General features: G+C 40.1%; 7 protein-coding genes and 3 long non-coding RNA genes across 12 annotated transcripts; 6 read left to right on the top strand and 4 right to left on the bottom strand.

Annotated features, from left to right (window-relative positions):
• Positions 1-22,175: 22,175 nt before the first annotated feature.
• LOC134283907 (large ribosomal subunit protein uL6-like) lies at positions 22,176-23,406 on the bottom strand. Of its 3 annotated transcripts, none has more exons than XM_062849027.1 (3): positions 23,291-23,406; positions 22,663-22,914; positions 22,176-22,595 (listed from the first exon to the last, which is right to left on the bottom strand). In XM_062849027.1, exons 2-3 carry the CDS (start codon positions 22,901-22,903, stop codon positions 22,264-22,266), a joined length of 573 nt encoding a protein of 190 aa, XP_062705011.1. In that variant the 5' UTR covers positions 22,904-22,914; positions 23,291-23,406; the 3' UTR covers positions 22,176-22,263. The 3 variants fall into 3 exon arrangements, with proteins under 3 accessions (XP_062705011.1, XP_062705012.1, XP_062705013.1); XM_062849028.1 differs by having other exon boundaries at positions 22,663-22,909; positions 23,291-23,392; XM_062849029.1 differs by lacking the exon at positions 23,291-23,406 and adding an exon at positions 23,253-23,272.
• Positions 23,407-23,572: 166 nt separating this feature from the next.
• Positions 23,573-25,269, top strand: LOC109415413 (uncharacterized). The gene is made up of 4 exons (XR_009997238.1): positions 23,573-23,864; positions 23,926-24,240; positions 24,312-24,764; positions 24,836-25,269. It is a non-coding gene; the product is annotated as an uncharacterized LOC109415413 (long non-coding RNA).
• A 1,205-nt stretch (positions 25,270-26,474) lies between these two features.
• On the top strand, positions 26,475-27,594 carry LOC109432755 (uncharacterized). The gene is made up of 2 exons (XR_003895157.2): positions 26,475-27,048; positions 27,111-27,594. It is a non-coding gene; the product is annotated as an uncharacterized LOC109432755 (long non-coding RNA).
• A 7,826-nt stretch (positions 27,595-35,420) lies between these two features.
• On the bottom strand, positions 35,421-39,444 carry LOC134288816 (uncharacterized). The gene is made up of 2 exons (XR_009998136.1): positions 36,095-39,444; positions 35,421-35,992 (listed from the first exon to the last, which is right to left on the bottom strand). It is a non-coding gene; the product is annotated as an uncharacterized LOC134288816 (long non-coding RNA).
• Positions 39,445-39,577: 133 nt separating this feature from the next.
• LOC109411701 (ubiquitin thioesterase otubain-like) lies at positions 39,578-40,841 on the top strand. Its single transcript, XM_019685274.3, has 2 exons — positions 39,578-39,933; positions 39,997-40,841. The coding sequence occupies exons 1-2, from the start codon at positions 39,811-39,813 to the stop codon at positions 40,720-40,722; spliced, it is 849 nt and encodes a 282-aa protein (XP_019540819.1). The 5' UTR covers positions 39,578-39,810; the 3' UTR covers positions 40,723-40,841.
• An 8,033-nt stretch (positions 40,842-48,874) lies between these two features.
• LOC134288815 (U5 small nuclear ribonucleoprotein 40 kDa protein-like) lies at positions 48,875-50,153 on the bottom strand. The gene is made up of 2 exons (XM_062854701.1): positions 49,914-50,153; positions 48,875-49,853 (listed from the first exon to the last, which is right to left on the bottom strand). Exons 1-2 carry the CDS (start codon positions 50,031-50,033, stop codon positions 48,918-48,920), a joined length of 1,056 nt encoding a protein of 351 aa, XP_062710685.1. The 5' UTR covers positions 50,034-50,153; the 3' UTR covers positions 48,875-48,917.
• A 170-nt stretch (positions 50,154-50,323) lies between these two features.
• Positions 50,324-69,392, top strand: LOC134287351 (T-complex protein 1 subunit delta-like). Its single transcript, XM_062849025.1, has 3 exons — positions 50,324-50,581; positions 67,642-67,694; positions 67,759-69,392. The coding sequence occupies exons 1-3, from the start codon at positions 50,476-50,478 to the stop codon at positions 69,199-69,201; spliced, it is 1,602 nt and encodes a 533-aa protein (XP_062705009.1). The 5' UTR covers positions 50,324-50,475; the 3' UTR covers positions 69,202-69,392.
• A 242-nt stretch (positions 69,393-69,634) lies between these two features.
• On the bottom strand, positions 69,635-70,464 carry LOC109404604 (rRNA-processing protein FCF1 homolog). Its single transcript, XM_019677507.3, has 2 exons — positions 70,327-70,464; positions 69,635-70,268 (listed from the first exon to the last, which is right to left on the bottom strand). The coding sequence occupies exons 1-2, from the start codon at positions 70,327-70,329 to the stop codon at positions 69,657-69,659; spliced, it is 615 nt and encodes a 204-aa protein (XP_019533052.1). The 5' UTR covers positions 70,330-70,464; the 3' UTR covers positions 69,635-69,656.
• Positions 70,465-85,766: 15,302 nt separating this feature from the next.
• On the top strand, positions 85,767-88,877 carry LOC134285953 (uncharacterized protein K02A2.6-like). The gene has a single exon (XM_062847510.1). The coding sequence runs from the start codon at positions 85,767-85,769 to the stop codon at positions 88,875-88,877; it is 3,111 nt and encodes a 1,036-aa protein (XP_062703494.1).
• Positions 88,878-91,856: 2,979 nt separating this feature from the next.
• On the top strand, positions 91,857-94,491 carry LOC109411696 (lipoma-preferred partner homolog). The gene has a single exon (XM_019685269.3). It carries the CDS (start codon positions 92,027-92,029, stop codon positions 93,803-93,805), a length of 1,779 nt encoding a protein of 592 aa, XP_019540814.2. The 5' UTR covers positions 91,857-92,026; the 3' UTR covers positions 93,806-94,491.
• Positions 94,492-140,539: the final 46,048 nt, after the last annotated feature.

Here is a 140,539-nt window from a genome sequence, read left to right as displayed (position 1 = left end):
TATGATCTTTTATGACGGTTCTCAAAACCTGTACAAGACTAATTGGTGATCAAAATGTTACCTGGGTTAATATATATTAAATTAAATTAATATATTATATCCATATTTTTTTTTAAATTTTAATCTAAATATCATTTTTGTCATCTAGAATCGATTTAAAGATGTTTTGGGAAGTGATTCTTTTTAATTTGCGACTTTGTGAATTTTGGCTTTTGATTTTTTTTCGAGTTTTCATTTTTGAACATCCCTACATATCTTATATTTTCCTGGAACCCTATTTAGGATACCGATTTTTAAAGACAAAAACATTTTTAAATTTTATGATCATTGCACAATGGTCCACGAAACAGATTTACGAGGAAAGATGCATACAGCGCCTTCAAATGATTTTCTAGATTCATATGGTCTTCTACACAGTTGTTCCTAAACATAAGTCCCTCTTTTCAATATACATGAAAATTAGGGTGGTCCATATTTTCAAAGAAATTGAGAACCAAACTTTTTTATTTGCAAATAACTATATACATTCTTCGGGAAAGTTGTAGATCAATGAATTTGGAGCAAGTTTGCTGAAGACACTTTTTATGTAGCTTTAAAATTTACCGATCTAGAGGTATTTTCCTGAATAAGCTTAGGGTGGTTCAAGAAAAACCGGTTTTCTGGCGATAACTTTTTCAGTTTCGATTTTTCATCGAAGTCACCCAAGAGACCCAAGAGAGCATTTGAAGACGTTCGTGCGCTGTGATGGTCGCTATCTCTTTTGGTTCAATAGTTACAGGCGTTTTTCTCATAAAATCATAGTTTTTTAAATAGGTGTTATGACGGGTTGGGGCAAACATAAAAAATATCTTTTTCCCGCATTCAAAAGAAGAAATGTTGTTATAAAACATATCAAAAAATTAGAGGGGTGTTATTGTGAAGTCAAGTGAAAAATACTTGAAGTGCCTATTTTTTCTAGAAAATCATCAATATCTTTTGAACGGAATGACGTAGCAACATTCTCAGCGCACGAAAATGTGCGTTTTTCAAAGCTCTAAAAATGGTCCTTAGACAACTTTGATGAGAAATTTGAAACAAAAAAGGTGAAGCATTTAAACTGTTTTGACCAAATTTGGAGCATTTTCCCATAGTTTTCATTAGGGTGACGCTAGAACAAATTGTTTTATTGTTTTATCTTTTTCGTTTCGAGTTTCTTGTCAAAGTCGCCTAAGAACCACTTTTAGAGCTTGCAAAAACGCGCATTTTCGTGCGCTGAGAATGTTGCTACGTCATTCCGTTCAAAAGATATTGATGATTTTCTAGAAAAAATAGGCGCTTTTTAAGTATTTTCCACTTGAGTTACAAAAATAACACCCCTCTAATTTTTTGAAACGTTTTATAACATTTCTTCCTTTGAATGCGGGCAAAAGATATTTTTTATGTTTGCCCCAACCCACCACAACACCTTTTTAAACGCCTGTAACTTTTGAACCAGAAGAGATAACGACCATCTCAGCGCACGAAACGACGCGTCTTCAAAGTCTACAAGTAATTCTTGGGCGACTTTGATAAAAAATCGAAACTGAAAAAGGTAAAGCCAGAAAACCAGATTTTCGTGAACCACCCTAAGGCTACTCAGAAAAATACCTCTAGATCGGTCAATTTCAAAGCTACATAAAAAGTGTCTTTAGCAAACTTGCTCAAAATTGATAGATCTACAACTTTCTCGAAGAATGTATATAGTTATTCTTGCAAATAAAAAAGTTTGATTCCCAATTTCTTTGAAAATATGGACCACCCTAATTTTCATGCACATTGGAAAGGGAAAACTTTGTAGAAGACCATATTTGCCTAAAAACTCATTTGAAGGCGGTGATTGCACCTTTTCTCGTAAATCTGGTTCGTGGACCACTGTGCATTGTTAAAACATTTTATTTGTTATTTTTTTTATTTGATAACTCAAAACACTCTCACGTTTGTGTAGCGCAAAGAACAACCTCCATCTGCTTGTACTAAAGCTTGCTGGAGGCACCTGGAGGTATATTCTATCATACAGTGTTGGTAAAATCACACTCAAGGCAGACTCATGAACCGCTCCTGCGTGAGCAAACTCGCGCGCGATTCTGAATCATTTTCTCACGCGCGAGATTTTCATGCAAAATCTCGCTCTCACGAATCAAGCGAAGAAATCTCGTTCGCTTGTAAAACAATTCCAAATCAATTTGAACGGCATTCAATGTTATTGTACGCTAGATTTGCTTTTGTTCTATCATATAATCCTAAAAACTTTGGTGTAAATAATAAGAACACCAAGAAATAAAGCAATGAGTGAAATCGCGAGTCAACTCATGCATGATTTTTTCGGCGGTGAGTTTGGCGAGTCAAGAATCGCGCGTAAAACAACTCAACCATGAGATTTGAGAATTTGAGTTTTTACCAACACTGCTATCATATACACATCGATAGTTACACATTTTCAATGTATTACAAGTGGTACACATGGTGCTCACTTATAATGCTAACTTTAAAAATAAAATCACATTGGTCTTTGTACCGACTTTTCGAACCCTCTAAGCAGAATACCCTCTTCGAATGATTGTAATCAGTTTCGTACCTTTTAATTGCGCCTTATTTTGCTTTTCCTTATGTCAAAGGATAAGCAAAATAGGGCGGAATTAAAAGGTACGAAACTGATTACACTCATTCGAATCACATTGGTGTTAAATTATGCACACACATGAAATGAGTGATTGCAAGAGAGACTAACGTCAAATCATGTTGGTGTCTGCAGAACATATCGACAATGATTTTTCATAAGGGCCTAACTGATTTGATCGATTTCTCTTCGTCAACTCTCTTTTTCGCTAATAACTTGATCAAAACAAACAAAATCATTATTCATTTTGTTTCTATAGCAACATGCAGTCGTCTTCTTCGCATTTCAACCAAAAAATCTTTGGAAAACTCAATACAAATTCTGTGATAACACAAAGAGAGGATCGATGAAGAGAACTCGAAAATGCCAGTTAGGCCCAAATGAAAAATCAGTGTCGATATATTCCTTGCATTCCAACGAAAAATATTGCAAAAGACAGCTATATGATCTGACGCTTTATTTTTTGTAAACTTTTGATTCTGCGAATGGGTGTATTAAGGACGAACGGGACGGTCGAGGAAATAACCGCCATTGCTCTGTTGCTACTCAGATGGTAATCTCAGATTCTACTTCATATTTTGCAACAAAAACTTATCATTGTGTATGCTCACTTGCAGTGCATATGCTGATTGTTTTTCAGCCTCTTCAGTGCGATAGAAATCGAGATTACCATCTTCAAAATCACGAGGCAAATTGTTAGAAAGAGAGGGAAGATAGGAAAAATAACACAGCATCCCGTATCACCTTAAAGCGACAGTGGAATTTGATGTTAAAAGTTTACATTATGATTGAACACCCGTGTGTACCACTTACAATTCATTGAAATTTTGTAATTATCAAAGTGTATAGGGTAGGACGGGGCAAGATGGCCACCCGGGGCAAGATGAGCACTCCTCCGTTTTACTACTTTTATGATGAATTTCGTCCAAACAACTTCATAATCCGTTAGAATAATGTTCATCCTGTTTGTAAACCTGATAAAAGGTACTTCATAATAAAAGAATTAAAAAATATCGTCAAATTAGTCAAAAGCATGGATTTTTAGCATTTTCTTATAAGAAATCATCAGAATAAAATAAGGTTTTTATGTCAGAATCAAATTTTTACCATAATTCTGGTTATCAGTCAACATTACTAGCTTACTGCAAATCATTTTAATTTACATTAGAAAATATTTTCTAAAAACAAACATTAAAATTTATTCAATTTTAGTTATTTACCTATATTGGGGCAAAATGAGCACCCATTACTCCCCATCAGGGTAATATAGAAAATATTTTGAAATTATTGTAATCCACTCAATAGTGCCGAACATAGGTTTCCGTAACCTCTGTAACTATTTGGTCGCGTAAATTACTAAAAATAAGCAACTTAATAATCGTTTATTGTTTTTCGGGTCATCTATACATATAAAAATGCAGTGGCATACGTGGGACCGCGCATAACTTGCGAACGGAAGGACCGATTTTGGTCGTCTTTGTTTTGTTCTGTTAGTTTTCACACAAGGAAGGTTTATGAGGCATAAAACATGGAAAAATTGATAGTTATTGGAAATCGATATTCCATATATTTTGACCGGGGACTTGGTCTTGGCTAGAGACTCGAAACGTCAAAAAACGCAGTAGGCAAGACAAAGTTTGCCGGGTACAGCTAGTTTTGTATAAAGTATTATAAAACCGCATTTTTTTTCAATAATCGAAAAAAAATGATGATTTTAGAACGTGATACCATAGCTATAAATAAGGTTCACTATATCAATCACTGTATGGCCAATTTATAGTTAAAATATTAGGATTTTATTGAAGTGCTCCTTTTGCCCCGTAGGGGTGCTCGTCTTGCCCCGTAGCATGTTCGAACTGACCATAAAATATCTTTTTTGTTTAGTCAAATGAATCATCCTTATTGTGAATTTCAAACCCTCCCATGTTTATGGGTGATAGAAAACATGATATAGAAAAGAACTACTGAGAGTTACTTTGAAAAATTGTGTTAACATTCAATAAACTCAACGTGATCCTTAGGGTGCTCATCTTGCCCCGCCCTACCCTATGATAGAATATACCTCCAGCAAGCTATACTGCCGTGAATCGCATATTTGTCCCATTTGCATAGGAAATCCAGCAAAGATGGGACTGATATGCGATTCACGGCAGTATAGTACACGCAGATGGAGGTGATCTTTGCGACCAAAACTTATAGAAATTGTTCAAAAAAGTACATTCATATATGTCTGCAAGCTGAATTATTGTTGTAGGTATTGTAAATTAAAAGCGTTCATTCTTGCTTACCGATAGTTTCTGGAGTTTACGAAAAAATTTACCTTTTATATTAAGGCCGATGCAAATATTTAATTTGTTTTACGTCACCCCCCCCTTCAAAAGTCCTGAAATATTGAAGGGGCGAAAAAAAAAACATGGCGTCCCATGACTCCATTTTCAATAGAAGAAATGTTTACAAGCAACTATTTTTTCAATAGTCGAAAATTATTTTTTTAATAGTTGGTAAAATTTGTAATTTTTCAATTTTTTTTTTTTTCGATTGTTCCTTATTTATTTTTGTCCCCCCCCTCGTAGCCGTTGAGAGGTCTCGGACATAAAAGAAAAATAATATTTGCATCGGCCTAACCATGAAAAATAAACTCGCCCCATATCATATCTCCCTAAAATTGATAAAACTCATGTCAAAATGATTTATTTTTTTAAGTTGAAAACATCACAATAACATACACCAATAAGCAAAACGTTTAAAAATTTGGTGAAATTTTAAATGAATGAGTGTAATCAGTTTCGTACCTTTTAATTCCGCCCTATGTTGCTTATCTTTTGACAGATACGCGTATTTCGACTACCACTTGTAATCTTCCTCAGTGTCAGTTATCCACTTGAGGAAGATTACAAGTGGTAGTCGAAATACGCGTATCTGTCAAAGGATAAGCAACATAGGGCGGAATTAAAAGGTACGAAACTGATTACACTCATTCATAGAGGGTATTCTGCTTAGAGGGTTCGAAAAGTCGGTACAAGAAATTTTAAAGTTTCAGAATTAATTGCTAAGTGGATCTTTTTTTCTGTCATACCCAATTTTTAAGCAATTTTCCCAATCTTATCTGAGTTAACTTTATTCCTCAAAAACCAATTCATTGAAAGAAATATTTTATCATTTTTACATGTATTTACTTTTCATTAGAAACTGAAACCACTATATGGTGGATCTTTTTTTGTGCCGGTCACTGTAAGGAGTATAGCGAAAAAATAATTTAAATTAAATAGGGTATTGGTTCCCTTATTAAGCATGTGGCTCCCATTTTCATCCTGCGAAAAACAAAGGATTGAAGCGTTGTATGTTTTGTTCCATATTTTTGTATTTTTTTGTTAGAAGTTAGCACGCATGAAAACAAATACCGTGGGGTGCCCTAATTTCGTGCGGGCCCAAACTTCGTTAACTTATGATGTCTGAGAGCATTATTATCTTAAATAACAGCGGAATCATCCAAAATTTGCTATAACCTCAAAACTGTATTTGATCTCAATACAATTCACAAAAAAATAAATGAAAAATTTTATTTATGTCAAAGATTGAAAAATAAATTGCAAATGTATGCAAATAGCAGATGCCGTACTCAGAGATACGAGAAAATCAACACTCACGGAAGTGAACAAATATTTCGATATCTATCAAAGGTAAATATTTCAATTTATGTTTGATTATTTCAATTCAATATGTTTTATTATAATACGCAATAAAATTACTTAAAAATGTTATTTTCTTATTTTGTTTAAATAGTTTTGTTGTTGGCGAAATTAGGAACCCACAATTTGTATGGGTCCCTAATTTCGTGCACTCTTTTTCATAACTTTGTTTTAGAGGTTCATGTGTACACAAATGGCTACAAAGTCATCGTATGATTCGGTTATTAGGGGTAGGCGGGGCATTATGGACACCCGGGGCAGAATGGACACCCACAATATTTTGAAATATGCGAACTTTTTTGAACTTTTAATGAATGGAGAATATAGTCTATTTGTCTAAAACGTAGTTTCAGGAAAGAAACATTCAAAATTAAAATTATACTTGATTTTACACGAAAAAGTTGCGTCCTCCGTTTTTTGTGCATGGAAATTATAACTTTCACAGCATCTAAAATAAGATTTAGTGATTAATTTATTGCAGGTCGATTAAAACCTGATATTTCTAGAACACATGCAAGTAGTTTTGCTGTATCTACATGCTTAACATGTTTATATTTTCTTCTTTACTATATCAAAAATCAAGTTTGGAAACATCTTCTGCTGCCGGGGCAAAATGGACACTCACCTTTTTGAAAGAAGCGACAAGGGAAAAATATAACCTAAATCACAAACCAACCAAATTCTTCGATTTCAGTATATTTTCGGTTAAATGTTCACTATAGTAACCATAGGGTGAAGCAAATTGGTCAAAAAAAACGACAGCAGTGGAAAATAGTTGTTCTAGGAACAGCTGTACATTCTGCTATTCTGCTATTCTGCTATTATCAACGCATCCCCTGGCTTTCGCCCATCTGCGTTGTCTTTTCACTAGGCAATACGTCTACTAATTGATGTTTATGGGCTTGCCGGACCAAGTCATGTAGCTAAGCCAAACACCCCACCTACAACTGTTGGGTAGGCACCATTGTCCCGCCCACTGGTCTTTTACAGCTAGTTGTAGGTGCATGTGTGCGTGTAAGTATTGGTGTATGTGTGTTAGTGTTGGTGTATTGTAGGCGCCAACTCGTTCTAATCCACTCTGATTGCTATCGCCCTATTGAACCATTACCCTTAAATCTGGTAATCTATGAAATAGAATGAGTTAAGCGCCTGTACATAATAGTCAATTAATCAAACAAGGAATATTAGTATTAAAGTGAAGATACAATGAAGCAACGCCCCGGACCTCGAGAGCACAAACCCCAAGAACCAAATGACAGGCTGCGCGAACAGTCGATCGACTAGCCATCACCAGTGAATAACCAATCGAGCAAACCCTCCAGCACAAACCACCACCAGCTCTTCCGACCTGCGCCCAACAGATCCGAGGCACAGCCCAGCCATAGCTTCACCTTAAAACCAAAATGTAGATTGCAGAGCAAATACTTCCCAAGTAACCACGCAGCTCGGGCCGCAAATCACGCACAACACGTCACACATAAGACAAACACTACCCCGCCCGTACAACCGAAACCGATCTAGGGTAGAGAAGGGTCTCTTTCCACTCCAACCCGGACTCAACTGCATCCACAGGGTAGCGCACCCCACACACACTGCACTCATGCATCCATCACGACCCGAGCCGCACGGTCACCTGGGTTGCTTCTATCTGCATGACCTCACCCAACCCGTAACGCAGAGTTTAAACCCCTCTCTTGCATTACAAAGCAGTCCCTCTTCCCAAAGTTTGTGCGTGGTATAAATAAGATTATAAAGCTGAAGAAATCGTCACCAACACAACCGCCAACAATGACCACTCAATGGTGTCGGCAGAATCAATGACGACCCCCTCAGTCCCAAACCCAATTACCCTACACTACCCAAGTAACCACAATGCTGAAGCCGTTCGCACTGCACGTACGAAGTACATACAAACCTACCCGCACCGCCTAAACAAACCACCTAGGCCGAACACAAGCGAAAAGCAGCGCCACCCCTGTTGAACCACGACTATACCAGTAGGTATAATCGCAATTCAGCAATCGTAGATCCATTCCCCGCTCCTACTCAGCCCTGACGATCCATAGCAATGCTTGTCAATATATGCACCCCACACACGCAACCCCCACAACCCAACAGTATGGTCACTTGAGTATCCCTGGGATTTTGATTACATGATGGTCAGGGATCACAGCCATCAAAACGTTCCACACTTTGCCAGGGCTTGCGACCTGTAACCATGATGATTTCCGCTATGGGAAACCATGATGGCTAGCGGTGTTATGATCATTGTTGAATCATTTTTATTTATTTATTTTTTCATGGAAAACTTTATTTACAGTGTAATTTTAAGGAAAATAATCTTAGAGTGCATTCCACTCCACTTAGCTCTTTAACCCTTTATGATATAATATTGAAAAAAAAATTGGTAATTTACGAATCAATACTAGAGAAACAATAACATCTAAACATCTATACATCAAATTTTCAATGGAAAGAAGAATGCAAATTTAGTTGAAAAAATCAAAAAAAACATTTTGAAGTATGCATAACAATCTTAAATTTCAACCAAAAATATAAAAGTTTTGATTGCCTAGGAAAGAAAAAAATACAAAAATGTTCAAACTATACTACGCCATAAGGCGTAGTTGGGCATTAGAGGGTTAATTGGAGGTCGATTCTTCAAAGCATTATATGGTGGTGCGGGGCAAGATGGGTTACCTAAGAATGGATCACCATAACTTTGCAAATACAAATCGTATTGGTTTGTATTCGTCCGCTACTCTTTAATACACTAGTTAGCTATGCTAAAAGTCGATAAAAAGTTCATTAAGTACAAAATATGATGTTAAACAAGCAGTTTTAAAAAGTGATCGATTTTGCGCCGTGAAAAAAGAGCGGGGCAAGATGGGTCACGTTTTAAGTAATTCACATTTGCTCAACGAAAAACGTCAAAATATAAGATTTGTTCCGCATTCATATATGCTCCATATCCATACTGAGTAAACAAGAGCTACTAGTAAACATTTTATAAATTTATTTGAAATATAAAAAACTTTACGATTTGAGTGGTCCTAAGGCAACTTGAAAATCGATGTTTTCACTAAAAAATTATCATAATTTTATGTTATAACTTTGAGCGTTCATTCCGCTTGATTGAAGTCATTTATGAGATAGTCTTGTTATAAAAAATAAATAACTTTTGAATGCTCCAAAAATACGTTCAAAATTGAAGATGACCCATCTTGCTCCGCAACCGTTTATATGGAATGTATCGCATAAGAAAAATGGCTAAAAACCATTTATTTTTTATTTCTAATGAGAGTGAATTTTCAATCAATGCCCCAAACTTTTGTATATTAATGCTATCCCAAGTAACAAAATTAATTTTATAATGCTTTTGAAGTATTCTTCAACACCTGTTCTTTAAAACCATGCATAAACCTAATTGCTCTACAACACGACATCAACTCAACCATAAACCCGCCATAAGATCAAAGAGGCCCATCCTAAGATGCTCTTGGAGAGTTGTTTTTAAATTTCTCTTAAAACTTGTTGTACTTCCCAAGTTGTCCTTAAGGCGAATTGCTCTCTCCTTGTAGAATTCTTCAAGTGCACGATAAACGATAATAAATTTGTCAATGTTGTTGCTGATGCAGCTTTTATGTCGACAGAGAAGTTTGGTTAATTGAATTGAAATTAAAAACACAATGAAAATAACACATTATTGTAATCGGGATTAATTGATTACACAAATTGGAAATATTTCCGGGATGTAGCAAGGATGCCAAATGCCAAGCAAAATTCATCATATATATGTTGCAAGATACTTCCAAGAATTGCAACGCGCTTCCATTATAACGCACTAATAAAATATTTAAAAATATTATTCCTGGTCATGCGAACATTGCTCATGAGTTTTCTCAACATGGCTTCCATTGAAATCTAGGCCGGTGGTCGGTCCATCATCGATGGTTTTAATCAACATCACCATAAGAACGTCTTAAATTTCTTCCAACTCATGCTAGAGCTAAAAGCATAATTCAAGAATACTAGGATTTATAACGTTCTCAATGCAGCCTGGTTGGCCTCCATCAATAACGTCTTAAATTTATTTCATCTTATGCAAGGGTAAGCAGTATTACTCAAGAGTACTCAGGTTTATAACGTTCTTGATGTAGGTTTATGCAAACTCCGCCAAGAACGTCATAAATCATGTACGCCAAATTGTAAACAAACAATAAATTATCGCACCGCGGTGGATTTTGTGAACTTCGTGCGATAAATTTAATCATCAGTCCGGTACCGTTGCCAACCCGGCAGACCTTTTTCGGGAACCGGCCTTGATGTGGTGCAGCGCCTTATTCCTCCGGTCAGCATTTCCAACAGGTAAGTGATTTTGCAGGTCGATTATTTGACTCCCGATTACCAGGGAATCGACGTCCTGGATGACCAAACCAACCTCATTTCGGATGCTGCAACCGGAGGAACTTGGAACTGCACCGCGTCGCGGTTGGGTTTCCGGGTAGATGTTCTTGATTGGCAGCAATAATGGAACGATGAGAATCAAAATCTGATGCTTGAGTTTTTTCTTGTATTTTCCATGTACCAAACTGTTCTCATGCGAGAACAGTTGCTCTTGATCAAGAACGGATGATTGAAGATTACTACAAGAACCTTATAAAACTGAAAATAAGTCCAAAAGTTCTTGTTGTGTTTATGGTTTTATGAACTGAACCTCAAGTATTCTTGGAGGTGTTTTTAAAACCACATATTGATGAAGAATAGGGGTAGTAGGGGCAATATGAGCCACCCTTAATTTGGCCTTATTATCAAGTTTTGTTCTGTTCAAAGCCTTAAGATCTTTTATAGAATACTTCAATCATGTCTCACCGTACCAAAATTCGATTCTGAAATGCAAATAATGAAAACTTAATTTTTTGCTACGAACACAAAAATGTTATAAGATTTAAAACTCCGAAATAAGCTTTTGACAGATAACTCCTTACTGCCCAGGTAAATATTCCATTACAGTTGATAGTGCTACTATTACTGAGCAGTTTGAGAACAAGTCTGCATTTATTCGAAACTGAAATTACAATAAAACAAGAATTTTCCGAAACTAGTCTCTACGGGGCAATATGGTCATACCTGCTCGGACCAACATGACCGGTTTTATTTTGTAACCTAACCTCAAAACTTTGCTGTCAAAACATGAACATTATCTGCAAAAACATGGTTCATTACTGGAGTGAGGTTACAAGCGACGATCGGAACGAAAAAATGGTCACATAGTAGCCTGAACACCGCCAAGACACAGGCGCCACTACAGATTACATCCCAATCTGAAAAGTTCAATGAAACCGGATATTTGAGGTCTTCGCTTGGAACGATATCCTCTTTGGTAACGGCCAAGGAAGGTTGTTTTAGGAATCGTTCATAAATGACGTAGCATTGGAGGGGAAGGGGGAGTTCTTGATATTGCTACGAGCCATGTATTAGGAATGGGAAAACAAATTACGAGTTTGGAGGGAGCAAGGGAGGGAGTATAGAAAATTGGCCAAAAATGCTACGTAATTTGTAAGTGCTCCCTTACTGTGTCTCCCCTTGCCCGTTCATCATCAGAGTGTGAGAGATGGAACCAATGCCATCGTTGCCATTCTTGGATTCATGGCTGTGATGGAAACATGTGCCTATGTTGAATGAAATATTGCGTTTAATAGTAAAATGCGATGAAATCTGCTTATGTTTTTTTTTATTTTGAAACGAGAGCAATCGAATTTGTATAAAATACACTGAATTATTGTTAAATAATCATATTTTTCTATTTCTCCCTTCTTACGAAACATTGTCCAAAAAACAAAAAAGTTTTAAATGGTGGCTCATATTGCCCCGCCTGGTGGCTCATATTACCCCGTATAGCTGGGAAACACATGAAAATCAATGGTTTTCAAAAGTATTTCCCAACAATTAACAAAAAGTTGTTTTCATAATTTATCGACGCAATATGAAGGGAAACACTCCTAAGCATGGTTCAATTACATTAAAATAATTATTTATTGAGTTTTTCTGTGCATTTCAGAACGATTTCCTTAGGTGGCCCATATTGCCCCGATCACCCCTAGTTATGCTCAGCTGAAACTCCGATAAGATCAACTAGAATATGCAATGTTCCGATAAAACTATCATAAAATCAAATAAAACCAAATAGAATTAGGATTGTTACTTGGGTAGTTATCTAACACAATTATTAACATAATCAAAATATGATTAATGCGCCCGAAAATGGCACTAACCCATCTTGCCCCGCGACCCATCTTGCCCCGCCCCACCCTATAATAATATCGAAATCTCGTTGTCTATAGTGCGTTGTTATTCGTGTGGGTCTCCAGTTAGCCAGTGGTTAAGGCTATCCCGAGCAGAGAATATCAAAATAATAACAACTGAATCATAAAACCTGTTTTATATCTTGGTTTGTTATTATTAACTTATTGAGAACTTTTCCATAACAGGTTTTGTTGGGCAATATGATTTTGTTATGATCCTGCTATTGATGCATTTTATTTAAATAACATTTTAATAAGATGTTTTGTTGTAGAACAAGTTCTATTATTATTGTATTATTGAGAGTGCACCATTTCTTTGATCATCAATAGCACAACAATAAACTTTTGCAATCACAACTACACCATGCGAGATTTACAGCAAAAGAAATGAAAAAGTTAACATTTGCTGATTTCCATACAAAAGCGCCATGTTTGGAGTCTATGAGCCATACCTTCGGTGTCTATGAATCGGTTAAGCTGAACTTTTGACACGGAACTAAGAATTACTTGTTATTTTTATTTCTATTTAATTCGATCCATTTCAGTGGAAAAACTGTAGAATTTCTGTTGGTTCTATTTTGGAAACAAAAAAGTGAACAACTATGATCCACAATAACTCATGAACAAAATTAATTTTGAAATTAGTTCAAGGTCGTTTGAGCTAGGAAGCTATTGTGGGTTATGGCCTTAGACATGGCTGTTTATTCTTTTTTATTTTCAAAATGGAACAGAAATTCATTTTTTTCCTCTGAAATGGCTCGAACTTAGAGGTGACATACCTACCTTGCAAGGATAAAATATCTTTGTTATGATTCTGATGATATAACTCATTTTGCATTTATATTGTTATCAATAACTTTTTAATTTCAAAGTTTGTTATTGAAACATTGTATAAATTCACTGTTATTAAGTTGTTATGTAACTAACAAAACCTGTTATTTAACTGGTCTTCCAGGAACATTTTTTTGTTATGATTTTTGTTATTTTGCCGCTTATGACAGACAAGTTTATAACATGGTATGTTATGTTAATAACATGAAAATAACTTTTTGTGTTACTCAGTTATTTTGCCAAAATAACACATTTTATTATGCTGTTGGTATTCCCTTCTTCTCGGGATGGATCGCCAATGCGGAGACGGCGGGTTCGATTCCCGTTCCGGTCGAGAAAATCTTCTAGGCTCCCTGTGTATCATTGTGCAAAGAAAGCCTTTCAATTAATAACTGTGGAAGTGCTCAAAGATCACTAAGTTGAAGCGAGGCAGGCCAAGTCCCAGTGGGGACGTAGAGCCATAAAGAAGAAGAGGAAGAAGTGCGTTATTCAGCCTGTTGCCACAGACAAACAGACGTAACACTTTGAACGATTTTCATGGAAATCCATCGCCCAGTTCACACTACCACCACCTGGTGGAAAAGTTGCACGAATCACTGTGTTGTGCAATATCGCCAACAGAAGGCGCTAGTGTGAAACGTCAAACGCATAGAAAAACTATACGCGCGCCACTGGTTGTGAAAGCCACAACTATGAAAATTTAAAATGTTCGTTGAAAGCGTAGTCGATGGAAATTTCGTAAGTGTTACGTCTGTTTGTCTGTGCTGTTGCTGTCTAAATCGGCTTGAATTTATTTTTACTACTAGGTAGTTCTTCATTAATTATGATGATTTAAACTGTGAAAATCGTAGAATTTGATTAAAAAATGCAAGGAAAAAAAACAGCTTCTAGGGTAGGGCGGGGCAAAATGAGCACCCTAAGGATCACGTTGAGTTTATTGAAAGTTATTACAATTTTTCAAAGTACCTCTCAATAGTTCTTTTCTATATCATGTTTTCTATCACCCATAAACATGGGAGGGTTCAAAATTCACAATAAGGATGTTTTATTTGACTAAACAAAAAAGATGTTTTATGGTCAGTTCGAACATGATACGGGGCAAGACGAGCACCCCTACGGGGCAAGAAGAGCACTTCATTAAAATCCCAATATTTTAACAATAAATTGGCCATACAGTGATTGATATAGTGTACCTTGTTTATAGCTATAGTATCACGTTCTAAAATTATCAATTTTCTCGATAATTTAAAAACAAATGCGGTTTTATAATACTTTATACAAAATGACCCGAAAAACAGTAAACGATTATTAAGTTGCTTATTTTTAGAAATTTACGCAGCCAAATAGTTGCAGAGGTTACGGAAACCTATGTTCGGCACTATTGAGTGGATTCCAATAATTTCAAAATATTTTCTATATTCCCCTCAGGGGTGCTCTTCTTGCCCCACCATAGGTAAATAACTGAAATTGAATAAATTTTAATGTTTGTTTTTAGAAAATATTTTCTAATATAAATTAAAATGCTTTGCAGTAAGCTAGTAATGTTGACTGATAACAAGAATTATGGTAAAAATTTGATTCTGACATAAAAACCTTATTTTATTCTGATGATTTCTTATAAGAAAATGCTAAAAATCCATGCTATTGATAATTTGACGATATTTTTTAATTCGTTCATTATGAAGTACCTTATATCAGGTTTACAAACAGGATAAACATTATTCTAACGGATTATGAACTTGTTTGGGCAAAATTCATCATAAAAGTAGTACAACAGAGGGGTGCTCATCTTGCCCCGGGTGACCATCTTGCCCCGTCCTACCCTATATGTCTATTTTGACCAGGGTGCTTCTACCGAGGCTTCTACCATGACCACTACCATAAGAAATACACGTGATTGGCTAAAATTGGCTAAAGGTTCAAACAGCGTGGGTTATATGATTTCTTGACTAATTTGATGCTGTTTGAGCAAAAGTTTGGGTAACTGTGTTGTTGAAGTTGCATGAAATAAATAATACAACAACAAAGTTACCCAAACTTTTGGTCAAACAGCATCAAATTAGCCAAGAAATCATATAACCCACGCTGTTTGCACCAATTCATTGCAGAAATGGAGAATTGAACATCTCACCATACAAACATCCAGCTCACTACTTTCAATCTAGTACTTCACTGATTGCCTCCTATTGGCGCTGGGTTAGGTGCAGTAAACTCGTTCAAAATCAACTTTCCGTCAGAAATAAGGCCATTTGGCATAAATGGCATTTAGCATAAAGGACATTTTACATAAGGGATGTTTGGCATAGAAGAATATGTGAAATATATTTTCCATCTGGAGAAAAAATAAAGAACAGCCTTCAATGGGAAGAAGGCAAACTTATTAGTGGTGCATTATATTGGATCTCTTATTTTCGAAATAACCTTTTGCTTCCATGAATTTGATTTTTTTTTCCGGAAGGGGAATGTTCCTCTTTTTGTATATTCTGTTCTTTGTTGATAAAAGCAAAATGGATTCCGGTAATGGGTCTTTCCAGCATATTATATCCTTGTCTGCATGTTCTATTTAGAAAAATTAAGGCATTATAATGTATTAATTTATCCTTCTTAAAATACTTTTTGTTCTTTGACGTTAAATATGTAGTTCATTTTTTACTGAGATCATTTTATGCCATCCTTTATGCCAAACGTCCTTATGTCAAATGGCATTATGCCAAACGGTCTTATGCCAAACGTATCAGACCCGTTAACAACAAGTTTACGCAATAAGGTATCTGATTCAGATACCACTCCTTTCAGTGGTACGTGATCTCCCAGCTGGATAGGAGGTAGCATCAGCTGCGGCGATCAAATTGCGTCTGAAGATGGCCGAAATGTGATTAGGCCGAAACGTTGCGCAAAAAACGTGTTTGTTTTATTCGTGCACCGAGAAATATCAACAATAAAGAGATATATGATTTTCCTTAGACTGGCCAAAATACAGGGGATAGACAAAATGATCGGGACAGAGAAAATTTTCCCTTTTCAAAAAATATTCAAAAAGCTGTAACTTTTCGAAAAGTGCATCAAATATTCTCAATTTTTTACTGTAAGTGGATCAACTAGTTGTGTATCAGTGGACAAAATTTGGAAAAGATCGGGCTATTCTGCACGAAGTTATAAAGATTCTAGAAAAAGGTGTATTTATCCGATAGCCAACTTTGAGCTGTTATATCTCCGGATTCAATGAACCGAATGCAATGAAATTTTGACCATTTATGACTTGTATAATGAGCTTTGAAAAACTTTTGATTTACCTTAAAAGTCTTAACACGGAAGAAAATTATAACGATTTGATTATTTTTCTAATAAAACACAACATTTTCTTAAATTTCAACATCGTTTCAAAGTTCAAGATGCTAATTATAGTTCATATATATTCCCTCTAGTTGTCTTGAATATAAATATGTTTTGAAAAAAAGTAACAACATAGCCGGCAATTCATTGAAAAAGTAATGGGATACATATTAAAAATAGAACAATTTACTAAAAAATTATAAAATGAATGAAATTGCTATAACTTTTTCTCTTGTGAATAATTTCAAGTTGAGTCAAACGTTTTTCAGAGCTCATTATATAAGTCGTAAATGGTCAAAATTTCATTGCATTCGGTTCATTGAATCCGGAGATATGACAGCTTAAAGTTGGCTATCGGATAAATATACCTTTTTATAGAATCCTTATAACTTCGTGCAGAAGAGCCCGATCTTTTTCAAATTTTGTCCACTGATACACAACTAGTTGATCCACTTACAGTAAAAATTTGAGAAGATTTGATGCACTTTTCGAAAAGTTACATCTATTTGAATTTTTTTTTTTTGAGAAGGGAAAATTTTGCCTGTCCCGATCATTTTGTCTATCCCCTGTAGTAGGTGTCCGTACCCTATACTGCCCATGATCGCATTACTGTCCCATATGAATAGGAAACCCAGCAAACATGGGACTGATATGCGATCATAGGCAGTATATGTGCCATAAAACTTTGTCAATGACAAATACACGTTAATATAAACAAAAAAAAATTGTCAATGACCGCAAGGTGATCCGATGTCTGTGATAAAAAATTATCCTGACATTACCGTTATTGGTATTTTTTTAAGGATCTAATCTGAAGAAACAATGAAATCTCTATGTTTCGGTTCACTTAACCTAGAGTAGAACTTTTTTCACAGGTGTCGGTCTTCGACAAAGTTGTTCACCATTATGAGTTATAAGTAGTGGAAAATCAAAGCCAGGATAAACAATTTCAGCATGATTTGATGCTTCTTCTGTTAGATTGGTGCCTCTAAAGTTTGTACCTATGTAAAAAATTAGTACTGACGTACTTTTGTGTCCCTATTATTACGGATGCAGACTTTAGGACGAACTTCTACTTAAGTAAATTGGACTGTCATCATATTTCGCCGGGTCTGTTATACTGCCGCTGGAAGCATAATTGTCACATGTGTATTTTTGGCAATATTGAGATTTTGCAGCCCATGACTATGTATCATGGTATACTATCATATAGGGAAATAAAAATAGGTAGTTTGTTCCGAAAATGGTTGAAAAAATGCAACGCCGATTTGTCACATTCTGAAAAGTGGACGCATAAACGTCACGTTTCATTGGAAATCCTATGAAATTTTAAAATCGCTCTAAAACAAAAATTAGTGCTCACATTCAAAATTGGTTGATGTTAGAACACGATTCGGCATTTATGCTTCATAGTTGAGACAATTTACTTTTTCGAACTTTGGACGCGATTTTCTCGATTGTCTGTTTTTGCACATGTGACATTTATGCGTCCACCGGCAGTAATAGGTAGGGTAAACAGGTATAATATGCCCCCCCCTAAGCAGAAATTGCAATATATCTGAAACTGGCGCCTTATTCCATCTATTGTTCACTGCAAATCGTTGTTACTAAAGTTAGTGAAGTGTTGCATGCGAACTTTGCCTTTGGAGGGGTGGCTATGGAAGCTTTAGGGTTCATTCACAAATGTCATAACGCCAAAATTGACCTTTTTTGACACCCACCCACCCCTTCGTAACATTGTTTATATGGGAAGAAAAAAATTTTGTTCGAGCTGTAACACCATGAAGTACACGCACCCACCCCCTCCAGCGTTATGACATTTGTGAACAAGCCCTTAAAACGTTTTTCGAAAACGTTCCAAAATTTATCTTTTCAAAACAAACGGGGCAATACGCCCCATCAAAATAAAAAAGTCCAGTTCCGCGATAAAACTGTCCCAGGGGATAATTCCACCACATGCTTATCCTAGGAGGGTCTTTTAACTAGTGTTTAACTGCATAAAAGTTGCAAGATAACACAAGCGAACAAAACTAGCTTCGTTTACAGTGAAGTCAGCTTACAAGAGGTAAAATATTACGCCAAAAGCCTCGATTTCAGACTTTTTGATATTTTTATTGCTTTTCTGTACCAATCCGCTAACGGACCAGCTTGATGGCAATAATTCTTCAATATTTGAGATTGCTAATCGATCATGCATGCGAAAAGTGCTTGAATCGCTAGAAAATGAAGAGGGGCGTTTTGCCCCGGTGGGGCGCATTATACCCTTTTACCCTAACGGCTGCAAAACAGTGAGTCGAAAAGGAGAGCGTCCAACATAGCTCTGGTCCTCACAAGTTCCTACCTCATGCTTCCACGGGTCAAACGATGACAAAGACCGCCAGCTAAGAGTTGTGTGATTAGCTGGTAGCGCAGCCTGGGCACTGTTGTCCTTCTGACTTCAGCTAGATTGAGGAAGTACGTCTCGAGCGTCTGTTCACCAAGGAGGTGCGGCTCAAACAGCGTCTGTTCTGGCATCCAGCGGCTGAGTATGAAATGCTCCTCCACCGGAAGCTAAACCTAAGGTGGCAGCCCCACCGCACACTGTTGTGGATGGCCCAAAAACGTGATCGAAATTGTTTTGGCCATGAAAACATGACTTTTGATCTTTGGTGTCTTCGGCAAAGTTTTTCTATAAAATAAGCCCTAATTTATGGAAACGTCAGTTTTGTGATCAATCGCCCTAAAAGTGAGAAACGATTTTTATCTTTTTTATTTATAAACTAAAAAATATGTTTGTTCAGAGAAGTTGAAGACAATTTTACTAGAAATAACTTTGCCGAACATACAAAATTTCTATCTTTTGATTTGTATGTACATTTGAGGCGTTTTAGATGAGGTACCCCTAAAAATCAGTTTTTTTTTGCTTATAACTTTTTCTATGCATTTTTCACAATTTCCAAATGTTCTAGCAAATGTTTTGCCTTATTAAAACGCGTAACTTTCTCGAAGAAAGTATATATCTATCTCTCATTTTTATTGAGTTTTTTAAAATTTTACTTTAAAAAAAGCTTATGTTTGACATGCCCATTTGATAACTTTCGCACGTTTTGGCAGACCAGGATTTCCACATTTGAAAATGTGGCCGAAATCTAGGAAAAAAAGTTATTAAGTAAATGAACTCTGGACGTCATCGACCAAAAGTTTGGGGTCACTATCGTAAAACATGGAAAAGTGATTTGATGATATCTTTGTTATCTATAGTTCAATTTTATTTCTTGTTGGCTCATTTTATAGATAATTAACTAAATTTGCGTGTGATATCTTTAATTTAAATTTACGTGTGATATTTTTAATTTAACGTATTCAACGTTTTTTTATATATATAATGTTTTGTAAAGTTAACACATTTCATCACATTCAAAAAAATGAGGCATTTTTACATTAAGTTTTAGTATGTCAATTTTAACAAATATGTGTGGTTCAATGTCTATGCAATAAGTACCATTCATTATGTTTCAAATAAGCCAGGAATTAAAATTGAATGAAAGATGACAAAGATATCAACAAATCACTTTTTCATATTTTACAATAGTAACCCCAATCTTTTGGTCGACGACATCAAGAGTTTATATACTTTAACTTTTTTCTAGATTGTTTAGCTTAATTAAAAGCAGTTGAAAGCTAATAGAAAATAGGTTATATGGCCGTTCTTATCTTAAAATTTGGTCGACCCAATTTCCAGCGACACTGCCGTATGTTTATATTATTTTTTTTGAAAATTAGGCAACTTTAGCTTAAGTTTACATACAAACATTTTTGAAAAAGTTACATTCAAATTATGTTTTAATTTTATTTGATTTATTATCTTTTGAATGAGACCTAGGCTGCCGTGAATCGCATATCTGTCCCATTTGCATAGGAAATCCAGCAAAGATGGGACTGATATGCGATTCGCGGCAGTAGGGTTTTAAAATCGGACGCAAATTGGCGGAGATATGGGCCTAAAAAATTACATGTTTTTGAAAGGGTGACCCCAAACTTTTGATCGGGAGTGTACATTTTGCTTACAATACAACTAAAAGTTGCTTCGGCACAGCAAAAGTTTCAATATTTTGAGTAATATTTCTCAGATAAACAAGAAAATTACTCTAATAAACGTTTTATAGCAGCATTATCCGTTATATCGAAAAACGAAATGATCTTTTTCATAAAAACTCATGTTTTGTCGAATTTATAAAGACTAGACACTTGACATAAAAAAGAAGATTTTGTTATTAATGTTACTATGTTTAGTAAACTTTAAGATGGCTGTTAATTCAGACACGAATGCCACTTAAGTGGTAAAGTGTCTTAAATATATAGTAATAATAAACATAATAAAAAAGAAGAGTGCATTTCGAATATGCCAAATGCCCATTATGACAAGTGACTTTATGCCAAATGTCCCGCTCCCATCGACTGTACCATCAACTCAAAATTTGCTCGACTCACGTAACCCCGAAGTTGGGTGGAAAGAACTCACTTGTATGTATGTACTTTTGTTTCTCCGTGTAAGAAATCCAGCTTTTTGTAGTGGATCGCTTCAAGTGAAACAATAATAAATTGACCAATCCAAATGCCTCTGTGGTAGTGATTTGTGTTCAAATTCCCCGTGCATAAAAAAACTGTAAGAACTTTGTAAACATCTTTAAAAGACAATGATTTTTCATAAGGGCTTGACTGCCTTGATCGATTTCTCTTCGTCGACTCTCTCTTCCGCTAATAACTTGATCAAAACAAACAAAATCATTAGGGGTACTCACTAAACAGATTGAATTGCTGCGTAAGCCATGATTTTCTGCTTATTTGATATGTTTTATGATTTTGCGAATGAAATAATCAAAGATTGCCTTGGTGATCGCGAAGTTTAATCAGTTTACGCTGTTAAGTGAATCCCCCTATTATTCTTTTTGTATCTATAGCATAGATGTAGTCATCTCATTCGCATTTCAATAAAAAAAAAGAGCATCGATGAAGAGAAATCAAACATGTAAGTTAGGCCCTAATGAAGAATCAGTGACGTTTTGTTTTCCCGTATATGGATAGGCTTGCAATAGGTTTCGTGAGATAAAATTTGGAGAACTCAATGTACGTATACCTTTCGGGATTATTTGCGGAATTACCGCTCGTAGGTAAGTATGTAGCACAATCGTCCACTAGAAATAAAGGAAGATTATTTCCGGAAAAGCTCATACGAATATTCGAAAGGATATTCGATTTCGATGTGTCCATTAGTCGAAATAACTATCCTGCAGTCCTTTGGACTATCGACGAATCTATTCACCGTTTCACTCAATCAGTGGAACAACCTGAACGCTTGGTTGTGCGCAAATGATTTCTTTTCTCTGCAATAAGGACTCACTGTTTTCATCTTTCGAACCTTCATTTTCTTCCACTGTGCTCCTCCTCATATCCTTATTACAAGAAAAACATTATTTACGCGCGCAACTCCTTATTCCTCATCCTGCACCACAGTGGTCTTCTCCGACACGTACAGACCGTCCAAGAACTTACGGATATCCTTGTTTCGGACGGTGGTCGACTGCTGGATCAGCGCGGCGGACAGGGAAACGGCTTCGATGTCGTTACCCTCCAGGATTAGTTCGTCCTTTTGCTTGGCCGAGTTCACAACGGTGACTCCCGGCTGCATCCGGACGCGACGGATGTGCTTCTCGCCGAGGAAATTACGGATTTCCACCAGGCTGTTGTTCTCACTGATAACACAGTTGATGGGGAAATGAGCATGTACGGCGCGCATCTTGTATTGGAATCCCTTGGTGACACCTGAAAGAAAATGATCCGTAATGTTTATACCTGCCCTGCATGTAATTAACCAATCCAACCAACTTACCCTTGATCATGTTTTCGATGTGCGAGCAGACAGTGCGAACGGCGGCGATTTCCTTCTTGGCTCCGAACCACTTCTCGACCATCAGCTTCTTCTTGGACACCTTGTAGATATCCATGGCCAAGTGGCGGAAGCTCTTGGACAGCTTTCCGCGGGGTCCGTACACCGTCACAACACGGGCATGGACCTTGGCCGAAACGCCCTTCGGGATGGTGACCGTCTGATTTGAGTTGATCGTTCTCATTGTGGTCTAATCTGGAAACAAAAACACAAAACCGTCACTCAACACAACCGCTCGATTCGCTCAACCGTAAACGAGTCTGCACTTCCGCCGGTAATCTGGGCACAAAAAATGTTCGGAATTCTTTCACCACAACATAACCAAAGATGCCGAACCGCGAACGTCAATCGGATTGTTTGACGGGGCAATCTTCTACACAACCGATCGCTGGCTGACTGTTGTTGACGTTCGGTTTTCACGAATTATTTCAACTATTCGAAACATTTTCACCACAAACCCAATTACCGGCGAAGGCACAAGAATGTTTTCACTCGTTTCGATTGAAAATTCACAGGCAAAAACTCGATTTTACATAAATAAAGCACTTTATTCGCGAAAAGTACGACTTACACGCTTGAGAATCAAACCGGAAAAGAACCTGTCAAATCGCAGTCCACCGAAATGTCATCGTGCGGTGCGATTCGACGCGGCGCTTCTGTTTCCGCTGCGCGGGGATAGGAATGAGGCTGTTGCTCAAATTTACGCAGCGGTTTGAAATGGCAGTTGCAGCACCGACGAACCGACGTGACAGCTAACAAATAAATTCTAATTTGTTGTCCCCGACGCCATGATGAAAAATAGCCGAACACTACCGCCTCCTCTACACGCTAAGCTCAGTTTACCCATAAATGCGTAGTTAATTTACCCATATTTGAGTTTTGCATGGAAAACCTATTTTATGGGTAAATTATACCGATAAATATAGGTAATGTTTACTCATATTGTGATCAAAGTAACTTTACCCATATATTGGTAAATTATATTTACCCATATATGGATGAAAAAATAAACATGATTGAGCGACAAACTCGCAAGTGCTGTGTTTTTTACGGAGGAAGTTTTGAACACTCAAAGTTGAAGTTTTATTCCTCAATCGTGGTTCAATCGATAGCCTGCGAGCCTGCCTGTTGTACAGGCCAAGAAGGTGAGTTGCTTACTTATCCAGAGAAAGGAGAATCCTCGAGGTCATTCTATTTTTCTTCCAGCTTGGAAGCGTCGCCAACTTTCCAATGAACACCAGCCAAAGTGAAAGAGGTCCAAATCGGCCCTTCTGAACGCACTCAGAATGGTCAACATTCTCGTCTACGATTTGTCTCGGAGCTATTAGGTCCGGCGAGACAACTATCGGTGTCCCCTTCTTGTTGAATTGCCCGGTCCGGCAGAAAACCCCTTCAGAACAGAAACGTCACCATCTACCCCAGCGGGAACCACACTGGAAACGTCGGGTCTGGCAGAATAAGCTCCCGGAAAGGTTCCCGGATTAAAACCCTTAACGATAGCCTGCTATCTTGGCCAAGGAAGTGAGTATTCAGCACACCTACAGAAAAAGGAGAATTCCAGCTAAATCGTTATTTTTCTTCCACTTTTTCAGTTGTCAGCAACTTTCCGATGAACGCCTGTCGAATTGAAATAGATCCAAATCGGTCCTTCTGAACGGGCTGAGATTAACCGATCCGGCGGAACAACTTTTGGCGTCCCCGTCTTGTTGGAATAGCCCAGTTCGGCAGAAACCCCCTTCCGGAATAGGAACGTCCCCGGCGAACTCCAGCTGAATTGAACGAGATCCAAATCGGTTCTTCCTGACACGCTGGGAACGGTCTGGCGGAACAACATTCCCACCTACGATTTGTCCTTGGAATTATTGGGTCCAGCGGAACAATTATCGGTGTCCCCGCCATTTTGGAATCGCCCGGTCCGGCGGAAACCCCCTTCCGGAACAGAAACATCACCGACTACCCCCAGCGAGAACCACACTGGAAACGTCGGGTCCGGCAGAATAAGCTTCTGCATCAAAACCCTCAACGATAGCCACTAGGTCAAGAAAGTGTGTATTCAGCACACCTCCAGAAAAGAGAGAAGTCCAGCTATACCGTTCTTTTTCTTCTACTTTTTCAGCTGTCGGCAACTTTCCGGTGAACATCTATCGAATTGAAGAAGGTTCAAATCGGTCCCTCTGGACGGGCTGAGATTAATCGATCCGACCGATCAACTTTTGGCGTCCCCGTCTTGTTGGAATATGTAGCCCGGTCCGGCGAAAAATCCCTACCGGTATTGAAACCAGAGAAGAATACGGAAATAAGAAGTGAACGCGGCTTACCACGAAATTAGATATGTGAATAAATAAATAAAAGATAAATCGCGTTATTTTCATGTTATTGAATATTCTCCCTATATTTTTTGTGAAATAGCGTTTTTTAACCCAAATATGCGTAAAATTTGATCAAAATTCAATAACTCATATATGGGTAAATATTACCCATATTATTCGTAGACGCATCATACCTAAATATGGGTAAAGTGCCTTTACCCATAAAATGCGAATGTGCACTTTTCGACGATTATGGGTAAAATTTACCCATATTTGGGTAACCTGACCTTAGCGTGTATAACGGTTCGCGTTGTTTCGATAGCTTGACTCCAAACCCCCGTGTATTCATATAGGAAAAGGTTCGCGCCTGAGCTGATTTGACAGAAGCGTTCGCTCGCTTTGCTGGTCGACCGTTAAATTTAGGGGGGTGGGGGTGTGGGGGCACTTTTGAAACACCACTGTCACGTCGGTTCGTCGGTGGTTGCAGTTGCGAAATTGTTATATGCTCGTGAAGGCAGCTTCCATTTATTACGTAATTCAGGACGTAATTCTAAATGCGAGGTATCACGGAGAGGAAACAGAGCAGTTTGAAACAACAAACACGTTTGTTGATTCACAATCCAATAGAATCTAGATTGAGTTTAAATAACGGCGAAACAAGTAGTTTTAAATCGAACATTTGTTGTTTTTACATCATTATTTAGGATTGATACAAACCGGAAAATTTGTTGTTTCTACTGTCAGCTGTTTCTTTCAGAATAACAAACGACGTCAGTTACTTTAAACTACTATTTCTAGATTGAGTTTAAATAAGGGCGAAAGTAACATGAGAGAGTTCTCTTCATCGACTCTCTCTTCTTCAATTGGGTTTTTAAATTGAGAAAAATGTATCGATTTTTTTGTTTTATACGAAAGAGCACCTTTTTCTGAGCCACTATGATTTTTTTCAGATTTTTAGAACTTTATTTTGATACCTAAAATCAATTTTAAAGAGATTTTTTGAAATCACCTTTTGACAGCCGAGTAACAGTTTGACAGCTCCACCCAGTACAAAATGCGACGAGGGGTTATTCGACAAATCGCTCCCATACAAACTTCAAATTGATTTTTAAATAGGTTCCCGGGCACCAAACTTCATGAAAATTTGGATTTCGGCTCAGTTTTGCATGCAGATTCAGAATATAGAATTATATCAACACCGTTAAAAAAGCCAATTTAAAGTGACAAGATGCAAGTATGGTTGCACTTTTTGGTCATAAATCGCTAGGTTGCGATGCAATCTAGCGTCTAAGTGTAAAAAAGTTCGATTGAATTTGCATCTTGTCACTTTAATTTGCAGAAGAGAGAGTCGATGAAGAGAACTCTCTCATGTTACTTTCGCCCTTATTTAAACTCAATCTAGATTTAATGTGTCAAACTACTGTCACGCACACGCAAACGCCCAGTGCCGAATATATCGACGAAAAGTCAAACCGTCAAGCTTCGATCATTTTGACATTTGCCTTTGCGGCGTGTGAGAGAAAGAGAATTTCATCTGATCTCTCACTCGTTCAAAATTCGAACTAGGATTTGACAGTTCGATTTTCATTGTTCCTTTTTGTTCGTCGTGGTCGTCCCGTCGGCTGCTGCCTAGAATGAAAACAAAATAAAATTTTGTTTGCTTGGGCCACGCGCATAGTGCGTAATTAATTATTAATTATAATAAATTATAATAAGTGCAATAATTAAAGTGCCTCCGCGGATTAACGGGTGAAAAATAGAAGAAAAAGAAGAAATCCCGGTTGATTGCAGTGCCTCCAACCAACCAACGATCCTCCGGATGAACGGGACTCACCAAATCCGGGAGCAGCTCGAGGAAAAACGAAAACATTGCAGCAGCAAACATTATCCCCGTCGTCTTCGGTCTTGTTTTGCCAGCCTGCTGATGCCCACGGAGCGCTCCGAAACAAATCCGGAAATACTCTGGAACGTTCTGGAAATACCGAGTTCAACAGACAGTTATCAGCTGTTTTTACTACAGGTTGGTATATTTTATAATACAACTTCCGATCATTACAATTCTTCCCCACAATCTCGCTGCAGGATCGTTCAAATCTGGAGCTACATAGTCGTTCGTATTCTTGGCAGCACAAATTACCTCATCGGAATGGAACCACGCCCGAAAGACGATGAAGTTCCACCGCGTCAGCAGCCGGGGTTTTACGCTGGCTGGCCGCCGCCCACCGGCTATCATACAACGTGACGTCCCGGTTGGGTTGCAGCCGATCGACCACCATTCTTTGCGGTTCGTTTGGTGTGGCTGCTGGCGCTGATGTGTAGCAGTTTCATGATAGGTTCGCTGACGACTGATGGTTCCAGTGTGAATTGTCACGGAATGGATCTATTGCCGATGGGCTCGTGGGTAACTCCTCCGAATACGGCGGTCGCAAACAGAGCGAAACAAAAAATGGTTGGTAGGCCATCACCAGCGGAAGCAGCCCTTTTAGGAACAACACCAACAGCCTCCGGTGAATGATCCTCCGGATGAGCGGGACTTACCGTTGCCGATGTGCAAGCCGTTTAGTAGGTAGACCCGATACGATGATTCATGCTGATATAGATTGTCTATATTATCCTAATCAGTTTTGACTACTTATTCTACCTTCTTGTTATACGTTCCCACTGGAACTTGGCCTCCCTCTTTTTAACCATGCTCTTTGTGTATATTGTGACGTAAGCACAATATTACACTGCCCAAGAAGTTGATCAAATTTCCCAACCGAAGCGGGAATCGAACCCACGGTTTCCGGATAGGCGGTCTATAAATATTGTCATACGCTAGACTTATTGGAGACCCTATTAGTTTTGAATGAGATTCAAAAATGTTTAAACTTAAAACATTTTAAGGTCAGGATATTACTATAGATAGTAGAGTAAACTTACTCTACTATCTATAGATATTACTATTAAGAAGATTTTTGGTCCGAGTATGAATCACAATACTGATTTTGAAAAACTTTTTCTTTCTGATGTTACAATCCAATTGAGACAGAGTCCGCATCTCACCTTAGAGAGGTTAGAGATTTTCAGGAATTATTCAAATATTTTTCCGGGATGTTTTTGACTCACATAAATAATTGAGAATGAATTTCTGAGAATCCATAGGAATTTTCAGGAATTATTTCAATATTTTCCGGGATGCTTTTGACTCACATAAATGATTGAGAATATTTTCTTAAATTCGTAGAATACATCCCATATGACTGGGATTTTCTGAGAATCCTTTGGGATTTCCAGGAATTATTCAAATATTTTCCGGGATGCTTTTGATCAACATAAATGATAGAGAATATTTTCTTAAATTCGTAGGATACATCCCAGATGACTAGGAATTTCTGAGAATCCTTAGAAATTTTCAGGAATTATTTCAATATTTTCCGGGATGCTTTCGAATCACATATGATTGAGAATATTTTCTTAAATTCGTAGAATATATCCCAGATGACTGGGAATTTCTGAGAATCCTTAGGAATTTTCAGGAATTATTGAAATATTTTCCGAGATACTTTTGACTCACATAAATGATTGAGAATATTTTCTTTAATTCGTAGAATACATCCCACATGGCAAGGAATTTCTGAGAATTCTTAGGGATTTTCAGAAATTATTTAAATATTTTCTTAAATTCGTAGAATACATCCCAGATGACTGGGAATTTCTAAGAATCCTTAGGAATTTTCAGGAATTATTCAAATATTTTCCGGGATGCTATTGACTAACATAAATAATTGAGAATATTTTCTTAAATTCGTAGGATACATCTCAGATGACTGGGAATTTCTGAGAATCCTTAGGAGTTTTCAGGAATTATTCAAATATTTTCCGAGATGCTTTTGACTCACATAAATGATTGAGAATATTTTCTTAAATTCGTAGGATACATCTCAGATGACTGGGAATTTCTGAGAATCCTTAAGAATTTTCAGGAATTATTCAAATATTTTCCGAGATGCTTTTGACTCACATAAATGATTGAGAGTCTTCTTCTTCTTCTTGGCGTAACGTCCTCACTGGGACAAAGCCTGCTTCTCAGCTTAGTGTTCTATGAGCACTTCCACAGTTATTAACTGAGAGCTTCCTCTGCCAATGACCATTTTGCATGTGTATATCGTGTGGCAGGCACGAAGATACTCTATGCCCAAGGAAGTCAAGGAAATTTCCTTTACGAGAAGATCCTGGACCGACCGGGAATCGAACCCGTCACCCTCAGCATGGTCATGCTGAATACCCGTGCGTTTACCGCCTCGGCTATATGGGCCCTAAATGATTGAGAGTATTTTCTTAAATTCGTAGAATAAATCCCACATGGCTAGGAATTTCTGAGAATCCTTAGGGATTTTCAGGAATTATTTAAATATTTTCTTATATGCTTTTGCCTCACATAAATAAATGAGAATATTTTCTTCAATTCGTAGAATACATCCCAGATGACTGGGAATTTCTGAGAATCCTTAGGAATTTTCAGGAATTATTGAAATATTTTCCGGGATGCTATTGACTAACATAAATGATTGAGAATATTTTCTTAAATTCGTAGGATACATCCCAAATGACTAGGAATTTCTGAGAATCCTTAAGAATTTTCAGGAATTATTTCAATATTTTCCGGGATGCTTTTGAATCACATATGATTGAAAGTATTTTCGTAAATTCGTAGAATATATCCCAGATGACTGGGAATTTCTGAGAATCCTTAGGGATTTTCAGGAATTATTCAAATATTTTCTTAGATGCTTTTGCCCCACATAAATGAATGAGAATATTTTCTTAAATTCGTAGAATATATCCCAGATGACTGGGAATTTCTGAGAATCCTTAGGAATTTTCAGGAATTATTCAAATATTTTCCGAGATACTTTTGACTCACATAAATGATTGAGAATATTTTCTTAAATTCGTAGAATAAATCCCACATGGCTGGGAATTTCTGAGAATCCTTAGGGATTTTCAGGAATTATTTAAATATTTTCTTAGATGCTTTTGCCTCACATAAATGAATGAGAATATTTTCTTAAATTCGTAGGATACATCCCAGATGACTGGGAATTTCTGAGAATCCTTAGGAATTTTCAGGAATTATTCAAATATTTTCCGAGATGCTTTTGACTAACATAAATGATTGAGAATATTTTCTTAAATTCGTAGAATACATCCCATATGACTGGGATTTTCTGAGAATCCTTTGGGATTTCCAGGAATTATTCAAATATTTTCCGGGATGCTTTTGACTCACATAAATCTGGAGCTCGATTTGAATAGGTCGTATGTGCTTTTATCGATATAAAATTCGATCAGTTTATTTTAGTCGTTGTAGCAATATGGCAGATATTTTGCAAACTTTTAATGATGGAACAGAAAGCCTGTTTTGTGAGGATTCTGCTGTATGTATAAACTTTGTTCAATTTCAACGGTTTTCGCTGTAATAAGCGAATCCAACTGATCGAATTTTTAATCGACAAAAGCACATACGACCTATTCAAATCGAGCTCCAGAAATGATTGAGAATATTTTCTTAAATTCGTAGAATAAATCCCACATGGTTAGGAATTTCTGAGAATCCTTAGGGATTTTCAGGAATTATTTCAATATTTTCTTAAATGCTTTTGCCTCACATAAATGAATGAGAATATTTTCTTAAATTCGTAGAATACATCCCAGATGACTGGGAATTTCTGAGAATCCTTAGGAATTTTCAGGAATTATTGAAATATTTTCCGGGATGCTATTGACTAACATAAATGATTGAGAATATTTTCTTAAATTCGTAGGATACATCCCAGATGGCTAGGAATTTCTGAGAATCCTTAGGGATTTTCAGTTTTTATTTAAATATTTTCCGGGATGCTATTGACTCATAAATGATTGAGAATACTTTCTTAAATTCGTAGGATACATCCCAAATGACTAGGAATTTCTGAGAATCCTTAAGAATTTTCAGGAATTATTTCAATATTTTCCGGGATGCTTTTGAATCACATATGATTGAGAATATTTTCTTAAATTCGTAGAATATATCCCAGATGACTGGGAATTTCTGAGAATCCTTAGGGATTTTCAGGAATTATTCAAATATTTTCTTAGATGCTTTTGCCCCACATAAATGAATGAGAATATTTTCTTAAATTCGTAGAATATATCCCAGATGACTGGGAATTTCTGAGAATCCTTTGGAATTTTCAGGAATTATTCAAATATTTTCCGATATACTTTTGACTCACATAAGTGATTGAGAATATTTTCTTAAATTCGTAGAATAAATCCCACATGGCTAGAAATTTCTGAGAATCCTTAGGGATTTTCAGGAATTATTTAAATATTTTCCGGGATGCTATTGACTCATAAATAATTGAGAATACTTTCTTAAATTCGTAGGATACATCCCAGATGACTAGGAATTTCTGAGAATCCTTAAGAATTTTTAGGAATTATTTTAATATTTTCCGGGATGCTTTTGAATCACATATGATTGAGAATATTTTCTTAAATTCGTAGAATATATCCCAGATGACTGGGAATTTCTGAGAATCCTTAGGGATTTTCAGGAATTATTTAAATATTTTCTTAGATGCTTTTGACTAACATAAATGATTGAGAATATTTTCTTAAATTCGTAGAATACATTCCATATGACTGGGATTTTCTGAGAATCCTTTGGGATTTCCAGGAATTATTCAAATATTTTCCGGGATGCTTTTGACTAACATAAATGATTGAGAATATTTTCTTAAATTCGTGGTATATATCCCAGATGGCTAGGAATTTCTGAGAATCCTTAGGGATTTTTAGGAATTATTCAAATATTTTCCGGGATGCTATTGACTAACATAAATGATTGAGAATATTTTCTTAAATTCGTAGGATACATCCCACATGTCTGGGAATTTCTGAGAATCCTTACAAATTTTCAGGAATTATTCAAATATTTTCCGAGTTGCTTTTGACTCACATAAACGATTGAGAATATTTTCTTAAATTCGTAGAATAAATCCCACATGGCTAGGAATTTCTGAGAATCCTTAGGGATTTTCAGGAATTATTTAAATATTTTCTTAGATGCTTTTGCCTCACATAAATCACGGTGTGTCTGGTGGACAACGTTAATTTAAAAAAATCGGTATCGCTAAGACACCCACCAAACGAAAGCTAAGGGTCCCCCTATCATTTGAGACTTGAATGAGAAAGTTCTATCGGCGGTTCTAGAACATTTTTTTTTTTTTGAAAAAATATGATATTTTTCATTTTTCTCGAAGAACACATTTATGACAAAACACTGTTTTTCCATTACAAGCATAACTTTCCGACGATACATTTTTTATATTATTCTACCCATAAAAGCATTAGTCCCATGAGGATGGGAAACCCAGCAGATGAAAGTTTTGTGTTTATGGACAGTGTGGTGAAAGTACTAGAACAGTGAGTATAAAATCGAGTTAAATACTGTTTCTTTGAATTCCAATAATGTGTTTGCTTCCTATGACAGATGCGTATACGTCTTTAGGCTCTCGTATTTGACTGATACCAGCAGGTCACCAATCGATCAACTTTACAGTACATACCGTCATTTGGTTCTTCAGATTTGTGCTTTTGAAATTTCGGGGTGTGATATCGTCATATATTCTCCTCAAACAGCTTCTCAATGTCAATGCGCGTCTGGTACTCAAGACACATGTTTTCTTTCTTCTTCTTCTACTTCTTCTTCTTCTTCTTCTTGGCGTAACGTCCCTACAGGGACAAACCCTGCTTCTTTGCTTGTTCTATGAGCACTGTAGGAGATATAATAAACATAAATTTAATTGTTCGGTTTGTTTGAAATTTTCTTATTTTATGTCCTATAAGCACTTTAACAGTTTTTAACTAAAAACTTCTTTTGCCAATTACCATTTTTCATGTGTCTCTCTCTCTTCTTGGCGTAACGTCCTCACTGGGACAAAGCCTGTTTCTCAGCTTAGTGTTCTATGAGCACTTCCACAGTTATTAACTGAGAGCTTCCTCTGCCAATGACCATTTTGCATGTGTATATCGTGTGGCAGGCACGAAGATACTCTATGCCCAAGGAAGTCAAGGAAATTTCCTTTACGAAAAGATCCTGGACCGACCGGGAATCGAACCCGTCACCCTCAGCATGGTCATGCTGAATACCCGTGCGTTTACCGCCTCGGCTATATGGGCCCATTTTTCATGTGTATAGTGTGTGATTTGCACGAAGTCATCTGTAGTAGCGCTAAACCTGCCACGTTGCCTTTCATGAGAAGTTGTGGTTCTTACATCACTACATATTTCACAAGGTCCGCAACTCCATGTAGAAGGTTTCAAATAATATTTAAACTCATAGAGAGTAAATCTGATGGGTATAAAAAAGTGGAACCATCTCGGCAGGGGTCCTATTTTGGGCATTTTTCTGCTATAACTCAGCCAATTTTGAACCAATTGACACAATTTTTTGGAACGCGATGAGATACGTATAGTATCTAGCCGTGTACAAAATTTCAAGTCAATTGGTTTGGAATTGACTGAGTTATAGTGAAGAGTGCCCAAAATACCGGTCGCTGCCCAAGTAGTTCGCTACCCTATTCTCATCATTGAATGAGGCAAATTTAAGGACAGACTTGTTAGTATCCCAATATGGCCGCCACAATGGCCGACTTTGGCACCTACTCACGATTTTAAGGGCACAAATCTCTTCGTAAACAAAAGCAGCGCACCTGAGCTTCTTATTTTAAGCTTATTACAAGTGAGCAAGAACAGAATAATAAAATGCATTGTTGTTTGAAGCTTGCTTCTTGAGATTTGTGCGTCTGAAGTTTTGATGCACTGTAGAACCGGGATTTTAAGATGTTTGTCCTTAAATGAGCAAGTCCGAACTTTTTTGTGGGGTAGTACTAAATGCTATCTTTGAAATCTTTCAGAAAAAGTTGTTATAATATCAACAATTTGCAAGTAGAAACAAGTACAAGTTAAGTAGTTAAGACATTTTCAATCTTCTGATTTATATGTATGTGCTCAGACATATGTACTTTAATGTAAAACATGTGTATATGTCAAGCTGTAGAATTGAATGAAAAGTTGCTAACTCGTCTATAACTCCATGATGCTATCAGAAGATTAAACTTTTGATAACCGACAGATTATCACATTGTTCTAGTACATATATATTGTGCACCCGTTAGACATGCAGCATTGATTATTCTATTTTATCAGTTGAGTAAGGCTACCTGTTTACAAAGATATGCGGTTACTAATATAATTTTTATGTCTAATTACCCGTTATTAGACAATTTTACTTAACAAATCTAAAACTGTGAATATTAACTGCTTTCGATGATAATTGTGGCGCAAAAAACTTCTTCAATCACAATACGTACTCCTTGTTTTGATTTTCCTCGTCAGTTAGGGGTTTCTTGTCGTAGTTGTTTCTTTAAAAGTAAGGAGCTATACCTAACTGCAATAGACTAAAATAACTAAAATATTTAAGTCTTAGGTACCATAAAGGGGCTGTCCATAAACCACGTGGTCATTAGGGGGGGGGGTTCGGCCAATGATCACTTTGTATGGACAAATAAAAAAATTTGTATGGACTAATGACCACGGGGGGGGGGGGGGGGGGGGGTTGAAAAGTCCCAAAAAATGACCACGTGGTTTCTGGACAGCCCCAAAGGTGCACAAATTAAACAATATGATAATTCTATCCGCGCCACGGCATACAAGAATATAAGACAGACCTTCACGTTGATTAAATTGGTGTGGAGTTCTAGATCGTTTTATTCATGTTTTTGAACGATATTTAATTGCATCATCAAAAAAACTTTCAGTTTTCCGAAATTGATTACCTTCCAAATGTTGTACCCCGTGATCCGAGCTACTTTGATGTATGTTTTATTTTTTTGACATTACTTGGCCTACTTCGATCGTAAAACTTTTAAATTATGAGACACTGTCAATAAAAACTAAGAAAATTGCAGCCGCAATAACTACTTCCACATCTTGTACCGACTTTTCGAACCCTCTAAGCAGAATACCCTCTTCGAATGAGTGTAATCAGTTTCGTACCTTTTAATAAAAAGGATAACTGACACTGAGGAAGATTACAAGTGATAGTCGAAATACGCGTCAAAGGATAAGCAACATAGGGCGGAATTAAAAGGTACGAAACTGATTACTTCCACATGTATAAAAGGCGAAGTTTATTTGTACATATGCCCAAATACTGCTGAATTTCTAATTCAACTGCCCTAATTTATTTTTTGTACTTACTCTTTTAAAAGGACAATGGGCGACCTCATACATGCCCATTTTGCTACACTCAAGGTTGAAAAGAGAAAAAAAAAACAGTCTCAGAGATAGTAATATTTGAAAAAAAAAAAATGTTCTAGACCCGCCGATAGAACTTTCTCATTTTAGTCTCAAATGAAAGAGGGGACCTTCAGCTTTCGTTTGGTGGGTGTTTTAGCGATACCGATTTTTTTTAAATTAATTTTGTTCTACCAGACACACCGTGAAATGATTGAGAATATTTTCTTAAATTCGTAGGATACATCCCAGATGACTGGGAATTTCTGAGAATCCTAAGGGATTTTCTGGAATTATTTCAATATTTTCCAGGATGCTTTTGAATCACATATGATTGAGAATATTTTCTTAAATTCGTAGAATACATCTCAGATGACTGAGAATTTCTGAGAATCCGTAGGAATTTTCAGGAATTATTCAAATATTTTCCGAGTTGCTTTTGACTCACATAAATGATTGAGATTATTTTCTTAAATTCGTGGAATACATCCCAGATGACTGGGAATTTCTAAGAATCCTAAGGGATTTTCAGGAATTATTTAAATATTTTCCGGATGCTTTTGGTTCACAAAAATGATTGAGAATATTTTCTTAAATTCGTAGGATACATCCCAGATGACTGGGAATTTCTGAGAATCCTTGGGAATTTTTAGGAATTATTTAATTATTTTCCGAGAAAGAATTCCCGAGGAACTCCTTAAGGAATTTCCGAGGAACTTCTGGAGGAATTCCCTAGGAACCCTAGGGATTTTCAGGAATTATTCAAATATTTTCCGAGATGCTTTTGACTCACATAAATGATTTACAATATTTTCTTAACTTAAAAGGGATACCTTCATGGCCTCAGTTTCGTCACCCCGCTGAGTGTGTTCCATCAAAGACGAGCTCTGAAAGGCGCCTGGGGTCCAATGGACCCCAGGTATCCCTTTTTGGGTTAAATTCGTAGGATACATCCCAAATGACTGGAAATTTCTGAGAATCCTAAGGGATTTTCATCAATTATTCAAATATTTTCCGAGATGCTCGGAAATGATTGAGAATATTTTCTTAAATTCGTAGGATACATCCCAGATGACTAGGTATTTCTGAGAATCCTTAGGAATTTTCAGTTATTATTTAAAACTTTTCCGAGATGCTTTTGCCTCACATAAATGAATGAGAATATTTTCATAAATTCAAAGGATACATCCCAGATGACTGGGAATTTCTGAGAATCCTAAGGGATTTTCAGGAATTATTTAAATATTTTCCGAGTTGCTTTTGAATCACATAAATGATTGAAAATATTTTTTCTAAATTCGTAGGATATATCCCAGATGAATAAGAATTTCTGAGAATCCTGAGGGATTTTCAGTAATTATTTAATCATTTTCTTATATGCTTTTGACTCACATAAATGATTGAGAATATTTTCTTTAATCCGTAGAATACATCTCAGATGACTGGGAATTTCTGAGAATCCTTGGGAATTTTTAGGAATTATTTAATTATTTTCCGAGAAAGAATTCCCGAGGAACTCCTTAAGGAATTTCCGAGGAACTTCTGGAGGAATTCCCTAGGAACCTCTGAAAGAATTCCCGATAGACAACTGGAAGAATGCCCGATGAATTTCTAAAAGAATACCCAGGAACTTCTGGAAGAATTTCCGAGGAACTCTTAGAAGAATTACTTTGGAACTTCTGGAAGAATCCCGAAGAACTACGAAAAGAATTCCCGAGAAACATCTGGAAGATTTCCAGAGGAACTTGTGGAAGAACTCCCGAGAAACTCCTGGAAAAATTCCTGAGAAACTTCTGGAAGAATTCCCGAAAAACTTCTTGAAGAACTCCCGAGGAACTTATGGAAGAATTACTAAGGAACTTGTGGAAGATTTTGTGGAAGATTTTGTGGAAGAACTTCTGGAAGAATACCCGAGGAACTTCTGGAAGAACTCTCGAGGAACTTCCAGAAGAATTCTCTAGGAGCTTTTGAAATTATTCCCGAAAAACTTCTGCAAGAATCCCCGAGGAACTCCTGGAAGAATTCCCGAGGAACTTCTGGAAGAATTCGCCAGGAACTTCCAGAAGAATGCCCGAAGAGCTTTCGAAAGAATTCCCGAGGAACTTTTGGAAGAATTCCCTAGGAAATTCTGGATAAATTCCCAAAGAAGTTTTGGAAGAATTACCGAGGAACTTCTGGAAGGATTCCGTTGGAATATGAGGTGGAATTCCCGAGGAACTTCCGGAAGAATTCCCGAGGAACTTCTGGAAAAATTTCGGAGGAATATCTGGAAAATTCACGAGGAACTTCTGGAATAATTCTTGAAGAACTTCTGGAAGAATTCCCGAGGAATATCTGGAAGAATTCCTGAGGAACTTCTGGAAGAATTCCCAAGGAACTTCAGGAAGAATTGCTGAAGAACTTCTGCAAGAATTTATGAGGAGCTTCTAGAAGAATTTCCGAGGAACTTCTGGAAGAATTTCCGAGGAACTTCTGGAAGAATTTCCGAGGAACTTCTGGAAGAATTTCCGAGGAACTTCTGGAAGAATTTCCGAGGAACTTCTGGAAGAATTTCCGAGGAACTTCTTGAAGAATTCCCGAGGAACTTCTAGAAGAATTCCCGAGAAACTTCTGGAAGAATTACCGAGGAACTCCTGGAAGAGTTCCAGAGGAACTTCTGGAAGAATTACCGAGGAACTCCTGGAAGAATTCTCGAGGAACTTCTGGAAGAATTCCCGAGGAACTTCTGGAAGAATTCCCGAGGAACTCCTAGAAGAATTCCCTACAACTTCTGAAAGAATTCTTGAGGAACTTCTGGAAGAATTCCCGAGGAACTTCAGGAATTGCTCCCGAGGAGTTTTTGAAATAATTTCCGAGAATTTTATGGAAGAATTCCAGAGGAAAATATGGAAGAATTTTCGAGGAACTTCTGGAAGAACTCAGGAACTGCTGGAACAATCCCCAAGGTACTTACGGAAGAACTCACGAGGAAATTTTGGAAGGATTCCCGAGGAGCTTTTGAAATTATTCCCGAGGAACTTCTGGAAGAATTCCCGGAATATGAGGAAGAATTCCCGAGGAACTTCTGGAAGAATTCTGAAGGAACTTCTGGAAGAACTCCCGAGGAGCTTTTGAAATAATTCCCGAGAATCTTATGGATGAATTCCGGAGGAAAATCTGGAAGAATTTCCGAGGAACTTCTGGAAGAACTCCCAAAGAACTTCTGGAAGGATTCCGTTGGAATATGAGGAAGAATTCCAGAGGAACTTCTTGAAGAATTCCCGATGAACTTCTGGAAGAATTCCCGATGAACTTCTGGAAGAACTGCCGAGGAACTTCTGGAAGAATTCCAGAGGAAAATATGGAAGAATTTTCGAGGAATTCTCGAGGGAGTTTATAGAAATGGCCGGGAACAAACGTCTTCAGCTTTTCCTGAGAATGGCAAGCTTACATTTTCTGGAATCCTAAGAATCATTTTGGTATACCCAAGAATCATTATATTCTCTAGAAATGTTCAGATATAAAAGGATTATTTTTAATAATGCCAAAGATCTCCAGTTTATTCGTGGAATCTTTATGTGCATTCCCCCCTGTATCTCAAAGAATTACCAACTCTTCTCTCGAGACCCTCACGGTATATCTATAAATGTTAAGTTACTTATTCACCTAAATATTATTATATTATTTTAAATAAATAAAATAAAGTTTCTTGCAGGTTTCTTGCTGTTTTAATCATTGAGCACCAACATTTCAAAAGCTCGTAATTGTTTTTGTAAACAAGAGTAATCGCGCTCTTGTTTACAAAAACAGTTACGTGCTTTTGAAATGTTGGTGCTGAAATCACAAAATCAATACAAAAAAGAAGAAGAAACCCGTAAAAACGAGCTTGACAAGGGTTCGACGTTCTAGCTTGACATCAGGCTTACGTCAGTCTGATTCGTCGAACTCCAGCTCGCATGTTCGAAGCCCGACAGCTTGACGCAAACGGTGCAGAATCGTTTGACATCAGACTGACCGTCAGTCTTACATCAGTCTGATGTCAAGCTCTGTAAGACTGACCGTAAGACTGATGTCAGACTTACGTCAAGCTTGCGAAATGCACTGGGCGTATGCATTGTGTGGGGCACTTGAGTAGTTTCAGGTTGGCGTGCGCTCATCAATAAAAAAAATGAGCTACCTTTTATGTCTTACCCTCTCCATCAGTAGCTCAATTTGACACTTTGCCCACAAAAAACAGTTTGTCAGCGTTTGCGGTTGCCAAACATCGGATTTGACGCGACTGTGTATGCGGTTTGGTGCAGCAGCAGATGCAAAGTGCAAAAAATGTCGGCTTGTTGAAGAAGAGAGCTTGACCAGGAAAAAAGTTATCCAACTTGCAAAACAATTCAGATTTTGAGAGTGATTTTTGGGCTTTGATCGGACTGGGCGGTGCGTGCGGGCGTGTAAAACAGGTAGGTACACATTCCGGAACAGAAAGATGAGCACCTCGGATAGCGCCGATACGACGAGCAGCAGCAGCGCAAGCAGCAATCAGAAGCAGCCCCAGGAGGAAAACCAGGACGAACTAATCATCAAACAACAAAGGGAAATCGAACAAGAGGTAGCTAGGAGGGATGAGTGTGGGATATGCTGGAGTGCTGTAATTATTTGTTTTCACTTCTAGATAGCTTATTCGAATCCCTTGGTGAGCGAGTCTCAGGCCATCAACAGCTTGAATTCGGAATATCTGGACGATGCCGTCTACATTGCCAAGGTGAAGGATCTGGCATCCAAGTATCGAGCGATCCGGCGTACCCGCCCCGATGGCAATTGCTTTTTCCGGGCATTTGCCTATGCTTACTTGGAGTACTTGGTCCGCAACAAGGACGAATTTACTCGGTTCTATGAGTACGCAGCCAAATCTCGAGAAAGACTGACGGAAGCTGGATTTCCCAGGTTTACCATAGAAGATTTCTATGAGACCTTCATGGAGGTCATTAACAAAGTAAAGCCCGATGGTGACAACAATACGGCCGCAGCGTTGGTTGAGCTGCATAAGCTTTTCAACGAGCAGGGTTACTCGGATTACGTTGTGGTCTATCTGCGCTTGATAACTTCCAGCCATTTGCAGGAAAGAGCGGATTTCTACCAGAACTTTATCGACGGAAATTACACGATCCAGGAGTTCTGTCGCCAGGAGGTGGAACCCATGTACAAGGAGTCCGACCACATTCACATCATCGCCATTTGTTCCGCTCTGGAGGCGGGTGTCCGCGTTGAGTACATGGACCGAGGCGATGGAAACCAGGTGATTGCTCACGAATTCCCCGACGGTTGCAAGCCGAATGTGTTTCTGCTGTACCGTCCGGGGCACTATGACATTCTGTACCCCAACAACGAGGTACAGTAGACAATGAATTTCCAGGATTGTAACTTTCAGACAAACCCACTCTATTCGTATTTGGAGATCTTAATCGCTAATATATCCTCTCATTCAATTAGAATTTAAATAAATAAAATGAGAAAGTATTTAAACTTCAGATTCATTATATCCGTACCGATACTAATGGTGAATGTTTGGGGGACGTCAGCGTTCTTGAAATGGTTATGAACTACCAACCAAGCCGATCTGTTTCAGTTTAGGGCTTATGGTAGAAGTTTCACACATTCGATGTATTCGTTCAATACATAGCCTTCATGCTTAATTTCACCTTCTATAAATTTTCACACTTGTTCGCAAATCTATCATTTCATTATCCACTTCGATCTCTACTCCCTTACACTCTGAGTTGAAAATGAGCGATAAAGCAATAAAATGATCAAATACTGTTAACAAAAAATGGAATAAGCCAAACAAAACACTATTCCAGGGTTGACTGGTGGACCAAAACCAATAATGAAACCTCATCATCCTGTATTCCTGTGATCGTGATGTTATATTTGAAAGTGCATTTGTAATGTTCTATTAATTTTTCGTAATGAAAGCATTTATAAGTTTCCATTATTTGCTCGTAATGTGGCTTTCAGTAATTGTTCTTTGTAACATTAAATTTTTCCTACATGTATCAACAAGGACGCAATGTTCTATCTAATATGCGGCGTGAGAGCGCTAGCTACCACGGTACCACCTACTCATACAGTGACCGGCACAAAAAAAGATCCACCATATAGTTATTGCAGTTTCTAGTGAAAAATACATGCAAACATGATAAAATATATCTTTCAATGAATGCACTACATCCATTTTACATTGTTTTAATGATTTGTGTCGAAAAATATTTTGTTTTTGAGGAATAACATGATTTCTGATAAGATTGGGAAAATTGCTTAAAAGTTGGGTATGACAAAGTTTGCCGGGACAGGCAGTGGCAACTATATTGCTACCTACTGTTTGTATTTTTTTCTGTTTTATAACAATTTATTTTGAACTTTTTGTTTTGGTTACGCAAAATTGGGACTACTAACAACGCCTGGTATTTTTTTGGTACTAAACAAAGCCTTAACAACAATTTAGGAGCCATTTGTAGTCTCAAAAATGTCTAATTTTGACCGCGTGAAGAAAATTAGCTCAAACTTATTGTCAAATTATAGATTTGGTAAATATTTTAAGAAATCTAGATTGAGTTTAAATAAGGGCCAAAGTAACATGAGCGAGTTCTCTTCATCGACTCTCTCTTCTTCAAATTAAAGTGACAAGATGCAAGTATGGTTGAATTTTTTGGTCATAAATCGCTAGGTTGCGATGCAATCTAGCGTCTGAGTGTAAAAAAGTTCGATTGAATTTCCATCTTGTCACTTTAATTTGCAGAAGAGAGAGTCGATGAAGAGAACTCGCTCATGTTACTTTCGCCCTTATTTAAACTCAATCTAGAAATAATCAAATTCTGGGTTGACATGAGCTGAACTACACAGTTTATATTATGGGTTAAGCCTCAATCCACTTTAAAATCTCTTTTCCGGTTTTTTGTCGAAATCAAAAGAAGAAAAGTACCCTAAACGGGCAGTGGCAAGAATATTGCCACCAGCGCTGGTGGCCTAAACGGGCAGTGGCAACTATATTGCCACCTCAAAAGCTCGTTTTTGGGGTTAACGGGCAGTGGCAACTATATTGCCACCAGCGTTTTTGGCCTAAACGGGCAGTGGCAACTATATTGCCACCTAGACTTTTGAGAGTTTCTTTCAAACAAAAATTGTTTTTTGTAATTACGTTGCAAAAAGTTTCACTTTTCAATTGCCTTAAGTGTGCAAAAAAGGCCTACTTTTCACTACTGATGCAAGTGTGCCGAAAAGTACTACTTTTCGGCACTCTTAAGAGTGCTGAAAAGTAGCACTTTTCGGCACCTTTGCCTGCTCACACTTTTAACGAAGACGGCTAATAACAAGACAGACAGCTCCCACCCTATCGCAGGCGACAAGGTTGAAACGCCCTCAACGATTCACAGGAACATTAAACATGATTGCTTGCGTGTACATGCAAATATGTACACGGAAGCTGTAGCATGTCACGCACACTTATTCATAATGTTGTTCCCGGGAGTCGTTTGTGGCGCTAGTGTGCTTGAAGTTCTCAGAGTATATGGAGCAACAGGGTAGATGTCTGTCTTGTTATTAGCCGTCTTCGCTTTTAACAAACTTCCGTGTCTTTCGTAGATTCAGCTACTTACCTATACATCAATGGACCAGCTGGAAACCCAATTTAGTCGATTTTTATTCCTAACCGAACTGCAAATCGGGTGAAAAGGAAGCTACTGAAGCTACTTTTCCCGAGGGGGTCGACAGTAATGAATTTGCTTCAGTTACCGTGCGCCGTAATTATATTTGATTTTCTGAATTATTCATAACTAGCTGTCCCGGCAAACTTTGTCTTGCCCGGTTGTGGTGGTTTGACAACTGTTGATGTCATTGCAGCACCGCACTCTAGATTGGTCTCGAGATTGGTTTTATTTCGATCGTGTTGAATTTCTTCCCAACTCATCAGTAATCAGTTATTTTCTCGATTTTCCTACTTTTTTACTTGATTTTCTTAACTTTTTCTACTTATAAACACAGCCACCACGAATACGAATCAAACCATGCCAGAGTCATGACGATCGGTCTACCCGTTATTGAGTTTTGTTGCCTCAAAGGAACTTCAAACTCATTTTTATATAGGGGTTCCCTTATTAAGCATGTGGCTCCCATTTTCATCCTACGAAAAACAAGGGATTGGAGCGCTGTTTGTTTTGTTTCTTATTTTTGTATTTTTTGTTAGAAGTGAGCACCCATGTAAACACAAAGAACGGAATCAATCGGTGCCGTAATCGCTTGTTTTCGTATAGGATGAATATGGGAGCGTGAGATTACTGATGGCACACATACCCTATATAGATTGTTTTAATTATACTGAACATCGGTTCGATTTTCTCGGATTATTCTCATTTTCTTCCATTTTCTCAGTTAAAACGGTTTTATGCTATTTATTTTTAGCAAAATGACAAAAATTGGAAATATCCAGCGGTCGGAATTTTCGCTCATTCTCACGAAAATAGAATTCTCCCTCACGCCAATTTTCAGCGAAAATCTGGCTTGAGAAATCTCCCGCACAAAGAGCAGAGCGAAAACATTTTTTCACTCACTCCCAAAGGTGCGAGAATTTCGTTTGCCCTTTGTCGGCCGATTATTTTGTCTTTCCTTGACTCATATGGCGCCGACGATGATTGGTTTTATGCATTATATTTTCTACACCCTCTGTGTAGTTGGCGTGGTGGTGTGGATAGAGTGCGCGTGTCGCGTATGTTTTTAGTAATATTCCAGGATCAAATCCCGTCGCGGGCACAATTTTTGTTAATCTGCTTTGAAAAGATTTTCATGAAAATTGGGTGAGAGAAAATTTAACAGAACGAAAAGAAATTATCTGCAGGTTGAAGCGATTTTCAGTTATCATGAATCGCTACTCTCGAAAAAAGTGCTGGAGGGGAAAAGTGTTCCTCAAGCAAAATAGTGAAAATAAGATCTCCCGCCGCCGTGAAAATAGCCATATTTCGTATCACTGAAACGAAAATTATGAACCCTGGAAATATCTGAAAAAATCGAATAAAATGAAAAAATCGTTCGAAAACCGCTTAAAATTGGCGATGAAAACGGCTAACATCTCTTAATGTGTTGCGACGTCACGACGCCACGTCGAAAATTTTGAAAACTCTTCCAGGTAAACAATCGGCTGCGTCGACCGAGGCGTCGGCCATCAGCTGGTCGTTCAGCAGCAGGAATTGCTGGAATTAGCGAATGCAGCAACGGATCACATCGGAAATATGGGAAATGCATGTTATTGAGAAGATTTATTTGCTACATAATGGCATACTGAGGATTAAAATAATGCGTAGACTATGTAAACAACAGTCACATCCGTGATCAGCTGTTGTTTATAAACAAGCTCCATCCCGAAGGATAGGGAGAGCAAAACAAAATCGAAAAAATTTTACATTTTTGTTCAGGGATGTGCATCGATTTTGTTCGATTTTATGGGGATAAGCCAACATTATAATCGATTTTATCATCAATAGTTTTCACTGATCCTTGACATGCAGTTCATAGTCTGTTGAAGTTTTGATCTCAGGCCTATTCTAAGGCCTCCAAAAGTATGTTCTCCGAAGTTTGTGTCACAAATCCAACATTCGAAACCAAATTTTACACACGATGAAGTCTACGGTACTCAAAAAGCCTCAAAGCACCCCTAGACAATTTATGGTACTTGAATTGGGTGATCTAGGTCATTCAAACTACTTTGGAATTCATTTTCTTAAGATCTACAACATCTACCACTACCATCATTTATGTTCACTGTGTTCAAGAGATTTAGTCACGTTCATGTCCATTAGAACTCGCTATGCTACGAGCAACTCGATATTGTGGTAGTTGGACATTCCGTGAAATACAAAGGGCCTAAAATTCACGTTGAAGTTCTGGTTACATGCATCATGCTATAATTGTAAAAAATATTCGTGGAATGTCGTCTATACTGATGATGAAGCCTCAGTTCAGAACTAAATTGCTTTTGGTACATTCATGCGATATTCCAGGCTTTCCAAACTATTCTGGAATTAAGACTTTCAATATCTGAAGGCTCTACTCTTATTTCTCTTCACTCTATCGGCAAAAAATTCTGTTAAGTATCTCTATGTGTTGCTACTTGGGTATCCACTGGCATACAAATGGACCCAATGTATTTTGAAGTATGGGTCGCAATATCTGTAAATCTTAGGATATTTTTATTGTAACGAACGCTCGCGGAATCTAATCTACGCTACTGTTAGAGACTCAGAGTGCAATTCTGGTTACTTAGCAACATTCACTTGGTAATCTACTGCCGCCACTCGCATAACAGTCCCATCTTTGCTGGGTTTCCTATTCATATGGGACTGTTTTGCGAGTGGGGGCAGTCTAGGCCATCCAAACTTTTCTGGAATTAACTAAGTTGAAGGTCTACTCCACCGGAAGCTATACCTAAGGTGGCAGCTCCACCACGGTGGATAGGAGACCATAGGCGAACAACCTACTTTTCCGAAACCAAAGAAACCGGAAATGAAAGTAAGTTCAAGCTCTACTCTTGTATATCTTTATTTTATCGGTAGACTACCTCCACAAATCCCTTACGAATTCCTCCAAGACTTTGGCCAAGAATTCCACAAAAAATCCTCCAAGAATTTCTGCCAACAATTCCTCCAAGATTTTTTTCATGAAATTCCTCGAAAATTCTTTCAGAGTTTTGCCAGAAATTCGTACAAGAGTCCGTCCAGAAATTTCTTCAAGAATGCAACCAGAAAAAAATAATTGCTCCAGATATTCCTCTAAAAATTCTGCCAAGAATTTTTCAAAGAATCCCTTTAGGTATTTTCTCAAGAGCTCCTACTCAAGGAGTTCCTCCAAGAAATCCTCCAAAAAATCCTTCAGGAATTCCTCCAAGACTTTCGCCAACAATTCCTCAGATAATCCTTCCAGGTATTTCTCCAAGAATTTCTGCCAATGATTTCCCCCAGAATTCCTCCAGGATTTTTGCCAAGAAATTCCTTGAAAGAAACTCTTCCAGGAGTTCCTCTAAGAATTCTTCTAGAAATTCGTACAAGAATACCTCCTGGAATTTGTCGAAGAATTTCTTCAGATATTCATCTAAAAATTCCGCCAAGATTTCCTCGAAGAATCACTCTAGGTATTATTCCAAGAACAACTCCAGGAATTCCTCCGAGAATTCTTTCAGCGATTTCTACAGGAACTACTCCGAGACTTCTTCCAAGAATGTCTTCAAGAATTTGTACAGGAATTTCTCCAAGAATTACTCCAAAAATTCCTCCAGATTTTCTTCTAAGAATTTCTTCCATAAGGCATTCGCCAAGAATTCCTTCAACAATTCCTTCCAGATTACCCTTCCAAGAATTTCTTCAGGTATACCTCCAAGAATTTTTTCATGTATTCCTGGAGTACTTTCTGGAAGAATTTATATGAATTTGTAAAGGAATATTTAAAGAATTTCCTCTTCTTGGGGAATTCCCAGAAATGTCCGAGAAACTTCTGGTGGAAACTCGCGAAAAATTTCACGGGAAGTCCTTGAGGCATTTTCTAGGAACTCGTAGACGTATTCTCGGAGATCATCGCGATGAATTTCTGAGGGACTCCTGGAAGATTTTCCGAGGAACTTTTGGAGGAATTCCCGGTGTTTTTGGAACTCGTGGAAATATACCCGAGTAAGGTTTTTAGTAATATTCGGGAAAATCCTGGAAAGATCAAGCTGGAGAGAAGCATGTATAATTGCTGCAGAACTTTTTGGTGAACTCCTGAAGCAGAGCTCCTGGAAGGATTTCGCGGAGTATTCATGCAGTGATTTCCAGAGTAATAATGGAGAAAATCCCAGGAAAATCCTGGGGGGACTCTACCACAAATGTTGCAGGAATTCGTGAGATACTTCTAAAGGAATTCTCGTGATATTCCTGGCGGTGCCATGAAGGAATGCCCTGGAGAGCTTTTGGACTCATTCTCGGGAACTTCAGAAGGACTTCCCGTTGAACTGGAAAAACATTCTCCGTTATTACATTATTTCTGTGGAAATTCTGGCGAAATTCCCTCGGTATTTCTGGAAGAATTTCTGAGGAACTTTTAGGAATTCTTGAGGAACTCCAGTGTTGCGAACATTATTGCGCATTTCCCACCCAACTGGACCCCTTTCGCACTTAGTATAAGTGCGGGATCGTGAATAAAACTGCGATTTTGCATCGAATCGTTTCGGTGTCTTCTGCGCACTTATTCAGCACTTTGTAATGCATAAGTGCGCAGAAGACACCGACACGATTCGATGCAAAATCGCAGTTTTATTCACGATCCCGCACTTATAATAACTGCGGAAGGGGTCCAGTGGAGTGGGAAATGCGCAATAGAAGCCACACAAACATTTCTACTCGGGCGCTGCCGACGCCCGTCGTCGACCCAACCGTCGCGACCACGCGAACGGATGGGCTTGGCAACTAACATAACAGTCCCCTGGCAACTAACGAACCGCATCGCAGCAAGCGAGGTTCAAATTTGAATTTTTCAGGGCAGAAGTGAAATTTTCCTCGTGCGGACAGGACGCACATTGTCGATGATTAGAATAACGAAATTGAATTGTAAAGACATTTTCTGTAACTAGGCTATTAATAAATTAAATTAGTTTAAATTCCAAACGCGTGATTTGTAAAACTCTGAAAAGTGGCTTTGGTGACGGGAGAGTAAGATTCGGTACGGTCGTTTGTCAGAACGTGGGTTTGTCTTCTATGCGCGACTGTGGTGTTACGCGGTTAGGTACCCGAGAGAAGCTGGAACTGGTGCTTTCCACCCAACAACCGTCCCGCAGGTGCACCCTCTGACGGTTTTCGATTGCCAGCGAACCCAATGGAACATCCAGGAAAAAAAAATTAGAACCAATTCTTGGAAGTATCCTAGAAGAAATTCTAGTAGAACTCCTGGAGGAATCTCAAAATAAACTTTTGTATAAATTGCATATGAAACGATTAGAGGGTTTCCAGAAGGAACTCCTGGAGGAATCCAGAAAGTACTCCAAGGTAAATCACAAAAAAAAACTGGAGGAATCCCAGAAGAAACTACTAAAGCAATTCCAGACTACTGTAGGAATCATAAAAGGAAGTCCTGGATGAACCACAAGCAAATCCAGTAGGAATTACAAATGAAACGCCAAGTGAAATCCAAACAGGAGTGTCTGAGTGACCTCCGAGTACTGTCCGCACGTTCGAAGACTTTAAAGGTCCTCCGATCAACTTCTTTTAAAGCCGATCAGAAGAATCAGAGCCTTGTACAACGCGAGTTTTGTCTTCTTTTGCAGCCTGCGGGACTTCAGCTGATTTCCCAGGCCGAAAAAGGTTCGATCATTATCGCACGTCACTAGAGTACCAAGATTAACAAATTCGTCCACAACTTTAAACTTTTCAACATACTCTTCTCAATTCATCACCGTGAGACTGACTGGAGCGACTGCACCAACTGTGACTACATCTAACACAACCTTTGCGATTCGTCTTCAACAGAACAACAAAATATAATAAGAAATTTTAAGCGCAAACAAGTTTTATTCCTCACACATATTTAGCCTTCGACTTCTCCTAAATAAAGTGTTTTGTCACTCGAAGCGGACAAAACCACGGGCTCTGTCGGATGGAAGTCTACGTCATTCACGCTTCCGTTGTGTCCAGGAAGTTTATATAGAATCCTTCGTGAGGTTGTGTCCCAAATATAGACAAACCGATCTGCGGAACCACTACTTATCTTTGATCCGTCCGGTGACCACGCACATCGCAGCAAATTTTTCTCGAAGTTATGCTGATGGCCGGAGAAGACCTTAACACATCTCTCGGCCGGAGCGTACGGCCTGACGTCCCAAATACGCAGCGTATTGTCCATGGAGTTGCTCAGCACGTAAGAACCGTCCGGCGAAAGTGCCAATCCGGTGATCGTATCCGTGTGTCCCCTCAAACGATAGACGATATCCTTCTTCCGGATGTCCCAAATTTTGATCTCATTGTCAATTCCACCGGAGATCACCTGCTCGGCCGTATCGCTGAAGCAAACCGCCGTCACTTGGTACCCGTTATCAAAGGTATGCATGACGTTCTTCTTCCTGGCGTCCCAAATCTTGATGGTGGAATCATCCGATCCGGACACGATCAGTGTCGGTCCTCGTCTCGCACCGCTGCAGCTATTCACGAAATGCGAGTGGCCTTTCAGTTTCCGGATCCGAGTACAGGTCGGGACATCCCACACGGCTACCATTTTGTCCGTACTGCAGGTGTAGAGGTTTCCACCATCCGGCGAGAAGTGCACCTCCATAACTGCCCCGGAATGGCCGGACATCATTCCCACGTTCTCACATTCACCGTAGACGTTCCAGAGGAAGATTTGCCGATCGAACCCCGTCGACACCAGGTGCTCTCCCTCCGGGTGGAACTCGGTGGAGAATATTTCCCCTCCGTGGCCTTCCAGCAGCATGATCGGTGCCAGCAAATTGGACGTCCTTTCCACATCCTACAAATATGGGATTCATAAGCCAAGCTGATTCAAAACCACGGGATGATTGTAACTTACGTTTTGTTCCAGGAGCTGTTTATCCTTTGCCGTGTAGGTCATCAGATCTGAGCGGGACTTTTTGGTTTGTGGCACGGGAACCAATGCATCCGAGGGACGCTTCTGTGCCGCAGACATCATTTTGCTGCGTAATTATCAGCTTTAAACTTTGAATAAATGAATAAAACTAATATTTTCCACACTTTACTGAAACGTTTGCGGCGCTGCGTATAAACAAACTTCTGATTGGAATCGAATGTCAATTGCAGGGTTCGATCAAAAGATGCGGTAGATCTCTGAGCCGATCGCTCGCAGCTCCATTTTATGGCGCTAGTTTCCTATCCCTCTGACAGATGAAAATCATCGCACTCGCAAAACACCACCACCAACAAGAAGAAGAACACATTTTTCACTGATTTTTCATGTTTCTTTTCTGTGCGGTGATTCTCCCCTGTCAGAAAACCGAACAAGCTGCGGTGCACGCGTTCTGTGTTTTTGCTGCGAAGAAAATCCGGAAAATTTGCATCAATATCCGCGTTCCGTTCCCGTTTTCCACCGGAAGCATTCACTTTGAGCAGTAAAAATGGTCGTGAAACCAGCGATGCGCGCCGGCAAGCCCCAGGGCCAGGCCTACAAGGACAAAAGCAAACCGGCTGACATCCGCCAGAGCAACATCAATGCAGCCAAGGGTGAGTGAGTGGGTGGACGGTGAAATTCATTGAAATTGTACTGTTTTAGGGATATGAGTAAAATCGTAAAATCGATGGCTTTAGAGATTGATCTAGAATGATTTACTGTCGAATAAGCGGTTCAAGATTGTAAAAATGGATGAATAATGTTCAAAAATTTATTCTGATCGAAGTCATTCATTTCCCAATCTTTTGAATCTCTTCTGGAAGATTCTTATATTCATATATTTTTGGACTCCAATGTGAAATTAGAATCTTCCGAATAGGATTTTAGGGTAAATACTCCGTAACTCTTATATTTTGCAATAATTTTGTCTGTTCGATTGTTTTTTCATTGAAATTGCGATTTTCCGACTCTAGTTTACTCTTAACCTCAAAGAAGGTGAGTCAGATGATAACAAATTATTTTTCCGTCTACGCACTGTGGTTTTACCCAGATACAACATGGTCAAAACCAAAATGTTACAGTTAGTTTCAGAATTTAAATTTTTCATTGTCAATGAGTGCTATCAATGTGAGTCTTGAAAATTCTGAGGGATCAACATAAAATTAATTTTGGTGATTGAATTTTATTACTTAAGTATGCATTCATTTTTCTGTCACTGAAAATTTTGACTGAAAATCAACTGACTTACTTACCTTACCGGTCAGGCTAAGGCCGGGGTGGCCTCTGCTGTACATAGTAGCCGCCTCCATTCCACTCGGTCCATGGCTGTTTGTCTCCAGTTCCGCACTCTGCGTAGGGTCCGCAGATCGTCCTCCACTTGGTCGACCCACCTAGATCGCTGCGCTCCACGTCTTCCTGTACCGGTCGGATGACTCTCGAGAATCATTTTAGCCGGGTTGCTATCCGACATCCTGATGACGTGACCCGCCCACCGTAGCCTCCCGATTTTCGCGGTATGGACGATGGTTGGTTCTCCCAGCAGCTGATGCAGCTCGTGGTTCTTTCGCCTTCTCCACGTCCCGTCTTCCATCTGCACTCCGCCGTAGATGTTACGCAACACCTTCCGTTCGAAAACTCCAAGGGCGCGTTGGTCCTCTGCACGTAGGGTCCATGTTTCGTGCCCATAGAGGACGACCGGTCTAATCAACGTTTTGTAGATGGTTAACTTCGTGTTACGGCGAACTTTATTCGATCGTAGAGTTCTGCGGAGTCCAAAGTAGGCACGATTTCCTGCCACAATGCGCCTCTGAATTTCTCTGCTGGTGTCGTTGTCGGCGGTCACCAGTGAGCCCAAGTACACGAATTCTTCAACCGCCTCGATTTCATCACCGTCGATATAAATTCGGGGTGGCGGGCGCGCTGATTCCTCCCTGGAGCCCTTTGCCATCATGTGCTTTGTCTTCGACACATTAATGGCTAATCCGATTCGCCTGGCTTCACTCTTTAGTCGGATGTACGTTTCCGCCATCGTCTCAAATTTACGAGCAATAATAACAATATCATCGGCGAAACCAAGCAGCTGAACGGACTTCGTGAAAATCGTCCCACTCGTGTTTATCCCCGCTCTTCTTATTACACCCTCCAAAGCAATGTTGAACAGCAAGCACGAAAGACCATCACCTTGCCGTAACCCTCTGCGAGATTCGAAGGGACTCGAGAGTGTCCCTGATACTCGAACTACGCACATCACTCGATCCATCGTCGCCTTGATCAACCGTATCAGTTTATCCGGGAATCCGTATTCGTGCATAATCTGCCATAGCCAGTGAAGAGAATTGTCAGACAAAAGAGGCACAAAACAAGCAACAAAGAAGATACGACGATTAGTCTTTATCCCTACTGGTGGCAGATAATGACATGATCTCGATTTTTTTTGTTGCAGACACAACGGAAGCTGAATTTGTTGCGTACTTTTCAACTCGTGAATAATCAATTATTACTAACCCAAAGTCGAAACTGTTTGATGATAGAGCTTCAACAGAGTTGCAGTGTTTACCGGCTCGAAGTTACCGTTCGAAAATCGCAATGCAAGGCTTAAAAATCTCTAAACTCGTGGTGTACGATGTTAATCCCATTATTTTCAAGTTGGGACAAACTTATGTCGCATGGGTTGTTTTGTCGCAACAAATACAGGTTGCGACATTGTCATTATTGTTGCGCGATGGTTGAATTTTGATTCACTGGCCATAGCTGTTCTCGATCGATTGTATCATACGCCGATTTGAAATCGATGAACAAGTGATGTGTGGGCACGTTGTATTCGCGGCATTTCTGCAACACCTGGCGGATGGCGAACATCTGGACAACAGAAGTTCTGAAGATCCGTTGTTGTGTTGGTCCATGGTAACAAGAATGTTGTATGCAGATCCAATGTCACTACTGTATACCAGCAGCTTATGTATTTTTGGTGGAAAATGTCCCATGATGATTCGGATCAATCTATCTTCTATTGGCGGTAGTTGTAGTTGCTGTGCATTTATCAAAAAGCGGGAAAAATACGCAGCCATGCGACTTCTTTTCCCCTTTTGTACATATTTTCCGTGTAGCAGTTTATCCATGAACTTACGTTGTTCTTGACAACCCCAGAACCTCGCCAAAAACAAGCATTCAAAATTCTTCCAGCTGTTGAACCTATACCTAAAAGCACGGCACCACAGCTTCGGTTCCCCTTGCAGACAATCGCTTACGGCTTCAATGCGATCCTCGTCAGTTAGCAGCAACTCATTAGCACGCGCATAACGATCGAAACGTTTCAAAAATTCTGCAGCAGTAAAGTACAGTAGACGTTCGCTCGGTGCAAACGCTTTAACTGCAATGCTTTTTAACTGCAAGTCCGCTAAGTGCAACAATTTTGCAGTTATCGCACCGCTATCCGTCAAAACGAAATGTCAACAGCGATGCGATGTTTTTCGCATGCACTTTTGTTGCAGTGCGATGTTTTCCGTATGCACGGGGAAACGAAATAACTCAAAATTAGGTCTTTTTCATCCATCTTGACACCTAAGTAAAACCAGTCAAATTTGAGTTATTTGTGAAAAACCCAAATTTGAGTTATTTTACGATAACTTCGGTTTGCGTAAATTTAAACTGTTTTGCAATAAGTCGTCATTGGATATAAACTACTCAATATCAAGTCTTTCGCTGAAGCTGGATTTTCGAAAAAAAATCGGGTTTTGCGGATTTTCTTTGTTTTTATGGTAAAGAAAAGTACATAAATAAAAACTTTGTGTTTATTAAATTTCACAATCACAATACAATAGTAATTCACATATTTATTTCTTATGTTTAAGTTTTCTGGGCAGTCGTCCGGATCCTTTATGATGCTCGGGATGTTGCCACCGGTTTCCTTGGCAGTTGCTTCCGTGCCCCAAAATGATCCAATCATTGAAAGCCTGTTTAGTGAAGGGATATATTTTCGTTACAATAAACCTTGCTATAAGCTATAAGCTAAATTTCACTCACCGTTCAGATCGTAATTTGAGTATTCCTCCAGATGTTTTGCTCCGGAAGATGAAGTGCCAAGGATGCTTGGTTGTTCATTTTGAATCGGGTTTTTGGTGGGTGTCCTAAAAGTTAATTGATGATAAATTAGCATAAATTGAAAGTAAAAATGACAACGAACAACTTACCATCATTATTGCTTCGCTCTGCGACTTTATTGGTTCACCCGCATTTTGTTTATGACGAGAATAAAATGAATAATGGCGCTTGATTGAAATTTTCATCCAAAATTGAGTCAAGGCCCAACTCTCAGTTTTGGATACTCTTAAAGAAACGAGGCAAAAACAAAATCGAAAACGTCACAACTCCCAATTAACTCAAAAGGCAGTGTTCTGAATATACCTTCAAGTTAGGTAAAATGTATTCAAAAACAAGAACAGAAAAGTACAGTAGACGTTCGATAAGTGCAACATGTTTACGTTTCACTTACCGAATGAAATTCGATAACTGCTACAACTGACAGACGTCACATAACTGTCAGTTGTTGCAGAATGCAACCAATGTGCATACGAAAAACATCGCATTGCAACAAAAGTGCATGCGTAAAACATCGCATTGCTGTTGACATTTCATTTTGACGGATAGCGGTGCGATAACTGCAAAATTGTTGCACTTAGCGGACTTGCAGTTAAAAAGCATTGCAGTTAAAGCGTTTGCACCGAGCGAACGTCTACTGTATCCAAACCAGTAGTGTTTGAACAGTACTTCGTTATGCGTAATTTTTAACTCGATTTTGAGTTATTTCGTTTTCCCGTGTGCACATTGATTGCATTCTGCAGCAACTGACAGTTATGTGACGTTTGTCAGTTGTTGCAGTTATCGAATTTCATTCGGTAAGTGAAACGTAAACATGTTGCAGTTATCGAACGTCTACTGTACTCACACCGCCCGTCGTATCGAGGCTTGGCAAACGTGCTCGAATTGACAACTATTGTTCTACTCTCGGTAGAGGTTGATACAGAAGCGGAGGGTATCATCATATTCTTCCCTTCTTCATTTGATTTCTCGTCGGTCGGTGTACACGGACTAGTGCTCTCGGCTGCCGCAGTCGCTGTTGTTTCGGGGATATCGCACTCATCAGTTAGATCTTTGTTAAAGATCTTGCAGAAAATGCGCTCTATCTTGTTGATAGCACTTTCAAGTTTAGACAATCGACGTTCAAGTGATGATAAATACGTGTTGAGATGGAAGTCGATGGTTGATCCCGGTTGAGCCCCCACGTTGGAACGATTTGCTTCCATAATGAATCTTTATTTAAGGACAAGGTATTTGGAGTACATAGCTCAAAATTTCTAGAGCACCGTTTTTTAGAATCGTTGAACGGATTTGGATGCAAATGCATCACGCTAATTGTTCAGTGATTGTCAACAGCGTGATGCATTTTAATCCAAATCCGTTCAACGGTTCTAAAAAACGGTGCTCTAGAAATTTTGAGCAATGTACTCCAAATACCTTGTCCTTAAACTGATTTTAATATAGTACAGATTATAGACTATTAAATCAAAGAGCGCTTTTAACTGGCGACCGTTCTGAACTCGGTTCAAACCAACACTGATCCCGAGACCATTCTGGCAGATGATTGTTCGATGGTCCTCAGGTTAGAGATGTTCATTTCGTCGTGTTACAACGGCGGCATAAAATTTGAGAGAGTATTGTAAGCTTTTAGAGAAAAAGGAAATTTCAATCCACCCTATTGAATATGAACTACCCTATTATAATCAGACAGTGGCAGGATTCTTTTTGAGTGTGTAACGGCAGTTCAGTTCGAGTTAGGCGCTGATCGGGAGAAGTACAAATAAAGCGATCTCTTGTGAAGACACTGCGTTTCGTTTCACCTACCCGGACTCCTGCTTACAGTTTCAGAAGTGGGATCCGACCGGCAGTGAAAAGTTAGTTTCGGTGACGGTGACTCCGACGCTCTGGGAGGACGACGATATCCGGAACTTTCAACACGATGCCGGTGACCCGGAGCCAGACCGCCAAACGCGTTGGCAACATGGAAGAAGAAGAAGAGGCGACGTTTTTCGACGTGAGAGCAGTGGTGGATGACGATAAACCATCGACGGCAATGAAGCGAGAGGCGGATGTATGTGTGCAACAAGTGACGCAAACCCATACTTTTGCACCGCACCCACACGACCTTGGAAGACTAATTCCAGAATTTTCGGAAGGAGACGGTGTTGCCAAATGGTTGCGGCGAATTGATCATTTTCGAATCCTGTACGGATGGACGGAGCAGATGTGCCTACTGTATGGAACAACACGACTCAGCGGAGCGGCAGCCAGTTGGTACCGGCGATACGAAGAAAAAATATTCAACTGGACGCAATTCAAGCAGCACTTGATCGTTGCATTCCCGGAGACTTTTGACGAGGCGGACATTCACCGACAGCTCGAAGAGATGCGAAAGGAAAGGGATGAATCGTACGAATCGTTCGTCTATCGCGTGGATGCTCTAGCGCAGCAAGAAGATTTTAGTACTTCGGCTACTCTCAAGTACATTATTAAGGGACTTCGAAACGACCCAGTTTATCCGAGTCTGTTGGCACGACAATATGTTTCGACACTCGACCTACTGCAACATATCAAGTGGATTTCATCAAACCTAAGCATGATTTCTGCTCGAAATTCATCAGCTACGCTGCGGATCTCCAAGACGACGACGATGGGATCAGGAGCCAGTTTTTCTGGCGGTGAAACTGTCTGTTTCAACTGTCGTGAAACGGGGCACAGGTCAATTGATTGCCCCAAGCCGCAGCGCCGTGAACGATGCAGCAAGTGCATGAAGGTGGGACACACGGCGGAAAAGTGCACGGTGGTGACGAATTCATCGAAACAGTTTGAGACGAACCAGATTCCAACTAGAACCGTGGGGCGCAACTCAGTCAACGCGGTTTTCGGCGGCGATGATGTTCTCGAGATGGATGGATCCTCTTTGGTCGAAGTGGACGTTGAAGCAGCTGGCGAACGATTCCGTACCATGGCGCTGGTCGACACAGGTAGCTATGTGAATTTAATAAAACGTAAATTGTTATCGGCTGCTATCACTCTTCGCGAAAATGTTCAGGAGGTTGTAGGTATGAACAATTCAAAACTTGAAATACTAGGCAAGTTAGGAACAATCTTACGCATAAGAGACAAAGAAATGGCAGTAAGCTTTTTGGTTGTTGCTGACGACACGATGCAGGTAGATATGCTTTTAGGTAGGAGCTTTCTGAGAGACAATCGCATACAATATCTGCACTTCCCTCTTGGTGATACGCACAGTCATGATTGGTCCATGTTCGGAGGCTTCGACGAATCGTACCTGATAGACCATAGTGGTATGAGTCTTGATGTAGGGGACAGTGGTGAGACTCGATGTTTGTCGGTCAAATTGGAGGAATTATTGGGAAACAGTTATTTCAACAGACCTCGTCCTGACAAACCTTTGGTAAGGTATCAGGCTGAGATACGATTGAAGGAAGATAAGATATTTACTGCAACTCCTCAGCGACTCAGTGTTTGGGAGAAAGGTGAACTTGATAAGATGGTTGGTAGTTTGTTGGAACAAGGGATAATTCGGGAAAGTGAATCGCCGTATACCTCAAGGGTAGTGTTGACCAGAAAGAAGAACAATTCCTTAAGAATGTGCGTAAATTACCGACCTCTGAATCGAATCGTGGAAAGAAATCATTTCCCGATGCCTATCATCGAAGACCAGATCATGAGGCTACAAGGGAAGCGTTATTTCACGTCGTTGGACTTGAAGAATGGATTCTACCATGTTGAACTGACAGAGGATAGTAAGAAGTATACTTCGTTCGTTACAGATAGTGGTCAATACGAATTTAACCGCCTTCCATTCGGATATGCGAACTCCCCCGCGATTTTCGTTAAGTTTATTACTAAAGTTTTGGACCCCTTTATTCGCGATGGTAGTGTTATTGTTTTTATTGACGACATGTTGATTGCGTCTAAGTCTATCGATGAACACTTTCAAACCCTGCAGAGAGTTTTGGAGACTCTTTCCGATAACCATTTGGAGTTGCAACTTTCTAAATGTCAGTTTGTCAAGACAAAGGTTGAACATTTGGGATATGATGTTCAGTTCAATCGAATTCAACCAAGCGACAGGCACGTGCAGTCTATACGTGATTTCCCTATTCCTAGCAATCGGAAAAGCCTTCAGCGGTTTCTAGGTTTGGTGAATTATTTCAGGAAGTTTATTAAAGGCTTCAATGTTCAAGCGGGTATGTTGTATGAACTGCTTAAGGAAGAGAAAGATTTCATTATGACTGCTGAGCATATCCAGGCTGTTGAAAACTTGAAGGACGCGTTAATATCAAAACCAGTGCTACGAATTTATTCACCTACCGCGGAAACAGAACTCCACACGGATGCGTGTTCGTCGGGTTTTGGAGGTGTCCTTCTACAACGGCAAGCGGATGATGGTCTTATGCATCCGGTAATGTACCACAGTAGAAAATCTTCCCCTACGGAATCGAAGCTCCACAGCTTCGAATTGGAGACGCTCGCTATCGTGTATTGTCTGCAACGTTTCCGAACTTATCTTTTTGGTTTGCGATTCAAGATAGTAACAGACTGTAATTCGTTGAAACACACCTTGGAGAAACGTGAAGTTAATTCGAAGATCGCACGGTGGTCTATGTTCATAGAACAGTTTGATTTTGAAATTGTCCACCGGCCTGGAACTAGAATGCAGCATGCGGATGCTTTGTCGAGAGCCAACGTTTACTTGGTTGAAGAGGAAGACCGACAAGACCAATCAACACTGTTTGAAGATGCTCTGTATGTGGCTCAGTTGCGAGATTCAGAGGTTGTAAAACTCAAGGATGCTATTACTGCCGGGTTGATGAAGGACTATGAAATTCGTGACGCTATTTTGTACAAGGTTGTGGGTCGAAATTCGTTGTTGTATGTTCCGGTTCAAATGGTTCAGTCAGTGATTAACAAGTTCCACAATGAAATGGGGCATTTCGGCGTTGACAAGGTTTGTGGGTTAATACGAAGGACATACTGGTTTCCCCGAATGCGGGAACAGGTGCAGGACCATATCAAATCATGTGTAACGTGCATCGCTTACAATCCTCGGAATAAACGTTACGATGGAGTTCTTAATAATGTCGACAAACCAGCGGTACCCTTTGAAGTTCTGCACATAGATCATCTCGGTCCACTTGAGAGAAGTAAAGGGAAAAATGAGTACGTGTTGGCCGTTGTAGATGCTTGTACCAAATTTATCAAGCTGTATCCCACCAAAACAACAAAGACTACGGAAGTGATGAAGAGTTTGCGGAACTATTTTCATGCTTATTCGGCCCCGAAGGTTATAATTTCTGATCGTGGAACTGCCTTTACTTCTAACGCTTTTGAGAACTTTGTTAAGGATCACGGTGTCAAACACGTCAAGGTAGCGTCTGCTTGTCCAAAAGCTAATGGACAGGTAGAGCGGTACAATAAAACCATGATGCCACTAATAAGTAAATTGGTTGAAGAAACAGGACGTAACTGGGACTCTGTCTTAACGGATGCAGAATTTCTCCTCAACAACACCGTGAACCGTTCAACTGGAACTACTGCAGCCATGTTACTTTTTGGGACAGAGCAGCGACGGCGCGTGGACAACGACCTGACTCAGTATTTGCAGGAAATAAATCAGGCAGAAGTTCGAGATCTGAGTGAGCTTCGTGAGAATGCAGGTCAGAACAACAAGCGGCAACAGCAGTATAATAAAATGGTTTACGATAAACACTGCAATAGAAGCACGTACTACCAAAAGGGTGATTTGGTGATGTTGAGAAGAGTCGGGGTTGTAGGAGAGCGAAACAAGTTGAAGCCGAAGTATCGTGGACCATACGAGGTGAAAAAGGTTCTGAACAATAACCGCTACGTGGTGGGTGATCTGGATGAGTTTCAGGTGTCAGGTTTGCGATTTGAGGGAATATTTGACCCAATGAACATGCGTCTTTACCAGAGGGGTGCAAAGAGCGATTACATACAGAAGGAAAGTGAACAAGTAGTCAGTAGCGAGGATAACATGAAAGCTGAAAATGAGGAAATAGAATACCAGGATGTAGAATACTTAGAAGAAGATCAGGAATCAGAATTAGAATATGAAGATGTGGAATACTTGGAGGATGATAGTGACTTGTGATTTGTTTTCCAGATGAATGATTGAAGTACAGGATGGCCGAGCTGTAAGCTTTTAGAGAAAAAGGAAATTTCAATCCACCCTATTGAATATGAACTACCCTATTATAATCAGACAGTGGCAGGATTCTTTTTGAGTGTGTAACGGCAGTTCAGTTCGAGTTAGGCGCTGATCGGGAGAAGTACAAATAAAGCGATCTCTTGTGAAGACACTGCGTTTCGTTTCACCTACCCGGACTCCTGCTTACAGTATCTTGTAGGCAGCGCTCAGTAGTGTGATCGCGCGGTAGTTGCCGCAATCCAACTTGTCGCCCTTTTTGTAGATGGGACAAACGATACCTTCCATCCATTCCTCCGGTAATACTTCCTACTCCCAAATCTTGGTAATGACCCAGTGTAGTGCTCTCACCAGTGCTTCTCCATCGTATTTTAGAAGCTCGCTTGGTAGTTGATCTGCTCCAGCGGCTTTGTTGTTTTTCAACCGGCCAACCTCCTCCTCAATCTCTTGAAGGTCAGGGGCCGGAAGTTTTTCGTCCTGTGCACATACTCCTAGATCTGTTACCACGCCACCTTCGGTACTTGCAACGTCGCCATTAAGGTGCTCATCGTAATGCTGCCGCCGCCTCTCGACCACCTCACGCTCGCGCGTGAGAATATTCCCGTGATTATCTCGGCACATGTCGGCTTGTGGCACAAAGCCTCTGCGCGAGCGGTTCAGCTTCTCGTAGAACTTTCGTGTGTCCTTAGCGCGGTACAGTTCTTCCATCGCTTCGCGATCTCGTTCTTCCTGCTGGCGCTTCTTCATCCGGAAGACTGAGTTCTGCCTGTTCCGCGCCTGTTTGTAACGTGCCTCATTCGCTCTCGTACGGTGTTGCAGCATTCTCGCCCATGCTGCATTCTTCTCGTTTTTCAACTGTTCACATTCGCCGTCGTACCAGTCGTTTCTGTGATTCGGAGTCGCGAAGCCTAGTGCTGTAGCCGAGGTACTACCTATGGCGGATCGGATGTCCCTCCAGCCATCTTCAAGTGTAGCTGCGCCAAGCTGCTCTGCCGTTGGTAGGGCCACTGCTAACTGCTGCGCGTAGTCTTGAGCCACTTCTACGTTACGAAGTTGCTCGATGTTGAGCCGCGGCGTTCGACTTCGACGCGTTGTGATAACTGTCGAAAGTTTTGAGCGCATGCATACAGCGACTAAGTAGTGATCCGAATCTATATTCGCACTGCGGTATGTGCGGACGTTGGTTATATCTGAGAAGAATTTACCGTCGATTAGAACGTGGTCGATTTGGTTTTCTGTTTGGTGGTCGGGTGATCTCCAGGTGGCTTTGTGGATATCTTTGCGGGGGAAGAAGGTGCTTCGGACTACCATACCACGGGAGGCTGCAAAGTTTACGCTTCGCTGGCCGTTATCATTCGATACGGCGTGCAGGCTGTTTCGCCCGATTACCGGTCTGTACATTTCCTCCCTTCCTACCTGCGCGTTCATGTCGCCGACAACGATCTTCAAGTCACGCGGCGAGCAACCATCGTATGTTTGCTCTAACTGCGTAGAACGCTTCTTTCTCGTCATCAGGTCTCCCTTCGTGTGGGCAGTGGACGTTGATGATGCCCTTAACTCTCAACATGCACATCCTTGCGTTGGTCGGCTGCCACCCGATCACACGTTGTCGCATCTTGCCCAACACTATAAATCCTGTTTCCAGTTCATTGGTGGTGTCACAGCTTTGGTAGAAGGTAACCGCTCGATGCCCGCTTTTCCACACTTTCTGTCCAGTCCAACAAAGTTCCTGCAACGCCACGATGTCGAAGTTGCGGGGATGTAGTTCGTCGTAGATTATCCTATCACATACTGCGAAACCTAGTGATTTGCAATTCCATGTTCCAAGTTTCCAATCGTAGTCCTTATTTCGTCGCGTGAGTCTTTGCCGATTGTATCGAGTCGTAAAAATAAATCATATATCACATGGAAAATTTCCATTAGTTTGGCTATATACAGAGGCGTCTCGTGACCTGTAGAGCTCACTGTGCACTTGAAAAGTTTTCACAATGGACTGTAGTGCAAATGGAAAACAGCAGGAACCTGCACTCCGCTCGATAAAACTGCTTTGTTATTTCAATTGATTAAACAGGGGGTGTTCTACCGCCATCAGTACAAGCCTCTTCAGCCTTTGCTCGCCCATTGCAACCGAAAATATGTCCTTATCTCGGAAATGTTTTTCCAAAAAAAAAATATCAGCTCATTGATCGGCTGGACTTTATTTAAATTGGAGAAACGAGAGTAGCCATTGCCCACCAATTGTTTAGGGTTTTTTTTTCGGAATAGCTTTTGAACTTCGAGGAATCAACTCAGAAGTGGATAACTGACACTGAGGAAGAAGTGGAACAACCATTGCACAGTTATGGGTCGCTCGGTAACAATTATTATTAGTCAGCCAGTTCTCCATGCCATTCAAATGGAATTGACCCGTGTGATTGAGCTATGACTGTAGTCAAAATACGCATATCTGTCCAAGGATATGCATTAGAGGGCGGATTTAAAAGTACAAATCTGAGCACACTCAATCGAAGAGGTTATTCTGCTTAAAGCGTTCGAGAAGTCCTCAATTGACCCCCTGGCAAACGAATTGCGGGAGTAGATTGTCTACGATATTGTGCTGCATTTTCCCTTGAATGTTGCAGGAAAATGAAACGGTACGCGACGCGCAACTAGAACTGAATGAAAATTCCACGCATTCAAGTCCACCAAAAACCATGCACGCATGCCGAAAGAGTGACTGGACGGCTAACCGCTTCGCTCTTTCTCCGCGTGGCTCTCTTGCTAAAGCATCGTATAGCTATAGCTCAAATGCGACGTTGCCAAATTTAGCACACACTATTTTCATTTCGCTGAAAACCAGCAAAATTTTGCTGGTTTTTGACATGCTGTAAATACAGCAATCCATCCAGCAAAAAGTTTTTGCTGGCTACTCAGCAATGCGTTTTGACAGCATATTTTGCTGGTTGACCAGTAATTTTGTCCGCGCTCAATTCCGGCGGGATTTTTTTGTTTTTTTTTTTGTTTTGCGAGAGAATAAACTTTAAATAATCAATAAAATTCAGTGTTCCTGCAGTGCAACAGCACTGAAAATGTTCATTATAAGTGTGGCACATTACTTTAGCTGCTTCCGACGTCCTTTTCCGTTGGAAATCTTATGCATTCCTTTTAATTAACCTTGAAGGTGCTTGAAGTGAGAGTGCGTGCGTAATAATTTTTGGGAAACTGTAAGTGTTTGACAGGTATGTTGCTGATTATCCAGTGATTATAATGTTTGCTGATTTATCAGTTGTCATCACTGATCTCTCAGCAAAATATATTTTGCTGATGTACATCCAGCAAATTATTTTGCTGGATGAGAAATCCAAAATTTGGTGTGCAGCTGCCCGCGAGAGCAAGCAAACAATCTTCCCTTTCCTCCACCACCGATGAGGCCCACGTCCATGGACTTATCCACCGATGAACCGAATTCATCGCGGTCCGAGAATTTTGACTCTAGAGCGGGGCCGTTCCAATCAGAATTGGACGATTCTGATTGGAACAGACCCCGCTCTAGTGTCAAAATTCTCGGACCGCGATGAATTTGGTTCATCGGTGGATAAGTCCATTGGAAGAAGTGAACCAAAATTTTACTAATACATTGCCAATGCAGCACAGAACAGTTCAACACAAGTAAACACAGTTCTTGTATGCATATACAGTGCTCCCGTGTACTGCTGGAAGTGAACTGAGGCGAGATGTATTTTGGCGATGCTCTCACATGTGCGCTTCTCACAGGTGGTGGCACAGTGAGATTGGGTTGGAAAATTGACTAGATTCCTAATGAATACGTACTGATATCTCACACTGATTTGTTCACTAAAAGTTGTGAACATCAAAAGGGTCGAATGGAGAGTTTATAAATTATATTTATTTTATTTTTTGTCAACTGTGTAGTGCACGCAGTGGACCTATGGACGAGACGCCGCTGGCTATATAACTGTTATTGGATTTTCCGATGAAAATTTCTTTGGAAATTCCACATGAAATCAATACGGTATAAATCACATAACTTCTATTGGAAAATCACATAACTTCGCAAAATCTATGTGATATTCCCATAAAATTCAATGGATACGCGTATGAAAACAGTCCATGTGAAAATCAGATGATAACAATGTGAAAACTTTTTTCAGTGTAGGTTATTCGGGGTTGGATGCTTGTGGAAAAAGTTATAGATTTATTACCGTTTAGTGATTGAACGAACGGCTTTTTGTTTTGTTTTATTAGCAGCACTGTAGCTGCTGCCTTGGCTGCTGCTATTTCTGGGGGTGGTGATGCCTCCCGCCACCCCATGCAACAGCGGCAGCAGCAGTGCTGCTGATAAAACAAAACAAAAAGCCGTTCGTTGGTTCACTAATCGGTAATAAATCAATAACTTTTTCCACAACCATCCAATCGTTTTGCGGTCTTCGAAGGAAAGTTTCATAATAGTAGTTTACGCAACAAGGTGCAGAATGAAGATTTTTACAGCACGAGTCGTACATTTATCCAACGAGGCTTGCCGAGTTGGATAATTACGACGAGTGCTGTAAAAATCGAGTTCTGCACCGAGTTGCGTACAACGTTTTTTGCAATTTCATAAATTACCACTTGAGGATAGTTTTTAACTAAACTTTTTCATCAAACTGCACACTGATGTACATAGCCATGTTTAAGACATTCTGATCATAGCAGGTTATGCTGTGCAGTTGTCACAAATTTTCAAACCTGCATCCAGAAAGCATCAAGAAGTTGATCAAAACTCAAAACAGTGCTGTAATGGTTCATTACGCAACGCAAATCAGTGCTGTAATGAACCATTACAGCACTGCGAATTTGGTGTGGGAAAGTAGGCCTTTTCCTGGTAGATTTGCGTGTGGTAAAATAGCCTATTACGATGAGAAATTGCAAAAATGTTATTTCTACAAGAAGCGTTGATCGATTTGAATTAAGGAGACAAAGGGCGACCTCTGGGATTTTTGTTTGAAAGTGTAACTTTTCCCATAGTAAATCCTATGCAAACTTTGAACCGCTTGCGCTAAATTATAGTTTCACCGATTGCGCTGAAATTTTGTACAGTTCATATGGGGCCTAAATGGGATCTAAAAAGGCGACCGGAGCGAGGATTTATTTTTTCCATACAAGCGTGTCCCACACTATGCTACACCGGTGCAGCACTTTTGCACCGAAAATGTTCGTTTATGATTTTCGTGCTAATCCCGGTGTAGCACTTTTTCTGCACCGCTCAAGATAGTCCTCTCCTCTCTCCTCTTCTTGGCGTAACGTCCTCACTGGGACAAAGCCTGCTTCTCAGCTTAGTGTTCTATGAGCACTTCCACAGTTTTTAACTGAGAGCTTCCTCTGCCAATGACCATTTTGCATGTGTATATCGTGTGGCAGGCACGAAGATACTCTATGCCCAAGGAAGTCAAGAAAATTTCCTTTACGAAAAGATCCTGGACCGACCGGGAATCGAACCCGTCACCCTCAGCATGGTCATGCTGAATACCCGTGCGTTTACCGCCTCGGCTATATGGGCCCTCAAGATAGTGCAGCACTCAAAAATTCGAGAGTGTAGGAGGTGCGCACCGTGTCCACCAATCAGCGTTTGCAAAGCTGTCAATATTTTGGTCTCTATTAACGCACACTAACGCAGCTGCACCGAAAATGTTCGTTTTTCCAGTGAAAAGTGTAGCACGAAGCGGTGTAGCACCGTCGCAAAAACGAAAACGACATTAGTACATTGCTTGTCACACTTTTCAGAACCCCCCTCCCCCCTCTAAGCCCCCATATGAGTCATAGTGCAGTGGTGATGTCATTACTCATAAATCACAAGATCATATAATCATTGTTTGATATTTGTTTGATGTTCTACATCCCAGATCTCCCCCTGATATTGCGTCGCTCATAATAAATCCACATTGGGCGGCAGCGATATGGCCGCTAGGAGATGCCCGCGATACAGACGCAATGTCAAAATCGAACAGATACTGTCACCCACCCAGCAGCATCGCATCAGCCGTCAGGCCGTTCACATCAAAACCTAGGATAGGATACGACAACTAGTCAGCCTAAAAGAGACCAATTTGGGGACCAATAATCTTAGCAACGCGGAAAAAACAAGACAGCAAGCTGTGAAATTAGACAGAGAAGTTGCAGGTGTCACATCCTATCCTAGATCAAAACAAAAGTGAGCACAAAGGCAAACAGGTGATGATAGTGATGCTGCAGGAGGATGCGGCTTGACCTTTTCCATTTCGACATTGCGTCTGTATCGCGTGCATCTCCTCGCGGTTATATCGCCGCAGCCTCATGTGGATTTGATATTAGCGCCGCATACAGAATTTTTGACCAACAGGTCGCTCATAGTGGTGCGATCATATTTTGACAACTTGATGGAAAATAAGAAGACAAACGCGTTTCGCGGATTTATCTTGCAAGGCACAATATTAGTTTGATCTTATAATATCTAAATGAGATATTATTATGTTCTTTCCCATATTAATTTTTGATCTTATTTTTGATCTTTTATCTCTTGTGTCAAACAAACCAATAGCTAATTATGATCTTGGGTACTTCACTGAGTAATATCTAATGATGATATTGTTTTGATTTTTTCTTTTACTACCCAAAACAACAAAAAATAACCAAAAATGATTTGCTGGAAAAGTTATTAACCAAAGAGAAAATCGATCATTGTAGATACGCCCATATGATGCTCAGCGTGAGAATCATTTTGGTCGTAATTCTAAAGCTTATCCATCCATTTTTAAAACTTGTTGCACACATTATACATTACACATTGCAAAGAATTTGACCGAGTTTTTGAATCATAATTTTTGACCATCCAATGTACCATAGTGTCACGTAGTAGGTGTGCCGGGAAATGAATTCTGGTTGTGCCCAAAATAGACGTGGACCAGACGGAAACAGAATTCAAGGAATAATTATACTATCCTATTGTTTTAAGGAACTCTTAGTTCTTTTACAGTATTTTTACATGATATGGAAACTAATTTATAAATAAGTAAATGATAGTATGATTGAGCATGAGGCGTTAGACGAGGTTATTTTTGGTCGGTGCTTTGATAGACGGGAATTAGATAAAAACCCTAGGATCACAATTATCACGTGCAAACATTCTTTTTCTTTTTCAACTGACTGTAACTATACTTGGCCGGCACCGTTATTGATCAGAGATATGTATGAGCTGCTAAACTTGTACTTTGAGAAGAAGTGGAGTGTCCCAACTCTTATTCTTGTGGAGTGCAAGCGCAATTTATATAAGTTCGGATCAATCATGGAGGTACGAATAGTGGTATGTACAGTCAGACAAAAGTTAAGCTAACTATCTTAGCCCGATCTAGAATGATGTTATTAATATTTTATTTTCTCCCCCCGCAGCTGTCTGCGATGCGATTCGTACCAGCTTGGGTCCCCGTGGTATGGACAAAATGGTATGTGAAAAATCCGTAACGGTGTAGTTGGAACGTCCAATTAATCATAAATCGATTTTTTCAGATTCAAGCCGGCAACGGAGAGGTCACAATTACCAACGATGGAGCCACCATTCTGAAGCAAATGAACGTGATCCATCCGGCGGCCAAGATGTTGGTCGAACTCTCCCGGGCGCAGGACGTCGAAGCGGGAGATGGCACCACATCGGTTGTGGTCGTGGCCGGAGCTCTGCTGGAAGCCGTGGAAAAGCTGCTGCAGATGGGAATCCACCCGACGGCCATTTCGGACGCGTTCCAGAAATGTTCGGCCAAAGCGGTTGAAATCCTGACCGAGATGTCCCGGCCGATCGAGTTGACCGATCGCGAATCGCTGATCAAGAGTGCTTCCACGTCGCTCAACTCGAAGGTCGTTTCGCAGCACAGCAGCCAGCTGGCTCCGATCGCCGTGGATGCAGTTCTGAAGGTCACCGAACCGGGACACGAGAGCGGCTGCGATCTGAAGAACGTGAAGATCATTCGCAGCTTGGGAGGAACCATCGAAGATACGGAGCTGGTGGATGGGTTGGTGTTTACTCAGCGATCGTGTGGTGTCAATGGACCGAAGCGTGTCGAAAAAGCGAAGATCGGTCTGATCCAGTTCTGTATCTCAGCACCGAAGACCGACATGGACCACAGCGTTGTCGTTTCGGATTATGCCGCCATGGATCGCGTGCTGAAGGAGGAACGTGCCTACATTTTGAACATCGTGAAGCAGATTAAGAAGGCTGGTTGTAATGTGCTGTTGGTTCAGAAGTCGATCCTTCGTGACGCCGTCTCGGATCTGGCCCTGCACTTCCTGGACAAGATCAAGGTGATGGTCGTGAAAGACGTCGAACGTGAAGATATCGAGTTTGTCTGCAAAACGCTGAACTGCAGACCCATTGCTTCGTTGGATCATTTCCTGCCGGAACATTTGGTCAACGCCGATCTGGTTGAGGAGGTTTCCAGTGGATCCAGCAAATTTGTCAAGGTCACCGGAATCCAGAATATGGGCAGAACCGTTTCAATTGTTGTTCGAGGTTCGAATAAGCTGGTCTTGGAAGAAGCCGACCGTTCCTTGCACGATGCCCTCTGCGTTGTCCGATGCCTGGTCAAGAAACGCGCCCAGATTGCCGGTGGCGGTGCTCCTGAAATCGAAATGGCCCTTCAGTTGGCCGCTCACGCCCAGACACTGGAAGGCGTGGATGCTTACTGTTTCCGGGGTTTCGCCAATGCCCTGGAAGTTATTCCCTCGACCCTGGCCGAAAATGCCGGTCTGAATCCGATCGCGACCGTTACAGAGCTGCGCAACCGTCACGCCCAAGGTGAAAAGAATGCCGGAATTAACGTGCGCAAGGGAGCCATCACCGATATTTTGGCGGAGAACGTGGTGCAACCGCTGCTGGTGTCCACTTCGTCGATCACTTTGGCCTCGGAAACGGTTCGGTCGATTCTTAAGATTGACGATATCATCAACACGATGCAGTAAAACCATTTCCATGTGTTGTTTCTGTGCTTGCTTATAACTACTCTCATTAATTTAAAACTTTCGCCGTTTTCCCCCACATCGCGCACCAAAACCATTGATTTTTTCTGGAGAAGATCACCACGCTAAGTATGAACATTACTTTTGTATTTTCTGGAAATGCTAACATGATAACAATAAAACTTGTACCAGTATGTCAGTGTTGATTGTTCTTGTGGAAAGATATCCAATTTTGAACTTGATGCAATTCTAAAAATCGAAATTGGGATGTTAACTTGAGTCATTTCGAGATGTGCTTCCAATATTTTTACATTATTTTGCCATGCGTCTTTTTTAAATCAATAAATTTCAACTTTATTCACGGAATGAAGAATCCTTATTATGTAGAATTCTGAGAGATTGGCTAGTGATAATCACCAAGGAAATAACAAAACAATTTAACCTTCTTACGCCAACATCTATTTCTTCGCCATCGGTTCAAACGCATCGGGCATCCGCTCTATCACGTACCGGTTCATGGCCACATTCATAATGGGCACCCCCGGAATTTTCCGGATCCTTCGCTTCAGGTCCTTATCGTTGGTGGCCACAATATAGCACTTGTGTTGCATTACCCGTTGGACCAGGCAGTCATCGGCGTAAGTTCCCCGGTGCATACACTTGATCCGCTCGAACCGAGCGTCTTTGATGATACGCAGCGCCAGCTTATACTTTTGACCTAACTTTTCCAGTTCCCCCACGACGCAATCCGTAACATACGGAATGCACTTGGCATACAGACAGTCCATCATGGTCTTCACTATGTCCAGCTTGTTCTTGATGCTGAAGTTGATGAAATTGGTGTCCACCAGAATGTGGTACGGCGGCCCAAGTTGCGTATTGTACTGGAAGAACATTGCCGAGCTGGCCTGGGGCTTCTCCATTACCTGGCGTTCGGTTTCGCCGGATTTTTTCTTTTTGGAGACCGCTCGATCGGCTTCTTTCAGTCTGCTGTCGGTTGGTTTGATCATCCTCTTCAGTTGAGCCGCCTTCTGACCATGTAGCCGTTTGAGCTTCAGTTTTTTGTTAGCCTACAAATAGTACGTATTAAGTAGAGGCAAATTATAAATTTTTAGTCGATTAACTTACCATTTTGAAACGAAAACTAGTTTATTGAATCAAATTTCACGGATAACTCGGGGTGACTCGGAGAATCAACACGTTTTCCTTCTAAAACACAACAACCACGTCTTGTTGGTGTTTTTGTTTTTTTTTTGTTTCAGGCTGATTTCTGTCAAAAACATCGCAGGGTGTTTTTATGGCGAACAGGGTTGACATTTCAAAAGGCCTTTCTGACACGGAAAAATAACGTCGACGTAAATCGAGGGAGGAGACGTGTACACGGAGAAACTGAAAAACTCAAAATTAGGTACACTCAGAAAAAAATCTAAACTAAATAGTATAAATCCCACTCTAAATCAATTTCGCCTGGTTGACCCTAGGCTTGGTTTATATGCGGGCTATACTGACCTAGTATAACTTTGATAAAAACGAATTCCAGTATAAGTTGAAAATATTAGAGCTAGTTTAACCAGAATTTATCAAGGATGTGTTTAAATTGTTTTGTTGTTGTTTTTGAATTAGAAAAAAAAAGATCATTAAGAATAAATTAACCAGGCAAAACTTTATTCGATTTGATTTAGATAAAAAATTGAATCTGCTCGGCAATCTTTCGCGCCCGGGTGAAGTTCGACTGATTTCTCATCACCGGCAGGTTACTCTGGTCATTCTCGTTACGCTGCTTGTCTATTTGCACCAACACCGGCAGCGGTCCTTAATTTCGCGGAACTTGTCCTACTTGCGGCCGGATCGATTCTTGATGATTTAGGTGGTGGACTACCACCGCCGAGACCACCGCTGCCGTCGTCGCTGCGGAATCCATCACTGGAACGGTTTCCTCCATCGCGGCATTCTCCATGTCCATCACTACCGTAATATCGGTGCTCCCAGTCGTATCCGGAGTTGCACAGCTCTTGTCCTGAGAATAGAACAAAACGTGCTTTGTTTCGGCCCAGACAACTGATAGTGTTGTATGTACACACTTACCTGTACTATATTTGGATGCTCCGCTTTGTTCCGGAACTGTAATTTATAATTGCTTCCGTTGACATCCGATAATTTTTACGGAAAACAAGTATGAAAATTGGAACGATCCCGCAGAAAAGACCGTTGCACTTTTTTTGGCTCGAGCACGATTAACTAAACATTGAATAAAATATTCTTGCGCAATACTAGCTCAGTTTAACATAATATGTTTGATTTGATTACTTCTTAAACTGAGCCTTGCGTAAATCAAGAGAATCATAAAAATGCTTAAAATTTAATCCTTTTGTGTTTTATTATGATTCTGAGTGTACTTTTAAACTCAATTTTGAGTTCTTTTTCATCTCCCTTTTCATGCGCTCTTTCTATTGTTGTCAGAGAGTGAAGAGAGAAACACCCCAACTTTTGCAGTTCCGTGCGTCAAGCCAAAACTGAGTTTCTAGCACAGTACTCAAATTTGAGTGAATACAGTAGACGTTCGATCGGTGCAAACGCTTTACAGTAGACGTTCGATCGGTGCAAACGCTTTTACTGCAATGCTTTTTAACTGCAAGTCCGCTAAGTGCAACAATTTTGCAGTTATCGCACCGCTATCCGTCAAAATGAAATGTCAACAGCGATGCGATGTTTTTCGCATGCACTTTTGATGCAGTGCGATGTTTTCCGAATGCACTTTCGCTGCATTCTGCAGCAACTGACAGTTCTTTGACGGCTGTCAGTTGTTGCAGTTATCGAATTTCATTCGGTAAGTGAAACGTAAACATGTTGCAGTTATCGAACGTCTACTGTACAACCTAGTCAAAATTTCGGTTGAGTTGAAAAAACTTAAAATTAGGTATTTTTTTCACATGGAAGCAAGCGGGAACCAACGTATCTAAATACCAAGGTAAGAGATTCCCGCAAATGTCAAAGAGCCTCTGTGACACCGGAGCTTTACGGTTTTCGGATGTAGAAAACATACACTGTAGAACTGTGGTCTAGAACTAACTTTATTACTAATGCTAAGCCTTATATATATGAATGAATGTACAATACATTCTACCTGATTTGACTCATTATCTTTTGGGTCCCTTTCTTATTATCTCTACTTTGTTATCGCCGCCACTATCGGTGCGTCACTATTTTCATTACAATTTATGGGTCTCTTTCTTGGTCCTTCGTAGAAGATTAGTTTATGACGTAATTGTCTTGGGTAGCAGAGAATTATCAACTATGCGCATATTGCAACTAACAATATGCCATGCGGTGCGCTGTATAACTTAAGGAAAATGACAACTTGAGTTTGAAATGCAAATTGATTGATTCGCGTTCGTTACATTCCGGACCCCGTAAATCTACTAGATTTACAATAATAATTGTCGATAAGCGATTTATTACTTATTATATGAAATGATATTAATATTGTCTTTTTACTTAGGACTAGACATTTGTGTTGAATTTTGGATACACATTTCCTCTATACAGGTTCATTTCTGTTTCTTCTGTTTCATTGTTTGGTTGTTGATTCTCTTCTGAACATCTATTATTTTCCATTTTGTTTACCGTCTCCCTTCTAATGTTTTTATGCGACAAAAAATTAGTTAATGAGTCCCAGAATGATGCTATTAGTTTCCAACTGAAACCATAGATGTCATATAATATCTGACTATGTATGATTGTATCAACAATAAATTTTAAACCTCGAGCGAATAGGTAAATACCGATGAATGTTGACGTAGTGTTTCCCAACCATGTGCTCCAAGACAACACTTTGTTCCAGTACTTATGTATTGCACCATCAATTATTTTCTCAGATAATAAAGCATCAAATCTAAAGCCTTGAGTATTAGGATTTTGTCCAGCTAAAATTTTATAAACTACAGAAGATGCTACACGTCTTTCGCCTTGTTCATATATCATGTTCCTCATTTTGACCAAACTGTTGGAATCATAAACCCCACTCTCCATTAAGTTTGGCAATGGCGTGTATGACCAGCTGGTAACAATATCAGTTGATAGTTTACTTGGCGCAGTGGTTTCTCGTAATCTTCCATCTGTGGTGTACCATCTGCTCCCAAATTTGAATTTGGCAGGAAGTAGAGGAGTACACTCTATTTCTGTTCCTAATGTTTGTAAAACGCGTGTAACTGGAGCTAAAAACATTGACACATTATTGTAAAAAACGGGAATTTCTTGATAACATTGCTCAGTAAATCTTGGTGTAATGTAAACAGGTTTACACTCCAAAACGTGCAAAACTTCGCCAGCGACTACTGCTGTGTAACCATTTCTCTTCATTATGCTGCTGACGAATTCATTCGGGTTAAGCCTAGCCAGTGTAAGCTTAGTTTCTAAAAGAACTTTATCTAACTTACACATTTCAGCCATAACCATATTGTAAATATCATTTAAAGATTGACCAATATAACTTTCTACAAGAGTAATTTTGGAATTAAAATAAGTAAACAAATCCAAATTTTTTCCACTGTTTGCTTTTCGTGTAAATGGAGATCTAATACTCTCTGTTTCAATTATTAAAATTCTAGGATGATCAGTAGTAAATCCGTTGTAACCACAAATGCGAGTATCTTCTCGTGTTTTGATCGAAAATACTTGCTTTTCTGAAATAGTGCTGTAAACCACTGAATGAGTTTGCTTTATATTACCCTCTAAACTTGTAGTTTTATTGACAAGTCCTTCATAAATTACTTCAAATTCAGTTGTTTCACAGGACTGATTCAAGTCTACATTCCAGGTCAAATAACCTTCTTCGGAATCTAGACATGTTCCAATTGAATACGAACACATTAAACCATTTTTCAAATATATCTGATCATTTTCAAGGTCAATATTTGCAATATAGTCGTATAGAGCAATCTCGTACTCATAATAAACTAGTGCCCCAGTCCATGTATAGAATGGTGTACTATATGTGCCTCCGTTGCATGAATTTCCAGTCACGCTACCTACAATAAGCGTTTCACCCCTTGTAGTGGAATTTAACTTCAGCTCATTAATTTGTCTGTCATGAGTCAGCGATACAATTCCTAAAGCGTGTACCTTTGTACATTCTTCTGAATTGAACTCTTTGACGATGTAAGAATATCCATACTGATAATCTGAAGTATGCGAAAATGCTCCACAATGTCTTATGGACCTTCGAATTATTACCTTACATTGAAGAACTTTAGTTAAACTTTTTACATTCCTTTGTAAAACCTGTATTGTTATTTCTGTTGAACTCAAATTACTTTTCTGAGGAATACAAGAAGCTACATCAAGAAGCGAGTAACTTGTCATGTTTACCTCTGGGTTGGCACAATCAAATGCTATCAATCCTCTAGTTTCGAAACCAAAGATTAATGTAAACATGTATACAAGCAACATAAACGATATGAAGTTACTAGGATTTTTTGTTCTTATGGTTTTATTCGAACGTAGATTGCACATTTCTTCATGATCATCTTGATTCGGGATTAAATCTGGTGAATCTAGTTTCTTCGGTTCTGAAAGTGGAATTGTGTCATGACTTCCTTGAAAGTTTTGAGTTTGTTGAAATAAATCATCATTTGTTTCTAAAGATGGCTTTGGCTTTTGAATTTTCCGAACATCTAAAACTGCCACTTTGACGGCTGGTCTTTCATAAATACCTTTAGATGTTTTAATTTCAGCAGATCTTACTTGTCCATCTTTAGCCATTCTAACACTGATTACTCGACCTTTCAGCCATGTTCCAGGAGGTGCCTTATCATCAGTTATTACAACAATATCGTCAACTTTAATAGGTTCAATTTGATTAGTCCATTTATTTCGTTTCAACAATAATGGAAGGTACTCTTTCGTCCACCGATCCCAAAAATATTTCCCATAGTTTTGAACCTTTTTCCAATGATGTTTTTCTAAGTGAATTGCAGTTGGATCATAAGGTGGTACATATTCTCCAGCACGACCAATTAGAATATGAAATGGTGTCATTATTTCGTCGTCGATATCTTCTACTGGTATGTGTGTTAATGGACGAGAGTTTAGAATAAATTCTACTTGGATCAGAGCAGATCTTAAAATTGCTGGTCGTGGTAAACGACTACCATACTGCTTCAGCATTTTATATAGCGATAACTTTATGATTTTAATAAGCCTCTCCCATACTCCGCCGAAATGGGATGCCGCGGGAGGATTGAATGTCCATTTTAAGGCTAATGCTGCCGCATCACCGTTTCTCATTCTTTTATCAATATTCACAATTAGTTCTTTTAATTCATTGTCAGCTCCAACAAAGTTGGTGCCATTATCGCTGTAAAGGTGCTTAATTTTTCCTCTTCTGTTTTGAAAATTACGCAAACAGACAATAAAAGAATCTGTATCTAATTTCTCAGCCATTTCGATGTGAACTGCTCTACTAGACATACATGTAAAAATCACACCCCAACGTTTTTCTCTTGATCGTTTTACTGCAACTTCAAATGGACCAAAGTAATCCACTCCAGTATGCGTAAATGGATACAAGAAAGATTCGGTCCGATAATCTGGTAAGGGTGCCATCATGGGTGGTACTGGTTTTGCGTTAACAATAATGCATTCTTGGCAATATTTCTTGACCTTTTTCAAAAGTGACCTTTGTTTAATAATCCAAAACTTTTGAAGAATAGCTGCAATCACGACATTGTCATTCTGATGCAAATACCGTTCATGATATGTCTTTACAATTAAAAAAGAAATATTATGTTCATATGGTAATATAATTGGCTTTCTTGCTGATTCGGGTATGCTTCTTGCGTGTTCCAATCTTCCTCTTGCTCTGAGTACTCCATGATTATCAAGCATTGGACTCAATTTTCGTAAGTTGCTGGATTTTTCAATTTCTTTACCTTCTTTCAGTAATGTTACTTCCTCTGCGAAACAATCCCATTGAGCTTTTTTGAATATCGCGTTTTCAACCCATTTTACATCATCATAATTAGTGCTACGATCAAAATCTGTTTTATTTTTAATCCAATCGGTAAACTTTTTTATTATTAGAGTTCGCTTAACCAAACGCCACCAGTCCGAAAAATAATCGTCCTGAATAAAAGAGTAAGGATGTATTCTTTGATGAATGTTTACATAGTTTCTCAGCTCTTCATCGGTTTCCATACTTACTGTCCAGTTTGGCCAATAACTTTCTGATTTTCTTAAAAACGATGGTCCATTGAGCCATAATGATGCTCCCTTTTTAATTTTTGTACCTTCATCAGCAGGGTTTAATGATGATTTTATATATCTCCATTGATCCATTGAAGTTGTTTCTAAGATTTCAGCAACTCGATGAGCTACGAATTGCTTATACCGCCTATGCTGACTATTAATCCAGGCTAGGACAGTTTGACTGTCTGACCACATGACGCATTTTGAAATCGAAATTCTTAATTCTTTCTTTACGGTATTCAACAATCTTATCCCTAATATTGCTGCTTGCAACTCTAAACGTGGTATGGATAACATTTTATTCGGTGAAACTCTTGCCTTTGCTGATACTATATTCACATCAGTGCCATTTGCAGTAACACTTCTCAGATACACAACGGCAGCAAAAGCATTTTCCGAAGCATCTCCGAACATATGCAACTCATAAAACAATGCATTTTTCAAGGTCATACATCTTGGAATCTTAAAATGGGTGACAAGTTTAAGCATATCTATCCAAGAGTTCCAAAAATTTGATAAACTATCTGGTAACTGGCTATCCCAATCAGAAGATTCTTTATGCCATTTTTGTAAAAGAATTCTACCATGAATTGTGAAGTTCGAAATTAACCCTAAGGGATCGTAAATACTCATTACAAACGAGAGAGTTTCTCTCTTTGTAATCAACCTTGTGAATTCCAATCGATCAAGTTTTAATTGAAATTCGATCAAATCAGTTGTTGTATTCCAATAGATACCCAATACTTTATCAGTTGGTATTTCTTTATTCTCGAACCATTTTATTTCTGAAACATGAAGTCTTTCTGAAGGAATAACGTTGGCAAGCTGTTGCGAATTTGTAATAAAATTTCTTAGATGAAATCCAGCATACTGTTGAATATTTATAACACCCTGAACAACTTCAGATGCTTCTTTAATTTCATCAAAGCTATCCAAATAATCATCAACATAAAAGTTATTTTCAGAAGCCTCAGAAGCCTTTGGAAAATCATCCTTAAAAAGCTGTGCATTATAATTTTTCACTGCTTGAGCACAAGCAGGAGAACACGTTGATCCAAAAATCATTGATTCCATCACATATACGCTCGGATCCCTATCGGCCTCACATTGTCTCCAAAGGTATCTTTGTGCAGGCTGATCTTCCATAACAATTTTTATTTGCTGAAACATTTCTTGTATATCCCCTGTAACAGCGATTTTGAACTCTCTGAATCTTAGCAAAACACCGAACAAAGATTTTACTGTGTCAGGACCGGAAAGCAGTGCTGAGTTAAAAGATACTCCTTCTACTGCTGCAGCTGCATCAAAAACAATTCTTGATTTAGGTGGGACTTTGTTTTTATTTGTCACAATAAAATGAGGCAAATAATAGGTGTTTGGATGTTCCTGTAGTAGCTCACGTGGGCTAAGCTTACGGGCATAACCCTTTTTAACAAATCCTTCAAATGACTCAATTGCCCATTTTCTTAGCTCTGGTTTCCTAGCTAATGTCTTCTCCAATATTTCCAAACGTTTGAAAGCATTATTAAAACTTGGAGGGAAACTCATGCTTTCAGTTTTCCACAATAATCCTATTGAGTAATGTCCGTTTTCATATTTAATTGTATTTTTAATAATTGATTCAGCTCTTTCTACTTCTGCTGATTTTGGTAATTTATTAACGACGTTGACTCCAAAGTTTTCAGTAGAACAATAATTTTCAAAAATTGCTCTTAAATCTGTACTTTCATGCTCTCTAATGCAAAAAGAATATGAAGGCTCACCTCTATATACCTTACCGAAAATCAACCATCCTAGTTTGGTACGCGCTGCCATCGGCGAGTTCTCGTCACTTATCCTTCTGTCGGTCGTCAACAACAAATGAGCGTGCTCCATACCAATTAAAATCGTGGGCTTGGCGTTGACGTATCCCTGAACTGGAACATCAGCTAAATAAGTGAACTCCTTCTTCATGTGTTTAATATCCAATGTTTGCGTTGGAAGTTCAATGTCCTCGATGGTCCTGACATCCTTCATTGAATAAGTTTTTCCTCCATGTCCGCGTATCCACAGCTGTACTCTTCGGCTAGGTGATTCCTTTGAAACGTTCTGCGTCCAGGTTAATTCCAGTGGTTCTGACCGTCCATGGAGCCCAAGTTTATCCGCTACCGATTGATCCAAAAGGCTTAATGACGAGCCGGGATCAAGGAAAGCGAATGTTTCCAAAGAGAGGTTTCCATTCTGCAACGTTACTGGTACTATTTGATAATATACCGTTGATTTTCGACTTCCATGATGATTATTGTTAGTTTTGTCCTTCTCCAGATTTTGATTTTCCTTGGGTTTCTCGACGGCTGCTTTATGCAATAAACGATTGTGCATTCCTTTGCAACCGTCTATTTTGCATTCTCGCTTGCTTCTGCAAAACTTACTACCGTGTCCTTTGTTCAGGCAAGAAAAACACAGTTTCAATTGTTGAATTCGTTGTTGCCTTTGCTCAACATTGAGGTTTTTCAATATGTTGCACTTGAACGTTTGATGCTCATGCTTACAAATGTTGCACTGCATTTTTGAAGGATTGTTATGAATATTGATTCTGGGCTTTTGTTCCTTTCTTGTAGGTGGTGCTAATCTCCGTAATGTCGTTGCGTGAGTTTGCAGCCACTTATTCAAATCATGGAGAGTTGGCTGACTGACATTTCTTTGAAGCGCTTCTGTCCATGTTATCTGCATACTAAATGGTAGCTTTGATACTATGTCAGTAATTAACCGATAATCATGAAGGAATTCTGGCTTGGCCAATGTTTCCATTGTCACAACCAAATCGTCCAATGCGTTAGCAATATCGATAGTATGGAGTTTGGGTTGATTCAATGTTTTTATCAGCTCGTTCAATAATTGCTGATAAATAGCCTCCGGTCTCCCATAAATTTCTTCAAGCCGTTGCATTATTCTAGGAACATTAGCAGCCCCTATCATCAAATTTGACACGCTCTTGGCAGCTTGGCCATACAGAGCTTCTTCCAATCTTGATAAATTTTCGAGATTGGTAAATCTACCTTCGGCAGATGTGTCCTTAAAAATGCTTTTGAATTTCGGCCATTCACGAGCCTCTCCACTAAATTTTGGAAGCTTGATTAATGCTTGCCTCGTCGCATTTAAAGAACCTTCAGACTGACGTCTGTTTGCCACATCTTGTTGAATTTTCAGCGATTCATTTAGCTGGTTCGCTAAATCAAACTTCACTTTTACGTCCAATAATGTCGCTCGTTCGATTTCCAGATATTCGCATTTGGCGCAAAGGAATCGCTCTTCTTGTGACGGCGTATGCTTAAGGTGCACACAACTAAGGTGGAACCACCTATCACAATCGTCACAAGACACCATATTATCCTTGGTGTCAGCTTCCTTGCATAAACGGCAGTTTCCGTTCTTATTTTCCACGAATTGGAACATAGCTTTTGATTTTGCCATCGCAAATGTTCACTTTACTCTCACCTGGTTGTTTGCTGCTACTTTGCTTCTCTGTTTCCTTTTGCCGGATCTGCGCGTTCACTTCTGATGACAGCTTCTAAAGGTATTTCCAAACCTTTTTGTTAATTCACACACTGCAGTTTCACTATTTTCAAAAAATGTCCAATGTCCTAGTTTCACTTGAATTACCACTCTGGGTTTTAATATTCAACACACAAGGTATTTTAGACACGATTCGTGAATATCTATTCACAACTTTCGAATGTTTGCCACTATTGGCTCAAGATTTGTAACAGTTAAATTTTGTGACAATGCACAACACTCAGACTGCACTCCTGGCGACAGTAAACCACGTTACAAAATCAATCACTGTAGCTATTTATTACGACAACTTTTTATATTGTCGGAGTCCTTTCCACTTATTCTAGTTGATCTCCGCGCGCCGGTATCACTGCACAATTTCAACACAACGTCGCGAGTACTTTCCTCTCTGGTAGTTCACCAAAATGTGACACCGGAGCTTTACGGTTTTCGGATGTAGAAAACATACACTGTAGAACTGTGGTCTAGAACTAACTTTATTACTAATGCTAAGCCTTATATATATGAATGAATGTACAATACATTCTACCTGATTTGACTCATTATCTTTTGGGTCCCTTTCTTATTATCTCTACTTTGTTATCGCCGCCACTATCGGTGCGTCACTATTTTCATTACAATTTATGGGTCTCTTTCTTGGTCCTTCGTAGAAGATTAGTTTATGACGTAATTGTCTTGGGTAGCAGAGAATTATCAACTATGCGCATATTGCAACTAACAATATGCCATGCGGTGCGCTGTATAACTTAAGGAAAATGACAACTTGAGTTTGAAATGCAAATTGATTGATTCGCGTTCGTTACAGCCTCACCAACACATCTGCGTTAGTTATGAAAAGTTGGTGTTTTTACACTAAAATGTCATTATTTCAGCAAAGTTTGTGAAGTTTTATTTAAGTTTCTAAATGCTGGAAAAATATGTTAAAAACCAATTGGCTTCTTCAACGATGTTGAGATAATTCGATATTCTGAATCTGCATGTCAAACTGAGCTGAAATCCAAATTTTCATGAATTTTGGACCTCGGGAACCTATTTAAAAATCAATTTGAAGTTTGTATGGGAGCAATTTGTCGAATCACCCCTCGTCGCAGTTTGTACTGCGTGGAACTGTCAAACAGTTGGCCAGCTGTCAAAAGGTGATTTCAAAAAATCTCTATGATATTGATTTTAGGTACCAAAATAAGGTTCTAAAAATCTGAAAAAAATCATAGTGGCTCAGAAAAAGGTGCTCTTTCGTATAAAATCAAAAAATCAATAAATTTTTCATCATTTAAAAACCCAATTAAAAAAAATTGTTACCGATTTTCAAATGGCGATATTTCCTGTTTTATTGCATGGAGGTCACATGTAATCCAGTGAGATGCAATTAAATAATTGCTTCTAAGATGGGAGTGCTTAACTTCTTAGGAAAGTTTGCTAAATAGTGATGCGCCCATACAAATCAGCGCAAACTTCATAACTATTTTTTGCTTTTTTCCTTTTCTCACTAATCCGTGAATATTAGCGGGAATCTCTTACCTTGGTATTTAGATACTTTGAGCGGGAACAACCCAACAAAAACATCGATTCCATCAACTCAAAATTGGCTTGACGCACGCAACCCCGAAGTTGGGTGGAAAGAACCCACTTTTGGGTAGTTTCGTCTCTCCGTGTACGGGAAACTAATTTAAACAAATTTAAGTTCTTTTACGCTCTTTCTAAATATTGTTGTCTAATATCGGGGTCTCCAGTTAGCTTAGTGGTTAAGGCTATGGATTGCCAATCCGGAGACGGCGGGTTCGATTCCCGTTCCGCGATGCGATGTTTTACGCATGCACTTTTGTTGCAATGCGATGTTTTTCGTACGCACATTGCTGCATTATTGACCGTCCAGTTCCAAACTGTTCACGACCGTTCGAAACAGTCGGCGTTTCAAACGGTCGGTGAAACAGTCGGTGACGGATTTGACAGCAGAAATGAGCGAGAAAAATTTCGCGCGCAAACGCGTTTTCAAAAACATTCAATTGGTGGAACAAGGACAGCTAACCGGTCGTCTTAGTCAGCTGTTTCCAGCAGCCAAGCCGCCAGCTTTTTGGCGCGGAAGTCGGGGGGTGTTCAGATGCAATGTTTATCACTCAACAAATTTATGAAAATATTTTTTTGTTCGCAATAAACGTTTTAAATGTTTTAAAGTGAGTGTTGTATTGAATTATATTTGAGCACCCCTCGGTTTCTCTATTCTCTTTTATGCTTTTTCTTACCTGGCTTCAGTGTCGAGAAGCAGGCAGTAGAGTTCAGATCGCTTCGTAATAAATCTCATGTCTATATATATAAAAATGAGTTTGTAGTCCCTTTGAGGCAACAAAACTCACGAACGGCCGAACCGATCAGCATGACCCTTGCACGTTTCGATTCGTATTCATGGTGGCTGTGTTTATATGTATAAAAAGTTACAAAAATGAACTGAAAAATGTAAGAAAATTGATAAAGTACTGATTTTTTATAAGCTGGGAAGGAAATCAACACGATCGAAATGAAACCAATCTAGAGTGCGATGCTATTTTGAGCTCAACAGTTGTCAAACCACCACAAGACGGCAAGACAAAGTTTGCCGGGACAGCTAGTTAATCGATAATTTCATGTTTTATTTATCACAAAACATGGTGTCAGAAGTTCGCGTGTGTATTTAAAGTAAAGTGAGTAAGTTGTTTTCGGCCGCGGAAGTCGAAAGTCGCGAAAAAAACTTTGTAAAAACACGGAATTTCTAAGTCGTTCGGTACAGTATCGTCGGTACAGTCGCGTATCGCCGGCGGCCATTTTGTTTTCGATCGGTAGTGTGAAAATTCGGAGACCTCATCGAAATGGATCCGACACAGTTTAAGCAGTTTATGGAGTACCAAACAAACTTGTTTTCGAAGCTACTGGAAGGAATGCAAATATCCCAGCAGCAAGCAAACCAATCGTCGGCACAGATGCACGGAGAAGTTCGTGCAAGTGTATCCAATGTGCATGTGCCGCAACCTTCACCATTGATCGTGGAGGGCGATATGCGAGAGAATTTCGAGTTCTTCGAGAGAAATTGGAGGGACTACGCGAAGGCCATCGGAATGGATCGGTGGCCCCCGGAGGAAAATCCTCAAAAAGTAAGCTTCCTGCTGTCGGTGATAGGGGAACCAGCACGCAAGAAGTACTATAATTTCGAGTTGACGACGGCAGATAAAGCGGATCCGGATGCGGCATTGGATGCTATCCGGGCTAAGGTAGTGGTGAAGCGCAATATCGTGATCGACCGACTGGATTTCTTCTCCGCCGTACAGAATCCCCGAGAGTCTATCGATGAATATGCTTCTAGGCTCAAAACTTTAGCAAAGTGTGCTAATCTTGGTCAGTTGGAAACGGAACTTAGGGGGCATCCATTTAGTACGTCACGCAAAATTTGGGAATTTTAGACCCCCCCTCCCCCCTTCGTACGGGATTTTCGTATACCTAATTCATTGCTTGTCACACTTTCTGAACCCCCCCCCCCCCCATTGAGCGTGACGTACTTTATGGATGCCCCCTTATTACCTACAAAGTGGTCACGTCTAACAAATGGCCTCATATGAGGAGCAAGCTGCTGGCCATTGAGGACGTCACGTTAACAAAAGCAGTGGACATGTGTCGGGCAGAAGAAATCACGGCTATGCGCTCACAGGATCTTGCGGCTGGAACTTCAGAGATGGAGGTGAACAAAATTGAGAAGTCGAAACCCCGTTCCCGGCAACAAGTTCAACGCTGCAAGTTCTGCGGGGATTCTCACGACTTCAAAAAGGGTACGTGTCCAGCGTTTGGAAAGCGTTGCCACCGTTGCAAAGGAAAAAACCATTTTGAACGTGTTTGTAAGGCTAGCAAGCACCACAGTCGTCGGAACAGGAAGGTAAAGGAGATCAGAGATGAGAGCAGTGACTCGGATGAAGAAGGCTCAACATCACACGAAGCCGGATCGGAGGACAGCGAGGACGAATACGAAATTGGGAAAATTTACGACAATTCCAGTAAAGGAGGTAGCGTGCTGGCGGAATTAGATATGCAGTTCAGTGAAAAATGGAGTAAGGTCGACTGCGAGTTGGATACCGGAGCGAACACAAGCTTGATCGGTCATGATTGGCTGAAAAAGCTTTGCGGATGCGAAAAGGTTGAACTGTTACCAACAACTCTTCGTCTTCAAAGCTTCGGAGGGAGCCCAATAAACGTTTTGGGCCAAGTGAAGGTGCCTTGCCGTCGAAAGGGTCGCCGGTATCTGCTGGTCCTGCAGGTGGTGGATGTGAGCCTAGGCTGACCATACGTCCCGTATTCAACGGGACAGTACCGTTTTTATGACCATTTGTGGTTGTCCCGTCGTATTGAGGAAAAAGGTCGAAATGTCCCGTATTTTTCGGAAAACGAGCATCTTAGTGTTAACAGAAAAAAAACAGTTAAGTTTGACTTATTAAGATAATGTGTCGAAATATTTTCATTACTCTTTTCAATGAAACAGATATTTTTTGATTAACAAGTAAAGATTCGTCCAGTTAAAATTTCGAGTCCAATATTAATGATTTGAAGTATCAGAAATATTTCCTAAGAGCTTACTGAAATTCACAGTTCAATTGGTTTTTCGTGCTTTTATTCAAATTCTCAACAAGTTTAAAATGTAGTTTGTGAAGTGTTAAGCTATAATTTTGTATTACATTAGAATATATCCTTTAGGTTATTCAGAAATTCTACAGGAATTTACTAGAATAAAATGTTAATTCCTCTATTTTTTTCTAAATCAATCATTTTTAATTGAAATTATTAAGTCATGCAGAAAGGAGTTGAAGATAAACAACATAATCATTCCAATAATGTGATTTATCGGAAGCTTTGATGACATCAACACTTTTTACATGATTAGAGATTTCAGACTTAAAATTGGAAAAATGAAAATATTTGTCGAAACAATTTCATACATGTCTCCTAAAATAGTTGCCCACAAATATGAAGAACAAATAAAAATACACCAAACTACGACTATCATAAAATAATTACATTCAAAAATAAACATACATAGTTTTTAGAATTTTCAGTCATTCTTCAATTGCAAAAAAAAAATAAAGAAGAAATAAAATATTATAACTGCGAGACATATTTTTATGATTGTTTTGGTGCGACTTAAATTTCGAAAGTTTTTCAGATTTGTATGCTCTTATGGTTTTAAATCACATGAAAATGGCTTCTCCAACTTTTGGCCAAAAATAATAGAATTAAGAGGTGAATAAAATTATGGATAAAAATTAATAAAATGGGATTTGGACTTTAACTAAGACAACTAAGACGATTATTAATCATACTATCTTCAATTGTCTTCAAAATTAAATTTCTCAGAAGTTCGTTGAAAATCACTTATAAATACTGCGGAAAAACATCTAATTTATTTGTCTTTTAATTATTTAACTTTTGTACGCTTTAATTTTTTAATTGTTTGATTGATTCTTTCTCAAGTAACAATAACAGCTTATTCAGCCAAAGTTTTTAAAATCAAGTTCAGGAGTGGCTTATTCGTCTGTTGTACAGTAATAATGTTTGTTGCGTTATCTTTGACATAATTTTAAAGATAACTTTAGTGACTTTGTTTACATTCGCAGGTTTTCTTATGTATTCGCTTTTATAAGAGTACACGAATTTGTATATCTGAGAACTTTTGGAACATAATCGTTCCCTAACGTGTATATGAAACAATGTATAATTTCAGCCTTAAACATTTTGTATGTCCCGTATTTTATGCTCATATGTCCCGTTTTTATCTTGTTACTATCTGGTCAGCCTATGTGAGCCACAGACCACTACTGTCGGCGAAAGCTTCGCGAAAGCTGGGGTTCGTGAAGTTTTGCAAGTCTGTTACATTCAGCAAGCCACAGACAGAACTGGAACTTCTGAAGATCTACAGAATCGAAGCGCAGGCAATTGTGGCTGAACACAGCGAACTCTTTCGAGGATATGGAAAATTCGCCGGAGCAGTATCTCTAGAAGTCGATGATAACGTGCAACCGTCTATTCAACCACCACGCCGCGTTCCGATTGCCATGCGGAGTAAACTGAAAGCAGAATTGGAGTCATTGGAGAAGGATGGGCTGATCGTCAAGGAGCTGATGCATACGGATTGGATAAGCAACATCGTCATCGTTCAGCGTGGTGAACCGAAATCTGGAGGCATTCGCATATGCCTCGATCCGATACCTCTCAATAAGGCTTTGAAACGACCGCATCTGCAATTCAACACTTTGGACGAGATTCTTCCGGAGTTGGGAAAAGCTAAAATCTTCAGCACAGTGGATGCCAAGAAGGGTTTTTGGCACGTGGAATTGGACGAACGAAGTAGCAAACTCACAACGTTCTGGACCCCGTTCGGAAGGTATAGGTGGACACGTTTGCCGTTTGGGATTTCTTCAGCTCCTGAGATATTTCAAATGAAGCTTCAGGAAGTCATCCAGGGTCTCGAGGGAGTTGAATGCCTGGCCGATGATCTGCTGGTGTATGGCATCGGCGACACACTGGAGGAAGCACTGGTCAACCACAACAGATGTCTGAAAAATCTTTTTCGTCGCCTAGATGAGCACAACGTGAAGCTGAACAAGTCCAAGCTCGTCTTGTGTCAGTCGTCTGTGAAGTTCTACGGACACGTTCTGACAGACAAGGGTCTACATCCGGACGAAACGAAAATTACCACGATTAAGAACTACCCTGTTCCCACAAATCGGAAAGAAATCCATCGTTTTATTGGGATGGTCAACTACCTGAGCAGGTTCATTCCGAACTTGAGCTCTAATTTGACCAATCTTCGCAAGCTGATATCGGAATCAGTACCGTGGAACTGGACAACAGCTGAAGACAAGGAGTTCAAAGCAGTAAAGCAGCTGGTTGCTGACGTCCGAACATTGCGCTACTACAACCCCAAGCAACCATTAACGATCGAGTGCGATGCCAGCTGTTTTGGACTGGGCGCCGTCGTATATCAGGATGAAGGCGTGATTGGCTACGCATCCAGGACATTGACCGCTACAGAACGTAATTATGCACAAATAGAAAAGGAACTATTGGCGATTCTTTTTGCGTGCATTCGGTTCGACCAATTGGTGGTTGGAAACCCAAAAGTAACGGTGAAAACAGATCACAAACCACTGATTAATGTGTTTCGCAAACCGTTACTATCAGCACCTAGACGTCTGCAGCATATGTTGTTGAATCTGCAACGATATAACCTGGAGATCCAGTTCGTCACCGGAAAAGACAACGTTGTGGCGGATGCATTGTCTCGAGCGCCATACGATGACAAGGATATGAAGGAAGCATTTCAAAAGCTGAACGTGTACAAGGTGTTTCGCGAGATTCAGGAAATTCAGTTGTCTACCCATCTTCGCGTAACGGATAGCTGCTTGGACGAAATAATCGAAGAAACGAAAAAGGATTACACGCTGCAATCAATCATGGACTACATTCAACGTGGCTGGCCAACATCAGCAGACCGACTGCCGGACGGTGTGAAAGTTTTCTTCAGTTATCGCAATGAGTTGTCTATGCAGGAGGGCATCGTGTTCCGTGATGATCGAATTTTGGTCCCTTTCAAGTTGAGGCGAGCTCTAATTGACAAATGTCACACCAGCCATAACGGAATCGAAGCAACTCTAAAGCTAGCTAGGGCAAACTTGTTCTGGCCCGGGATGAGCAGCCAAATCAAGGACGTCGTGATGCAATGTGGAGTGTGTGCAAAGTTTGCATCATCTCAACCAAATCCGCCTATGATGAGTCATCGTATTCCTGTATATCCGTTTCAACTGGTGTCGATGGACGTTTTTTTCACCACGTATCAAGGAAAAGATAGGAAGTTTCTTGTGACCGTCGATCACTACTCGGACTTCTTCGAGATTGACATCTTAAGGGATCTCACACCTGAATCGCTAATCGCCGCGTGCAGCAAGAACTTCGCTCGACATGGGAAGCCACAGGTAATTCTCACTGATAATGGCACTAATTTTGTCAGCAGAAAAATGGCCAAGTTCACATCCGACTGGGACATCGAGCACATTACGTCCGCTCCGAATCATCAGCAATCAAATGGGAAGTCCGAAGCTGCCGTAAAGATAGCAAAACATCTCCTGAAGAAAACCGAAGAAACCGGTGCGGATTTTTGGTATGCGCTGCTCCACTGGAGAAACATCCCGAACAAAATCGGCTCCAGTCCGACCGCCAGATTGTTTTCCCGGTCCACCCGATGCAGTATTCCATCATCAGGGACAAAGTTGATTCCAAAGGTGGTTGAAAACGTTCCTGAATCGATAGAGCAGAATAGGAGGAGGATCAAATGGCATTACGACAAGAAAACGCGAAACTTACCTGATCTACAGATTGGCTCACCGGTGTATGTGCAGCTGAAACCAGAAGCATCGAAACTGTGGAGCCCCGGCAAAGTTTTGGACCAGCTGAGTGACCGGTCATATCTAGTGAACGTGAATGGGACAAATTATCGCCGAAGTCTAGTACATCTAAAACCGCGTAAGGAACCCAATACGTCGCCTGACCGTACGCCTAAATCACTGGGAAAGGAGGAAAATTGTCACCAGTACCGAATTCCTAGCAACCACCGAAACAACAACAGTGACCTGCAGAACGGCTGTCAAAACGAAAATGATGCGTCGTCGGTATCGGTGTCGGCGCCGTCGTCGGCGTCGCCAAGGTCGACTGCAGCTGCAGCTGTGATGACACCGATGACACAAGAAGGTCCCATGCAGCAGAGTCGGGAGTCGCCGAAGGGGATTCGAACGCCAACCGCCAACGTGGGCAGACCAAGACGAGAAACACGACTGCCGGCTAGATTTAAGGATTTTCTTATTGAATTTGATTAATCATTTTAAAGTGAGGAGGATGTTGTATTGAATTATATTTGAGCACCCCTCGGTTTCTCTATTCTCTTTTATGCTTTTTCTTACCTGGCTTCAGTGTCGAGAAGCAGGCAGTAGAGTTCAGATCGCTTCGTAATAAATCTCATGTTAATCGATAATTTCATGTTTTATTTATCACAAAACAGTGAGGTTTAATAAATGCAATTTATATTATTTCCAGGATAATTGCCAATGTTTGTTATTCTGAAGACCTGTACGTTTGAAACAATGTGCTTGAACAAAGTTGCTGATCAATTCAGTAACAAATTTTGAAACCGACGTATAATCAGTGCTACACCATTGATTATACGTCGTTTTCAAAATTTGTTACTGAATTGGTTTCTGTAGAATACATCGAGAATCCCCTTGATATTCGACGACTGTTCTGAACAGTTTCACAAACAGTCGGGATAATCCAACTTTGAACTGAATATACAATAACATGTCTAAAGGGCAGGGTACGAAAAAAGGATCACGCCGAAAATCAAACGCTTTGTCATAAGCGGTGCATGTTGGTAACAAAGGTGCTCCGCAACAAACGCATGTCAGGCCATGAGAGCAATAAAACAAAAATCGCTTGCCGTGCGTGTGCCGATATTCCGGCTTTTTTGCAGAAATTTTCGACCCACATCATCGAGTTCATAAGCATTTGGACGAATTAAGACTCTTGCAAACCTCAGAGTCGAGTTTCAGTTGTAAAACAATGCAAAAATCACAATGTGAATAGAAAGAGACAAATATTCCAACCGTTTTTATTGTGAACAAACCGGGGACGATTTTGTCATTATCTGCTAACGAAAAAACAAAGCGTTGTTGCCGTGCCTTCTTTGTTGCCTTTTTTTTGGCTTGCGGTGCCATATTCTGCGTACACTGCTAAAGGGTCTAACTCGTTTTGTAAACAAACATTGTTTCTGTCGCTGTAGGACTCATCTCGATCCACCCACGCATCTGGGGGCCGTTATCAGAAAGAGCGAAGTTAGATCTTTCTGATAACGGTCCCCAGATGCGTGGGTGGATCGAGATAGACCCTGCAGCGACAGAAACAATGTTTGTTTACAAAACGAGTTAGACCCTTTAGACATGTTGAGAAGACTTTCGGTAGCGCCAAAAGTGGCTTTTGAGCAGCTAAAAGGATATACAGTAGACGTTCGATAAGTGCAACATGTTTATGTTTCAGTTACCGAATGAAATTCGCTAACTGCAACGGCTGACAGCCGTCAAACAGTTGTCAATTGCTGTTGGACGCAGCCAAAATGCACTCAAAAACATCGCAATGCAGTTGTAGTGCATCCGAAAAACATCGCAACTCTGTTGACTTTTTATTTTTGACAGATAGCGGTGCGATAACTGCAAAATTGTTGCACTTAGCGGAATTGCAGTTAAAAAGCGTTGCAGTTAAACCGTTTGCACCGAGCGAACGTCTACTGTAGAACCAATTAGCTCTGTTAGCCAGGTTCTACATTCGACTATAGAGCCGACTTAATGCCATTTTTACGGCTTATTGGTTACTTGGGTCTTTCAGATGCGCATAGATCCGGTAGAAACTTACGAACAATTTATGTGATTAATTTGAGGAGCTCTTGCTATGCCTCCGGTGGGCGATTTTCCGGATTTTTCTTAGCTGGTCAATCCGGTGTCTGTCGGTATGTGCATCGAGAATGATGATATTATTGTCGTCGCGGTTGAAACCCGAAGTTTCCCCACACCCGACAATCGAGTTTTCTCAAAATCCATACGTGAAACCTAACGTCGGACGTAGTGCGCTGGACAGCGGACATGGCCCTCTATCCAGCGCACTGTGCCCGACGTACGTCCGACAAATGGTTTAGGAGAAAAATCGTTTTTCGCGTGTCCTCCTCTCCTCTTCTTCTTGGCGTAACGTCCTCACTGGGACAAAGCCTGCTTCTCAGCTTAGTGTTCAATGAGCACTACCACAGATTTTAACTGAGAGCTTCCTCTGCCAATGACCATTTTGCATGTGTATATCGTGTGGCAGGCACGAAGATACTCTATGCCCAAGGAAGTCAATGAAATTTCCTTTACGAAAAGATCATGGACCGACCGGGAATCGAACCCGTCACCCTCAGCATGGTCATGCTGAATACCCGTGCGTTTACCGCCTCGGCCATATGGGCCCTCGCCTTCGCGTGTCAAAAATTCCGATTTTCAACTGCACGAACAATAGAAGCCATTGCAAATGGAAAATAGCAATTTCTAAAGTAAAAAATGAGTAAAATTTGACGACAAAAAATAGACTTTTTATGTAAACAAACGATTTTCCGGTCGCAAGTTTGTCATTGCATTTTGTTGCAGTTTTTCGAATGCACTTGACTGAAAAAACTTAATGCGCCAATGCGTATTTCAATATGCAAGGCTGAATCCGCAATGTGCTAGTGATCTGCGCCTCTATCAAACTTTCTCTGTGTATTTACAGTAGACGTTCGCTCGATGCAAACGCTTTAACTGCAATGCTTTTTAACTGCAAGTCCGCTAAGTGCAACAAATTTGCAGTTATCGCACCGCTCTCTGTCAAAATGAAATGTCAACAGCGATGTGATGTTTTTCGCATGCACTTTTGTTGCAATGCGATGTTTTTCGAATGCACATTGGATGCATTCTGCAGCAAATGACAGTTATGTGACGTCTGTCAGTTGTTGCAGTTATCGAATTTCATTCGGTAAGTGAAACGTAAACATGTTGCACTTATCGAACGTCTACTGTATCACAAAATTTCCAAACCCAGCTCAATTTTTCTTATTATTATTATTATTATTATTATTATTATTGTTATTTATTTACGACACTTTACCATAGTAGGCATTCGTGTCGGGAAAATTTTTTCTTATGTTTTCACACCTTTGTTCTTCCGTGTTTTTCGACCGTCCTACCCCTCGTCAACGCCCTTTTTCGTCTATCGAATTTCTTGTTTATAAAATGTCAGAATGATGTCATTCGTGCAGACAAAAGGAAAATTTTGCAGAGAACAGGGCAGCTCCCATCATTAAAAAGTGTTTTTTTCTCGTAATTTGTCTCACCTAGTTCCTGTAAATAGGTGTGAATCATCCCGCTTTCGGGAGAAATTTCAGTGATTCATCAAAGTGAATTCAGATTCCATGGATAACATCAATTCCCAGTTGGCACATCTTTCGCTGAGGTCAGCAAATGACCCTCAGAAACAGCAACAGGCTCAAGGACAGAACAACACGGGCCCCCTTCCGGATAGTGGCCCGAATGGAATAATCGTACCCGGGATGGTCATGATGGGTAAGAAAGGACCGGCAGTTCCACCGAAACCGTCGAAAAAACCGGCTCCGTCCACTGTTCCGCCGCAAGTGCCAAAAAGTTCCCACGTCAAGCAGTATTGCGAACCATCGTACTCCACCTTGCTCCAAGGACAAGCGGGACACGGAGGTCTAGAGGAGCATCCGTACACGAACACAAATTTCGGAACAGGTGGCGGGATTGGAAAGATGGGGGTGAGAAAAATAACTCTTGATAATGCAGTAGAGCTCCAGCAGCAGAAGGAAGCATTGGAGCACCACAAGAGAATGATGAATGTTAAACCACAGAGAGGGCAGGCAGATGGAGCGGTGTATGAAAATACTGCCACACGATTCTACGAGGGGGATGTTACCTACGCCAATGTTCCCGGTGGAAATAAAAATGGCGAGGGGTTGATTTACAGTAACATCGTTCACAATAATGGCCACAAGCCGTTCACTCAAAGACAGATTTCAGATGAGCTTCCTCCTCCACCAGTTCAGGAAATGCAAGCTCCATTGTCGCTTAATGAACTAACATTGGAGGATAACGATGACGAATTCCCTCCACCACCAAGTCCAGTAAGTTCATCGTATAGTGAGCTAAGAAGAGCGACTGATCTTCCACCGATGGGACGTCAACCGCAACCTACATACAATATGGTTGGCCCAGGTGTCGGTGGTCAAACCTACAGTAACATATCTCAAAATAATCAGATTTATGCCAACAACATGCATCATCAATCGCTCTACGGTACTTATGGAATGGGTTCACAAGGATCAACAACATATGAATCGATCTATGAACCCATCAACCCTCGTCCCACCAGTCAAATGTCCGGAAGATCCAATTATTCTTTGTACACACCCTATGTGAACTCCCGTGGCATTAACAGTCCCAACGACAGCCTAATTACTAGTGCATCAAATCAACATCATCGAAGTCACCCACCGAAGGAATCCGAAGTAGACACACTAACCGATTTGCTCGTTCAATCGATGGATAACGTATCTGATCCGGATACATACGGTACGTGTGTCAAATGTGGCGATCGTGTCGTAGGCGAGAACAACGGTTGCACGGCGATGGACCAAATTTACCACATAGCTTGCTTTACTTGCCAACAATGTCAGATCAACCTTCAGGGAAAACCGTTTTACGCTTTGGATGGTAATCCGTACTGTGAGGAAGATTACCTGAACACGTTGGAGAAGTGTTCAGTTTGCTTGAAACCCATTCTGGAGCGCATTCTTCGAGCCACTGGAAAGCCATACCATCCTCAATGCTTTACTTGTATCGTTTGTGGCAAGTCGTTGGATGGAATCCCGTTTACCGTTGATGCGACCAATCAGATTCACTGCATCGAAGATTTCCACAAAAAGTTTGCCCCCAGATGTTGCGTTTGTAACAATCCGATCATGCCGGAACCAGGACAGGACGAGACCATTCGCGTGGTGGCACTGGATCGCAGCTTCCACATCAATTGCTACAAATGCGAGGACTGCGGATTGTTGCTCTCATCCGAAGCGGAAGGACGCGGCTGTTACCCACTGGATGACCACATATACTGCAAGAGCTGTAACGCCAAGAGAGTTCAGGCCTTGACCAGCCACATGACTACTGAGTTGTAAGGCGGTATGCGGCGGCGACCATGTTTGATAGGTGTCATCACTGTCGGTTCTAGATGCTAGAGAGGCAGCTTAATCCACTAATAGCGATTTCACGTCCGAAAGTGAATTAGTCAGATTTTTTCCGATAAATATTGAGATAAGATTTAACGTGTTAGCTTAGGGAAAACTTATAAGAGACGATACTGTACGTTGTTATCATTCCGGCTGTTGATATAGTTGTAGATTGATTGTGGTGGTAGAAAACTGCTCAACCATTTTTATTCTGTCTAGTGGCATTGTGGCACATCTATAATCGTAACTTTTAAAACATTCAGATGCATTTAATAATATAGTTCGACATTCCCTTCTAATCGTGTTGATATACAAACAAACATAACATTCCATCTTATGTGAATACTACGTCTATGAAAACGAAAAAAATGTAACAAAAAGTACATTATCGATACAATGAACATTGCCAATACAAGATTGAGGATCCATTTTAAAGTTGTTTTGAAATGAGATATAGGTATCAAATAGCTATTGCATTTCTACCGATAGAAGATTCGAAAAGCCGTTCTTTTTACAAATCGAAACACGTGGAAAAATAATTGTTTATCATGTTGTAAAGCTTACAAAATAGAGACATGTAAAACTATGAATATGTAAACGCAGAAATTATGATAACCAATAAAAAATGTAGATAATCCAAGTGTTTTAATGATGTAAACGCATCTGGGCTGGGACTTCCTTATATTTCCATCTTATTATAAGCGAATAGAATGCCTTATAAACGACAGACTTTGTGGTCTACCGCTTCTGATTCGTATCCAGAAGGTCCTGGGTTCAGTGCCTGGTGACTCCCAGATCTCACATCCTACCCTACTAACAAGACCCCATCCCTGTTGACGCAGAGTGCTCTCGGTCTCTAGTAGCAACAACCAGGTTTTGTCCGACTTTTGTATGGAGGCCCGCCACTGTGCGTAGGTGAACCCCCCTTACGATTCGAGTTCTAACGAACTTTCGGGACAGTTCCTGTTGTCAGTGATGAATATAAAACTTGTCTAAAATATATTGATTGAAGCAACTTGTTATATGACGGCGCTAGTGTTGTCAGCTTTTCAATGAAATTCTATCTTTGTTCTAACTTGGAAGTCTTGTTCTATGTGTTACTATCTCCTAAAGACACCGGCTGGATTGTGAGCAACCTAATGGAGGATCGGGCAACTAACCCAGGAGGTAGTTTTGGTCAAGGCCGCATAGAAAAGTGCAGGTTGAGCATAGAGGGTCGTTTCTTTAACTTAAGCACAATCAACGTGCACAGCCTATACTCCAGAACCGCTGCGCAATTCACGACGTCAAGATCAGGATAGGAAAAAAACGCTCAAGTAGGCCAGAAGGAGGGATTCAAATCGGCGATTGAAATCTTAAGGCTAATAGGCACAGAGTTATCAAGCTCTGTAAAATAGCGTTCACTGAGAGGAAATTTCATTTTGATTTCACTGGAAAAAGTTAAGTAACCCTTCGAAAATGAATTTTTCAGTGAGTTTACATGAGTTAAGTGAAACCCGCTTGAAAGTATAGTGAATCTCCAAAGAAAAGTTATTGGAAATTTCGCACTGTATCGTATTTTAAATTGTATATGGTTTTCAAGTGGATTTTACTGCAGCCGAAAGTATGCAAAATAGAAGCATGTAGTTGTCACCCATCACTAACGAACCATGCATGAGTGTGATGATGGCAATATGTTCTGTGAATTCAGATGTTCCTTTTTATCAAAGGAACCATTTGGTGGTCTCCGATGGCACGGAGACGAACCAAATTTTTGAATTTACCTTAATATAAAATAATAATAGTAGCTAAAACTAGTAAAATTATACTAAAAAAATATTTTAAATTCATATGATTTGGCAGTGAAAATTTTCACTTAAATTTTAAAGGATTTTTTCAGTAGAATATTTTCACTTACTAATCATTTAAGTTTCAAATGTTAAGTTAGATGGAAAAAATCTACTTAAGATTTCCAGTAGAATTTAAGTGATTTTTTCGCTCAGTGTTATATACCACTATACGGCCTACCCGAATAAAAAATACAGTAGAAAAACCGAATGTTGTATTGTAACAGTACTATTTAGAACCATATTTTTACAATAGACACCACTGTAAAAATAAAAATACAAAAACAATAAGATGTAATGTAGAAAACCATACCGTGAATTGTAAATAAGATTTTTACAATATATTATACAGGTTGTTAAGTATCGTAACAATATAAAAAAATATTTTTCTCCATATATATATTTTTGCAAAACCATACATTTTATTGTTAATGAATTGTTCTAAATTCTGATACGTGGGTTTAAATATACCGTACATTGTATGGTACATGAATGGTTTCGAACAATAAAATGTACCGTAAATAAATTGTTTTTAATTGTAATTTCACTACTGGTTATACATTTAATCAAATGGTTTTGGAATGGTTTTCTTTTGTTATGTTGTATTGGTATATAGCGCTTTGGGAATTCTCCACAGCGTTTTGGATAACCCTTCATATATAGGATCGCCCACGTCTAAGTCTGAGTAGTCTCTGATTGCATTAACAGTTGAAGCATAGGCTCCCATGCCCCACCAGCCAGATAACCGGGTTTTGCAAACTAAGCATTATTTGTGGCAACACTTTAAGCGGCATGGTGGAACTATGCCGAGCGCGCTAAGTGTTATTAGACCACTAATGTAGTTGCATGAAGTGGGTGACGAGGTACATAAGTATCATTACAGCGTGCTTCATCGTTATTGCAATATTGAGGCTCCAGTTTGACTAAAGTTTGAAATACATAACAACTCATAAGAAAACTGTCAAGTTCTATTCAAATATAAGTTAGGTTAAAACGCGAACCCGCAGACGAACCTATATTAGAAGTCATTTCAATGTACAGTCCAGTCCATATGTTAAAGATGGCTCTACGTCAAAGATAAAGTTTGTCAATCGCATTTGATTCGATTGTGGTCGAAGGCAAGTTCACACGAGAGAAGAGGAGAAAACTCCCCTAAAAGCAAATACCGAAAGAATAGTGTTGAACTCATCCACTGATTTACGGTAATCTGACCTGCATCTTTCAGAGTTGGCCTACATTCGTATTTCTCTCATCGCACTCTACACACCTAGCCCGCCATATCTCTTGGACCCCTGCTTGGACCTGCAGTTCTTAGGACATCTGGTTTATCACTGATTTAAACATGTTATTGACAAGGATGTTTTCGATCATCTGGCAATCATTTGACTCATTTGTCTATAACTCAGTTCAGAAGCCTAATATTGAAATGAGATGTTCGTCAAACTTGTAGATAAGTGTTTTTCCTACAATCCAAGGACGCCATATTCTAACTTTTATATTTACGGCGTAAAAGTGTTTTTTGATCGTTTAGTATGAGTAGGTGGTACTAGCTCTCTCACGCCGCATATATGAGATTTAGGATATGGCGTCCTTGGTGATAATTGTAGGAAAACCACTTATCTACAAGTTTGTCGAACATCTCATTTCAATATTATGATTCTGAACTGAGTTATGGATAAATGAGTCAAATGATTGCCAGAATGCCAGGTGATCGAAAGCATCCTTGGTTATTGACTTAAAATTGATGTTTCAACTTATTCACTTTTTTCTCTTTCCTTTCCTTTGCAGCAAAATAATAATTTTAATAATTAAAAATTCACGGAAAAATAATGTTTCGGAAAAGTGAATGGTTCAAACGTAAGAAAAACAGTATGATATATTGTTACATAAAAATCCAATGTAAATGTATAGTATAGCGAACCATTTCATTACAATACACTTTATTGTAGCTGGTACACTGTATGGTGCAGAAATAGTTTTCACCAAACACTCTATGGTTAGTTTTTATCCGGGTATTTCAGTGCTTATGGCGTTCAGAGCCTGCAAGCACTCGAAAAACTTGTGTAGGGCTTATTGGCACTGAAAACCTGTTGAATGGCCTTTATGAGGCTTATAACAGTACTTAGTGTTTAGCTGGGTAAAATCGATTTAGAGGGCACTAAAAAGCTCTGATTACTTCAAATCTCCAGGAGAAAATATGGTTTTGTCCTATTTTTCTCCAGAGGGATTTGAGTATTTCAAACATGTTTTGAACTCTTGTAGTTTTATATTGGGTTTTTGATGGTATGTAATTACTCTATGGGGTTATCCCGAAAGGGTGCGTGCGTTGTATGAAGAAGGAATGAGCTCCAGATTTAGCTGGTTATCTCTTTATTTCTGAAATACTTGAAACGCATTGTCGATTATCACATATGTGATGTTCGTCTGGCCGACATGCCTATTCATGTGAACTCAGATGCCTCCCAATTTGGGATGTCCACAGTGACTCTTTTACCGAAGACTACTTTATCAAGAAGACATGCAACTCTGTTGTTTTCCCATACTAACGGCATGCGACACCGACGGCACCGCCGCCTGTTGAGCTAAGGTGGTACCTTTGTATAAAAGTGTAAGAGTGTATTGGTGCGAGTATGAAGATTTACACACACTACCATAAATGCTTCCACCTTAATCCGTGGTGGCGCTGCTAACAGTGACCCCCGATATTGAGCAGTGCTGCAAGTCTTTTTGATAAAGTGGTCTTCGCTTTTACACAAAGTTGTATACGTTTCCAAGAAAGCACTCGCTGAAATGTAGTTTTTGCTTGGGTGATTTCTTGAATATTGAGGATGCTTTCGATGTCATATTAAAAGTCGCATGACGTCACAAGCTACCTCCAATGGGCTATAGGCTCTCTTTACAGTGTCCTTTTCAGGTCACTGATTAAATCCGTTCTGGTATGGGCTATGAGCTCTCGTTGCGCTTATGCGTTCATTCCTTCTTCTAGGGCACCCCTTCCTATTTCATCACCTTTCCCTGTCCGAATTTCCATCCCTTATCCCATTTTCCCTCAGGTAAATGATAAAATAGGCTTATATGTATGGCGATGGCACAAATGTCTCAAATGGAGGATAACGTGCCTCTGCAGCCGGCCTTCTGATAATCGCCCAAGTAACATTTTAAGTTTTGTTCGGCTCTGTAAGAGATCTTCATGACCAATTTAACCCTAAAAGGGATACCTGGGGTCCATTGGACCCCAGGCGCCTTTCAGAGCTCGTCTTTGATGGAACACACTCAGTGAGGTGACGAAACTGAGGACATGAAAGTATCCCTTTTAGGGTTAATAAAACTTGCAATAAAACTGATTTATACATCAAAACCTCTTCATAACCTCTTTAAGAGCATCTTCGGGCCAAGTTGACCACTCTCGGAGAAGTTTTGCAAACCACATTAAGAGTAGCAATAAAACTGTTTCAAAACCAAGTTGAAAAATTCTATTTTCGAAAAGAGGTTATGATGATTGTTGTTGTTTTTTTTTTTCAACAAAAACTATGACAGCTCAAGATGCAGAGAAGCTTCTTCGATGGCACGTAAAGTTCAGGAGGATACATCATTCGTAAGTAGAAAGCGATCATTTCAAAGTAATATTTTAGTAGTTATTGTGTTGGTAGGCTTATGCGCATTCAATTTTACCGTGAATACTGGAGTTGCACAAACATAAAATTAATGCGCTCCGAAAATAATGAATATTATCAGCTTCCAATGAAATAAATCAATTTGTTAATTTTGTAAAACTATCTCGAATCACAAGAAATCTCAAATGAGAGAGTTTACTTATGTGGGTATGTTTTGGAAATGGCGGCTGACTATCAATTCATTGCTTATTTGAGCAAAATTCACTATTTTTATTTGAGCAAAATTAACTATTTTCCATTCAGCTAATTCTTCAACATGGCGACGACCATAATTAGCGAAAATAAAACGAAAGCAAGTTTACTTTTATGAGGACCGCAATAAACCTAGCAGTGTCGTAGTTTCTGCTTTTCCACCAACAGATGTCGTCACTAATCGAACGGATGTTGAGAGTTTGAACAGTTTTATTGTGGTAATAATGAGTTCCAGAAGGTTTACATATCGGAAAGTTTTGTTTACTCTTAAAATGTGACTTTATGGATATCTTCAAGTACACTATAAAACTTTTCATCAATGGTTTTCTTGAAAGTAGTCATAAAACTGTGAGTTTTAATTATTGCTGAAATAAAACCCTGATAAAAATCAAACAAAACCTATCAGCAATGGAATTGTTACTTGGGATACATTCCTTGATACATTCTAACTAAAAAAACTTTTAGCGCTGCACCTGCGCTGAAAAAACATGGGACAATCAGATAGTTACGGAAAATGGAGTTATGCACCGGACAGATTGAATAAAAAAGATAAATTGAAAGTTGTGCAAACTCAACATATGCCAATCACAGCAACCGCAGCAACCCATTTGGAAGTTTTTTCGTTTGTTAGATACCTAACTGGATACAACATAGCAAAGGCTGCTTCGATTCCTTGCGTATCTTGCGGATTTTTTTCCACGTATCAAACAGAAACACTACGTTGATCCATCTCAGATTAGTTCGGTAATAAAAGAAAACAAGTTATGCTAAAACCAACAGAATTTTCCTCTTTTTGATAGTCCCCAGGGAGAGCCAGTCCCGCCGCCGCGCCGCCACTTTTCCGTTCCGGTCTGGTACTACCTAACAACGGTGCGCGTATGGGACTCTCCAGGAGGTGACAGTTATTTATGAGCCGGTCGAAACTATAGATTGAGGGTGGTTGGTCAGATCAGCTTGTGTTTTGGCAAGCAAATCGAACTGCATGGCATGGATCGACGGAAACGAAGTGAAGGAAATCATGTGCGTAGGAAAATTCATAAAAAAACTCACATTCTCGCTCCCCTAGTTTCTTTGAATGTGGAAATTTGCGGCTATAGAAAGGAAATGTTGAGTCTCCTATCCTTTTTGATTGGATCGATATCACACGCATTGATAGACAAATAGGAATTCCTCAGGATAACAAATGCCATGCAAAATAAAATTCCCTTGTTGACATTTTATGGGCATTGACATCGAGATCATTTGAGTCTGAGTGCACAGTTGGCTATGATTGCAATCTGGATCTGCAGTTGTTATAAAAATACAGTTCAGTTGGTGCGCAAATCCATTGTTTTTTAAAGAAATTTTGTTCTGTATACAAGATTAAAATGTTCTTTTCAAAGGTACATCCCTTCTTACCATTTCGCTAGTTGTCTTATGCATATTGATCGTATTCGTATAATGAAAAACTGCTTCATTTTCATACAAAACTATTGACAAAATTGCAGATGCTGAAAAAAAAATCAGCAGTGATACCTTCAAGCAATGAGCAAACGAAATAACACACCTTTTTCGGCTGTACGATCACCGACAAATTTTGCAACAACATATTTCACATTCCGAAAGTGGAATTTCTCACCTAAGTTGTTCCTTGCTTCATTCTTTGCGGGGAATGCTACAAGAATCGAATACATACTTTTGGGTGATGGTGGTGCCTCGAAAATTCTGGGCAAAAAAAACAGGATGGCTATTATCGCCAGCACCCGGAGAATCATTTTGACAAGTTTGTGTTGGTCGAGAGATTAGGGTAGAGTTTATTAGGTCAAAATAAGCGAACTATTAAAAAATCAGTGATTTTGGTTAATGTTTAGGAGTGGCACAAGAATCGTAAATGCAATTTATAAATAAAGTAAATCCTTAAAAAAATGATACCCTTTTTACCCTTCTTACACCCATAAGAAGGGTATAAATACCGCTTGGAAAACCGACTTTCGATCCGAGGCCCGCAGGGCCAAGTCACATATACCAATCAACTCAGCTCGACGAATTGAGCAAATGTCTGTATGTGCGTGTGTGTGTGTGTGTGTGTGTGTGTGTGTGTGTGTGTGTGTGTGTGTGTGTGTGTGTGTGTGTGTGTGTGTGTGTGTGTGTGTGTGTGTGTGTGTGTGTGTGTGTGTGTGTGTGTGTGTGTTTTTCCTTCTAAACCATAGGGGGATAAATCTGCTCATCAGACACCCTAACAGGAAGGTTAGGGTAGTGTGGGGATGAGGCCGTCTTCTACAATGCCGGTAGAAGCCAGGACTACTCTCTCCTCGACCCACTAAAACACATTCCTATGGTCGCCAAACCCTACGTCTCTCCGGAACCACCAAGAAGGTATTGCTTCAGAGAGGGGCTAGTGCATATCGCACCCTCAAGGTTAGCTGCCGTAGCCTAGCAGCAACGAACATCGATGACTCGCACTGGAGAGTCCATCACGATAGCATGCTGGCGCTTAGCCAGTTTCCCGAGTGGTCCTCGCCACTCCCTTTGTCCTCGGAAGGCGGGCAGGGTCAACCCCGCCCGCGCCCTACTGCTGAGCGGACATCAAGAACTGATGCCCACATGCAACCCGATCTGACCTGCTGAAGGCAAGGGTATCACTACCCTTCAGGCCTTATCAGCTGCATCCGTAGGTTGCAGACAGCAGGGTCTCACCTACCCCGACCCTTGCCGGGGACCCCTTTCCAACCGCGGGCTCAGATCCAACCCAGTAGACCGACGCCACGACAGCACCGCTACCGGGACTTCCTCTCCGCGGCCACTTAATCGCTGTAAGGGTCGATCTCGACCGCAGGGCACCGGTATGACCTACGAAGCCGACTTCGAACCCCTGGACCACCTCTTGTACTGCATCTGGACTAGCCATTCTCCGAGTCCACGCGCCACCTCCTCTGTAGCTCCCAGACGATATGGGTGATTGCCGTTGAAACGGCATTCCAGCTAATCTCATCCCTACACATTCTCTGGACCAAGTTGTCCGGAGTTGTGTCCTCCCCGCATGTGGCAAGCATGCGGTCACGCATTGTGCGAAAACGCGGGCACACGAACAACACGTGTTCCGCCGTTTCCTCTAAACCATTGCACACTGGGCATTCGGGAGAATCCGCATGCCCGAAACGGTGTAGATACTGTCGGAAGCAACCATGACCTGTAAGGACCTGTGTCAGGTGGAATGAAACTTCCCCATGGCGCCTATTAATCCAACTATCTACCCTCGGTATCAACCTATGGGTCCACCTTCCTTTGGTGGAACTGTCCCACGCGCGCTGCCATTTGACCATAGAGGCCATCCTGACAGTTTTGCGTATGCCTCTTGTGCCGCGCATTTCGAAGCACTCCATGTCCTCACTGATAAGAATGCTGATAGGCACCATACCAGTAATGACACAGAGAGCGTCGTGTGACACGGTACGGTACGCGCTTGCAACCCTCAGACACATAAGCCTGTAAGTACTTTCCAGCTTCCGTCGGTAGCATTCAGTACTTAGCGCGGTACCCCACGCCGGGCCGCCATACCTAAGTATGGACGTAGCAACACTAGCCAGAAGCTTGCGCTTACTGGCGTACACCGCTGAGCTATTGGACATCATCCGGGACAGTGCCGCAATAGCTGTGGAGGCTCTTTTACAGGCATAATCGACGTGGCTACCGAAGGTAAGCTTATCGTCGATCATCACGCCCAAGTGCTTGACAGAGCGCTTCGACAGGATAGTGCACTCTCCTACACTGATCTCCGTCTGCTGCGCCGACTGCATGTTGTTAACAACCGTCACCTCTGTCTTGTGGTGAGCCAGTTCCAGTTTTCTGGACCGCATCCACGCCTCCACAACCTTGATCGAGTGGTCGGTAGTCAACTTCACCTCCTCGATCGTTTCACCGTAGACTTCGAGCGTAATATCGTCGGCAAATCCGACAATCACCACTCCCACTGGGTACTCTAACCTCAACACCTCGTCGTACATGACATTCCATAACACCGGACCCAGGATGGAACCTTGCGGGACTCCTGAGGTTATGTGAAAGCACTTCCGACCCACCTCCGTGTCGTATACTAGTACGCGATTCTGGAAGTAGCTTCCGAGAATCTTATACAAGTACTCCGGTATCCCCAGACGCAAGAGCGCATCGGCAATAGCAGCCCAACTGGCGCTATTAAATGCATTCCTTACATCCAGAGTCACTACCCCGCAGAAGCGAATTCCCCTCCTCTTAGGCTCGAGTGCTTTCTCGGCGGTTTTTGTAACCGACAAGATAGCGTCTACGGTGGACCTCCCCTTCCGGAAGCCATACTGGTTGCTCGAGAGACCATTTACGCCCTCAGTGAACTTCAACATTCTATTGAGGATGATCTTTTCGAGCACCTTCCCCGCCGTGTCAATCAAGCATATTGGTCTATATGCCGACGGGTCTCCGGGTGGTTTCCCCGCCTTTGGCAATAGTACCAGGCTCTGCCTCTTCCAAGCTTCTGGGAAAACTCCCTCGTCCAGGCATTTCTGCATAGCAGACCTGAACATCTCGGGAGCTTCTGCAATAGCTACTTTTAAGGCCAGGTTCGGAACTCCGTCCGGACCTGGGGCCTTACCTACGCTAAGGGACTTAGCTATCCCCGCAAGTTCCACATCGGTGACCCTTTCCTCATCGCCAGCCCCAGTCCCCGGCTGTCCTACGAAAGGAGGCCAAGGACTAGGATCATGACGCGGAAAAAGTCCTCCAATGATCCCCTCCAACATCTCTGGAGATTGCTCTGTAGGAGCCATCACACCTCTCGTCTTGGCCATAACGATCCTGTAGGCATCACCCCACGGGGTCGTATTGGCACTCTGACAGAGACCCTCAAAGCAGGCCTTCTTGCTTGCTCTTATCTCGGTCTTGAGCGCGGCTTTTGCAGCGGCGAACACCACCCGCCGTTCGTTTCGCTCTTCCTCTGATCGTGCTCGCTGCATCCGCCGCCTAGCCCGTAGGCAGGCGCGGCGCAGGTCCGCAATCGCGTCGGTCCACCAGTAAGCCGGTGGCCTCCCATTTCTAGGGTGGACTCGCCTAGGCATGGTCGCATCACACGCACGTGAGAGCACCGCTACCAGCTCGTCGCCGTCTAAACCGAGTAAGTTTCGCTCACGGCGGAGCGCTTCCCTAAATACCTCTTCGTCGAAGTATGATGTCTTCCACCTACGAGGGCTTGGCCTTGGCCTAGCCGCCTCTTCTTCTATCCGCTGTCTGCTGTTGTTGTAGTCGATACTGTAGCGAACCGCCAGGTGGTCGCTGTGAGTGTAGCCATCATCTACTCTCCAGTTCGAACTACTTGTTAGGCCAGGACTACAAAAGGTCACGTCAATAATTGACTCCGCTCCATTTCGACTATAGGTACTCTTGGTACCGACGTTAGCCAAGTCGACATCTAAGATGGCCAGTGTTTCTAGCAGGATCTGACCCCGCTGGTTCGGCTTCCCCATTCCACAGCCCAGGCATTAAAGTCACCCGCTATTACCACCGGCCTTCGCCCTGTTAGCACGGTCGTTAAGCGGTCCAGCATTTGCGTGAACCGCTCGATCGGCCACCGCGGAGGCGCATAACAGCTACAGAAGAAGACCCCGTTTACTTTGGCGACCACGAAGCCCTCATAGGTAGTAGACACCAACTCCTGCACGGGGTATTTACCCGTCGTCCATATCGCCGCCATTTTCCTGGTCCCATCCGAGGCCCAGTTGCCGTTGCCGGCGGGTACTCGGTATGGGTCCGAAATGATGGCGATATCCGTCTCCCACTCAGAAACCGCCTGACAAAGCAGTTGCTGAGCCGCATCACAGTGGTTCAGGTTCAGCTGCGTTACCTGCACTGTGATTTGTTGCTCACTGCGGCTTTCTTAAAGGCCGGGCACCCTGGACCACCCATCGCATGTCTGTTTTTCGAGGTTTTCCCGGTACAGATCATGCAGATGGGCGGACTCGTGCAGCTTTGGGCCTTATGGCCTTCAGCGCCGCATCGCCTACACAGTTTGCGCCTGTCGGGGCCTTTGCAGTCCCACGACTTGTGTCCTGGTTCCAGACACCTGAAGCAAACCTCAGGTGGCTCGTGGAATGTCAGGTGACATACACACCAGCCCACCTTGATACTCCCTACTTTAACGGACTTTTTAACATCCGCCACAGGTAGCTGAACCAAAGCTATCTGTGTCCCTGCTGGCCCTCTCCGTAGCTTAACGGCTGCGGCGGCCACCTGCACATCGCACTGTTGCCGCAGTGCCGTGACGAGCTCTTCCACTTCGATGATCTCGTCAATGTCTTTGACCTTCAGAGTCGCCTCATGTGTCAGAGCCCTCACCTGCACACCTTCGCCAAGGACCTCTTCTGCCAGCCTTTTGTAGGCGGCGCCCTTGTGCTCCTTCTGGCGCTTCAGCTCCAGGATCATCTCGCCCGTACGAGTACGTCTAATACTGCGTACGTCGGCTCCAAGACCCTCAAGCTTGGCGTCGCTTCGCATCGTCTTCAAGACGTCCGAGTACTTGGACTGTTCCGTCTTGATGACGATAGCGTCGCCTTTCTCACGCCTGGCACCTGCCTTCCTACGCCTTGGTTTGGCGTCCTGTACTTCTACCTGCGGAATCACCTTCTTCTTCTTCTTCCGCTCTACCTTTGTCCAAGGAGGGTCTTCTCCTTGGACCGCCCTGCTCTGTGGCTGCTGAGGGCCCACCATTGGTCGCAACCCCTTATTCCCATCATTCCGGGACGGGCCAGCCTTTTCAGGCCCACCCTTCCCAGCTTTCCGGGAACCCTGGCTGGGGTCCGACTTTCCAGCGTTACCACCGGCTTTCGGGGTTATTATACGCCTGGCCTTGCGGGCGCCGCCAGACAGCTCCTCACCTGACGGCTGCCTCGCCCGCTTCTGCGAATGCTTGTCACGTTTGTCACGAGCATTCGCTTCCACACTCCTCGGACTACCTGCGAAGGAGAAGGCCTCTGTTTGTGTAAACTTCGACACATTCTCCTTTGCTGGTTCCGCAGCTGTAGCAGCCAGCAACGCCACCGCGTGCTCCTGCTTGGCCTCATCGACAGACACTCTAAGTCTAAGCAAGGCCGTTTTCAGGTCCTTGCTTATGTTCGACTTAGTTGTCGCAAAGTCGATGATTTTGCCAAGCTGGTGCTCAGCAACCTCTAATGCGGGCCGTCCTTTACCAACTTCTTGGCTGATGGCCCTCAGCAGCCACGCTCCGTCCATGACCTCCACCGGCTGGGTTGCCGTGGAGTGGACAGGAGCTCCCACGCTTGAGCTACGTAAGCTACCAGCACCTGACTCCTCGCTTCTCCTTGTCGGAGACCTCATCAACCCGCTTCTTGCGAAGGGGTTGATCGCACCGCTACTTCCACCTAGGTTATTTGATTTTGAATTCTTGCTCATTGTTCCCACGAGTTGCACGAGAAATAATGTCCACCACGCCAGAGATCTGCATTAACGCGGTAAGGGACAGCATACTGTGGGGGGTGCCCAGGTACCCCACAGGCTCCGTTAAAGATCGAGCATCTTTTTCACCCCCTCGATCACTCATTCCTCGGCACGGGTCGCTTGACACCTTGAATTGGGGTTAGTAGTCCTATTCTTAGCCGGCAACTACGCGGCTGTGTGTGTGTGTGTATGTATGTATGTGTGTGTGTGTGTGTGTGTGTGTGTGTGTGTGTGTGTGTGTGTGTGTGTGTGTGTGTGTGTGTGTGTGTGTGTGTGTGTGTGTGTGTGTGTGTGTGTGTGTGTTACAAAAAAATGTCACTCACGGTTCTCAGTCGTCTGTTGACCGATTTGAGATCTCTTGGAAGCAAATGAAAGCTACTACATCCTAGTACAACGCTATTGAATTTTATTTTGATTGGACGTTCGGTTACCGAGATATCTTTCAAAGAGTGCTAGGGAGTAGTACAACTTAATTATTTTAGATATTTTTTGCAAAGAGTATCACCATAAATTTCTCAGCCGTCTATCAACCGATTTGGGTTCTTAAGGCCCCAAACGAAAGCTACTACATCCTAGTAGAACGCTTTTGAATTTCATTCCGATTGGACATTTTGTAACCGAGACATCTTTTGAGGAGTACTTTGGAGTAATACAACTTAACTTTTTAAGAGGTCTTCGAAAAATGCTTCATAATAAATTGACCAGCCGTGTGTCAATCGATTTGAGTTCTCTCATCAGCAAATGAAAGGTGCGGCATCCTAGCAGTATGCTATTGAATTTCATTCCGTTTGAACATTTCGTTTCCGAGATATCTTTCGAGGAGTACTTAGGTTTAATCAAATTTACGCTATTGAGAGATTTATGATAAAATGTATTATAATAAATTTCTCAGCTGTCTGACAACCGATTCGGTTTCTCTTAGCATCAAATGAAAGCTACAACATCCTCTTCCATCTTTTTTAAATTTTATTTTGATTGGACATTTAGTTACCGAGATTTCTTTTGAAGAGTATTCGGGAGTAATCTCAAAAAAATCCTTTTTACCCTTCTTAGACCCATAAGAAGGGTATAAATACCGCTTGGAAAACCGACTTTCGATCCGAGGCTCGCAGGGCCGAGTCACATATACCAATCAACTCAGCTCGACGAATTGAGCAAATGTCTGTATGTGCGTGTGTGTGTGTATGTGTGTGTGTGTGTGTGTATGTATGTTACAAAAAAATGTCACTCACGGTTCTCAGCCGTCTGTTGACCGATTTGAGTTCTCTTGGAAGCAAATGAAAGCTACTACATCCTAGTAGAACGCTACTGAATTTTATTTTGATTGGACGTTCGGTTACCGAGATATCTTTCAAAGAGTGCTAGGGAGTAGTACAACTTAATTATTTTAGATATTTTTGACAAAGTGTATCACCATCAATTTCTCAGCCGTCTATCAACCGATTTGGGTTCTTAAGGCCCCAAACGAAAGCTACTACATCCTAGTAGAACGCTATTGAATTTTATTTTGATTGGACGTTCAGTTACCGAGATATCTTTCAATGAGCGCTTGGGAGTAGTACAACTTAATTATTTAAGAGATTTTTGACAAAGTGTATCACCATAAATTGCTGAACCGTCTATTAACCGATTTGGGTTATTAAGGCCCCAAACGAAAGCTACTGCATCCTAGAAGAACGCTTTTGAATTTCATTCCGATTGGACATTTTGTAACCGAGATATCTTTGGAGTAATACAACTTTACTTTTTAGGTGGTCTTTGAAAAATGCTTCATAATAAATTGACCAGCCGTGTGTCAATCGATTTGAGTTCTCTCATATGCAAATGAAAGGTGCAGCATCCTAGTAGTATGCTATTGAATTTAATTCCGTTTGGACATTTTGTTTCCGAGATATCTTTCGGGGAGTACTTAGGAGTAATAAAATTTACGCTGAGAAATTTTTGATAAAATGTATCATAATAAATTTCTTAGCTGTCTGTCAACCAATTCGGGTTCTCTTAGCATCAAATGAAAGCTACAACATCCTCGTACAATTGTATTGCATTTTATTTTGTTGGACATTTAGTTACCGAGATTTCTTTTGAAAAGTATTTGGGAGTAATCTCAATAAATTCCTTTTTTTATTATTATTATACCTACTAGCTGTCTTGGCTAACGTCGTACTTCCTGCCTACTGTGTTTTTGGCATACAGCTCAATAGGGACGTTCCCCGCAAAGTCATCTATACACTGAAATAAATTTTGTTGTGGAAATTACCGATTCCATAGTAAAATTACTAACCGTACCTATGATTCTCAACCGACAACAAAATCTGTTAAGTTCACTGAAATATGATTGAAGTAACAGTGCTTTGCAGTAAATTTTACTAAAAGCGTAGTTGCCTCAACAACAGAACATTGTCAATTTTTCCTGGACACGCATCTTACAACACGGTATGGTTAAAAATACAATGCCCAGCTGTTAAATTTAGAGTATTTTTGGTAATGTTGACAGCATTGCTAGTTAAATTGACAGTGCTTTAGTGGAATTAACAGGAAATAGCTGTCGGTTGAGAATCATAGGTACGGTTAGTAATTTTACTATGGAATCAGTAGTTTCTACAACAAAATTTATTTCAGTGTATGGGAGCCCCCGGTTCTAGAGACCCCGGCCTCAAAAATACCCACACACAAAATTCCATACCGATTGGTTCAGTAGTTTCCGAATGCATAACGGTCAGACAGACAGACAGACAAAAATTCATTTATATACACTGTGGTGCATAATTGATCGGCCAAACGCCGATTTTCATACAAAATGACCAAGTTTGAGATGCTGTAACTATGGTTTGCTTTGACAGATTGAGCTCAATTTCTGATATGGAACTACTGACATGCTGAATTTTATGTATACGAAGTACGAAATGTTTTCGTTCATAGGTTTGGGCGTGACAAGGCATTCAAAATGTGCAAAAGTGATCGGACAGCGGTACCCCTTTGATTTACACGCGTGCCGCTGTCCGATCACTTTTGCACATTTTGAACGCCTTGTCACGCCCAAACCTGTGAACGAAAACATTTCGTACTTCTTATACGTAAAATTCAGCATATCAGTAGTTCCGTGTCAGAAATTGAGCTCAATCCGTCAAAGCAAACCATAGTTACAGCATCTAATCTAAGGTAGTATTTGTAGCAGCAATAGTGACTAGCAATATCATTTGACATAACTGAATTGAGACATTTATTATAATGTCGTCCAAGCTTTCGCGGCCCACAAAAAATCAGCCCGCGACCCACCAGTGGGTCGCGACCCATAGTTTGAGAAACGCTGTATTAATAGATTGGCAGTTAACAAGAGATACAATATTCCAGAATATGTAAGCTATTGTTTAAACATTCCATACAAGATTCTAGGAGATTCTGGCTGGCATTTCTGGTAGTTGAGCCCATGGTCGATGATTCTATTATGGAAAGCAATCAACTTGATGCCGAATCCATAATATTTTCTAGAATGACCAAAAATCACAATCATACATACGAATAATACAACAATAATTTTAATAAGTGTAAGAAGGGTTCTGTTCACCATAGGTGGATTAATTCAGGTTTTTATTATTATACTAGCTGTCTCGGCTGACGTCGTACTGCCTGCCTACTGTGTTTTTGGCATACAGCTCTATAGGAACGTTCTCGGCAAAGTCACCTGTATGGGAGGCCCCCGTTCCAGAGACTGGAGAGATCTCACACCAAGCTAAGAGCCTTCCCCGGCCCCAGCAGCATCCAACAAAATTTCACGCCGATCGTTTCAGTAGTTTCCGAATCCATAAGAGTCAGACAGATAGACAGAAATTCATTTATATATAGAAGATATATAGATTTGCTTGCTGTCTTACATGAGCTACAAATAATAATGCAAATGGCTCCAGGTTCAATTGAAGATTATTCAACAATATATGAATACCACAGTCTTTTCTTGTCATGACTATCCACTTATGAAGTGAACGTGTGACCATTACGCCACGGGCCCCGGCTATTTTTTATCCGTTTTTATACCATAAGAATTGTATAATGACGCTTGGTTTCGATCCATAACCATATAGAAACAGACGTAACTCTTAGAACAAGTTTCGCTGAAAAACATCGTCATCAAAACATAACCGCCCAATGCTAAACGTACTGTGCTTGGCCGGGCAATCACTAGGTGGCAGTAGTGAGCAAACGTCAAACAGAAGCAGAAACGACGCCAGAACAGCGAGTGATCAATCGACCTATTACCGAAAATTTGAATCAACCGTTAAAAAGGTGATCGATGGGAAGCGAGCGGAGTGTGACGTCTGTTTCTCTGTGCCATAACCATGGGTCCCAAGTACTTTGGATCTAATTTATTCAACTGATAAAGAATATTTGACAAAGTGTATCTCGATGATTTTCTTACCCATGTATTAATAGATTGGCAGTTAACAAGAGATACAATACTCCAGAAGAAGTAAGCTATTGTTTAAGGACAAACTTCTTAACATCCCGCTTTAACAGTGCATCAAAACTTCAAACGCACAAATCTCAAGAAGCAAGCTTCACACAACAAAGTATTCTATTATTCTGTTCTTGCTCACTGGTAATAAGCCTAAAATAAGAAGATCAGGTGCGCTGGTTTTGTTTACGAAGAGATTTGTGCCCTCGAAATCGTGAGTAGGTGCCAAAGTCGGCCATTGTGGCGGCCATGTTGGGATTCTAACAAGTCTGTCCTTAAACATTCCATGCAAGATTTTAGGAGATTCTGGCTGGCATTTCTGGTAGTTGAGCCCATGGTCGATGATTCCATTATGGAAAGCAATCAACTTGATGCCAAATCTACAATATTTTTGAGAATGACCAAAAATCACAATCATACATACGAACAATAATTTTAATAAGTGTAAGTAGGGTTCTGTTCACCATATGGATTAATTCAGGTTTTTATAAACTAAATCAACTAAACCTGAAACCCCAAATGGGCAAAATTTCACTTCTAAATTACGATATATCTACTGATGCTACTTGAAGAAAATTCTTATTAAAGTATAGTTGATCCCTAATTTAACATAGGCGCTGTCCATAAAGGTGTCAGGCCATTCGGTCGAATGGTCATTAGGCCGAATGGTCATTGGGTCTTATTTTTTGCGGTTACGTCCCCACTGGAACAATTCCTGACATATGGGCTTCGTGGCCGTGCGGTTAGCGACAACAGTCGTCTAGGCGTATCGTAAGCCTCGGATTGTGGGTACGATTCCCGCTCCAGTCGGTGGAAACTTTTCGTCAAAACGAAAAATTCATCACTGGGCCACTGGGTGTTCTGTGTGTTGTCCGTTGTCTAGTGTAAGTATTAGCGCATTTGCCCAAAAGTACACGCGGCAAATCCCTGACGAAAGGAACAGCCGCGTTTTTTGCTCCCCTTTTACTCCATTCTTATGGAAGATAACATTGCGGCGTTTCCTCAAGTGCGGTTGTTCCTTTCTCAGGGGATTTGCCGCGTGGAATTTCGTGCAAATGCGCGTTTGGAACATTACAAAGGCCGCGCGGTATATCATATTCAGCAAACCAGTCAATAATGTGTTCAGTCTGTGCAGCCTCTGGCCGAAGACGGTGTGAATTGTCTTTATATCCGACGCCATTTTGAAAACCAAGATCGTAATCCAAGATGGCGGCCACTGAATGGTGGTTTGAGCTATGATACCATGCAATATGGGTATCTATCGATCGCGCTTGATGAGTAAAATTTAAAAATTGATATTTGACGCCATTTTGAAATTCAATATGGCGGACCATAATCCAAGATGGCGGCCTGGAAATAGTGGTTTGAGCTATGGAACCATGCAATATGGGTGTCTATTGATCGGGCTTAATGAGTAGAACTCAAAAGTAAATATTCGAAGTCATTTTGAAATCTTAGATGGTGATCCATAATCCAAGATGGCGACCACGGAATGGTGGTTTGAGCTATGATGAGCCATGCAAAATGTGTATCTATCGATCGGGCTTGATGAGTAAAATCAAAAATCGATATAAAAGTAATGTTTGTTATATTTATGTGTGTTTATATGTTTGTACACATTTAGAAAAAATCGCCGAATTCGGTAATATTTAACCGAAATCTCAACCGTTAAGTTTTTTACCGGAAAAATTCGGTGACGTTCACCGAACTTCGTTGGAATTTGACAGATAAACGATAACATTTTACCGAAATTTGGTAATTTTTACAGAATTTCGGTAAAAAACCATTACCGGACGCTTAGCACACAGAGAACAGACGTCCAAGCTCATGTAGTGCAGTTGTGTAAAGCATTGCAACGGTTGTTTTGAAATAACTGGGAATGTGGCCATTACACGGCGCTGTCAAATTTCGAATCGGGGTACAAATTTGCCGTTGTTTTACCCTTTGGCGCTAGTATCACCAAGTGTGCACCCTAGTATAGTTCCACCAAGAGAAGGTGGTGGTTTTACTTGGAAAACAAAAATTGAATTCTTGTTCAACTTGTTTCTTATTGATAATAATGAAACTAATTATCAATGGGTTCCTCAAATTTTGTTGCTGGATTAGTGAAATAATCATAAACATCTAGTTATTTAAGTAAATATAGCTTAAAATCTGGGTAGGAAAATTTAAAGGTGCGCTAGTGAAATATTTCTTTAGAAAGCGCCATCATGGTGTTGAAACAAGTTTTTGAGTGGGAAAGTCACCGTCGATGTCGCTACTGAGCTTGTTTTTTCTTTACACAAGATTTTCAAGCAATTTTGTTCGAGCATGTTCGTCTGTTCTCTGTGCTTAGCAGTTGAGATATCGGTAAAAATTACCGAACGCGACTAGCTGTGTACACGGTTAGAAAATATCACCGACTTCGATAATGTTTTACCGAAATCTCAACCGTTAAGTTTGTTTTACAGGAAAAATTCGGTAAAGGTAGTAACATTTACTAAAGTTCGTTAGAGTTTGACAGATAAACGATAACATTTTACCGGAATTTGTTATTTTTCTACAGAATTTCGGTAGAATTCCATTACCGAACGCTCAGCGGTTGAGATTTCGGTAAAAATTACCGAACGCGATTAGCTGTGTACGTTTATCTATTTGTATATAATCATATACAAAATGGAGACCACGGAATGGTAGTTTGAGCAATGATACCATGCAAAATGGGGGGTCCAGTTAGCCTAGTGGTTAAGGCTATGGATCGCCAATCCGGAGACGGCGCGTTCGATTCCCGTTCCAGTCGGGAAAATTTTCTCGACACCCTGGGCATAGTGTATCATTGTACTTGCCTAACAATATACAAATTCATGCAATGGCAGGCAAAGAAAGCCCTTCAATTAATAACTGTGGAAGTGCTCAAAGAACACTAAGTTGAAGCGAGGCAGGCCAAGTCACAGTGGGGACGTAGAGCCACATAGAAGAAGAAGAAGAAGAACCATGCAAAATGGGTATCAATCGATCGGGCACGATGAATAGAAGCCAAATAGCGATTTTTTACGCTATTTTGTAATCCAAGATGGTGGCCATGGTAATTTGAGCTTTGATACCAGGGAATGTGGATATCTATCGATTGGACTTAATCAGTAAAAGGGTGAAGGATGGGTAGAAAGTGAGGTGGAGGATAGTGTAGAGGCTATGGTAGAGGATAGGGTCACGATGTCTGTGACAAAAAATATTATCGAAAAAAAATCAGTATTGCTAAGTCACTCACCAAATGAAGGCTAAAGGTGACATCGTACATTTGAGGCTAAGAGCGAATTGTTCTATCGAAGGTCTAGAACAATTTTTATATTTTTCATGATTTCTAGAACAAATTTCCGAAAAATATCCGTTTTTTAGTAGTTTTTACCCAAAAATTTGTATGGGAAAATGACCCCCGATAGAACATTTTGCTCTTAGCACCAAATGGAAGCCTAAACTCTTAGCTTTGATTTGGTGGATGAGTTAGGTATACTTATTTTTTCTAATAATATTGGATTGGAACTTGGACTGCCTCTCTTCAACTTAGTGTGCTTAGAGTACTTACACAGTTATTAATTGAAGGGCTTTCTTTGCCTGCCATTGCATGAATTTGTACATTGTGTGGCAAGCACAATGATACACTATGCCCAGGGATGCTAGAATATTTTCCCAACCGGAACGGGAATCGAACCCACAGCCTCCGGATTGGCGATCCATAGCTTTAACCACTAGGCTAACTGAAGACCTCTTCCAGATGTTCCTTCAGAAATTACTGTGGAGATTGCTCCTGAGATCTCTTCAGGCATTTCTACAGGGATTGCGTTAGAAAACTCTGAAAGAGTTCTTTTAGTTATTCTATTCTTGAGTTCTTCAATTCAGGGATTTTTAAAATATTCTTCCAAGGGTCCTGCCGAACTTCCAATCGGAATTTCTTCCGCGATTTCTTTGAGGATCCCATGAGGGATTCTGAACGGGATTTATTTCGGGATTGTATTTGTGACTTTCTAGGATTTCTCCTGGGATTTCTACAAGCGAGAAATTCCTCCAGCGTGAGTTACAGCTAATGAGAGTGGGAGAATAAAGGAAAAATAGAGAAACATGTTTTTCGATGCACGTAGATATCCTTAGTAAACCATGGCGTCATTTGACAGTCATTTTCTTATTCTTCTTGAGTAGTTATCCTCTCTTTCACTAAATGTAGTTGCATTATGTATATACAGATCAGAATTCAACGGTAGTATAAAAGTTGTGCTAAAACAAAGCTTGAAAAAATTATCGGATGTAGAGGACCTACATTGATTTTTTTTTTTGAACTACACCATTGACTTCTATTTTTTCGTAAACTTATGTTTATATTATTGGTCAAGTTGATATTTTTATTATGAAGACTACAATTGTGAGACACCTTTGGCGTTAAGGACAAACGTCTCGAAATCCCGCTTGAACATTGCATCAGAACTTCAAACGCACAAATCTCAAGAAGCAAGCTTCAATCAACAGTGCAGGAATAATTTCCATTCTTGCTCACTTGTAATAAGCTTAAAATAAAAAAGATCAGATGCGCTGGTTTTGTTTGCGAAGAGAATTGTGCGCTCGAAATCGCGAGTAGGTGCCATAGTCGGCCATTGTGGCGACCATTTTGAGATTCTAACAAGTCTGTCCTTAACGGTTTAATAAGGGAACCAATACCAATATACAAATTCATGCAATGAGCCATTTTTTGAGACGTTTCGGCTCAGCTGATCGTTTATTTCATGAATGAAAATTTGACCGGAAGTCGTAGCCTGTGTTTATCAACACTGTTGCCGTTTCATCAAACATACTATGGTGGGCAAAGAAAGCCTTTAAATTAATAACTGTGGAAGTGCTCAAAGAACATTAAGTTGAAGATAGGCAGGCCAAGTTCCAGTGGTTACCTAGAGCCACACACAAGAAGAAAAAGAATAAGAAGAAGAAGGAGGAGGAGAAGAAGAAGAAGACGAAGAAGAAGAAGGAGGAGAAGAAGGAGAAGAATAAGAAGAAGAAACAGATATTAAAATGAAGGTAAATCATGAAAAGTTCGAACTGATTGAGAATTATGATAATGGCCTGTAAAATTAATACATAAACATATTTACGTGGTTGGATTATTGGAAATAATTTGATCATTAATCTCTCTTGAAACTACTATTCTTTTTATTTACAATAATTGAAATCAACATGCAGACAGCTGTGCGGCTCACATTAATTACCTTAATCTCCATAGCAGACTGAAGCATTTGCCCACGATTGCATCAATTCCACCCGTTCCTATCAGATATTCAAATTCGTGTCCGTCTATACTTGATAGTGTCTACCGATAGGAATGGTTCTTTGAAATGCACCGCCATCCAGTCACTGACTGACCGAACGACCGAGTTGGATTCGTTCTTCGTTTGCGCGGCGAAAGTAGGGAAGCGCAACAAAGATGCGAAAAATGTCGCCTCTTATTAACTTCCACGTCGAGCAAAATTGGCCAATTTGCTAGTCCGCGTGAGCAGTTAGCCACCACTACTGCAGGCAGGCAGGCAACAATTGAAACTGCTGGCGGTCTGTCGCGGTTGCAACTGTCTGCCCCTGTACGCTGCTGGTTGGCTAGCAGACGGCGGCGATCAACGGAAAGACCCACCCGAGCAGACGGGCAGTCAGTAGGGCATTGTGACAGGGAAATAGTTTGCATACTGACTTCCGAAGAAGGGATAATTTGTCCCGGGCCATGTGCGGGTTTAGCATAATAAAATTCCGATCGCCAAATACATCAAATAATCCCGGCGAAGAGGGCTTCGCTCGTGGGCAGTCGTTTAGCGCTTAGTTGGGATCACCACGTGGAAACGAGCATGCTGGAATGAGTTTCATCGGGAAGTATTCAATTACGATGAGAAACTGGGCAACATTCTAGCATTAAAAAGAAAAAGCAAAGCTAGTCGAGTCTAGTCTACACATACATACACAGCCATTCATCGAAAGAATCTTGAAAAATTATAGAATTGACTATCTTGTCATTATAAATGCTTGCAACACATCACAGATGTACTACTGGCACAGAGGCCTACTGTGCAGCATCATTAGAAAAATAAAACTAAAGTACGGAGACATCTCATACCAACCGCTCAGTACAGTATTTAGTACAATAAATACGTTGGGAGTGACTTTGCCAAGAAAGTTAGTGTCACTCCGTGGAGGCTCTTCTTCCTGGGATGGACCAATGGAATTAAAGCCTTATGTCCAAGCTGGAAAGCCTACGCTTAATCGCCCTTACTCGCTCTCTGAAAAGAGAAGAAGGAAGAGTGACCCTTTCCTTATATAGAAAACAACCACTTGGCATGATCACTTAAGTTCATCATTCCAAATGGTATTCAATCAAACGGCGTTCGGCCAAATGGCATTCGGTCAAATGACATTCGGTCCAATAAGTTGGCGGAAGTATTAGGTCTAAAATTCGCTTGAAAATCTGTCGATTGATTGGATAAAATTTAAAATTTTGTACGTTCGCTATGACAAAAGAAATTTGTTGGAGGCTGGAAGAAAACAATTTATCTCGCGCTGATTAAATACGCATATGCACACATACATTAATGCAACTAATTTCAATGGTAATCCAGTGTCAACCTGTGCTGATTAAATAAGCATATGCATAAGCACGCTTAGATTAATTTAACTAATTTCAATGGTAATTTATAGTGTCATCCTGTCACCCTTTGCTAGGGTGGAAAGGAAGCAACCAATTAGGCCTTTAAATACAATGCAAATAAAGTGTGTTGATTAATGTCTGTAACATGACAAAGGTGGGAAATTGTAGGTAAATGATACCAACAGGTAAAGCACGCCACGCGAACGACAATACGTAGGGGGTGCGCATTTAGACACCTTTCATGTAATGCATGCATATTTCCTTTGCTCTTTTAAATTTGTACATTATGGCCACAGACAAACAGACGTAACACTTCGAACATTTTTCGATTCAAATCATAGTCACGGAAACATATTCGCCCAATGCTAAAATGACTAAGTTTGGCCGACCATTAACTAGGTGGCGGTAGTGAGCAAACGTCAAACTCGAACAAAAACGATGTGAGCGCCACAGGTGGGTAGTTGGCCAACTATCAAATTTTGAAAAAGATCGTTAAATCGAAGTACGATGGGAATTATCAGAGTGTTACGTCTGTTTGTCTGTGTTATGGCGCTATATGAAAGAGGGGAGATTGATCGCAGTAATAATTGGTGAGAGGGACATTTAAACGTCATGTGACTGAAGGTGCATATTTTGATAAAGCAGTAGGCATTTACTTGTCTACATACTGTGTGCTGTTGCTTGTGAATAAATGCAGTTTTTAACTACATTGTCGAAAATGTGACGTCCAGAACGCTACAGCAAAATAATCTCTATCACATTCAACATATTTTTCCATTGATTTGTGATAGTAGTTAACACAACAAAGTGTAGAATGAGGACTTTTACAGCACGAATCGTACATTTATCCAACGAGGCTTGCCGGCATCATAGCAGATTATGCTGTGCAGTTGTCACAAACTTTCAAACTTGCGTCCAGAAAGCATCAAAAAGTTGATCAAAATTTCTGTAACAATGCTGTAATGGTTCATTACGCAACGCAAATCAGTGCTGTAATGAACCATTACAGCACTGCTTATTTGGTGTGGGAATTCTCGAGCAGAGGAGAATATCAAATTGATATACGAAATCACATAGCCTATTATTATATCTTGTTGTGTTATTATTGAGTTAGCAAGGTATTACTTTGCAATAACATGTTTTGTTGGGCAATCTTATTTTGTTATGATAAAGCTATTGATATACAGTATACGTTCGCTCGATGCAAACGGTTTAACTGCAATGCTTTTTAGGTGCAAGTCCGCTAAGTGCAACAATTTTGCAGTTATCGCACCGCTATCCGCCAAAATGAAATGTCAACAGTGATGCGATGTTTTTCGCATGCACTTTTGTTGCAGTGCGATGTTTTCTGAATGCACATCGACTGCATTCTGCAGCGACTGACAGTTCTTTGACGGCTGTCAGTTGTTGCGGTTATCGAATTTCATTCGCTAAGTGAAACGTAACGCAGTTATCGAACGTCTACTGTACATCCATTAAATGACATTTCAATAATATGTTTTTTATAGAACAAGTTTGGTTATAATTGTGCTATTGTGTACATACAATTTATCATAAATAGCACAACAATAACAAGTTTTGAAATAAAGACTAAGGACTGTATCAAAAAGTAATAAGCAACATTCACAACAGCATTGAAAATTATTGATTCACCATGTTAGTATTTTTTTTATTGGAAATACTGCGTAAATCCTTTTATCAGTTTGATGTCATAACTATTTTTGCGTTCAGTAAAAACTTTTGAATATCAAAATTTGTTATTGAAATATTCTAGAAATTCACTATTATTAAATTGTTATTGAAACTAACAAAACATGTTATTAAATTGGTACAGTAAGGACCCGATTTTGTCAGCCCCATTTCGCGACAAACTTTTTGCTTTCGTTATCTTACGGGCAAACTTTAACCAACTCATCCATGTTTATCATCAAACTACAGCTACAGAGCAGAACATAGAGGGATAAAAAGTTTGAAAAATTGGTTAGGTTTTCGTGGAGAGCAAAATATGTGTTCCGAAAAGGGGCTGACAAAATCGGGTCACTTATGTATACCAGGAACTTTTTTTTTGTTATGAAATTTGTTATTTTGTTGCTTAGGACAGATAAGTTTATAACATAATATGTTATGCTAATAACATTAAAATAACTGATTCTATTACTCAGTTATTTTGCCAAAAAAACATATCTTATTATGCTGTTGCTATTCACATCTGCTCGGAACGTAGTCCTTTTCCTGGCAGATTTGCGTGAGGTAAAACAGCCTATTACGATGAGAAAATGCAAAAAATATAAATGGTAGTATGGAGCTTGAGCTTGGTAACAATGCACATTGGTCCAAATCCACGAAACAGCCTTCTATCTTTGTTACAGTTAATTTTGGGCGCTTAAGATGAAGGTTGATGAGCGCACAAAACTCTATGTTTAACCCTCGAGCGATCGCGCTGTTGTATTTTGTACAACACGTTCAAAAAATCTCGCTTTTTGTACTCAACTCAGCATTAGCGTGGTGCTGTCGGAGGTGGCCAACCGCGCGAGTTACCGAAGGTTAATGGTGTACATACGTGTAATTCGCTGACCTCGAACACGTTTGTTTGGCGTCCTGTCACGGTCGCCATCGGATAGACCGATAGAAATATTATGGTGGACCGATACATTGTCCCGACGACGAAGTTTATATATGATATGTTATAATAATTTACACGATTTGCTTTGTCCGAAAACCGACTTATCATTCCTTAAATAATCCTATACATGTTATTAATCTCTTCAGCATTTGTAAACTCTTTCGGAGGTCGATAAAGTATAAAGCCCAGTTTGGAGTTCAAGAGGAATCGCTCAAGAAACTTCTTGAACGTTTCCTGGCAAAAACTTTCTACGGTGACTGCCATTTGAACTGTCATTTCTTCGCAACTGCGTACTGTGATCGAAGAAATAACGGTTTCTTAAGCGTTTCAGGCAAGGAATTTCCCATGCATCAAGAATGTTTGAATTCACGGATGACATTTTAATCACATCCAAACTTCTATGCAAAATTCTGCTTCGTATTCTGAGAAAAACTTCAACCAGGGTAGAACATAACAAGCTATGCGGATGCAAATCGAATGCAGCATTTTCAATGCTAGATAACTTGCATGGATTTTAAGAAGTGTATTTTCTAACTTTCTACTGCACCGACAATAAGAAGTTTTTTTAAGTGAAAAAAGGTGAACATGTTTTTTTTTCTTTATTTTAATCTCAGTAAATTTGTACATAAATCATCTTAAACTGGGTGTTCTGTGCGTAGTTACGCACTATCATGATAATTGGTAAAATGTTGCGAAAATTTCACCTGTTTAGACTGCTGCGTGGAAATTAGTTGCGTGGATTTTTGTTGCGTGAGCCCACAGATATAAAAAAAGACTGCGTACTAATGAAAAATATGGCCATACGGAGCAGTAAACTGAAATTTTCGGTTACTGTAATGCTGCAAGGGCTGTCGGCAAGATCTGTCCAAAATAGAACACCTCTCACCACAGCGTAAAAAGCTGGATAAATTTCCGCAAGTGGAAATAAATAGAATAAAATAAATTGATGATAAGAAGTACGGTACTGATTGTGAATTACCTGTAGGATGCAAGAATATTATTCCCGCGCATTCTGAATTTGGAGCAAAGGATTTATTAAAGCCGTGGAGTTACGAGAATAAATAAAAAGAAAAGGGTTCTGTTTCAGTCTAACTGTGCTTTTAAAGTTAAAAGAACAATTGAAACACATATATCAAGACCAACAATTGAAAAGGCCGCATCAACATTGCGTGAACAAACACGTTTCTGTCGACTTAGGGCCTTTTGGGATCGACCCACGCATATCTCACTACTATTAACAGAAAGCTTGATGTTTGCGCTTTCGGTTAGTGGTGGTGAGGTGTGTGGGTGGAGTTCAAAAGGCCTCAAGTCGACAGAAATATGTTTGTTTACAAAATGTTGATGCGGCCTTTTCAATTGTTGGTCTTGACATACTTACAATAGGCTGAGAAAATGTTATTTTGGCTTCAACAGATAGGTGAGGAAATAGTGATGCCTAACCTGGCCGAATCTCGATAATGGAGGACCATTAGCAGAAAAAGAAAGAACTGATAATGGGATCCAAAATATAGATGGGTAAAGTAAAACCCTCCAAATCAAATTGGATGATTTCCATTCCACTTTGGATTGATAGCCGGTAGCTCACCCCCATTCGTTAGAAACTACCGTTCTTCTGATGGCAGTGAATCTGCTCTTTTTCGTTTTCTCTGGGATGTGGGTGTGGGCGCAAGAGAAAACTCCGCCGTGGGGGACCATTTTGTATTAGATTGAAAATGCTACCGGTGAAGACGACTGGATTTGACTTTTAGAAGCTTCTACTTGATTTATCATGTGGCTAGATAGGGGCTGTCCATATACCACGTGGTCATTTTTTTGGAACTTTTCAAACCCCCCCCCCGTGTGGTCATTCGTCCATACAAATTTTTTAAATTGTCCATACAAAATGGTCATTGGCCGAACCCCCCCCCCCCCCCCCCCTATGACCACGTGGTTTATGGACAGCCCCAAAGAGCGACAGCAAATTTAAGGGTGATTCGGGCTACTTAGTCCAGAGACGTGATAACTGTATGGATTTTGGAGAGCAGTTCGAAAGATTTTTTATAGTAAAACATTAGATTATTGTTCCGAAGGTTCGCTCGAATTTGACTCGTCAGGGGGCTCACTTGCGGGAGATTGTGTGTTCAGTTTGGCTTCTCTCACGTTCCTAACCGCTTGGCACCACAGCACATATAAACCACCGTTTTCAAACCACACTTAGCTAAGTTTCCGTCACCAAGCCACTTCACTTCAGAGTTTTTAACATTTTAAGAATTTCGCATTGTTTTTTTTTATAAATTAAATCTAATTTTATACAATACGCACTTATAAATTAATTTCAAATTCTAACAATCGAATGTGTCCTGCTTGCGCGAGAAAATTTTCACTCCTGCAGCATAAATTCAAATTTGGAACCGCTTGCTGCGATTCGGTTCGTTTCGTTGCCATGGCAACCCGCTCACGTGGTCGCGACGGTTGGGTCAACGTCGGGCGTCGGCAGTGCCCGAGCAAAAATGTTCGCGCTGTTTATAGCATTCGCGACAATTATAACATCTTTGTACCGACTTTTCGAACCCTCTAAGCAGAATACTCTCTACGAAACGGTCCGAAACTGATTACACTCATTCGATTTATAACATGTTTAGATTGTACCTCATGACAGAATTTGTTAAATTGACATGCTCGTAATACGTAGAATTTGATTCCGGTAGTGAATCAACATGCACAAGTCGTGTTGGAAAACGATATTTATCTGCGTTCGACCAATCGAAAGAAGTTCTCTATAATAAGATTTATTTTCATAAATCTCAGCGGTTAGAAAACAGCGTTAAAAATTCAACGTGATGAACCTTCCCCTATCGATCTGGTCGGAAATCTTTGAAAATCTTACAAGAAGGGGACAACGAATGTTATTTTACATAACTGCAACTGTTTTCCTGATTATTCCACCAAAAGTTTACGGCTATGGATCATGAATGCATATATGCAATATGCATTAGGGTGATCGTACTCAAAATTGTACGAGTTCCAACGAAATTCATACAAAAAATGACTGCATCTCACTCAGTATTTGCTTCTTCATATGTTTACGCATACAATTTCCTTCTTGTCACCAGTCCCCCTCGAGCAACTGACAAATTCAGTATTCGTCCTGCATAGAAAATAGCCATCATCGTAATCATCCGCGAGGAGGGTGGTCTTTCGACTCCTTTGGAAGTGTTCCAGCAGCACCGACGACATGTTGGCTGACAGAAACAGAATTAATGAATCTGACATTATGTAGATTTACCGAAAATCCAAATTTTCCGAACGCGTCACTTTTTCCCGTAGGTGCCTAGTAGGCTGTGCGCGGTAATTTCACATGACAGCCGACAAAGACACATGTGTGCGCTTGTTGAGAGAGATCGATAAAGAAAAATGTATTATTCTAATCTTCGAATCTTTCTTTATTTCATGCATGAATGTAACCCCGTAGAAGTGAATTGGAATCAACGAAATCCTTATGACTGTCGGGCGAATTTGCTGTGCTGCGCACATGGAGCACATCAAAATGTATAGGAAGCCGGAGGGCTTTTCGCTCCCCTAGTCGATTTTCTCGTTTAATTAAATGCTCGTGTACGTTGAACGTCCTTGTGCATATTTAATTTATAACTTTCTTACATCTACCAGGGACACTTTCGTGTTTGTGCTGAATCACGTCCAGGAACTTATTCTAGAGGATTGGTACGATTAGACTGGAAAAACCGTCATGGTTGCTATGGTGACAAAGGGAAAAATCTTGAAGAGCACTCAGCCTGCTGTTTGGATCAGGTATGTGCATATTTCTCCCTCATCTGACTTGTTGCGTAGCAATTTCTTAACCAAAAGACTTTTATGTTCGCATTTGCGATGATGCAGTTGAAATTGTCATTTAGAGGATAAAAACACACACAATCAAAACTCTATGTGATTATGACTTGCATGAATACAACTGGTTTATTTTGCTCGTTTGCTGTTTTTTTTGCTTTAACTTAGTCAATTTTAAACTTTTTTCTATCTTCTATCTACTATCTACTATCTTCTATCTTCTATCTTCTATCTTCTATCTTCTATCTTCTATCTTCTATCTTCTATCTTCTATCTTCTATCTTCTATCTTCTATCTTCTATCTTCTATCTTCTATCTTCTATCTTCTATCTTCTATCTTCTATCTTCTATCTTCTATCTTCTATCTTCTATCTTCTATCTTCTATCTTCTATCTTCTATCTTCTATCTTCTATCTTCTATCTTCTATCTTCTATCTTCTATCTTCTATCTTCTATCTTCTATCTTCTACCTTCTATCTTCTATCTTCTATCTTTTATCTTCTATCTTCTGCTTCTATCTTTTTTAGCGGAAACTTCTAAAAAATTGGAAAATATTCGATGGTTTATCCAATATCCATAATCCTTTTGGTCCTAATAACCAGTCTGTTTTTCGAGTGACCGATAATAGCAAGCGAACTGCGTATCCAATTATCGCTAATGTTCCATCATTACCAGAATAATAATAAAAAAGCCGAAATATCTCCAACTGGCACCCGTCTAACCACTCCATGCTGCGTCAAGTCACGTGCTTCTAATGCTACGCATTTAAAGAAATTGATTACCCCATCAGCGACATTTTTCTCTCTATTTCTGTTCCCGGATAAAAAGGGCATACCCCCAGAGCTGACATATTCATGGCGACGGCACTGCGACCGAATTGCGACCGTCACCCACGAGCAGAGGACGAGCGCAAAGGGGACTGCTGGTGTGTGAAGTGCAATAATGATAACCGTAATATCTAAAAAACGGCAATACCCAACCAGCCCCGGTACCAGCACACACAGCCATTCGGCAATCAAATAACCCAGAAACAGTTATTATTCAAACGGCATGACCGCAGAATCACTTGGAACCATCTTCCATAACTGTAGCAGCGGAGCCACAGCCCAGCGGGAGGATACGCACGCACCCTCTTGAAATGTAGGAAGAAGTAGCAATGTATAATGTCTGTAAGGGTGGAATACAGCAGCAAGCACTTTCCAGAAATGTCCTGGGGAATAAAAAATCTGTGGTTTGCTGTATCGAAGCGTGAAATGTTATTTTTGTTTTAAAAATTATGACTTTTTTTTCTGGAAATTGACTTGAAGTTAATTTTAGCTGTTTATTCTACAACTAGCTGACCCGACGTGGCTAGCCACATTTTCACAATACCGAGAATTATGACGATGGCTTAACAATGTTTGAAATCCTTGGAAGTGTTCTAGAATACCCTACTACTTACTTTCTTTGCCATGTAAGGCTCCAAAAACTTCTCCGAATTCTAAAGAGAAAGTTTCTAAATATGCTATTTGTGAAAAATACTCTAACATGTATGTTATTGGTTTGATTCCGCCGGAATCTGCGAACACACTCATTTTTACGTCTTCCTTCAGCTAGGACTAATTATACGGTCAACACGAACCGATTCGTAGCATGTCCCGGGACGGCCGTGTGTTCAATAAATGTTATCCTGTTTTTGATTTTAATGCTTCACGCAAGACAAATAAGTCTAGTTTTAAACGTGAACTATGTAAGGTACCGCGTCAGTCTGTAAATGTAGGATAAGTGTCATTGGGGTGACTTGTATTACCTGTTGGCTTAGTGTAAATAAATAAATAAATAAATCAAAGAATGTTCGAGAATGTTCACGAATCTTCGACTTCATCTTCTGATTCTCATAGGAATGTTCCTTATTTTTTCGAATTCGAAACAGAAAGCTTTTAAATATTCCATTATTTATCGAAAATGCGCGAACATTTTCATGAATATTCAAAAAAACATGCGTATCTTTATCTTCTTCTCGTTCCTTTTCTACAACTTTTTCGTCCAGAAAAGTTTCAGAAATTTATTTTAATTCGAAACAAAAAGTTTACGAACATTTAATTTATTATGGAAAGTTTTGAAGCATGCCTCTTCCTTCCTTCGAAATAAGTCCTAGAATATATTCTTTTCCTTGGTTTAGTTCCGGAAAAAAAAACATATTGATCCATTTAAAGAATATTCTAGGATATTCCAGAAACTTGTTTTTCTTCTTGGTGAAGTTTTGTTTGTATTCCAAGCCGAGAACTTTCATTATGCTTGGAAAACTCTTAAACATTTGTATAAATAGTATTTTCATCCTTCCGGGGCATAATGCTCTAGAATATTGTTCGTCTTTTATGCTTCTTCCTCTTTGCCCAGGAAAGTTAGAAAAAATTCTTCATATTTGAAACCGACACCTTCGAGAATTACATTGACGTTCTTGTAGAAAAGGAGTTCCTTCGAATTCAATTCTTCGACTTCGATTCGACTTCAATCTCGAACACATCATATCATGCTGGCCCCACCGAAATATATGTGAAATATTTCATGCAAACTTTTCTAAGAGTGACGGGAGGACAGATAGACAACACCTGGATTTATATGCCGTTTTTAATCTCCTTAATTTAGATTTCGAAAATGTTCATTAGGCTGCGGCTTATTTTTCAAAAGTTGTTGAAACCTGGAATTCGTAAGCTCTTTTGAATTCAAATGACACAAAAAGAGAAACCTTTGAGTTTAAGCCAAAAATATTGAGATTTAGAGGTCGCGCAATCGCTTCAGAGTCGAATTTTCGAGTAATAAAAAGGAGTTTTCACTTCAAGTGCCATAACTTTCTCAATTTTTAACCGATTTTCAATCTTTTTTTTATGAATTTCTCACAAATTGTGTTCCATATCCCTAAATATGAGGCTAAGTATCTGGTTAGGAGTGAAAAATTGCGAATAATCGTCAAAAACTTCAATTTTGCATGAAAAAATCAAGTTTTAAAACATATTTTGGCAGTTTTTGGTAAAAGTATAATAAAAATGACTACTTTGATGAAAAGTTTGTTTAGGACAAAGATAGACAATAACAATATCTACAAAAGCAAGCTAAAAAAATTAAAATTGGTCAAACGGTTAAAAAGTTATTAGAGACCTAAGTTAATTTTTTTTGTAAAAAGAAGAAAAAAATGAATCAAATCATCAAAAACTCATATTTTGCGTGACTTTGGAAAAAAATGATGTTCTACGAGTTCATTCGAAATTTAATTTGTGAGAAATTAATAAAAAAAGATTCAAAATCGATTGAAAATTGAGAAAGTTATGGCACTTGAAGTGAAAACACCTTTTTATTACTCGAAAATTCGACTTTGAAGCGATTGCGCGACCTCTAAATCTCAATATTTTTGGCTTAAACTGAGAGGTTTCTCTTTTTATGTCATTTGAACCCAAAAGAGCTTACGAATTCCAGGTTTCAACAACTTTTGAAAAATAAGCCGCTGCCTAATGTTCATCCCTTAAGGAGATTCTTGAGCATTCTGGAATAACAATTTCCAGAAGTTTCCTCAGAAGCCATTGTAAATATGCGAAACATTTCACTCAGCAATGGACTCATGAGAAGCGCCAGAATGTATACTATCATGTATTCAGAAATAAAAAAACGCCAGAAAGTATACTTCCACGTACACACCTTTAACTGTTACAGGGTTCTGATCCCTGAAATGGTAAGAAACTTCTAGAAGCTTCTCAGGAACTGCGAAATTTTCATTTCATTTCAGTCACCGTGAATGAATGTTCGGAGCGCATATAGCCGAGCAGTAAACTCGCGGGTATTGAGCGAAATTATGCTGAGGGTAAGAACACTTCCAGAGACTTCCGGAAAGTTTTCGAAAATTAAATTAGTTTAATAATTCAGAACATTCCAGAGCGTTCTTCTTTTTTTTCTGAAACTTTCAGTTATTTGCACAAAATTAGCGCTGAGAAGCATGCTTTGTTCCAATTGGGACGTTATAAAAAAAGACACGGACAACGTCTTCAGTTTTCGGCTGTACAGACTGTTTTAAACTTAACAGCATGCACCTGTGGAAACGGGGAAGAAACTATTCTCACGAAAAGTTTCAACGCCCGAAGCGGGAATCGAACCCTCACCCCATAGCATGGTGCGATTATAAGCTTGGTGACCCTAACCGCACGGCTACGAGACTCCACTGCCAAGAAGAAGAAGAAGAAGTTTCATTATATTGCATCTTCTTTCTGGAGCGTCCAGAAACTTCTAGAAGGTCTCGAATATTTAAGAAATTCAATACTCCGGAAAATTCCAGAACCTTCTTCTTCTGTTCTTCTGGAGCTCTCAGAAACTTCCAGGAAGTTCTTGGAATTTTCAGAATATTGATGTTCCAGATCATTCCAAAAAGTTCTTCTTATTAATTCTGAACTGATACAACTATGGTGAAACATTTCAATGAAACATTTCGAAGCGTGACGGAAGGACAGACAACTCTGGGCTTTTATATATATGATATGCTGCATTTTAATAAAATCATCATAAAAATTTTATCCAGAATATGTATTTAACTGATATACCAAAGTGTTTTTTGATATATGTACTTCTGAACATTGTTTCATTATTTGAAACTTATGGTGGAACGAGCTCTCCAAAGCAAACTTCAAACATCAATGTAAACTGACGGATTTGACTAATTAAGATCAATTGTTTAAATCAGCATATAAATTCAATACTCTTTAGTTCTATTCGATGCATTAGCATTAGCATTACCCGAGCAGGAGAAAATAGCTGAAGAATACCAAACTCAGGTATGGAAAACCGAATACCTACAACCTGAATGAGGTATTAAGAAGCCCTGCATAAGAGGTAAAATACCTCAAATAATAACTGGTCTGTATTCTGTCCATAACGCGTGAATAATGATATCAGGTATAGCAATACCTAAATAATAATCGGCGATTTTACCATACAAATAACGATTTTTTCATAATTAAATAATATCTTAAGCAGTCCTTAACACCAAATCAATAACTCGTTGAGGTATTTTATTAATACCTAAAGACCGGTCCAGAAAGTATGGACGCAGTAAGAAAATACTGGCATTTCAAAACTATTGATGACTAGTTCTTTTTGAAAGCTACATTCTGTTGGTCAACCTTTTTTTTATAGCATTTGTATATCGGTTTTTGCGATTCCTTCAATTTGTTTCAAAATACATGAGCTTTCAGCGAAACATCATCGAAAAAATGTGCACAAACGATGTACAGAGTTCGAAAGGTCACTGAGGAAATGAGCAAAATATGGTGGGAGTAAGTGAGAAAGTCGTGCAAGCAGCAATCAGCAACCATAGTGGGGATACCACGTTTAAGCATAGGCAAAAATTGGATGAATAATAAAGATCCTGCTAATCCTCGTTTGGATAAACAAACAATGAAGGTGTTTGAGCACAAGAAAAAACCTTCTAACTTACACAGAGCGGGGTATGTCCAAAAAAGTTATCATTTCGAATTCCAAAGTTAATCGTGGCAAAGAATGTTTAAATTTTCGATCTCATAGTAAGCAGAAACAGCCAAAACGAAACCCAAAACAAGAACCATCGATCAGGCCCAAACAATTGAAGACTAGGTGCGTCCATACTTTCTGGGGCAGTCTTTACAAAATACCAAAATAAATTATTTGCAATACCTGGATAACCAACCAATACCTTGTCTTGGTATGATACCTGACTTTGGTATGCTCCAGTTATGTGTCAGTTATTCATTCCTGCTCGGGTAGGCAAGTCACACAAATTCGCAGTGTGGTATAGTTTCAGACCGTTTCATTCCCATCTGTTACCAAAGCACAGAGATTGACGCAATCCTCCAACGGTCGAAAGCTGTCCTTGTCGCCAACAGTACCACCATGTAATCATTTTTGATCGGGTATCGTTGGCGTCCCGACGGCGTACGTGGTTGCCATGCCAACGGAGTGCAACCCATCGCATCGATCGCAGCAAGCGGCGGTTCAAATTCAAAATTCGTGAAAATTTTCCACCTGCGAGCACGCGTGAAATCGAACGCTCTGAACTTGAAGTAATTGTAAATCTAGACCTAAATTAGCAAATAAATCCTTAATTTGTGTGTTATTTTTAATTTCAATATAAGTGATTAAGTGACTTTGGCGCAGTGACCGGGAGAAAAGCAGGTAATTTGGAAGGCAAGCTTTCAGGTTAGTGACCACCGTCCTGCTGTTCCGCTACGAGTGGCAGCTCAAACAGTCCTGGCCCGCATCCTTGCGACACCTGAGGGAAGGGAAAGGAAAATTAGTTGGACACCGCGGAAAGGTATGTAGAGATCTCTACGTCCCTTCAGGCCTATAGGTGTCACGAGAATTTGGGTTCTGCTAGTAGAAGGGTTAAATCCAAAGCATATGTTTGGTCAACGTTTGGGCACCAAAACGATATACAGGAACAAACTCACCAAATTATACGAATTCTAGTAGTCTCGAGACGAAGTTGTCAAGTTTCACTAGCGTCTCTCGGACGTGCAATATCACGAAAAATACACGGAAATCACGCGAAAATGAAGACGATTTCCGGCACCCCGATGGAAGACAAATTCTCACAACAATCGCGAATTATCCAACTCAACAACAACACTACGTGATCCACTAATTCGTCAGGTAAGAAAAATTTGTTGAGCACCGAAGATCACTTTGCAAGGAATTTGCGGAAGGCCACCAGCTGTTTCTTAATTCGGTCGACTATATTCGAAACAACGCGGAGCAAGAAAACCTGTGACAGTTCTAAAAACGCAGCCGCTCGCTGGGACGCCTACTACGATCTCCCTTAGTGTAGGGTCGTAGCAATCTGTAATTCTGTGTATGACGTTGTAGCTAATTAAATAATCATTGTTATTCCAATCAGTAATCAGTGAAGTCGCGTCTCTACATTTGGCGACGAGGAGTAAAAATGACGGCGAGAGAAAAAGAATAAAATGAGAGGAAAGAAGACAATTGAAAGCAACACCCCAAAACTAATCGGAAGGAGGAAAGTTTGCGGTCATCCTTGACCAGATGAAGAGAATGATGTAAGTCGGAGGAAAATGGAGGAAACAAGTATACAAGCTAGGATTAAACAGATTGGACACCAAAGAAGTTCTGTACGATGAATCTTTCTGAAGATGGTAGCTGAACGAGCTTGAAAACAAAGATGGTTAGGGATGGATAAACCATCCGGTAATTTTCAATCAAGAGTCGACTGCATCTGATCAAATCATAAAACGGCCAGACAACGGTACTTGGGAAAAAAATCATGGAAATGAATGTACTTGATCCCCACATTCAGATGGTAAGTCATTGAACGATTTCATACTTTGACCGTAGTAGAACAGAAGCTTACTTTGACAACAGAAGCGGAATTTGCAGTAAGATATCTACTCTAGTTTATTGAAATTTCACAAAATGTTCTACACAGTCTACACATTACTTTGCTTTTTTCAACCGATTTTCAGCCGCACATTATGGCCTATTTGATAAACACGGTATATCAATTCGGGACTCAATGTTATTATTATTAGTTTGCTTATGTATTCAAGAAGCGATTATTAATTATGGAAATTGTGAGTAATGAATCAGAAATGTACTTGTGAGTAATGAATCAGAAATGTGTCTAGGATAAACAGGAAATTTGTTGTAATTGACAAACAAAGCCATTGTCTTTGGTAACAAAAAAAAGTGGAATTGCTCTGATTTTAAACAGGCAATCAATTTATTCAGTGTAGAAATGAAATCGATACATATACAAAGATCAACACGATTATAATAAAATGTATAGCTAGAGAACTAGAACCAAAGAACTCACCATTGTAAACATTTCAGATTTAGAATTTTCTACTTACGCGATTTTTAATTTCATATTTGGCGAGTGATCAATCGCTCTACCGCAGAATGCTACAGATACTACAGATCAATGCAATGAGAAAAACATGGACAGAGTAAACATGAAGTAAATCTGGTGTGATGGTTGAAACGCATACCTTTCACGCCGAGAACCTGGGATCAAATGTATCTTCTTCCAATTTAAAAGAAAACTGAGTTATTCCTTCGGAAGGTAAGTAAAGCCGTGAGTCCCGATATGAACCAGCCTAAGGCTGAAAATATCGTTGATACAGACATAAAAATGGTAAATAATAAGATTTGCATCATGAAATATATTGACAAAGGCAACGTTAGCCAGAAAGATATTTTTCTCACATGATACTTTTACTATTCATCAGGAATTACCATGGGAACTACACTATGCACAAGTTACCATTTACTAGTTGTATTGATTTGTAAATCAACGTACTTGTATCTCTTGTATGAGATTGAAATTGGTAGAATAACGAAAAGACATTTGTAGGGCATAGTGATTTTCATGTATCTTGTCTATATATATAAAAATGAATTTCTGTCTGTCTGTCTGTCTGTCTGTCTGTCTGTCTGTCTGTCTGTCTGACCGCTATGGATTCGAATACTACTGGACCGATCGGTGTGAAATTTTGTATGTGGGTATTTTTGGGGCCGGGGAAGGTTCTTAGCTTGGTGCGGGACCTCTCCGGTCTCTGGAACGGGGGGCTCCCATAAAGATGACTTCACCGGGGACGTCCCTATGGAGCTGCATGTCAAAAAACACAGTAGGCAGGCAGAACGACGTTTGCCGGGACAGCTAGTAACAAATAAAAACCCTACAATTGCAGCATTTTCTTTTGCGTATGTTTAGAGCGCTATAAATGCATATTAAATTTAGAACAGATTCACAAGCCAGAGTATAGCATACGATACAAAAATACGACTAAATGCAAACGTAACACACTCCATGGAACAATCGAAGAATTTTCCATTAATTCCATTCTCTAATTCATGGAAAATTCTTAAAGCTATTTTACATACGCAACAACTACTTAACAAACGTAACAATCTATGATACACGAATACAACGAAAAAATATTACAGCACGTTTTGATTCACGGCTTAAGAGGTTATCTAGTCTATAATAAAATGGTAGCAATGAAAACCAAAATAATTTGTTAACGGAGATTGAAAAATCGATAGTTTGGGAATGATTTAGCCAGTAGGTACAGTGTAGGGGTAGGCGGGGCAATATGGGCACCCGGGGCAGAATGGACACCCTCAATATTTTGAAATATGCGAACTTTTTTGAACATTTAATGAATGGAGAATAGAGTCCATTTGTCTAAAACGTAGTATCAGGAAAGAAACATTCGAAATTAAAATTATACTTGATTTTATACGAAACAGTTACGTCCTCCGTTTTTTGTGCATGGAAATTATAATTTTCACACCATCTAAAATAAGATTTAGTGATTAATTTATTGCCGGTCGATTAAAACCTGATATTTCTAGAACACATGCAAGTAGTTTTGCTGTATCTACATGCTTAACATGTTTATATTTTCTTCTTTATTATACAAAAAAAATCAAATTTGGTAATATCTTCTGCTGCCGGGGCAAAATGGACACTCACCTTTTTGACAGAAGTGGCAAGGGAAAAATATAACCTAAATCACAAACCAACCAAATTCTTCGATTTCAGTATATTTTCGGTTAAATGTTTACTATAGTAGACATAGGGTGAAACAAATTGGTCAAAAAACGACAGCAATGGAAAATAGTTGTTCTAGGCACAGCTGTACATGCCGACAAAAACGAAGCTTTATCCAAAACAGCCTGAATTTAAATTAACTGAACAAAAATGAACTACTTTGGCGTATTATTCATCCATAATAGTTGTTTTGTAATGAAATGACTTTATAGGTGTAAATAATGTACGAAATTCGTAAAAGTCTCATGGTGTCCATATTGCCCCATGGGGGTGTCCATTCTGCCCCGTATGCTTGAAGACGGTCATGAAAAACTAACATTTTTCATAACATTTTTTGAAGTGGATAAATCATTTTTCTTCGTGAGAATTCTTATGCAATAGATGCTAAATAGACTTTAAAAGAATACATGTATCAAAAAACTGAACTTTTTTGACATCTTGCCAGGTAATGTTGGCAAAAACCTTAGGGTGTCCATATTGCCCCGCCTACCCCTACAGACATAGTAATGAAGAAAAGAATGTACGGTATACGTATATCTGATAAATAAAAATGGTGTGGAGCGGACCCGGTGTGATGGTTAGAACACTTGACTATCACGCCGAGGACCAAGGATCGAATCACAAAATGTGAGTTCTTCCTTCGGAAGGGAAGTAAAGCGTGGGTCCCGAGATGGACTAGCCTAGGGCTAAAAATCTCGTTAATACAGATAAAAAAAAAAAAATAAAATAAAAATGGAGTGGTGTTTGTATATCACGAATAGGCTCGGGAACGGGTCGACGGAAGTATATAGTTCTTTCACTGTTGCATTCGTGCAGGGCTCCGACATGTTTGTAAAAGTGACCAGGAAGGCAAGAAAAACGAGAAAATACAAAATTTCATTTTGCGCATGTCAAAAAAAAAAGAAGAAAAAAACATAGTAGGCAAGCAGTACGACGTTTGCTAGTATCTGAATATTTACAAATATATATAATGTAGAATTAGAAATGACTCTTATCAATGATCGGACAGGATCGAAATGGTTCTTAGTTATAGTGAGGCAGGTGATTCCTGGTATCGACAAGAAAGAACATTTCGAGAAGATACTTGAATTCATAATCCTAGTAAATAATCCAAGTAAATAATATAAATATCAGAAATATGATATGAGTATCAGGAAAAAATGTTGATATTTTTATCAATAACTACATAGTTGACGTTGTTGACGACTCTCGGGTTGCAAGGAAAAGTTTTTTTTTAGTGCAAGGAAAAGTCTACAATATAGTGCGATCTCTGAGATTAAGTCAATGGCCTGAATTGGAATGACAGGCTGCTGGACCACCTGGAGGCGGTCCTCAGGTGTAGATAAAACCTGCAGGCGATCTTCAGGTGTAACCTAGAGGCGATCCTCTGGTTATGGACAATCCTGGAGACGATCCTCAGGTTAACCTAGAGGCGATCCTCTAGTTATGCAAAATCCTGAAGGCTGAGGATCGTGTAACTTGGTGGTGATCCTCAAGTTATATAGAAAATCCAAGAAGCGATCCTCTGAAACAAGTGTAATTTGGAGGCGATCCTTGCAGGACGATTCTACTAAGACGAGCCATAAGAAAATTCTCAAAGGTCAAGGTAGATTCCCAAAGAGGTGGTAGTATACTATTATGTACTTGACTTGAGATGATCCCCAATACTAGATCAATATTCCTTGTGATGTAACTAGTCAAAATAACTGTTCTGTATTTTAGAGTTAAAAAAACACTATGAAATAAAATGAAGCAATAAGTGAGAGCAATGAAGATACTTTCGCTACCATGATACACATGAAAATGATTCAAGAAATGGAGGAAGCTTCGCAAGAATCACATGGAATTACAGTATCGATAAGAGAATTCTTTCTGAAATTTAGTCTTAATGCATACAAAAATAACTCACATGCCACTATTTTCAGAGTAATGATGGAAATCCTATCTACCGCTAGCTTCGGATCATTTTTTCGGCTGTTCGAGTCCGTATGAAGTTGATCATCAATATTAACTTCTTTTCTCGATCAGCCTAGATAGCTGTGTAGTGTCGGTAGCGATTGTCTCAATTGGCTAAGAATAACACTACGGACCGCCTGTTCCGGTGGTAAGAATCCACCAACAGGTGACCCCTAATTCATGGTGTGATGCGGCTTTATGCTTACCGTGCCTAGGAATGAATGGCTAGGGGGGTCTAATAAAAACCTAACCGCTAACGGAGCCTGTGGAGTACCAAGGCGCCCTCCACAGTATGTAGCCCTTACTGCGCTAACCGGAGCAATGGTGCAGTGGACCTTGTGTTTCTCCGAGACAATCAGCTGCCCTTCTTTAGTCTCACTTGAGGCTAAATAAGGGCGGGATTATGAAGATGTTGTTAATTAGTTTAAATTTTCACCTATATGGTTTCGCATTATGCGATTTACACAGTGTATTCTGTGTATCCTCGCCTTTGGCGTTTTCCAATCGATACCGATTTGGTTTTATTGTTGCTGTTCTTTGTTGTGCTGCTGTTGCGAAGAGTTTAATCTTACCTAGTTTGGGTAGTGGCTACGGTTAGGATAGCTCAGATCAATCTTCAGCATAAAAGAACAGCAACGATCAATCTTTGCAGACTTATGCAAAATGGTACAGCCCAAGTGGCCTTGGTACAAGAACCTTACTTTCGTAAGGGAAATTTCTATCTAGGAAACCTTGTGAACCCGGTGTTTGCCACTTTCAGTAAACATGAAATGGCAAACTCGCGTGTCATGCCTCGAGCCTGTGTGCTTGTCAACAACGCAATAGTTGCTACACTCATCTCTGAACTAACCACCAGAGATGTATGTGCTATCACAATTGATGTATCTGTTGGAAACCTCAACAGGAAATACGTCTATTGTTCTGTGTATTTACCACATGATGAACCATCCCCTACGGATGCTTTCAAACAAGTCATCGCATACTGCACTTCAAAAGGCCTTCCGCTAATTGTTGGCAGTGATGCTAATGCTCACCATATCATCTGGGGCAGCTCAGACATTAACTTGAGAGGCTCCAGTTTGATGGAGTACTTAAGTAGTACAGATCTTGCATTACTTAACATAGGCAACCGCCCAACCTTCATGGTATCTGCTAGAGAGGAAGTGTTAGATATAACGCTTTGCTCTAGCAGAATTAGTCACGAGCTGACCAATTGGCATGTGTCAGATGAAGAATCTTTATCTGACCATCGCTATATCTTTTTTGAACATTTAAATGTTACTTCGCAAACATTGCGTTTCAGGAATCCTCGGTCAACAAACTGGGATCTTTATACTGATTTGGTTGCAGCCAAATTTCATGGATATTCACCATCCATTGACACTCCAAGTGATTTAGATGATGCCGTTGATACTACAACGACCTTCATCATGGAAGCTTTTGAAGAAGCATGCCCTCTACGGTCTGTGAAGATCACAAGAGGAACCCCTTGGTGGAACTCTGATCTGGCGAAACTCAGGAAACAATGTAGAAAGAGTTGGAACAGACGACGTTCGGCTGGTTCGGAGGCTTTCAGGTCGGCTCGCAAGGCCTACAGGAAAGCTCTCCGGTCTGCTGAACGATCCGGCTGGAAAAACCTTTGTACAAATGTTTCCAGCTTGAGTGAAGTCAGTCGGTTAAACAAAATCCTTGCGAAATCTAAGGATTTCCGGGTGAACGAACTTCGTTTGCCAAATGGCGATCTGACTTCCTCTGATGAGGAAGTTCTGGAATGCTTATTCAGCACACACTTCCCTGGATGTGTGGATATTACATCTTCGGATGATCCTGATGTCTTTTCTTGTAGTTATGATTCTTTAGCTTCGGCTCGGAGTATTGTAACTATAGAATCGATTGAGTGGGCTCTTAATAGCTTTGCTCCTTTCAAATCTCCTGGGGCAGATGGGATTTATCCTATTTTGCTTCAGAAGGGATTTGATTATTTCAAACATGTTTTGAAAAAACTACTTGTTTGCAGTTTTGCTACAGGGTATATTCCCAAATCCTGGAGGGATATTACTGTAAAGTTTATTCCGAAAGTGGGTCGTGCGTCGTATGAAGAAGCAAAGAGTTTCAGACCTATCAGTTTGACCTCTTTTCTTCTGAAATGCTTAGAACGCATTGTGGATCATCATATCCGTGATGTTCATCTGGCCAACGTGCCTCTTCATGTGAACCAACATGCCTACCAATCTGGTAAGTCCACTGTGACTCTTTTACACAAGGTTGTTTACGATATCGAGAAAGCATTCGCTCAAAAGCAATCTTGTTTGGGTGTTTTCTTAGATATCGAGGGTGCCTTTGACAACGTGCCTTTCGATGCCATATTGGAAGCCGCACGGAGTCATGGTATATCTCCAATGATTTCCAATTGGATTCACCAAATGCTCAAAAACCGATATCTCTTCTCGACATTGCGTCTAGCAGGGATTAGGAAATTGAGTGTTTGTGGATGCCCCCAAGGGGGAGTCTTATCACCGCTTTTGTGGAATCTCGTAGCAGATACGCTATTGAGGCAACTCAATAATAGCGGTTTTCCTACTTATGGTTTTGCCGACGACTACCTAACATTGTTAGTTGGTATGTGCATCAGCACCCTTTTCGACCTGATGCAAAACGCCCTTCAGGTAGTTGAGGGTTGGTGTCGCCAATATGGCCTTTCGGTTAATCCGAGTAAAACATCTATTGTTCTTTTCACGGAAAGGCGAAACCGTAATGGCGTTTGACCTTTGCGTCTCTTTGATTCTGAAATCGATGTGACTGAACAGGTAAAGTACGTTGGAGTCATTCTTGATTCCAAGCTTTCCTGGACACCTCACATTGAGTTCAGAATCAAGAAAGCTTGTATGGCCTTCGGGCAATGCCGGCGTACTTTTGGTACAACTTGGGGTCTAAAACCCAAGTATATCAAATGGATTTACACAACTGTGGTTCGGCCAATATTGGCTTATGGATGTCTTGTGTGGTGGCAAAAGGGTGAAGTGAGAACGGTCCAATCAAAATTAGGCCATCTCCAAAGGATGTGCTTAATGGCGATGTCTGGAGCGTTCTCTTCAACTCCTACGGCAGCGCTAGAAGTTCTCTTTGACGTTGCCCCACTACACATTCATCTCAAACAAGAAGCCCTGTCTTGCACTTACCGGTTACGGGTACTCGGTCTACTAGAGGAAACTCCTGTGAACCGCAGTTCAACACACACCTCGTTGTTTCCACTTTTGGTGAATTGGGACAAAATTGTCCTTGCTCCAAGTGATCTTACAATTGCTTGTAATTTTCCATATAGGACATTTTCCACGAACTTCCCTTCCCGGGAAGAGTGGACATCTGGTTATCTGGAAAGAAGTATTTCAGACGGCATCGTATGTTACACTGATGGCTCCCTTCTCGAAGGTCGAGCAGGTGCTGGTGTTTATTCTCGTGAGCTAAGGCTGTATCAGTCTTATTCACTTGGTAGACACTGTACCGTTTTTCAGGCCGAAATCTTTGCTCTTATGTGCGGAGTGCAATCAGCACTTCAGCAGCACGTAATGGGCAAAGTAATATACTTCTGTTCAGATAGCCAGGCTGCTATTAAAGCACTTGCTTCGGCCAACTCCAGGTCGAAGATAGTTATCGCTTGTCGAACTCAAATCGAGGAGCTGAATTCAGCAAACGCTGTTCACCTTCTATGGGTACCTGGTCATTCTTCCATCGCTGGAAATGAATTGGCTGATGAGTTAGCTCGCTCTGGAGCATCACATGACTTCATTGGCCCTGAGCCAGCTATTCCGATATCGAAGTGTTGGATTAAGCTTCAGATTCACACCTGGGCTGTCACTCAACACAGACAATATTGGAATAGTTTGGAGTCATGTCGTCAAACCAAATTGTATAGTGCTGAGCCATCTCTACGGGTGGCGAAGTATCTAACTAATCTGTCTAAGCAGAATTGCAGCATGCTGGTCAAAGCATTGACTGGCCACTGCCGACTCAGCTATCACATGGCGAATATTCAGCAAGCTGATTCATTTGCCTGTGATAGCTGTGAATCCGATTATGGAACTTCGTATCATTTGATATGTAACTGTCCAGTTTTCGCGCAACTGCGTTTCCGAGTATTCGGTAAACACTTATTAAGTGAAACTGACTTCAGAAACCTGAATCTTCAGGATATTCTGTTGTTCTTAACCCGCTGTGGTAAAGAGCTATAGGCTCTCTTTCGCTTTATGCGTTATTACAGTGCCCTTTTCAGGGCGCTGTTTGAACCCATTGTGGTACGCTTGTGCGTTAGTACCCTCTTCCAGGGTATTTTTCCTATTTCCCTACCTGTCCCTATCCCCATCCAAATCCTTTTTCCTTCTTTTTCCCTCAGGTAGATGATGAAATAGGCTGTTATTTTGGCGATGGCACAAATGTCCCAAATGGAGGATAACGTGCCTCTGGAGCC

The sequence above is a fragment of the Aedes albopictus genome, chromosome 2 (assembly GCF_035046485.1).
Source record: "Aedes albopictus strain Foshan chromosome 2, AalbF5, whole genome shotgun sequence".
NCBI classification, from domain to species: Eukaryota; Metazoa; Arthropoda; class Insecta; order Diptera; family Culicidae; genus Aedes; species Aedes albopictus.
Note: the sequence above shows the minus strand (reverse complement) of the source record. Positions and strands in the feature narration are given on the sequence as shown.

Excerpts from the sequence above, each read along its gene's own strand:
- LOC134283907 (XM_062849027.1), bottom strand. The coding sequence starts at position 22,903 with ATGAGAACGATCAACTCAAATCAGACGGTCACCATCCCGAAGGGCGTT. Across the intron at positions 22,596-22,662 it reads CATCGAAAACATGATCAAGG|GTGTCACCAAGGGATTCCAA; the intron begins GTAAGTTGGTTG and ends ATTTTCTTTCAG.
- LOC109411701 (XM_019685274.3), top strand. The coding sequence starts at position 39,811 with ATGAGCACCTCGGATAGCGCCGATACGACGAGCAGCAGCAGCGCAAGC. Across the intron at positions 39,934-39,996 it reads AAAGGGAAATCGAACAAGAG|ATAGCTTATTCGAATCCCTT; the intron begins GTAGCTAGGAGG and ends TTTCACTTCTAG.
- LOC134288815 (XM_062854701.1), bottom strand. The coding sequence starts at position 50,033 with ATGATGTCTGCGGCACAGAAGCGTCCCTCGGATGCATTGGTTCCCGTG. Across the intron at positions 49,854-49,913 it reads AACAGCTCCTGGAACAAAAC|GATGTGGAAAGGACGTCCAA; the intron begins GTAAGTTACAAT and ends CCATATTTGTAG.
- LOC134287351 (XM_062849025.1), top strand. The coding sequence starts at position 50,476 with ATGGTCGTGAAACCAGCGATGCGCGCCGGCAAGCCCCAGGGCCAGGCC. Across the intron at positions 50,582-67,641 it reads CAACATCAATGCAGCCAAGG|CTGTCTGCGATGCGATTCGT; the intron begins GTGAGTGAGTGG and ends CTCCCCCCGCAG. Across the intron at positions 67,695-67,758 it reads CCCGTGGTATGGACAAAATG|ATTCAAGCCGGCAACGGAGA; the intron begins GTATGTGAAAAA and ends CGATTTTTTCAG.
- LOC134285953 (XM_062847510.1), top strand. The coding sequence starts at position 85,767 with ATGTCCCGTTTTTATCTTGTTACTATCTGGTCAGCCTATGTGAGCCAC.
- LOC109411696 (XM_019685269.3), top strand. The coding sequence starts at position 92,027 with ATGGATAACATCAATTCCCAGTTGGCACATCTTTCGCTGAGGTCAGCA.